The 104,801-nt window shown below is 45.7% G+C and overlaps 3 protein-coding genes across 8 annotated transcripts; 1 reads left to right on the plus strand and 2 right to left on the minus strand.

Moving 5' to 3' along the window:
* Nucleotides 1–10,776: 10,776 nt before the first annotated feature.
* On the minus strand, nt 10,777–75,326 carry JPH2 (junctophilin 2). The gene is made up of 6 exons (XM_030532760.1): nt 73,360–75,326; nt 59,116–59,899; nt 31,689–31,807; nt 17,028–17,950; nt 14,316–14,413; nt 10,777–13,171 (listed from the first exon to the last, which is right to left on the minus strand). Exons 1-5 carry the CDS (start codon nt 73,736–73,738, stop codon nt 14,333–14,335), a joined length of 2,286 nt encoding a protein of 761 aa, XP_030388620.1. The 5' UTR covers nt 73,739–75,326; the 3' UTR covers nt 10,777–13,171; nt 14,316–14,332.
* Nucleotides 75,327–80,204: 4,878 nt separating this feature from the next.
* Nucleotides 80,205–90,736, minus strand: OSER1 (oxidative stress responsive serine rich 1). Of its 2 annotated transcripts, XM_030532766.1 has the most exons (4): nt 90,632–90,736; nt 87,820–87,925; nt 82,540–82,653; nt 80,205–81,202 (listed from the first exon to the last, which is right to left on the minus strand). In XM_030532766.1, the coding sequence occupies exons 2-4, from the start codon at nt 87,894–87,896 to the stop codon at nt 80,509–80,511; spliced, it is 885 nt and encodes a 294-aa protein (XP_030388626.1). In that variant the 5' UTR covers nt 87,897–87,925; nt 90,632–90,736; the 3' UTR covers nt 80,205–80,508. The 2 variants fall into 2 exon arrangements, with proteins under 2 accessions (XP_030388626.1, XP_030388628.1); XM_030532768.1 differs by lacking the exon at nt 90,632–90,736 and having other exon boundaries at nt 87,800–87,885.
* A 79-nt stretch (nt 90,737–90,815) lies between these two features.
* Nucleotides 90,816–99,883, plus strand: LOC115634842 (oxidative stress-responsive serine-rich protein 1-like). 5 transcript variants are annotated; one of them, XM_030532761.1, is made up of 4 exons: nt 90,816–90,971; nt 96,307–96,428; nt 97,080–97,190; nt 98,903–99,883. In XM_030532761.1, exons 1-4 carry the CDS (start codon nt 90,831–90,833, stop codon nt 99,603–99,605), a joined length of 1,077 nt encoding a protein of 358 aa, XP_030388621.1. In that variant the 5' UTR covers nt 90,816–90,830; the 3' UTR covers nt 99,606–99,883. The 5 variants fall into 5 exon arrangements, with proteins under 5 accessions (XP_030388621.1, XP_030388625.1, XP_030388624.1 ...); XM_030532765.1 differs by lacking the exon at nt 90,816–90,971 and adding an exon at nt 90,983–91,102 and having other exon boundaries at nt 98,903–99,869; XM_030532764.1 differs by lacking the exon at nt 90,816–90,971 and adding an exon at nt 91,175–91,198 and having other exon boundaries at nt 98,903–99,869.
* Nucleotides 99,884–104,801: the final 4,918 nt, after the last annotated feature.

Genomic DNA, 104,801 nt, shown 5'->3' on the forward strand with positions numbered 1-104,801 from the left:
AACTGGCTTTAAGGAGGTAGTTCAGAGAGAGAAAGAAAATGACTGTGCCACTTTATCTCTTCTCTGTAAATCCAGAGAGATTATGGAGACAAAGGACTAAACTGAGAACCAATGGTAAATTCCAATGTAATAGAAACCAAAGCACAGAACTGTCTCAGGAAGCCAGAGAGTCATGTACTCAGGAAACCAGTTTATCAGCTTTGGGATTGTTCAGTCCCTGCGGGGCTCCGGGGTGCAAAGAGAGATTGATGCTCTATTTAGAGCATTCTTCGGTCACTGTCCCAGAATTATACATAGGTGCCCTTGGCCCACATTTATTCCTCCCAATTCCTCAAAGCACTTCAGATACATTTGCATCTGTCATGGTATGAACCCCCACTCTGAACCTTAGCGTCCAAAAGATGGGGTGCCAGGATGAATTCCTCTAAGCTTAATTACTAGCTTAGATCTGATAGGGCTGCCACCAACCAGGACTTGCAGTGCCTGGTACACTCTGGTCCCCCCAAAACCTTCCCAGGGGACCCGAAAACCCAGACCCCCTGGATCTTAAAACAAGGAGGAACTGACTATCCCACCCCCCCTTCCTCCTCTTAGACTTTCCCTCCCTGAGTCGTCTGGAGAGGCTTCACCAACTCACTGGTGAAACAAGATCCAAATTCCTGAATGTTAACACAAGGGAAAATAAACTCTTCCCTCCTCCTCCTTTCCCCCCACCACTCCCTGGTGAGTTTAGACTCAATTCCCTTGAGCCTTAACAAGGGGAAAAAAATCAGTCAGGTCTTCTAACAAGAAAAGCTTTTAATAAAAAAAAGAAAAAGTAAAAATTGTCTCTGTAAAATCAAGTTGGAAAATGTTACAGGGTCTTTCAGCTTATAGACACTAGGGGGAGTCTTCCCCCTAGTACAAATACAATCCTTCCAGCAAAATACACATTTGCAAATAAAGAAAACAAACAAAAAAGACTAAACCGCCTTTCTAACTGGTACTTACTAATTTGAACAGAAGAGATTTTTTCAGAAAGATTGGAGGAATCTGCTTACAGGTCTGCCCCCTCTCAGAACCCAGAGAGAACATACAGGAAAAACCCCCAAGAAGCACAAACAAAGGCTTCCCTCGACCAAGATTTGAAAGTATCTTGTCTCCTGATTGGTCCTCTGGTCAGGTGTTCCAGATTTACTGCTTGTTAACCCTTTATAGGTAAAAGAGACATTAACCCTTAACCATCTGTTTATGACAACATCCTATAAAAGCCAATGAAAAGCACACATATAAGTGGTTTGCTGAATGGAGTCTAGGAGCCTGTAGCAGTGAATATGAGTAGCAATTTTAGATGTTGACTCCCACCCATTCTGCCAATGCTGCCAGCCTTCATTGCCCCTTAAAACATTTTTAAACCGGCACTTTCATGCTTTCTCGCATGCTGCCCGTCATGTTTCCCTATGAACATGTGCAAAGCCACCTCCTTGAGCTCCTTAAAACCCCTCCTTAAAGCTCTCCTGTGCAGGGATGCCTACAAAAACTTGGCAACGGTTAGACGGCTGGTGTGCAGAGACCACTGCCTTTCTCCTGATCAGTACTATCTCTCTGTTTCCTTGTGCTCTCCTGTCTATATGCACCTGCTATCTCTTGCTTTCTACTTAGACTGTAAGCTCTTTGGGGACAGGAGCCATCATTTTGTTGTGTTTATACAGTGCCTAGCGCAATGGCTCCTTGGTCCATGACTGAGGGTCCTAGGTGCTACCATAATACAAATCCTCTTCTTTCGTATGTGTCACAAGTCACTATCTAGACTGATCCAGCAGTCAGATGGCTGAACATCGAGAGTGGCCCGAGAGTGCGGTCCACCCCCTGTCAGGTTCTGGATGTTCAGAATAGGTACCAAGGGTTGAAGCTGGATGTAGTGTCAGGACCGGGCCAAGGACAGAGCTGAAACTGAGGCTAGGGGACAGGCTGTGGGTCAGAACCTGGGTCACCCTCCATAGACAAGCCAAATTGGGATCGTAGTTTGGAGTCCAGCTGCAGGCTAAAGGTCTAAACCAGGTTGGAGTCAGTCCCAGGGCCTCAGGGTCAAGAGCTGGGTGCTGGGCGGAGGGGTTCAGGAGCAGGGCTGGGGCGAGTTGGAATAGGCCCTAGATAAGGCTGGAACAAGACTGAGGTAGGATCAGGGACAGGAGTGAGGGAAGGCTGTAAACCTAGGAAATTTGTAGCACTACAAGGCAGTAGGAGGGTTCCTAGCTGAGTGGTGCTATTGCAACAGGACTCCGTCATTACCAAGATTATATGAACTGCATCAAAGGCAGCGTATCGGGACTTCACAATATGCACCTGAACATGTGAGGCCAGTATGGAAATTCAGATGCTAGAAGTAAAGTGCTCACGACTGGCACTAGAACTGGGAATCCTGTCTTTGATAGAAATAACTCTTGTGGGGGAAAAGACATTCAGACAAGAGTTTTCCTTCTTTAAGCTTGTACCTTGTACAATGAATAATAATTAAGGCAGAGTGTCATCGAGGTCGTAGAAGTCCCGGATTCTGTGACTTTCTGTGACCTTTGTGACTTCTGCAGCAGCCAGTGCAGCTGGCTCTGGGGCTGCCCGAGCAGATCAGGCGGCCCCTGGGCCAGCCACACTGGCTGCTGCTGGGGCAGTTTGGGTGGGGTAGGGGGCTCAGGTCTGGGGCAGGGTGTTGGGATGCGGGGTGATGCTTACCTCGGAGGGGGAGAGAGAGGCTCCCCAGAAGCAGCTGGCATGTTCCTGCAGCTCCTAAGAGGGGCTCTGCACACTGTCCCCACCCACAGGTGCCACCCCTGCAGCTCCTATTGGCGGGACCCCCCTAGCCTTTCCCCACCCAGGAGCTGCAGGGACATGTGGAGCCAGATAGGGAGCCTAACAGCCCCACCAATTCTCCTCTCAGCACCAGCGGGGTTCCCGGGCCACCTCCCAGCACCTGGGGTGCCCCTGGACTGCTCCTCCTCAGAGCACCCCCAGCTCAAGTTTTAGTTCGAGGTATGTAGTACAAGTCATGGACAGGTCACAGGCCATGAATTTTTGTTTACCGCCCATGACCTATCCATGACTTTTACTAAAGATACCCATGACTAAAACATAGCCTTAATAATGATGGATGTGGCGTCAAATGATCTGTCTTCTCATGAACCCCATTTGTGTTAGAAAAGGCTATGAAGTCTATCTGTGCAATGCGTGGTTGTGAAATCAAAGGATCATAGAAATTTAGGGCTGGAAGGGACTTTGAGAGGCCAGACCACTGTGCCGAGGCAGGACCAAGTCAACTTAGACCATTCCTGGCAGATGTTTGTCTAACCTGTTCTTAAAACTCTCCAATGACAGGGATTCCATAACCTCCTTTGGAAGCCTATCCCAGAGCTTAATTAGTTAGGAATTTTTCCTCATACCTCACATAAACCTTCCTTGGTGTAAATTAAGCCCATTACTTTTTGTCCTGCCTTCAGTGGACATGGAGAACAATTGATCACAGTCCTCTTTATAGCAGCCCTTAACACATTTGAAGACTGCTATCAGGTCCTCTCTCAATCTTCTTTTCTCAAGACTGAACATGCCCAGTTTTTTTTTAATCTTTCCTCATAGGTCAGGTTTTCTAGACCTTTATCATTTTTGTTGCTCATCAGTGCTGAGTAGACCAGGACAATAACCTCCCGTGTCTTACACACAACACTCCTGTTAACACACTCCAGAATGATATTAACCTTTTTTGCATCTGCATCACACTGTTGACTCATATTCAGTTTGTGATCCACTGTAACCCCAGATCCATTTCAGCAGTGCTACTGCCTTGCGAGTTTTTTCCCATTTTGTGCATTTGATTTTTCTTTCCTTGGTGTAGTACCTTGCATTTCTCTTTACTGAATTTCATCTTCTTGATTTCAGACCAATTCTCCGATTTGTCTGTGGCTAAATGCTAGTACTTCAGAGAACGGTCTTTTTTTCTGCTCTTCGTTTGACGTGGTTGGGCTGTATAAATATTAAATAGACGTTCTCATGAATCATCAGTTGATTGTCCACACTGCTTTCCTGTCCCATCAATTAGATTCTCCTGTAAATATGGAAATGGTGGTGGTAGCCATCCTTGAAGATCACATACCCAACTGTATACATTAGCAGTCTAACACCCTATTAAAACCATTATCACCCAAAGAATGGTAAGAATTGAATGACAACAGAAGAACAGTGAGGTCTGAAATATTCCTGTTATGGTGGAGGAGGGGAAGTGAGACTGACATAGCTGAAAAGAAAGATGTACATGGTAGAGCTGGTGAGGAAAAACTTCAATGGTGCCATCAAAACTAAAATGTTTCATGAAATTGTGTCAATTTAGCTGAAATTTTGTTTTGGAAAAAAAAGAGTTCTGAAGGATTTTTCAATATTTCATTTTAAAATGACTTTTTGTTTTTTTATTTTTTCATTTTGTATAATACTAGATACTATTATAATAAAATTGAAAAAAAATCAAAATGAAACATTTCAGTTGACCCAAAACAATGTAAAAACAAACTCCTTTTGCTTTGCGGAGAATTTTTAGGTTTCAGTCTGATTTGGAATGAAGCCAGATTTTGAAATGTCAAAAACCTTCATGAGATGGAATTACCATCCTCTGCACAGCTGTAGTATATCTGTATCCAGAGTTATAGCAAATAAGTCTGAACACGGGTGGCTGTGGCTATGCGTGCACAGCATGATATGATATTTCCACTGTGTATTATTGCTGTCAAATATGTATATATATGTACACATGTACACACATTTGTGAGTGTGACATTGCACCCCATATTCTTCTCAGTGATATTATTATGATATAATTATGGCATAATTCTGATATATTTTATGCAAGCTGGGTCATGTGAGATATCATTGGAAAGATTATGATTTACTGAAAATGAACTTGTATGCATGTATCATTTTTGTATCTGAAGTTAGGAATATTGACTATATATCTGTATTACAAATGTGTTTACATCTGGGGAATGTCCACTAGGCAAAAGACTCTCAGGTCTTGTCTACACTGCCACTTACAGCGTTGAATCTTTCTTCGCTCAGGGGTGTGCAACCCCCCCACCCCTGAGCGATGCAATTTTCAATGCTGTAAAGTGGCAGTGTAGATAGTGCTACAGCACTGGGAGCCACGGTCCCAGCACTGGCAGCTATTCCCCTCACAGAGGTGGTTTTGGCCTTGGCTACACTGGCGCTTTACAGCGCTGCAACTTTCTCGCTCAGGGGTGTGAAAAAACACCCCCCTGAGCGCAGCAAGTTACAGTGCTGCAAAGCGCCAGTGTAAACAGTGTCCCAGCGCTAGGAGTGCGGCTCCCAGCGCTGTAAGCTAATCCCCACAGGGAGGTGGAGTACGTGCAGTGCTGGGAGAGCTCTTCCCCAGCGCTGGCTCTGCGACCACACTCGCACTTCAAAGCGCTGCCGCGGGAGCACTCCCGCGGCAGCGCTGTATGGCTGCAAGTGTAGCCAAACCCTTTATTACAGCCACAGCAGTGCTTTAACATCAACTGTGTAGACATACCCTCAAACTAGATGGCTGGCTGGGAAGGGTCCATGCAGGTTAATGAGCCGTTAGGAAAACAAATAGGCCTTAGAAGAAGTTTATAGTCCTGAACCTGGGAGTCTTCCTGAGGAGGCTACAAACAGCCTCTGACTCATGGCCACTGTGACACTACCAGACCAACTGGTGCTGGACTCCATCTTGGAATACCAGTGTTTTTCCACTGACTGGTGTGGGAACCAGTCTTTGAAACAAAGAGTTCCCACCATATGCAAAAGCTTTATAAGGCAGGGGAGTGACATTATCGAGGTTCTTCACTGACGCCGCACCCAAAGAGACTCTTGGAAACACCTAAGGAACAGAGAGACTGAACTGGGAGAAGTGCTGGATCCAGGCTAAAGGGATTTTTAGCATGTGAATGGAACACCTGGGGATTTTAAGATGTAAATTAGTGCAGCTGGCCTCTTAAGAATCTGCAGGCTGCTGGTATCACCACTTAGGGTGAGAATCTGTTATTCATATCCAGTCTCTTTAGTATGTTAAGCTTAGTTTGCATGTTTTGTTTATTTGCTAGGTAATCTGCTTTGATCAGTTTGCGATCCCTTATAATCACTTTAAATCTGTCTTTTGTAGTTAATAAACTTGTTTTTGCTTTGTCTAAAACCAGTGTGTGTGTGGAAATCATAACTCAGGGCAGAAAGCTGTTGTACATTTCCTCTCCACATTGAGGGAGGGGGCGAATTTCATGAGTTTATGCTGTACAGTTCCCTGTGCAGCGCAAGACAGTATAATTTGGGGTTTACACTCCAAAGGGGAGTGCGTGCCTGAGTAGCTGCGAGGTTCCTCAGCTGAAGCCTTCCCATGCAGAGCTGATTAGAGCATCTGTATGTAACTACAGCTGGATGTGTCCCTACTTGTATGTGTGCTGGTAACAGTGCAGGCGGGAACCTGGAAGAGGGCTCAGCAGGCTGGTCACAGCAGTACAATGTAAAGGGAGCCCAGGCTGGTGGATCGGGGGGCTAAGTGGTACTCTACTTACTTGTGCAGATCAGCCATGTGGGCATGTGGTGGGTGATTAGACCTTTAAACTGTTTGCATTTGCAAGTCTTCTATGAAAAAAGGCCCATGGACCTTGAGTCTCACTTTACATTCATGGTGAAGGAGGGAGAAGGGAAGGAATGGGGGTAAGAGTTAGAATGAGCGGTACAGAAATGCACAGTGGACAAGTAATAAAGCCAATTAACTGTAAATGGGATTCATGACCTAATTTCAGGCCTGTTTCAGAGCAAAATACCCTGGCTCAAGGGAGCGCTATAAGTTCACCCTGTCTGGAGGCTATGGTGAGCTAGTCCCAAGGAGGTGTTGCTAAGATTCTGATTCCACTCAGCCGTTTGGGTTGGAGAATGTACATACACAATCACAACTGCTGCTGAGGGCAAGCCACGGGGCAAACATGGTTACTCTTATACATGAGAGGCTGCTTCCCAGAGACACCTGTAGGCTAGAATCTGCTGTAGGAAACCAAAGTTCTGTACATTGGAGAGTGCAGTCTGTGCACATCTTGGCTGCAAAACATCCTTTGTGCCACCCTGTGGCAAGGAAGGAGAAGAATCCAGCTTTCAGACCAACAATTTCAAAACTCAAGCAGTGAGTACAGGGTTTGCCAGCGGCCAGTATGTGTATGGGAGGAAGAGAGGTCACCTTTTCAGGGAGTTAAGGATGGAAGATCAGCCTCAAAAGTCACCATCCAGTTACACCTTTAACATTACCCTTTGTTGTCCTGTTTGTGGTTATATGGGGTGATTTTTCAAAAGGCCTGAAGCCTGGCCACCTCCCGTTATGAGGGTGCAATGAATTCACACCCATCTTCGTCTGCTTCCAAAATGAATTGTGAGTGCTAGTCAGACCACCTGCACTGTACAGTTTTTATAGCCTCTTTTTAGATTTAATTTAAAAGCCTATAGACAAGCCCTGGGCATCAGGACAATGCGCAAAATTCATAGTCTGGTTGGAATGATCACCCAGCAACAGAGCTGCCTTCCCATCTAATAAAGCAAATTAATCTCACTGGAAACAATGTCGTGAAAGGAGCAAGTGCCCAGATTTGTTCCTTTAGATACAAAAAGGTGGGCCCAATTACACCCACAGGAAGGGAGGTGGGGGCTTCAGCTCTTCTGAAATGTTGGTCCTACAAATAAGTATCAGAGAAGCCTTTCTGTGTGTCTATGTGTATGTGTTAGATATTAGGAGAAACTCCAAGGACAGTTCCACACAGGAATAGGTTGCCCAAAGAGGCTGTGGGATCCCTGCCCATGGAGGATTTTAAGAACAAGTTAGACAAACACCTATGGAAGTAGAGCAAGAACTGACAGGGATTTGAAGGGGATTTCAATGCAAACAGTCTCTTCTGTGAGCAAGAGTCAGGCTAGCTGTTACCCTAATAACACGAGACTTGTGTGTGAGGCGAGTGAGAAAGACCTGTGTGAGAAGTTGTTGTGACCTTGTGCTAGATATGGAATGTAGACTATAGTCTAAATAGAAGTGAGAAAAATAAGATGACCTATGTATAAACAAAATGCAGCTGTTGCTTATTATTGCATGCAACCAAAGGTATAAATGCTTGCTGTAATTGTTACCTGGAGAGAGACCTGTTTGGCTGTCTCCTGCCATGCAATTGCTAGAGATAATAATAATAAAGTATCTAACTTTGCTGCACCCAACCAGAGAGTGAGAACTCTATTTTTCTCCGACACACCTGTTAGGGATGGACTAGGTTTACTTTATTCTGCCTCAGCATGGTAGGCAGGACTAATGAACCTCTTGAGATTCCTTCCAGCCCTACATTTCTATAGAGTGTGTGTGTGTGTGTAAGACATATTTGTACAATTGTGTGTCTGTACACCCATTGTCTGTGTGTCTAATGTACAGGACAGGTTTGCATCTATGAGTGAATGTCCTGTACTCACCACTGTAAAGTTGAACTTGCATTTCCACACCACAGTATATGATTGTTTTAATTGTGTTTACTGGCTCTATTCTTATTCTAGTCACTACTGTAGTTCTCATTCTAGATGTAGGATAACACTGAGCTATATCACATCTCACTGTGTGGCAGTTGTTGGTAAAAGCTGACTTTTCCATGGTGACCCGGCTGTCTAAACATGTGCATGTGCACGTGAGTGCGTCTCTATGCCTGGATGCATAAGACTAGCAACAAGTGGCCAGGATTTAGAGAGCAGATAACCTGTTTTCCCATTGTGCACATTATGTGTATAGCCAGGACTTGTAAGGAATCCAGAAAAGACAGCAGGAGGGGCTAATGAAAGCATCTGAGAGAGGCAAGGCACCAGAGCCCAGGTATGGAGTCTGCAAAGGTGCCAGCTCACAGCCTCCTCCCAGGGCTGCTGATTGTGAAGAGGCTGCACTATCATCTGTCACCTTCCATAAGCATAGAAGCTGATGGCCAGGTTTTCAAAAGTGCGCAGGTCCCTGTCCCCCATCTGAGAATGATGGAGGCTGCTGTATGCTGAGCACTGTTCAAAATCTGGCCGTAGGGTTTTAATCCCACTCACCCACTCTTACCAGGATCAATTCCCATTAGCTATGATCTCACCATTTCCATTAGAATTCTGTATAGCAAAACGACGCCCAAAGCCATATTCACACCCTGCTCTGGTCTCAGTGTACATTCACGGTCTGTGTATATTGCACTTTAGTGTGTAATGGCATCACTTTTCCAGCAGAGGGTTCTAGCGCCCCAAATATAGGGGAATGGGAAGACAACTGCTGCCTTTGGGTGGTATGATCACTTTCTGCTCGAGAGTTATTTTACAGCTTTTCCATTCTATACTGCAGCTGGTATTTCTGGGCTGGAATCTCTGCGGGCTATTAGGTTTGGAATCTTTCCCCTGAAGTAACATGCATATCGTCTCACAGCTTTCAGATACGTCTTGATGGGGGTGAGAGTCCCAAACTGTCCCCCTCCCAAACCAACAACCTGTGTTAGGCTGAATCAACCCTTCAGCTGAGGAAGGCAGCGAGTGTTCTGAAGCCGGTGAATAACACTGCAGGGGAAACTGAGGGGCGTGTATGAGCCAATGGGCAGAGTAGGCTGCCTCTGTAGTGCTCCCACTCCCTCCACCCCAGTCCCCAGCCCTTTGAGTGAGATTGCCCTTCTGCGCTGTACTCAAAGTTGCCCACAATGACTTCCCCTCTACTGTACCTGTAGGTGTTCATAAATTGGTTACTGTAGGTTGCTCAAGAGCAAAGATCTGCACACACTAGCTTGTTATTTATTGAAGGGTCTTTTCCCTGAATGCTGAAATGTTGTACTCTTATTTGTTACAGTGTTGTGGAGTCACTCGTGAGCAGTGGGCAGCATGCCCTGCTTTGTTATTGTAGGGTCTCTCCCATAATGCTCAATTGTGTGCGCTGATTTGTTACAGTGTTGTGGGGTCACTTGTGAGCGGTGGGCAGCATGCCCTGCTTTGTTATTGTAGGGTCTCTCCCATAATGCTCAATTGTGTGCGCTGATTTGTTACAGTGTTGTGGGGTCACTCGTGAGCAGTGGGCAGCATGCCCTGCTTTGTTATTGTAGGGTCTCTCCCATAATGCTCAATTGTGTGTGCTGATTTGTTACAGTGTTGTGGGGTCACTTGTGAGCGGTGGGCAGCATGCCTGGTTTTTTTTCTTGTAGGGTTCTAAATGGGAGCTGGGCTGCTGGCATCAAAGTTTTTAAAAGCCAGAATTGACACGTTTTGAAAAAGTATGCCTTAAAAAAGCCATGAATTTTTCACACAGATGTAAGGGAACAAAGTCAGGTGTTATAAGTCAAATTCTGGGCCACAGAATCCTAAGCATTCCTTTAAAAAATGAGGCAAGGAAGCCATGTTACCATGCCCTAAACACCCCCTCCCCGGCCTTTGACTCTAAAAATACACAATAAATAAAGTGAGCAGATAACTGTTTATTATTGCATGTAATCCAGCAGAACTGACTAAAAATTCTGGCCGGTATTACACCGATCGTGGACAGTATACATTTTGCAAAACCTATGAAGAAGGCAGTCCTTGTGAAGAATGAAATGTATCTCTATCTTGGTAAGACCTGAAAAGTTTATCAAAATATCCTAGTCATTTTTGAAGGCATGCAGTTTGAGGTAAATCTGTTACTTTGCATCTAAAGAAACAAAAGCCCTAAGAGGCTATATATACATATATATGCATGTAGCCCCTTAGGGCTTTTGTTTATAAAAGCAAATCTACCTACTTTTCTCAGAACATTACTGGGAACAAAGCACATTACTGAGTGCACATCACATGTATACAAACTGGGAGAGAAATCGCCTTAGCATTTTTTAAAAGATCCGGTTTTGTGCTTAGAGATAAATAAAGATCTCTTAGATCTCTCAGTCATATACGTGGCTAAAAAAAGCAACAGGCATATTGAAACGGTACAGCTGGCAACTAAGTGCCAGCAAATGGGTCATAACATTTCAAAGCAACTGATCCTGGTGTTTACAATACATTTATATTTAGAAAAAGAAGACAGGTTCAAAAAAGATGAATTGCTACCACCCTGTGCTCTGTGAAAGTTCCTAAGAGATACTTCTCTGCTTTCTCAGGGCTGGAACAGACACATGGTTTCCAGACAGGGATCAAATTAATTTCTCCTCCCACAATTAATACCATGTAAGTGCTACTGTGGCAACATTCCTGAGCTAAATATAGTCACAATATAAATATGGGGGGGGGGGAGAGAAAAGAACTATCACTCCTGTTTATCTGAATTTTATCTTCAACAACTGATAAATTATACATAAATTGCACAGAGGATTTTACCCCTGTGTCTTCAATCTGTATTAACCCCCACACATTTGCCACATTGTATCTGAAATCTTTACAGATTGGCATTTGGAACTGTTTCCCTTCCCTTCTCCCTTTATCCATCAGTTTTCTGCCATTCTTTTCTCTCTCTCATGTTCTCCCAGCTGGTACTGTGCTGTGGGACTTCAGGGTACATGAGGTGCATAATTCACCATAAATACATTTTTAAAATACTGTAGAAATTGATACAAAATACATATTGATTTTAAAAAGAAAGAACTGTCCAAGCACTCAGTCTCACACTAAACTGTAACTTCATCTGTGCCATCTTTATATGCTTGTACTGCTATGGGTCAGAACATATTGTGAAGGAAGTATCTCATTACAAAAGTACAGTCGGAGTGTCAGTTTGTAGTTCTTTGTAGGATTATTGCATATCGCTAAGGCCTCTATGTCTAGAACACCAGAACACTGCCTAGAATTGTCCCCTCTTTAGTTTATTGCTGGTTAACGCCTATGTGCTGGGTCTTTTTCAGCCTGAGGCCCAGATTCACTGGAGTCTGACTGGATCCCTTGTTTTGTTTTCTCACAGAAATACCTGAGCTCTTACAATTTTTTGACAAATCCATTCCCTTTTTTGGGACAACAAGGCCAGAAGGCCATGCCTGCAGCCCAAGGATGAGTGAGAAAAGATACTGGAGAGGCGCAATAATGGCATCTCTGTATTTGGAAGCTAGTTGCCTAGTTTAATAGCAACTTACATCAGGTTCTGAATGCAACATTTAAACTGGGGTTTTTTGTTTGTTTTTAAACAAAGGAATTCAGGCCAAATATTTCTTCAACAATTACAGCTGTGGAGTAATTTACTGCAAAATGATCCTATCTAACTGCTGGTGTCGTGGACAACCCTCAGCAACAAGACTCAGGTGTGGGTGCTGCATAGTCCGTAAGCAGACATGGTCTCCATCTGCTAGTATTTGCCCACTCAAGAGAAACAGCGTCTGATTAGCCTATCTGTCAAGCATGTACAACACAATGCAACCTCCCTACTGGTTCTTCAGCAGCAGCATGTGTGATCCAGCTATCTGGTCTGAGGATGCTTGCTTGCTTGCTTTACACTCAGCCCAATTTCAGTTGCTCCTCAGCACTCATTTTTGGAAATTATTATAGAAGCCGGGAGAGGAAATGCTTTTGGTTTCTTCACCTTGGATGATATTAGATTCACTGATTTCCAAGTATGGGTTCCCTCAAGGCTATGCCTTGTTAATAAATAATTTAACTTCATTTCTGTAGCAGCAGGGGAAGCAGCCTAAGGCTTTTGTTAACAGTGGATTGATAATACTCTGGGATTTAGTGGAGTGGTTGAACATCCTCAACTCTGGCCTGGCTCTTATGAGTGTTCCTGTCTAACGTGTGCATTGCATTATCTCTTTGCATTTACTGACATTCTTTGGGAAAATCTCTGACACGGAGTCAATCAAGGGAGTCAAAGAACACAGGGCACTTAAGTGTACATGCTTCTACAACTACAGATAAATCCCTTTTTCCCTGGCACGATCAGTGACTTTGGTGAGAACACTTTAAGGCAATGGCTAGTTCCTAGAAACGAGGAAGGGTTGAAAAAATCCAGGCTTCTTTTTGTTGGACTGGAGAGTCACCCACAAACTGGGAGCAGTGATGCTAACCAGATAATCTGAAAGCTTTATTTTAAGGTTCATGTTTGTGGTGCAACTTTGGGTTCTAAAGTCCTCCTCTTTGATGTTTCCATATGTCCAAGAGTTTAATCCCTGCCAAGGTCCATGGTCTACATCAATGGTAACACCTGTTCCGGACAAAGATCAATGGAAGAGTTAGTGAAGAGCAATATGTACAACCATTCCTAGGTATGTTATATGGGAGCATGAGGAGCTTCTGGTTAGAGGGAGTGTGCTAGGATGGCATCTCCCTTTCTGCCTGGATCCTTTATGAGGGAGGAAGCTGGACTCAGTCCTTAAGACTGAAACACATGCTTCACATGCTGCAAGTTGTCTGTGGGCAGATTTGGAAGGAACTTGAAACCAGGCTGCTAAGAGCTGCTGTTTATCCTACTGCAAAAGGCAGTAAAGACTATTAACATATTTCCCCCCACAGGTTTTATTCACACCGTTGGAATAATGATTAATACATTAAGCTAAATAAAGCAGAGTTTAGCTGAGCTGTTTTAGCTGAGCTGTTTTAGCTACCGGTTGTCCCAACAGAATGGGAGCTTGAGTCAAACTTTGAATGGGCATGAGCTAAAGAAGGGTCTGTGAGCATTAATTCAGGCTTGAGGCCAAGTCAGGACTAAGATTAAGGTGCAAATTCAATAGTTTCCTTGCACATTTTCAGCCCAAGATGATAGAAAGCTTGTGCAAACTTATGAGAGATTTACTGTTTGGGCCTGTAGCCTCACAGGGACTGCATGCAAGATTTTAATGCCACCAAACCTAATCTAAACCTTCATCTCTATTCAGTGTCCAGACCAGTCTCTGATCCATAGTTTAACCCTTATCTGAACCAGGCTAGCTCTACCAATGCTGGAAATCTTACTTTGTAAATCATGCTCATCTAATGGGGGTGGGGAAGCGAGGTTAAAAGTATATCATGTGATTTACACTCAGCCAAAACAATTCCGATGTGAATGTTGAAAAACGAAGTCCCACCCCCATGAAAAAACAACTGACCAAGAATTCTTCAGCTAATATTTTTGATAATGAATACATCTGAGAATCCCTATCGGTTTGCAAACCAACAGCAACAACAAAAAGAGGCAACACTTATTGAATAAATTATTGGCTGTGAATTATTGGCGGAGCCAGCAAACTTGGCCATTTTAAAAAGGAATAAGTTGGAGTCTTTCTTTAAGGAAATATTCAAAACAGGAGCAGAGAATTTTCTCCCACTGAACTCATTTCACTGTTTCATTTCCACGTATATGTCAATCTTACCTTGACTGAGGGGCACATCATGTCAGAAAATGTACAAATAAGATGGCCAGACCAATATTCAATAAGATGACCATGCAGATCATGATTGTGTTAGGTCCCTAAGGGAAAAAAGCCAAAGCAAAGTATTAACCACCATGATTCAAATACAGACATAGCTACAGTTCCCTGAGCTACCACCCAATTCAAAAGACACTTTGAAACCAAATTCTTTCAAAAATGGGTGCCTAAGTCTAGACAACTAAATAACTGGCCTGATTTTCAAAAGTGCTGAGTATCCAGCAGCTCTCACTCTTGTTCTTTGATTAAACCTTCTTCGCTATCTGACAAGGCTGAAAAGACCATGGCAGTCTCTCTGGACTTGTGCAAGCAACTAGTACAATTCATTTCAAGTTGTTTTTCAAAATTCCATTGCCTCTGCCACAAATTGTCCATGTTTGCAATGTTGCTGTTTTTAAGAAGAAAAACACTTTATTTTTGCTAGATTGTCTTAATGCGGGACTAGAAGAGAAAATAGCATGTTGAGAAAAGAAAAGCCATTTTCTTGTGATATTGATTTTCCATCATTTTTTTGTTGTATTATTTGATGTTCCAACACTGCCATGGGGCTGGGCGAAAACCATTTTAATTTCCTTGTAGGTGGAGAGATAGATGAAGCACGGACTTATTTTACACACCCACATCTGATGTGTGAAAACTATTCCAGGAATAGAGAGAGACAAAGGAACATTTTAAATACAATGTTGGACAATAATTTTCTGTGTGACAATTTCTTTTTCATCTAGAGGCAGGACTGGCTGTGAAGGTTACTTTGGAAGAAAAAGCAAAGAAACCCCTCTTACAAATGGCTATGGGACCCAAAAGGGAACTGGATGCATGTAAATGATTACATGCACAAAAGCCAGAAGTTGCGGATCAATTTTGGTCCCTTTAGTGTCGCGCGTGTGAATTACATAGCTAGACTATAGCATCAGTTGGGGTTACAATGACTGGGGAAAGAAAGGCCATTACCTGAACTGGGGGAGGAGAAATGAGCTGCTAACAAAAGTCATCACATGGAATACATATTACTTTCAGGCTGAAGAGTAACTGGACTCCTTCTCAAGGGGGCACTTTTATGCAGTAACCTGAGGTTGTAACGATCAGTCACCCTCACATGCTTGTCATCAGGGCCACCTCAGAATGGATCAGAATAACTTTTTAAACTTCTGTCTTCAAGCCATGAGTCCAAACCACAACCTGAGATTCAACTGCCCCCGGGACTTGGGATCCTGATCTGCTGGCCAGCCTCTTCCTCTCTATTGGGAAAACTTAAACCTGGCATCAGAACACAATCAGGAGCTTCAGGGAACACTCAGATTCCAATTTCAGGGCAGGGGCCTGTCCCATTATTAGGGAGGAATGACAGTCCAGTGGTTAGGGTGGTAGCCTGGAGCACAGAAAACCTGCATTCAATTCCCCACTCTGCCACAAACTTCCTGTATGACCTTGGCCAAGTCACTTAGGCCAAGATTTTCAAAAGCAACTAATGACGCTGAGTGTCTAAAATTTGGAGAGCCTAGCTTGAGATACTGGAAGTAGGTCTGATTTTCAGAGGATGGGTGTTCAGCACTTTCCGAAAATGAGGGCCCTTTACATTGTCTCAGGTTGAGGCACCCCAAATTGAAGCATGGGAAATCACCGGTTACTTTTGAAACTCACAGTTGGTCTCTCTGTGCCTCAGCTCCCCATCTGTAATAACACAGAGACATTGGGGGCCTAAATATAGTAAAAAGATCTTGAGGCACTCAGGTACAATGGCAATGAAGGCCATAAAAGTACCTGAGATAGATTATGTGGACAGGGGTTTTGTGATGTGGCATCTGTCTACTAGGCCACTATGCCAGCTTTAGACCACGGCTCTCTTGATACGAGCCACCAACCTACCTGGTGGTGGTAACAGCTTTTGATTAGGAAGAGGTAAGCCAGTGAGGATCAAATAAGAACCCACCCTATCAATCACCCCTACCTTGAGGCAGAAAGTCAAACCCAAACTTCATATGACAATCAAAACAATTAATATTTGTAACAAAAGATTCCAAGCACCTCTTTCCCCTGAGATTGGAAGCAGAACTATGTTTTAATAAGATGAGAAACACTATCTTTTTGGTATTACCAGTCCAGCTTAACCCTGCAGACACTGGGAACGCCACTTCTTATGAGGATTCCAGCCTAATTTCTAAGTCATAAAGGTTTGAAGAAGCCTCTGAAACTCTAAGTATCTAAACCTTCAGGCCCTTTTGAGGTTCACTTATTAATATTCACTGCCCAGTTGTTCTAGATACAAACCAGTGAACTGGATTCCCAATCTCCTCAGCCATCCTGTCACTAGCAGGAAATCTTGCATTAGGCATGGATAAAACTATCCCAAAGATCTTTCATAGTTTCATAGATTTTAAGGCCAGAAGAAACGCTGGGGCATCTGGTCTCATCTAAAGTTATATTAAATTTAAATTACCTCAAATTAACCAAAATACTGGCAAGATGCTTCACCAGAAGCTGAAATCTCAAACCAGCCTTCCAAAGTGCATGTGCAGATTTTGTACCCACACTTGCACATGCAAATTGGTGAGAGGTGTGCAACCACCCCAAGTGAATGCACTTCAAAGGCAGATTTGAAAATCTGGCCCCACATGCTTAAAATTCCCATTCTAATAGGCTACCATGCAACATCACCTCTTCAAATTCATCCACTTCCTGTGTCACTGCTTCAAGGGAAGGCTCCTTCTTAGCTAGCACTGTAGGTTCAGGTTTAGCCAGAGCCTTGGACTCAGTCTTTTGCTCAGGCTTGGCTTCAGTTGCAGCTTCTGTTTTCACAACAGCCTTGTGCTCGGCTACATGGTTTTGCTTCAGCTCTTGTTTATGTTTGGGCTCTGGTGCGGGCTGCTCTGGTTTAGATTCTGCTTTGAGCACTGGTTTCTCTTCAGGTGCTGGTTCCTGCTGAGTGATGGGTGTACCTCCCCTCCTCTGAAGTTCTGCTTTGTGTTCAATAGCCCTCATGTCAGTTCTTGGCTCTGGGGAGACCGACTTGGTAGGTGATTTGGGGACAGGGAATGGTTCTTCCTCAAAGTCCAAGGGGGGAGTGACTGGGGAGGTCCTCACTGCATAGCTGTGATAGCCTTGGTATAATTCGACATCAGGTTCTTGCACTATCCTCTGAAGGGGCTTGATCTCCATCTGGTCTGCTGAAGTCCTGGTATTGCTCAGCCTAATGGAGTTCTGTGAGGCAGGTCTGCTGCTGGCTGCTGCCTTCTCCCCATGTGCCAACAGTGCATTGGATGGCGTGCTGGGCCTACTTCCTGTGAGGCTCCCGTCTCTGCTGTGATCCCCATTCCAGTTGCCTGGGCTGAGGAAGCCATCCCTCTGTGAACTCTGCTTTGCCCGCTTTGCCTCCGGTGGTGTTCCAGCAGGACTCGGAGATGGCATTCGGGCTGGATTTTCCTTGCGGTCGGCAGAGTCTTTCTCGTGGAGCTGAGGGCTTTCTGGAGGGGTTGACGGTGGTGGTGATTTGGTTGGTAGTGCTATCGCTTCCATGTTTGCCACATTCTCGACATTCTCAATGATCTCCTGGAGCAGCTTCCTCTTCTGGTACTCAGGGCCTGAAGGAGAAGAAAGGAAGAGATGTTTACTACTATGAGTAGTTGGTCACCTTCTGCCTGCCTCTTGGTTCTCATGAGCTAAAGGGTCTACGTGAACACATGCTTAAGGGCCCCTTCCGATCCTTGTTATCATGTGGGAACACAAAGGATCTACTTTTTTGGTGCTCCATGACCTGGCAACTGTTTTTGAGGGTGCAAGTTTGTGCCTGCATAAAACTGCACCTACATTTTTGTGTCTGCACTTCACTGCAGGTGCAAATACTACATATCAAATTACCTGATTTGAAGGTACAAACAGGAAGTTAGATTCTCTCTACTAATATGCATCACAGACCCAACTTTGCACCTCCCAAACTAAATATCTGAAAATCGGGAACAGAGGGTTTTCAGAATCATAGACATTATAGATGAGAAAGATCCTGTAGTCTAGTTGGATTGGCTGGGATTGCTCCCTTCAGTTAGAAGCAGGATCTGCTCACAGATTGTAATGTCTACATTGTCACTTTGCCAACATACTAGCCTAGGACAAAGTAAATGAGAGAGACAAAGTGGGTGAGGTAATATCTTTTATTGGACCAACTGCTGTTGGTGGAAGAGAGAAGATTTTGAGCTACACAGAGCTTTTCTTCAGGTCAAGGTAAGGTAACTCACTCTGCGTGTGCTGGTTGGCTCCTGCAGGTCTCCTGCCTGAACTCGGCATGTGCTGTTTCTGACATGGACTCTATATAAAAGCACCACGTTCAAGTAACTAAGCCTTTACCTTAAAATATTCTGAAGCCCACTTATGGGGATTGTCTAGTTCCATGGGAGATGGTCTAGGTCAATAGCTTGGATGTGACCCAGCAGGACGCTTGTGTACCACTCATACTATATTTTTGAGGTCAGCCCTGATTTTATGGGTTCATCCTGTGTTCTGCAAGGCCAGTTTGATACAAGCACCAGTCAGTGATTCAACACATTCCTATCTGAAACCGGCACACAGACCCTGCAGGGTTCCACTGAAAAAATACATAATATGCAGAAAGACAAGAAGGTTCTTCCCACCTAGAGAATATTATTGTATTTCATTCAAGTTCCTCCCAAGCCGACCTTTTGTTCCATTTCCCAGCAGCTAAACAGTCCTGCTGCATTTCTCCAAGTTACATAACTAGCTGGGACTTTTACTGAAGATGACACCCTGTCCCGGGTTAAAGCATACAGTGAAAAGCCCAAGAGAAGATTCTCTCCCTCTCTGTTAATAAACCTGTCAACTAAAGAAAAATCCCTGCTATTCTAGGGAGAGGGAAATAAAACTTCTCCCATTTACCTTTGTAGCTCCTTTCACTTCTTTCACCCAAGAAGCAAAATACTCTTTACAAACACTCAGCATCACAATCGCAGTTCAATCGAAACACAATGAGGTAGCTGCTGTTCTCTCTATGAAGCAGATGGAAAAGCTGAGGCATAGAGATACAAGGTGACTGACTGTGTGACCTGGGAACATCATGTGAAGAGCTGGAATAGGATCCCAGAGTCCTGACTATGCAGAGGACATGCCCACTGGTTTGTACTTGACACGGTTCAGCTGTGCCTTGACTGCCGCAACTGATGAGAGCAAGTGCGAGTATGTGTACACGGCAGGAAAATCAGTGTAGACAAAGCCTCAACCTCAACTTCCTGTCTTTCTCCAGATCCCTTCACTCCCCTCCTTCTGAAACAAATGTGAATGTCTCTCACTCTTATATTCTTTGTTCTAGTCACTTGCCCTAGAAATTTGTTCCATGGATTGATTTCCCTTTGCCTGAAGAAAGGACTTTCTAACCTCCTCATGTGAAAAGAGCCAGGTTGGATTTTCTTCAGTACATCTAAACTCCTAAAATCACAGTATGTTTTCAGAAGAGATTCACCACACATTGGAAACTGACACTTACCTCTCTCTCTGACACTGCCCTTCAAACAGGCAGCTAAGGGAAAACCGAGACAAGGAGCTAGCTATAGGTCAAAATAAAAAGTCATTCCCTGGTTGGACTTCCCTGCACCTATACAGGGAAAGCCAAATGAGTCATCTAGGCAAAAGGGCCTGTTGTGACACCCAAGTGCGTAGATAAGCAGCTCCGCAGACCTGTGCAATGTTCAGCTAAGTGACCTCTGGCATGGAGATCCTGTTCAGAACAGCAGAGCAAAGACCCATCACAATTCCACAAGGTGACTCCAGGATTTAGATTTCACTCTGACATCTGACCTCATCTGACTTGCTGGTGTCAACACATCTCAGATTATTGTTTGCCTATCAGTAAATCTTCGCTTCTTGGTAGCCCTGCACAAAGATTGCACAGCAAGTCCCCACCAAACAAACCTGCTTACATTTTGAAGTACAGTAGTACAATCTGGCCTCTTTAAAGCAAACAACCAAATCCTACCAACCCAACATGCCCTGCACATGCTTCTCCCTGTGGGGAGATGATGAAAAAACAAACAACAAATAGATGCGAGGTTTCATTTCTTAAAGCACTGCTGGAAGATGCTGTACCAGGGGGCTGAGTGCAGGAAGCTGAACAGAATGGGGTAGAGTCATTGGCCTATGCCAGTTGTCAAAGGGCAGCAGGCAAAGGTGAGGATGCAGGGACATACTTTGGCCCCTGGTCTACAGGAGGGTGGTTATTGTTACTGATACAACAGTGGTGCCTAGAGGTCCCAACTGAGACCAGGGCAGCATTGTGCTAGGTGCTGTACATACATATTGTAAGAGACGGCCACTGCCCAAAGTACTTGCAGTCTAAATAGATAAGACAGACAAAGGGTGGGAGAGGACACAGAGGCATAGAGAGAGGAAGTGATTTGCCCAAGGTCACATAGCAGTTTAGTGGCAGAGCCCTAGTGCCTTATGCAGGAGACCACGTCATGTTCCTACTGGTTGCAGCTTCCTTCCGCTCCACGTGGTCCCAGTCCAACACCCCTGCTAAGAATCCTTCTAAGAGGTGGTGGTGAAGATGGAGTCTGTTTCGTCTAGTACAATTGTCAAAAAATCCTGCCTACACTAGAGCAAACAACCCGGATTTAATTAGAGGTGGGTGCCTAAGTGAAACGTCTGTGGCTATTCATCTGAGTAAACGACTCTATTCAATCTGAGTTCATGCCCCTTTTGTGGTCACTTTCTGCCAGTATTTCAGCAAACAAGTATGCTGGCAGAGACAGTGAATTTTAAGGGACTATTCAAGCATATCAGTCATGTAAAGCAAATTTTACATTTGTAATCCTGATCATTCAGACCAGAAACCTGGTTCCAAGAGATCTGCTTAGCTGGGTCAGGGAACAGAAATAACCAAGGGTCCAGTTTGTGTTGTGAACATCAAATACAACATGCGGCCTGTGACGGATCAGCAGAGCAAGAACCACTGGCAGGAATTACTTGGCGAAGCATTTTGAACATTGAATTTGTCAAGTGTTTGTCCAGCACCTAGCACAATGGGGTGCTAGTCCACAACAGGAGCTCCTAGGTGCTGTGGTAATACAAATGATCAATAATAATTCGAGCCAATCTTAAACTGTACTCTGGGAAGACCGAGGCAACACACATGAAAACATTATTTGCTCTGAATTATGCTTTTGGCTCCTGTTCAAGCCATGCCACCTACAACTGTCTTTGGGAACAGCATCCCCTGTGTGGTTCTGCTGAACCTGACAGCTTCTATGGAACACAGGGGTATGTAGCAGAGTATGTGCTCCAAAGGAACAGGCCTTTCAGTCTCCCTACAGTGGACTATCTAGCTGTTCAATCTCTTTTTCTCCTTCCCCCCAAGTATTAACTGAGGTTTTGAGGCTGGCCTGGAAGTTGATTGACTCCCGCTAAAAATCACTAGTGTGAGCACTATGCTGCTAACTCTGGCCTGTATAGGGTGACTCCTACCAAAGGTGGGGGTAGGGGAGAAGTATAGGGTTTATTTTAGCCACCCTGCCCTGCCTGCACGCTCCTGTCAATCATAAAGAGACCCATTCAGGGCCATTTATTTCTGGCTGCAACTAGATTATTTGGAGGCCATTCCACCAGTTGTTCAGTCTCCTCAAAATAGCGCTCAGCAGCCTCCCCGCCTGCCTTGGGTTCCTCACCTCTCAGCTGGTGCCGTCTTCTCCCTCTGAATAATTCACACAAGAAAAATCAATCTCACAAACATGCCGGCACTCCCCGCCTCTCTTACTCGCCGGCGTTTGCTCAGCCTCTGTCTTGTTGCCTGCCTCTGAGTGCGACATTTCAGCGAGGCCCTTTCCCTGCAGATTTTTGCCCCTTTTTGTTACACCTGTGATACTGGCTGAGACTCCATGCACAGTACTCACTAAAGGGCTGATGCGATTTGCACTGGCAATGTAGATGCTCTTTTTGCACCCGTCTAAATGAACTGCAGGTGCAAATATAAGCACTTTGTATTTCTAACTACTTGAGTGGCACCCACAAAAGAGGCGCAGCCCTCTTGGGGTATGTCTTCACTGCACAGTTACCCTATCTGGGTTTTAGCCCAAGGCCCCCAACCGTCCAAACAAAAAAACCTCTGACCTGTGTTTGGAGGTGCTTTAAGTCTGGGCTGGTTGGCCCAGCTGAAAGAGTGGGTTTGAACCTGGGTGCTTCACTCAAGCTGGAAACTGCTCACTTTGTAGTGAGGATGCAGGCAAAATCACTCAAGAAATGACAGTCCTCCAATGCTTTCCCATGATTTCACCCAGGGGATAGACAAGTTCTCACATAATTGACATAATTAACTGGGAATGACACCTAGAGCCTCTCAGCACAAAGAAAAAATGGTTACCTGCCTTTCATAACTTTTTTTCTTCGAGATGTGTCGGTCATGTCCATTCCATTCTAGGTTCATGCGCCTACATGTGCGTGAACATCAGAGATTTTTGCCGTAGCAGTACTGGTAAAGCTGTAGCGCCCTCTAGAGTGCTGCACTTATGCCGCGGTATATCCCTACACCATCTCAGTTCCTTCTTGCCAACAACTCCGACCAAGGGGCAGGAGGTGGAATGGACGTGAGCAACACATCTTGAAGAACAACAGTTACGAAAGGTAGATAACCGTTTTTTCTTCTTCGAGTGCTTGCTCATGTAGATTCCATTCTAGGTGACTCGCAAGCAGTATCCATGGAGGTGGGCTCGGAGTTCACCATCGTGCAGCTTGTAGTGCAGCTCTGCCAAAGCCAGCAGACCTTCAGGAATTGCCCCTGTCGGTCAGTGCGTAGTGCAACGTGAACGTATGGACGGATAACCAGATGGCGGCCCGACAGATCTCATGGATCGGCACCTGTGCCAGGAAGGCCACCTAAGATGCCTGTGCTCTAGTGGAATAAGCCACCACAACCACTGGTGGGGGCACTTTTGCCAGCTCGTAGCACTGGCGGATGCACGCCATGATCCAAGACAAAATTCTCTGGGCTGACACCTGGCAGCTGTTCATCATGTCCGTGACAGAAATAAACAACTGCATAGGGAATGGCCTCATTCTATTGATGTAGAAGGCCAGCGCCCATCTGACGTTCACTGTATGCAACCTGCGCCCCTCATCTGATGTGTGAGGCTTTGGACAGAGGACTGGTAAGTAACTGTCCTGGCCCATGTGGAACTGGGAAACAACTGTGGGCAGAAAAGCCGGATGTGGGTGCAGCTGGACCTTGTCCTTGTAGACCGTATAGGGTTGCTCCGACGTGAGCGCCCTGATCTCGGACTCCCACCATGCTGACATTATAGTGACCAAGAAGGATGCCTTCCAGGGAAGGAGCAAGAGGGAGCAGGAAGCTAGGGGTTCAAAAGGAGGGTCCATGAGCTTCAAGAGCACCATATTCACGTCCCATGGGGGAACCGAGTCTCGGACATGCAGGTACAGGTGCTCTAGACCTTTCAGGAATTGTGCTGTCTTGGGAGGGTGAAGACAGACCTGCCCTGAAGTGGAAGGTGAACTGCAGAAATGGCCACCAGGTGCACCCTGACCAAAGACAGCGACAAGCTCTAGAGTTTTAGATTCAGCAAATAGTCCAGGATGTCCTGCAACAAGGCCTCCTCAGGACGAACACGCTTATCCAAAGTCCAACGTGTGAAGCTCTTCCACTTGGCCACCTAGGTAGCCCTGGTGGAAGGCTTCCTGCTGCCCAGCAGGACTTGTTGGACCGCTGCAAAGCACTCTCGCGTGTCCATGCTTAGACACAGAGCAGCCACGCTGTCAGGTGCAGTGACACCAGGTTCGGGTGCAGCAGATTGCCATGGTTCTGGGATCGCAGATCCAGATGGAGAGGTAACTGCAATGGGTTGGCCACCGAAAGACTCAGCAGCCTGTCGAACCAGTGCTGGTGAGGCCACGTGGGGCAATGAGAATGACGCATGCTCTGTCTTGCTTCATCTTTAGCAGGACACTGTGGATAAACGGCACTGGTGGAAAAGTGTACATCAGTGCTCCCAACCACGGGATCAGGAAGGTGTCCAACAGGGAACCCTTGTCCCCGCCATACAGGGAGCAGAACACGTGGCACTTCCTGTTCTGCCTGGACACAAACTGGTCCACCTGGGAGTCCCCCATCGTCGGAAGATCAGGTTGACCACCTCTGGATGGAGTGACCACTCATGGTGAGAGGAGGTCCTGCTGAGGCGATCTGCCACGATTTTCCTGGTTTCCATGTACATGAGTGGCCACTAGATGGATGGCGTTCTACACAAAAAGGACCCAGAGGCTGAGCTCCACTTGACACAGGGCCTAGGACCTGGCACCGCCTTGCCTATTGATGTAATACATTGTGGCCATGTTGTCCATGAGGACCTGCACCACCTTGCCTTTCAGGTGGGACAAAAATGACTGATAGGTCTGGCGCACCATCTTGAGCTCCCTGACATTGATATGAAGAGCTAAGTCATGCTGCATCCAGCAACCTTCGGTGCTGAGCTCACCCAGGTGGGCTCCGCAGCCCAGATCTGATGCGTCCAAGACCAGGGTGAGTGACAGTGATGGGTACACAAAGGGAATCTCCCCGCAGCACTGACCTGGAGTCTAGCCCCAGTTCAAGAGCGAGAGGACACGGTCCAGCACAGTGACTGCTCAGTCGAGGGGGTGCCTGCTGGGAACATAGACCATTGCTAGCCACATTTGCAGGGATTGCAGATGAAGCCGGGCATGCCTGACCATGTACGTCCATGCTGCATGTGGCCCATCAGCTGCAGACAAGTGTGAGCCATGGTGATCGGATGTCTCCTCACTTGGGCAATGAGGTCCACCATGGCCTGAAAGTGTGTTTCCAGAAGGAAGGCCGTGATAAACTCTATGCACTGGACCAGCGTTAACGTGTGCTTTTCCATGTTTATCAACAGGCCCATGTCGCTGCAGGTGGAGAATACCAGATCGAGGCTTCTCTGCACCTGTCCCAGAGACCTGCCCTTGATGAACCAGTCATCAAGATACGGAAAGATCTGGACCCCCCGGCATCTGAGGTAAGCTGCTACTGGCACCACGCATTTCGTGAACACCCTGGGGGCTGAGGACAGGTCAAAGGGTAGCACCATGAACTGGAAGTGGCATCCTGCCACTATGAAATACAAGAACTGTCTGTGTCCTGGGAATATGGAGACATGGAAATAAGTGTCCTTTAAGTTGAGAATGGTGTACCAGTCCCCCAGATCCAGGGAGGGGATAATGCAGGCCAGGGAGACCATGTGGAACTTAAACTTCTTGAGAGACTTGAGGCCACGCAGGTCCAGGATGGGTCTGAGGCCCCAGTTTGGCCTTTGGGATTAGCAAGCATCGGGAGTAGAATCTTCTTTCTTCCATGTCCTGAGGAACCGCCTCCACAGCCCCCAACTGCAGGAGCTTGTCGACCTCCTGAACCGGGACTTGCTCACAAGAGGGATGCCTGAAGACGGACAGAGAATCAGGGGGTTGGGAAGGAGGGGTATCCACAAACTGCAGGGTATAGCCCCAAGCTACTATGTCCAGGACCCAGTGGTCCAAGGTAACTCGTAACCAGGCCAAGTGGTAGGGGGAAAGGTGGTTGAGGAAAGGATGGGCAGGATCCAGCCAGCTGACTAGGGAATTGCTCTTGAGTGCACCCTCAAAACAATCGTTTTTGGGCCTCCTCAGGTGCTTAGCAGGTCCGGGCTGGGCTGGTGAGAGAGAGGAGGAAGAGCGGCGATGGCTAAACCCGGTGTTCCTTCTCCTTGCATGCCCAACGAACGAAGGGTAGCCTTAGTGTCCTTCAATCCATGTAGCCTGGTGTCCATCTGATCAGAGAAGAGCCCAACGCCATCAAAGGGGAGGTCTTGAATTGAGGCCTGCATCTCCTGGAAAAAGACTGCCATTTGGAACTAGAAGTTGCATAGCATAACCACCACCAACGTGATAACCCTTGCTGCCGAGCTGCTGCAGTCTCTTCCTCTACCAGAGTACCAAACTCCTGAGCCTGACACCGAGGAAGGGAGTCCTGGAACTTCAGGAGGCTGTCCCAGAGGTTAAAATTGTATAGGCCCAGAAGGGCTTGATGGTTCGCCACCCAAAATTGTAAGCTTGCTGTTGAATAAATTTTTCTGCCAAATAAATCAAGTTTCTTGGCTTCTGTGTTCTTGGGGGTAGAGGTAGGGGGGGAATCTGCTTTTCCTTCTCGTTGGCTGCTGACACCATCAGTGAGCTTGGGGGAGGGTGGGTATACAAGCACTCGAAACCTTTGGCTGGTACAAAGTACTTTTTCTCAGACCATTTCGAGGTGGGTAGGATAGAGGATGGGGTCTGCCACAGAGCCTTAGCAATCTTGAGGACCCCATCATGTACAAATTGGGCAATCTGGGGGAGCATGGAGGCTGAGAGGACATTGAAAAAGGTGTCCTCCTGCTTTGCCATCTCCTGCACTTCTAGCCCCAAGTTTTCGGCCACCCACCTGAGAAGGGCTTGGTATTCTTTAAAGTCATCTGGGGAGCTGGCCCTGGAAGGTCCCACGACCGCCTCATCTGGAGAACAGGAGGCGGCCCTGGCCACCGATGGAGGTGCCGAGGGCTCGGCAGCCGCTGGAGAGGGAGGTTTGGGGGTGGGCACCGTATACTCCACATCAACCTCAGAGCGAGCTTCTGGCACTGGGCCTGGTGCCAGTGAAGCCGTCGATCTTCGCTCCAACACAGCCACTGATGCATGCTGCAAAGAAGGCATTGTCATCACCAGAACTCCCCAGGCTCCCCAATATGGCCAGTGTGTTGGCCACTGGCCTTGCTGCCACTGAGGTGCCGTGGACAGCAGAGCAGTTTCCGGTGCCCAATCCCATCATGGAGACTGAGGCAATGGGCTGAATTGGGTCTCTCTGCCAGAGGAATCACTCTCCAGCGACAAGGGAGGAGCCATCGACTCCTGGGTCTGTTTGCTGTTTGTGGCTACTGGTGAGTGCTGGTCACACAGAAGTGACTGGTTGTTATACTGGGGAGAATGGTCTCAGTACTGGGGAGAACTGGCGTTGGGGGGAATGGTGCCATGGAGACCGTAACACAAAGGGGAGCAGTCCCACGCTGCCGGCGACTGAGACCGACGTCTAGATGCGGATTGGCAAGAGGGCGAACTGTGCTTTCTCTGCACCTGGGTTTGGGATGACGACGGTGCAGGCAGGATGGTGGGTCCCATTCTGCTCACCAGAGTCAGTGACAGACCTTTAAGAGGGCTAAGAGCCCCAGATGCAGAGGCATGCTCATGTTGCTCTGGAGAAGGTTAGCAGACAGGCCTGGTCTCTCTACTGAATGACCCTGGGCCTTGTTGCTTGGCGCCAATGGCCGCTTCTTTGCCTTCTTTTCCAGCACCGGCGACAGCGAACGTTGCCAAGAGGAGCTGGGCGCTGGTGCCGAAGTATCCAGTGCGGCCTGCACAGAGTGCTCCGGAAGCCGAGCAGACAGCGGACTCCATTAGGAGAGCCCTGAGGTGAATGTCCCTCTCCTTCTGGGTATGAGGCCAAAAGTTCTTACAGATTCAGCAACGCTCCTTGATGTGTGATTCCCCTAAGCACTTAAGGCAGCTGTTGGGGAGGTCACTCACAGGCATAGGCCTGCCACAGACCAAGCAAGGCTTTAACCTGGGAGCTTGGGGCATGCCCCGCTTGGGGCGAAGTCCCCGCTGGGACCTTAACTATCAGCTAACTATGCACTTAACAACTACTTAACACCAACTACAATCAAACAAAGGCCTGAGGGGAAAGTCCAATGGGAGAAATCGCTAGCTCTAGACAAGCAAGAGAGCCACTCTGACTGACCACCATGGGCAGTAAGAAGGAACTGAGAGGGCATGGGCCGTCAGTGCCTGATAAATCGTGGCATGAGCATGGCACTCTAGAGGGCACTACAGCCGGTCCTTCAGGTACCCTAATGCAAAAATCTCCAATGATCGCGCACATGGGTGTGTGCACACCTAGAATTGAATCAACATGAGCAAGCATTTGAAGAACCACGGGATATGCCCCCAGGGATGCATGGTCAAGTGCAAAACCAGTGAGGACACAGTAACATAGGTGTAGCTTTGCTGTGGGGATGCTAACAGCCAGGCTAGGCTAATCTGGGTGCTGAGACTTGCATCCCAATCCCAAAGCTAACTCTGCAGTGAAAACGCACCGTTGGGAATGTAGCTGTGTAAGTCCAGGACTCCTATCACAAGAGCTGGGCAAATAATAGACTTTTCAGTTCACTGATAGTTCTGAAAAATCAGGACAAAAATTGTTTCAAGTCTACCCAAAAATGAAATTTTTGGAGTTTTCAGTGAAGCAAAAAGTTAAAAAAACAAAACCAAAAACAAAAACAAAAAAACATTTTTGCTTGAAAGAAATATTTTGGTTGACACAAAATGAAACATTTGGTTTCAAATCTGAGCAGGGCTTGTACCTTTTTGCATTTTAAAAAAGATAAGACAAAAATGTTGCAATAAAAAGTCATTTTGACCCCCCAACCTCAAAACATTTCAGTTTGAAAACACTGACATAAAAGGTTTTGACTTTTTCAAATTTTTTTCCATCTGAGCCAAACTGACAAAACCAACATGAATTTGCGAAACTTTTGCAAGCATTTTTTACCCAGCTCTACTTTGCACCCATAACAGAGTGGGAGGAATGCATCTACGATGAGACGTCACACTGCCAGATGTATGCAACCGGTCATGGCCTGAATCCAGAGGAGACAGCACTGTGAATAGAAATGACTGATGTGTCACATGATGAGAAGTCATGGCAGTTACTGCCATGGGTTGAAACCATGCAAAAGAAAATAAATGACATTTATTTTCTCTTTTGTGTACATGTGATTTCTGGGTCTTTATTTGATCCCCATAAACTCAAGTCTGCAGATAAACTGGAAGTTGTTGTATTATTTAAAAATCACGTACTTAAAATAAAACTCAGTGAAAGAGAGGAACATCCTGACATAAGAAAGATTGACATGAAGGAATTCCATTTGTATAACACTCAGGGGCGGCTGTAGACATTTCGCCGCCCCAAGCACAGCGGCATGCCGCGGGGGGCACTCTGCCGGTCGCCGGTCAGGTGGCTCCGGTGGACCTCCCGCAGGCGTGCCTGCGGACGGTCCGCTGGTCCCACAGCTCCACTGAAGCCACGGGACCAGCGGACCCTCTGCAGGCACGCCTGCGGGAGGTCCACTAGAGCTGCGGGACTAGCGGACCCTCCATAGGCATGCCGCCGAAGGCTGCCTGCCTGCCGCCCTTCCAGCGACCGGCAGAGCACTCCCCGCAGCATGCCACCCCAAGCACGCACTTGGCGTGCTGGGGCCTGGAGCCGCCCCTGATAACACTTGGTTGGAATTTGATTGCTAGTGGGCCAGATTCCCAGTTATGCTATGTTTACACCCTTTTAAACTGGCAGAGTGGTATAAAGGGATTTGAGTGTAAATGAAAATTCAGACCATTACAGTTTTGTTTACAGATACATGTTTTCCTGGTAGTGTTGTATCATTTTGCTTTTCTGTACTCCACTCTCTCAATAAAACATAATTTGCATTAAAAAGAGAGCAAAAGAAGGAAAACAGGAATTCTAATAAAATATTAGAAGATGCAAGAATCTGATGTGACTCTAAATTCAAAAGGCATTTAGCTGATTCAAGCATTTGAGGGGAGGCCATTTTGCAAAGGGTGCACAAATTACGTCATGGAATCACCACAGATGCAAAAAAATCTAAATATATACTTAAAAGAAAAACTCACACTGGGAATTCCAATTTCTTCTTACATGCATGCTATAAATACCTTGGTGTGTGCTGGGTGAATTGTGGAACCATAAGTGACAGCTGACAGTCTCATGCTAGGGTCAAATGAGCTATTGTTAACTGAAGCGTCACATGTTGGCTCACACACATGCCAATGTATGATGGTGCTTCCTAGCTTAAAGCCAGCTACAACAGAAATGACCATGCTTTGGGTACCCAGGAAGTCCTCCCACAGAGTGATGTATCTCAGCTATTATAGCCAGGGACAACAGACGTCTGCAGGGAATTTGGACAATATCTGTGGGGATTTTTCTCCTTCAACCTGTAGAATTTCTGTGTTGGAGAGGAGCAATTTTTCTTTCCTACTATGTGTCCTGTTTTCATGTTAATACCAGAGATCACTGTAACCCTCAAGGTATACAAATCAAAGGAGAAGTAAGCATCACAGCCTACTGGTTAATGAAGGGGGTTGGGTGTCTGGACACTTGAGTTCTATTCCCACCTCTACTACTGCTTTCCTGTATTATCTTAGGCAAATCACCTAACCTCTTTGTAAATTCAGGCACTGAGAGGTGGAGTGACTTGCTTGAGATAACAAAACAAGTCAGGAGAAAGATGTCAGAGTTAGGACCGCAAGTTGTCTGCACTAGCCACTAGATCTGCTCCCTCAGTCGACAAAGTCAGGTTTACAATACTTAAGAAGAATGCATTTCCAGTTGGCTGTAGTTAGGGAAAGTTCCTGGCATTTATGATCAGGTTCTAGTAGTAAACATCACATCTATTAACTCCCTAATGCTCCATCACCAGAAATAGCTGCCCAAGTATTTTCCTAACAGAATAATCTGCATCTGTGGTAAGAAATTAAATAGTAACTAACGATAATATTTTACAGTGTAGCTTTCTCACTGCATTTTACAGGCATTAATTAGCTAAACCTGAGAACCCTCCTGTCCAGTGTGGAGACACATGAAACTATGAATTCCTCTGGCAAAGCTGGACCACAAAAATCAAGGTAAAGCTCTTCAAAAGTGCAGACCTGCATACGAGAGAGATCACTTAATCATTGCCTGTTAGATTCACTCCCTCTGGGGTACCTGGCATTGGCCACTGTTGGTAGACAGATACTAGGCTAGATGGACCTTTGGTCTGACCCAGTATAGCCGTTCTTATGATGAACTGCTACAACCCCAATGTACAAGCAGTGGATTATGGGAACACAATTGGGATCCAGGCAAATCTGCAGCCAGCCCGGACCTATAGAAAGGGTGGCGGAAGATGGGGGGGGAGCACCAATTTATTTAATTCTTTATTTGCTTCTTTTCCTCCAAGTCATTTCTAGCTCTTGCTGACCTGGGAAGCAAAAAGCTTTTGGGAAAGTGTCTTGGGTCAGTATCACTGAGTAAACTGGCCAGCCCACATTGTACCAGTGGGCTGCGTTCGACTCACTGGGAAATCGCAAAACGCTCCTCTGCTCTTCTCAGCCTGTTTCTCTTGCCTTCTCCCGCTCCCTGATGATTGGGGCACAGCACCTGAGGTTTAAGTAGAAGCTGCTCCCCCAGCTTACCTGGCTGATAGAAGTCTGGAGATAGTTCCCTGGCCATAGTCCTGGCTACGCTCGATTCATTGTTAGCTGCCTGAGCTGCTTGCTCAGCTCCATCTGCCTTGGCTTTGGCATGGGAGGTCCTGTGAAGAAAACACCGTCATGACATTAAGTAACTCCTGAAGCTATGATCAGCCTGGCCCAAGCACATGTCATTGGCCACACAGAGAACACCGAAGAATTAAAAACCTGGCACCTCATTTCCCAATAATCCCTTTGACAAGTGGGCAGAAGGAGCAGTGAAAAGTTTAGCCTATTCACCTGCCAACTAGTCATTTTCCTAGGATGTTTATTGCCACCCCTGCTGCCATAGACCTGGGCACCATTATGTAGTTAAAAACAGACATGATTATTACCATCAACAGGTGGCAAACCAGCACTGCACTAAGCTAACCCCACCTGCCAGCAAACAGAAGCCACTGAATGGAAATGAAAATCCACAGCCTATGGACAGCCAAGCAAAACGGGACAGACTGGCAAATAAGTTAAGTGCACAACTGCTCAAGCATAGTGTGTGTCCACGTGCACACCTAGCTGTGCATAAGAATAAGGTAACTGTGTTTGCAAATGTGCCTAATTAGCCAGTAATTGTGCTAACAAACGGCACAGCTCTATTGCTTGGCTACCACACCTTCAACCTTGGGGACTTGGAGCAGGAGTGCCCCAGCCAATCACACCTGCTGTAGTGGGACACGGAAGGAAAGGCCCCTCCGAGATGTGGCATCCTTGCATTCTGCAGGATGGGATTCTGTTTCCATAGCCAGGGAACACCAAGGAACACTTCTTTCCCCCACCTTTTGTCAGTTGGTTTGTATTTAAAATGGTAAGTTCTTGGGGCAGGGACCATGCGTCTTGCACAGTTTGGGCATTTCTACAATGTACATGACAACAACATTATGGCCTAAGGGCCAACTGCAGCCTCAAAAGTCTTGAGTGTGGTACACAGACAGCTTCATCTTTCCTGCATAGGAGCAGGCTATGGAACCGTAGATCCCCACATACAACAGTGGGCAAAGCTAGGCAAGTTCTGTCCTGAATGCCTCTCAAGTGACCATAAAAGAAACAAGAGTCCAGTCTTTCAGGCAGATTCCCCTATCCATACCAACCTCCAGAGCTGCAATTGTAATATGAAAACCACCAGCAGTGGCACAGATGTCTCCTCTTTCATACCTTGGCTTCTTGAGTCCTGTAGAGAAACATCTCCTGCTTGCTTCATAAGGCTGACTAAGTTATCTGTCTGTCTGTGAGATTGCTAAGATACCTAGCATTTTGGTCCCTATGATCTTCACATGAGAAGTTAAGCTAGCTTTGGAGCAAAGATGCCTGTTTAGTATGAATAGGGTGACCAGATGTCCCGATAAAATCAGGATCGTCCAGATATTTAGGCATTTGTCCCGATATTTCGCACTGTTTTTTGGGTTTTTTTCTTCTCCGCCGAATACCACCCTGTGTGTCCCAATATTTCCTTCCTCTCATCTGGTCACCTTAAGTATGAAGCAGGGCTGCCGGGGGGGGGGGGGGGGAAGGGCGGGGAGGGGATGACAAATGGGGGCAATTTGACCCAGGACCTGGGCCCCACAGGGGCTCCCACGAGAATATAATATTCTATAGTTTTGCAACTTTTTTTATGGAAGGGCCCCCCCAAATTGCTTTGCCCCAGGCCCCCTGAATCCTCTGGGCAGCCCAGATATGAAGCTGACTTCAACAATGAAATTGAGCCTTCAGAACAGAAGAGACCAATTCTGTGCACAAACAAGCCACCCTGTTCCATCCAAGGCTAAGAATACTTGTTTTCCTAACACTGTCAAGAAGACCAGATTTTCAGCAGCTTCCAGAATCACATCAATCCATATTTGTGGACATGTAAATGTGCATATACAAAACTACACACATTTGTATAAATAAGGACAGTTAGATGTATGATTATTGATCTGTATGTGTAAACACGAATACTATTAATTACAAGCATTAATTCAGCTTTGCAATAATCTGTGAGCTAGCTAAGTGACACACAGTGATCCTTTTCCCCACACTGATACACAGACCCCGTTGGGGTGAAATACAGATGCTGTTTGATGGCACACAATGGTAGAGCAACGTCTTAGAACTGGAACTGAGGAAAGATACTGTATTCCATTGAGACTGCAAAGGGAATTTTAGATAGAATGTAATCACCAGAGCTTCAGTTTAGCCAGGACCCCAGGATTAATTCTCTTTCACCAAATACCCACTTACATATGTGTGAGGGGGGAGGGTTTTGGCGCACACAAATATTGCAGGTGCAATAAAAGAGGCTGCTCAAATTTTGCCCCCAAGTTTCTTTACGATGAAAAGCGAGAGAAACTTCCATGATTCTTGGTTGCAAAGATTATGGAAAAGAATTAAATGGCTAGCATGTTCCCAAATCTTCATGCTCAGCAATGCTGTAAAATGCTGTGAACTAGAAGGGCATTCTGACTGTTAACATGCAAATAACCACAATATACATCCCCCCTATGCTTCAGAATTTCTATATCTGGAATCATCTCCCTTTATGTTGGAAACAGGAGTCGTCCTATTGTTTACATTTACCATCGTCTTCCTTCTTAGCTTGCAAGCTGAGCTCTCTCAGATAGTTTTCTACAATTTTTGTTTTTCTGTCCAAAATTATTAAGAGCTCCTGAAACATCCAGAGACACTAGCTGATGAGACAGAAGTCTGCAATTTTAAACCTCGACTGCATGCAGGAGATCACGGGAAGCTGTAAACAGAGAAAGTGTCTCCTTTTTTGGTAGCATATAATCAGTGTGATTAATTCCACTACAATCTGGGGAGGGCCTGGTGGCATATTTATGTGCTTTTCGTGCCTGGGGAATCAGGGTGGATTCACAGCGCTCAGCGCAGAGCCTGAAAGCAGCCTTCACCTTGCAGAGAGGTGCTCCTTTTAACTCTCCAAAGCAATGCTCCGGGAAAGAGTGCAGCTTGACAAACATTGACAGTGCCGCTCTTCCACTTGGATCCCAGAAGGGGCAATCCAAACAGGAGTCAGCCTATTGCTTACATTTACCCATCATCTTCCTTCTAGCTTGCAAGCTGAGCGGTCTCGGATAGCATTCTACAATTTTTGTTTTTCTGTTCAAAATTACTTCTTGCACTTGTATCCTGGAGGGGGCAATCCAGAGAAAGAAGCCCAGGCTTTAGCTACTAAATTAGGGTGGGAATCTCAGAACTTGCCCTACAGTGTCTGAGGACATTGTCTGCCCCATTGATCAAGGGGTTGAAGTTGCATGCTTGGGGCTAGAATGGGCCACCTTTGTGTGCGCTGGTGAGTGCTTGTTCCCTTGTAGTCCCATTGAAGAGGATGGGCCAGATCCTCTGTTCCTCCAGCCCAGGGACAGAGGGGCTTTAAGCCACCATTGCAACTTCTGCATTCCTGAGCTTCTCGTGGCCCTTATTTTAAGTCAGAGCTGCCACATGGCCACCCTAACTTATATTCATCATGCTGTGGCCATGTCCCCTTCTTCACACAACACACCCTCTATGCTTGGGGACTGTGAGAGAGGCAGTGTAGAGCCATTATGAGATACCCTGATCCCCAGAGGCCATCTCTGCTAGGTTTACTGCCGGTAGAGTGGCATGAAGAGGCTGGAGCAGAGCACAGTGGGACCTCTTGTGGGAGCATGTGCTTGACATGGCCGGAAAGGGCTGCACAAACCCAGCCCTTGTTGTGGTATCTGGCTCCTAAACCAAAGCCTAGGGTTTGTGAAGAATGGGGTATTGGGATGTTCAGTAGCAGAATATCCAAGGAAGAGACATATGATAGAATAAGAAACATTCTCAGACTGGGAGACATCAGGCAGGCACATTCCTATTTGCAACCACCTCAACTCGCCATTCTGAGGGCTAAATTGGATGGAGGGTCACCTCCCTATCATCAGTAGCCTGCTTGCCTTTAGTATATTGCAGTATGGGCTAACATGATAGTGGGGCTTCACTTTAAGATGATTAACTTGAATGGACTTTTAGGGAACTAAAACTAGGAACCAGCTCTGGATATACTAGGGCTTGTCTACCCAGGGACATTGAGGATAATTAATCCAAATTAATTAAAGATCTGATTTTGAAGTGAATTAGTTAAACTGCATTAAAACCCTGTGTGAACACCCTCATCTAAAATTAGAGTAGCCTTAATTCAGTGTAGTTTAATTCACTTCCAAAGTGAATTATGCTAAATCGAATTAAGGCCACTTTCATTCTGAATAACTGCATCCACATAGGCATTCAATGCAGTTTAACAAATCCATTTCAAATTCACACTGTTAGTTAATTCAGGTTTATTTTCCTGGATGTCCCTGTGTAGACATGATCTCAGTATCTCCCTGCAGGGCAAAGAGGAAGTGATTTGTCATGTGAGGAGACACCGTCTCTCTTATCCCCTTTCTAGAGTTTGCAAATTGATAAGGCCTGAGACACAGTTGCCATCAGTCATGTCACATACTGATTTATGGTGAGGCGTGGAAGGTCAGAACTTTCAGAGCTCCTGTCTCGCTCAGGCTTGGTCAGCACAAACACCCCAAGTGGGACATTGCATGGCTCAGTTATTACAACAAGCTACTCAAGCAGAGGATGGTGAGGGACTGGGAGCGGGTGCATACGGCTCTCTAGGGGGCACCTGGTGCCACGTTGATACCCAGAAAGTAGGCTTCCCTACTCACTGGTGCGTGAGGAATGCACATGCTAACATGTTAGCAACAGCCAGTGCAGATACCCCAGCTCATTCCTTAATGCACCAGGATGAAACACAGCTGCGGCATGGCCTGGGGAGTTACACCAGACAAGACAACTCCTGATTACGCTAATCCTGTGGCAGTCCCGGTTTGGTACACAGAGGCTTCCCTTCCTCCTAACAGGCTGCTGTATCTTGTGCTTATCAGGCGGCTGCGTAGGGCTCTAGCGATGGGACAAGCAGGCTGCTTCCTCTGAAGTAATACAGTTCCTACAGGCCAAGACCCAGGCCAGGCAAGAACAGTACAATAAAGGTAGCCTGAACCTGGTGCAATGATCCTGTCAGTCCTCCCAAGCTGAGCACAGCTGGGCTGAATTCAGTGCTTGGATGAGGAAAACTGCCTGGCCTGGCGATGGTGATCCAGACCTAACCCTAGCATAAGCGGGTGCAACTCCTTTGAAGTCAGTGGAGCAACTCTGGAGTTACACTGGCGTGAGAGCAGAGCCTAGCTCCTTCCTTGAAGGGAACAGTACAGGAGTTTATGTCTGGAAAAGGAGGCGAGCACACTACCCAGCTGAAAGGGCAGCAGGTCTGTAGCTCAGCAGGCTGTAGTCGCCTCACTGGGGTGCGGGTGGGGCCAATCCTGACCTCGGTTATTGCAGACGATGGAGTGAATCTGGATTCTCAGCACTGTAACTGGTGATCTGCCCCCTCCCGGCACATAGTCTGAGTTTGGGGTCCTCCAGGTGCTGCGTGAGTAAGAGATATTGTTATGCTGGTGGTGGATTCCCCTTGCTTTGCGAGGCTGGCCTTTGCCTCACTCCCACTGATGTAGCATTTTCCTGCAATTCTTCTAACACCATGAACAGCTGCACAATGCTCTGGAGCTATGGCTTAGAAACTGGCATCTTACTCGCATCACGTGTTGAGATCTGCCAGGTGCTGGGAGCCTGAGCAGCTGAGTCAGTTCTCAAACCTGTGCCTATGCAACTCAAACAAACTCTCTTCCCCATGGGCATTTGTCCACCGCTTCTATGTCTGATTACCCCACACAGACATCAGGACCCTGCTCCCACGTTAAGATGCTGGCTCCCTGGGCTTGTGTGCGACCCTGATTTAGATAATTTATTATAGCACAGGTTCTGTGATTAGTGCCTGGGTTTTGCAGACCTTGATGGGCTTTGGAGATAAATACGTTGCATTCAGCTTCCACCGACAATGTGCTCATAGCCAGGTGCTACTGGGACTGTAGCAGCCAGGAAGGTATGAGTGGAGATTGCCACTGTCCATTACCATCTGAAGGGGACCGCTATGAATTTATTAACATGCTGGACTGGTGGCTGGGGTGGGGAGAAAAGGCACAACTCTACAGCAGAGGAGCTTGTATTCAGCCAGCTGCACTAGGATAGGGACAGGCATGCAATCCTAGTGTTTGTTGGCCATTCAAATGCTGGTTAGTGATTCTGAATAATAACAAAACGTAGCTCTTACAGAGCCCTTTCAAAATGATTCATAATTTGTATTACCATAACACCCAGGAGCCCCAGGCATGAACAGGCCCCTATCGCGCTAGGTGCTGTACAAACAGAACAAAAAGATGGTCCCTGTCCCAGAGAGCTTCCAATCTAGATATAAGACAAGACGCAACAAGTGGACAGACAGAGAGACAGGAAAGCACCAGGAAACGACAAGACAATACTGCTAACTCAGCATGACAGGCATGGACTCAGCACACCAGCCACCTAACCATCTCTATGTTTTTTATAGGCATCACAGCCAAGGAGAGTTTTAAGGAGGGATTTGAAGGAGGACAAAGAAATAGCTTTTCAGCTATAGACCTCAAAGTGCTTAAGATCCAGCAATTTCCCCCAAGCATGCTAGAGCTGGTAAAAAACAGGAACACTTTCTGCAAAAAAATTTAGAAATTTGAATTTTTTCATCCAGCTCTTTAGCTGGTCAGAAACAGAGTGAATTTTTCCTGAAAAAAGTGACGTTTTTCTACCAGCTCTACGCAAACATCTAGTGCCACAGCAGGGAGCAATTCACGGGGCAGACAAGCAGGGCAGAATATTTGCATGGGAAAGAAGGTGCTGCAGGGACTGGCACCTTTGAAAATTCCACTCTAAACTTACCAGCGGCAGAAGTCAATAGCTCTTCTTCAGAACAGAACTACACAATACACAATCCAAATCTAATGTAACAGTAAATGGAAAGGAAGAAAAGGGCCCCCTAAAAATCATGATGGAACTCTCTGTCCCACTTAGGAAGACAGTGATCGAGGAATGCGCCCCTGGGGACAGCCAGCAGCAACCTACATATTAGGGAACACAGACTTCAGGTTGTTGCAGTGGAGAAGGTCTCTTCCTAATTCCAGCTCCCCAGTCGGCACAGTTAAAAATAGCTTGCATGAATTCTTTGGAAGGGGAGCACTCGTCTAAAGCAGAGGTCAGGAGGAGATGTGCATGTGATGCATGCTGTACACTGCCCATTGCCTCTGGAGTGCATTGCCCTGTATTTTAGTCCCCCTTTATGGTGCTTTGGGGAGCTGGCATCCTACTATTGATCCAGAATTACGCTTTCCTATATAGTGATGCTTTTTGCTGCTCTTGAGCCCTCAGCACGGCTTACGATTTAGCTAGCACTCCATTTGAGAGAGGAGAAAAAGCTCTAATGCTGTAATAGTTTTTGTACAAGCGCAGGGATCTCTTTTCTGGCTGACTCCCAGTAGCACTGTTGCCCAATCAATTCCTCTGAGGGTATCGGAGCTGAAGTTGAGCCCGATCACTTACAGGTGAGCCCATAAGCCAAGCCAATAAACCCATTCTTGTGTTTTGCGCATCCACATTTTGTTGGACTGTAGATGAGATTGGAATGAGTAGAGAATCCTGCAAATGCCAGAGACAGCCCGAGAGCCACTTACAACCTACAGGTGCTGAGTTGACCTTGTAGCCAGAAATAGTGGAATAACTCAGATGCCTGCCCCAACTATTTTACGTTCGGTGGGGAGAGTTATTCTGCGCATAGTATAGGAAGTACAGCCCCATTCAGCACAGCTCTTACCACTCAGTGTTTTGCCTTATCAGACTGATTCAGAGACCTCCATCAGGAATGATCAATTGAGCCCCTTTTCCCTGATCATTCCAAATAGCACTGGTTCAAAAAATGTGACATGAATTTTCACTAATTAACATGTTAAATGAAAGGCAACTTGGCTTCTCTGATCAGCCCTGTTTGTTCTATTGTTACAGTCTATTCTCGACACGCACCTGCCCCGTTTGTTTCATCAGCTTGTTGTGTCCTGTTTCGTAAGCTCTCTGGGGCAGGACTGTCTTCTTAGTTACTAGTTTGTATGGTGCCTAGCACAATGGGACCCTGGTCCTCTCTGGGATTCCTAAGTGCTACCGTAATACAAACAATAATATGAATGCCTGTATATTACATGCATTAATTTGACAGGTCAGATAACCCTACATATCATGAATGTAACAGTTGCAAGTCCAAACTCGATAACTGTATATACAAATGGCTGATTATGTTCATTTTGAGTGTACATGCAAAATCAGGTACTTGAACAATCACTCTAACTTCACCTGCAAAGTGCACATCTAACTCTTCTGAAAGTCTGGGTCTTGATGGCTGCTGTCCATTTAATCAATAAATGCCACATTTGGTACATTGCAGTAGTAGCGTACAGGGGGTGGGAAAGATATTGTATATTTCAAATATCAAGACTATTGCATTTTGTCCTTCCTGGGAAATTTAAGATATAATAATTTGGCTCAGTGATAACATTTACAACACTGAAAAAAACTGGGAACATTCTATGCACATTTTTGCCGCAGGGAAAATCAGAACTTTCATGTTGGTACCAGAAAGGTGTCAACTCTTGGGGAAGTGAGAGAGGAGGGTCGATATGTGTAAAGTACAGATGCTTTTGACTGCTTCTCCATTTTCAGCTCTATGCATGGAGCCTTCTCTTCTCATGTGTTAAGCCTACCTCTGTTGCCTTACATCACTGATCTACTGTAACATTCTGCTCTATCTCCTCCCCTTTAGTCATCTCTTGTTCTTCTTCCCCTGCCCATACATCTATTCAGATTTGTCCCATCATCTCCGTCTCCCACTATACAAACAGAATGACTGCTCTAGAGGCTAGATCAGTGGTTCCCAAAGAAGGGGTGCAGCTTGTTCAGGGTAAGCCCGTGGCAGGCCGGGCCAGTTTGTTTATCTGCCGCATATGCAGGTTCGGCCAATCACAGCTTCCAGTGGCCACAGTTTGCTGTTCTCGGCCAATGGGAGCTGCAGGAAGTGGCGCAGGCTGAGGGACGTGCTGGCCACCACTTCCCGCAGACCCCATTGGCCTGGAGCGGTGAACCGCGGCCACTGGGAGCTGCAATCAGCCGAACCTGCGGACGCAGCAGGTAAACAAACTGACCCAGCCCGCCAGGGGCTTTCCCGGAACAAGCTGAGCCCCTAGTTTGGGAACCACTGGGCTAGATGGTGGCCTCACTATCTGCTCACCCTTTGCATATCAACCTTGTGTGTTTCATATCCATCTAATTTAGACTGTAAGCTCCTTAGGGCAAGGTTTTTGCTGATAGTTGTTAATGCTCATGCACACCAAGGTGCTGTGTAAGTATTAAATACAGTACAAGCTAGCAACTATTTAATGCAGGAAATATACTTACTATTCTACAGCCTACCACTGTATTTTAAAAAAAGATAAAAAGAATAACCTTGAAATTACTTTGATTTCCAATATCATTTCTCAAACAACCCATTTGTAAGATGCACTGGGATTTTCACTCAGTTGTACCAGCACTCAGCTACTGAAGTGATTGGCACTGTTTAAATACCTATACTAGCTAACCAGTACCTTCTCGCCTTCCTTCTGGCACAAAGGGTAATGCCCAGACCATCTTCTTTTTGGAAAAAGCATTACTTTTTAGGGAATGTTTCAGAAGCAAGGAACTGTTGTCAAAGTTCACTGAAATTTACCAAGCTCAGCGAGCATTAGTCTTTATGATTACCTGGTGAATTTTTAAAATACTGAAATGTTATCCTCAGCCCTAAATAGCTCAAAATCATTTGTATCCTTCAGTGAATGACACTTCCCCACAGAACAGTTAAAGCGATATTAATCCTACAGCAGACGAATAGGCAGCTATCTTCATCAAGACATCTACCAAAGGATCCCCATTCTGAGCAAGGGAAACTGGTTAGCTAAACATTCTAAGGTTTTCTAATTCTCAGTATTGTTTTCTTGATGCTTCATTGATATACCATGTTCTTTAATGCTGCAGCTCGGGCAGCCATTGACCCAGATGAGGGGCCAACATGAGCAACTGTCTGGGAGTCAGCTGTCCTTCTCTTTCATGTGGAGATGCCGCTAATGCAGATTGCAAGTCCCAACACGCAGTGCCCAGAGGCAGCTCAGGATGGAACGCTGCCTACTGGGACTTGCAGTCTCCATAGGCCACACATATCAGAGATAAAGCAGGCTGTATTAAACAAGTACATGGGCCTCGTTTGCCCTGCAAGAGCGGAGGGCCTCAGAGATATCAGTGTAAGGAATGTAACAAATGCTTTAACTCTTACTGCTGTCATCTCCGGCTCCAGGAAGAACACAGAGCCCCAAACTAGAGTTTCAGCTGATGAAAAGCTTTTCCATTCACCCTCTAACCTGGCTGGAAAGTACGTCATGCCAAAGTCAGTGCAGTTCTCTGCAGACAGAAGGGTAGATTCAATTTCTCACTATTAGCTGCTGCACTTCCTTTCGCCCGATTTCTTGGCCTGCTCCCAGGCTTTTGTCTGCTGCTTTGCCTATTAGCAGGAGGGTGAGCATGAGTATATAACTTCTTCCAATCAGAGTGCACAGCCCAGCAACCCTACGATAACAAATCACTCTGTGCAGCCCAGTGCCTGTGATCAGCCCCACAGTAATACGCCAAGGCACACTGCCCTCATGCTGTGAACAATCACTGCAAATGCTAATGATTTAGATTTATAAATTACATAAAAAGGTGCTTATTTCATGCTCTGGACACCCCTTTTATAATTAATTTTCACAGTAAGATCCAACGGGAGGATGCAGTCCACTTACAAATACATCAAAGACAATAAAGCAAAACCCCTTTACAGAAGTCACAGCAATCAAGCTCTTTCAATCTTCAGCCCACTCCCTCCTTGGGATGCATTTGGGCCTAACAGCTTGCACCTTGGGTTGACAAATGTGGACTATTCCATATCAAATGCACACACACATGTGTGTGAAGGGGGGTGGAGGAAATCAATTTCAAAATCAAGGATCCAGAAGCCTCCTCTTGTTTATTTCAAGTGCAGTCTGACCAGGGAGAAAAGTGGGGTCACAGGACTAAATATAGATTCTATGAATGATGAAGGGAACAAATTTCTCAGTGGTACCAAGATTAAATATGTTGCATTAATTAGTAAAGGTATGTTTTTCTGACTGACAGCCCTGCAAAATACTGGAGCTTATCAGGAATGGATATTTTTTCCCCCCCGAGGAAAATGTTGATTTTTCATAAAAAACAAAAACAAAACCCACATATTGTTCGGTTTTTGGCAACCGTAAACCAAAAATATTTTTGGCTTAAAACTGTGAAAAACCAAAATATTTTCAGTACGGGTTTTTTCTATTTTCCAACAAACAGAAAAAACTGGAAATTTTCAAAGATAACAAAAATGTTCCATTAAAGCAAAAAGGCAATTATTCATTGCAAATAAGCTTTGACAAATTTTTCTACCAGCCCTTTTGGCCTCAAGAGTCAAAACTCACAGATTTTAAGTCCAGAAGGGACCATTATGATCGTCTAAGTCCGACCTTCTGCATAACACAGAATGTGGAATTTCATGCAGTTCTGGGTTATCTCCCTCACGGTATCACCACCAGTCAGAAAGGTTGTGCAGTAAATATAGCCCCTCACTGACACCTCTGCCCCCCATTCTCTTTCGTGGGTTTTCCCAAGTGTCGCTGATTGAAACCCAGTACATGATTCTGTTGATGGTGCACACGAAGGAATAGAATCCAGCTCCCTGTTTGTGTGTGGAGGCTCGGCAGAGCCAACTGGAATAAAAAAGGAAAAATCTCATGTTTGTCAGAAGCACAGTGGCTTTGGCTCTGCATACACACATAGTAGTTCTGTTGCTCAAGAAGCTGACATTTTTACAGTCACTTTTCAGAGTCAAGCTGCATTTGGATTTTCCCGTATTTTTCCCCTTGAGATGGGAGATCTGGAAAACTGATGGCTGTGTGCAAATGCCTTTGGAAGATGAAATCCTTCTCAGTTTAAAAATGTGCTAGGTCAAAAATATCTCAACACCTGTGGCTTTGATTCTACAGAAGCAGCAGCTAGTCTGTGTTTTAGATGAAAACTCAGTTCTGAAGAGGGCAATTTGTCTCAAGTGTCTTATTTACATGCATTTCTCTGGCGTTCATGACTATAGTATCTTCTCACATATCAAACAGTAATGAATGAAGCCTCACACAACCACTGTATTATCAGCCCCATTTTACACATGGGAAAACTGAGGCACACAGGAAGTATGCAGCAGACCTATCAGTAGAACCCAGTTCTCTTGACCACCAATCCTGTACCCTAACCCCAAGACCATCTGTCCTGCTCACAGTGTAGGTGCATTGGAAAGAATGGTTAGGTTAACTCAAATTCTACCCTTTTATTCCCAGAATAACTATCCATGAAAATAACCAAAGGGAATCTCACTTCTCTGCTAGGTTACTAAAGGAAAAGGAGAACAGGTGAGAGCAGCAAGGACTTTTTGTTATTGCTTTTCCTTAGTATTAAAAGGCAAGCAGTGTCATTCCAGGATGACCTCTAGGAGAACCCAGTTGGAGGAGAAGCCTCACTGACATGATGAACCTGCAGTAGACTACAAGAGATTCAGTGGAAATGGTTCTACAGGCTCTGGGCTACAATGGTGATTAAGGGAGGTAGGCTAAATGCTGTGGGGATCTATTCCTTTTAGAGAAGGATTTGTTCTAGCCAATAACTGTGCTACCCAACTGTTACTATTGAGAGGAGCAGGGGAATCTCATGTGTAGCATTGAAGAGCCCAGTTGAACAGAGAAGGGAAGGGATGGGATGGGATAGGAAGATATGACACTGGGTCTTCCCTTTCAGAACACACCCACCCACATCAAATGTCTGAAATCAGAGGAGCCTGGAGACCTCAACTTCCTTCCCATTAAAGATCTCCTATGAATATTTACTACTGCCACCAAGAGCAATGAACCCCATACACTGGGAGTCAGGACTGTGCTCATTAGGCACCAGGGAGGCAAAGTCTGGGAGCCCTGGGATGAGCACTCAGAAACTGTTGACATAAATGGGAAGAGTTTTAGCTGCACCAATGGCAAAATATCACCCAGCCAAACTGCAAGGAACAAAGTCCCCTTCAGCTACAGTCAGGTGCATAATGTTGACCCCCTACCCATGTTAGAGAACCTGCCTACAGTCAGCTTAAGCTAGTGGTGTAGAATAGCAGCAAACACACCAGTAACCACACTCCCCACACCAGGCAAACATACTTTCTGCACAAACAGTACTAGTGCACCAGCTGAAGATTATATGCACCTGCAGAGTCCACAAGCCAGGTGAATGTGATTTCCTTAAAGGGGCTGCTCTCCATTCACCAGGCTCCCTGCGGCATCATTTACCACACACCTGGAAGGGAGTTAGAGTCATGCAGCCACCCTTCCTTCCAGCCCTGAATCAGAGGCATTCTACAGGCGAGATCATAGCTAGATCAACTATCTGAGAGCAACTGGCTCCTTCTAGAAACACTGCAGTCCCTTATGGCCAGACTGTTAAAGGCATTGAGCTGCCTAAAGATACAGACAGGCATCTGGTGGGATTTACAAGCGTGCCTAGGTGCCCAACTCCCATCCATTTCAATGGGAATTAGGCACCTCGGTGCTTTAGAAAATCCCACTGGGCACCTATTGGTGCCTAAATACCTTTAAACTCTGCATCCTTATCAATACAAGCGAGAGTTAAAAAGGAGAATAGAAATCCATGATGGTCTCAGTCAGGGCCGGCTCTAGGTTTTTTGCCACCCCAAGCAAAAAAAATTTTCACTGCCCCCACCCCAGCCCTGGGCCCCCCCCCACATCCCCTGCCGCCTCAGCCCTGGGTTTTCTCTCCCCCCCACCTGCACCCCTTGCCGCCCCAGTCTTGGGCTCCACCCCCCAGTGCTGACTCTGCCTGCTCCCCCCTTGCCTCCAGCTGGTCTGGTGCTGGCAGGGTCAGGGTAAGCAGCGGGGCTCCCGGGTCCCTTCAGCCTAGGGTCCCACATGGCAGTGGCCCACCCTCTATGGCCCTGCTGCTTCTGGCCGCCCTGCTGCAGTTCCTAGGTGGCTTGGGACGCTTCACTCAGCCCTGGCTGCGATGCTGGGGGACTGCCGCCCTGCGGCACCTGCAGACGGCTCCGTGTGCCCCACAGGGCTGCCCCCAGCCTGAGTGTCCCACGCTTGGAGCCTGCCTAGCCCAGCCACAAGGTGCAGGCGCTGCTCCCCCACGGTGTGAACCGCAGCAGCCCCAGCGTGCCCCCCATGCACGACACGCTGCTGCTGCCAGGGCCAGCTCTAGGCTTTTGCTATCAGAAGCAAAAAAATAAAATAAAAATAACGGTGTCCGGAATGTCACCCCTAAAAATGTGCTGCCCCAAGCACATGCTTGGTTTGCTGGTGCCTAGAGCCAGCCCTGGTCTCAGTCCCTCCTTACAAAACCAGATTCAAAAGAAAAAAGCAGATGCTACTGTAACCTTACTAAAACATTCTGCCCTTCTTCAGAGCCATACCAAAGAACTCTTCGGTAATGTCTAGGAAACTGCACTCAGTTGAGAGAGAGAAATGTGGCCTGGGAGAGAAACACTGCTGACGTCTAAGCTCATCTTTGACACCGAATCCTTCTGACACCTGTGGACGCAGTCTCCCCAGGGATACTGACATTTCCTTCACAGTGAGGGGATGAGGAGAGAACCGTTGAAGTTTCTACAGTGCTTTGACACACACGGAGCATTTCATAAGGCCTCAGTGTTGGTGTCTGGGAGCAGTACTGCAGAATACCAAAGTATTTCTTGTACATTTTTCTTTAAGAAACACAAGCTTCTTCTGATTTAACTTTCAGCATTTTTGTAGTGACAACTGCCCTGCGCCATCTCTGCAAACACAAGAATTGTTTCCCTGGGGTTCTTGGCTAGGTGAAGGGTCACACTCTTTGGTTAAAAAAAAAAGAAAAAAGCCCAAACCAGCCTCTATAATTCAGGCTCATGAAGCTCAAGTGGCCAGCTGAGTAGCTCCAGGACATGAACTGTATGATAAGGGCCACTAGATTGCTGATCTGCCACATTGGGGGAGTAGAATTGGGTAGAGAGTTCAACAGATCCTGTTGAAATATTCCTCCTTCTCTAGTAATCCCGAATGACGCGACCAAACCTTAACTCACGATGGCCTTGCATGTTCTTTTGCCAAGTAGATTTGAGGCAAACTGTGGCCCAGACTCTAGGAGAAATGTCACTTCAGAGAGGGGAGACAGAAAAGGTAGACGTGAGAGGAAGCACCAGAGAAAAGCAGCCCAGCAGCACGTACTGCCTAGTGATGCAGCCTGCGCTGTCCCAATGCCAGTAAGGTTGACCTCAGCAGAGAGTGTGACATTCACATCCATTCAACAACACAACAGCCTGGAAAAACAGAGGCAGGAGCTTTCTGCAGCCATCACACATGAGAGGGAAGGCCTGCACTCACCCCAGCCAACACGGCTAATGTCTCAGCAGCACCAGAAAATTTCAGACCACACCATCCATGTGTGCATCAGTACCATTCTCCCACTCCCCGAGAGCTAAGTCCAATGTGTCTCAACGCCAGGTCTGACACAGGCGGTGACAGGACAGGCTTCCCCTGCCCTACTCCCCACCAGTGTTCTTCATCCCTGGCCAGGAGGAACAACCTCTAAGGGTGAGGAAGGGGCTGAATCTCCCTGGCCTATTCAGTGCTTGGCCTCTCTGCTGAGCTTTCTAAAGAAGGGACCAATTACTACAGATAGCTGTCCAGGAAGTGGTGGAAAATGTTTCTTCAATACACATCAGAGCTCATCAGATCACATTCTTCTATGTCAAAACATGCAAGGTGGCCTGGCTACTCCACCCATGACCATCACAGCCATTCTTGTTTCCCAGCTCCTGTGACAAAACCAATGAGCTGATGCCTCCAGGCGTTCCCATGCTTGGCACCAGGTTCCGTCCATGCTAGCAGGCTAATGGACTTTCCGCATGTTTTGCGGACAGACCCATTTTATGTGCATACATGAGTCAGCCTGGAAAGGAAGTTATGGTATGTGAGACTCTGAGGCAAGGACAGCAAACAGGAGTGTGGAAATGCTCTTTTTCCAAAGCACTGTGAACTTCAATAACTACAAAAAGCCCCTGAGGTCTCTTTTGTCAGTAACTCCCCAGCTAAAGGCTCCCTCAGGCAATGTGTCATAGGAGGCTGGGGATAGGTCAATAAGCTGAATGCTATGGCTATTGAATAGGGTTGCCAACCCTCCAGGACAATCTTGGAGTCTGCAGGAATTAAAGATTAATCTTTAATGTCATGTGATGAAACCTCCAGGAATAAGTCCAACCAAAACTGCCAGCCTGACGGTTGAAGCCCACATTTTCAGCAAGCCTCCCTTTTGGGCTTGTGCTCCCTCCTTCGTATGCATAGCGCTTGAGTTTGCACCGGCAAACAGCACATATAGGATCATGCGTGCTCAGCAGTCCAGCTCATGGAGACAAATAGCATCATGTACAGTGCAGGGCACTACAGAGGCAAAAGGAAGAACATTACTCGTTTTACTTCATATGAGAGAAACAAACATTTCTGGGGCTAGTGCAGCTGTAGCATGGCTATAAAAAGCCACAGACCAACGTATTAAGGACCCTGACTTCAGCTGGTGCTAAAATAAAGGTGGTTTGGGGATATCTGACTTTATGATGAATTAACAGGCTTTACTTAGTGTCACACCCTTTTCAAATACATGGAATGTTAATGGTATGGGAGCTGTCTCATGGTACATTGACACTTCAAGCTGGAGGTGTAATTTCCAATGTGAGGAGACCTACCTAAAAATAAAGTGTAGCCATGGAGCAAGGCCAGTTAGCTGCCCTGAGTACATACCTAGAGCCTCAGTCAGGATCGTCCTTCGGGCAGCTAGCCTCTGCCACCCCTTGCGCTGCTGCTCCAGCACAACTACCACAGGTACGTTTCCTCAAGCTGGAAATGACATCCCTAGCTTGACACGTAGACATACATTCACTTGGAAAAGAGAGAACAAGCAGCTTCCCTTAACCACTGCATTCATGATCTCGGAGTCCTGGGGAGTAGCACACAGGGTACAGGCGTGTGGGTCACGGGTACGTTCACATCTCCCTGCCCAAATGTACAGTAACTCTCATGTGTTTGTGACTGCTGAGCAGATGAGATGTTCATTCATTTGATCCCAGATCAAAGGATGTGTGGACAACCTGGCTGATCAGTGGAGGCTGAACATGCTGCTGTGTGTGGGATTTGAGCTTGGCTCCACAGTTCAGTGACTTACTCCCCCGCACAGCATGAGCTTGGGGTGTCTTTTGCAGACCTGGAGTTACTCCCCCTCTTACTGCTTCATAGACTTCAAAACCAGAAGCAACCATTATGATTAGCGTGTCCGACCTCCCTACATAATACAGGCCAGAGAATTCCACCAAGTGATTTCTGCATCGAGCCCAGTGATTTCTGGTTGAACTAGATGATATCTTTTAGAAAATGTAAAGCTTCAAGTGATAGATACTCAGGGAAGCTTGAATGAGCTCTAGAGGGGAATGTGCATAACCCAACTTGGCAAAGAGAAGGGTTCTTCAATGGGGCAAAGTAAAGGACCGGGAATGATCTCTCCCTCCTGCCTTCTCGATGTTTCTTTGCTCATACTATGGAAACGGGCTGGAATGAGTGTGCGCGCTGTGATGTGACCTGTATCTCCTCCTGTGGGAGCAGAAGGGACCAGAGAGCACTGACTGAGGAACCGTAACTGGCAACAGAACTTTATTTCAGTCAACTCCTATTTTGTTTTTTAAGGGGTCTGATCACGTTACTATGTAAATGCTGTTCCCAACTATTCTACCTCCCTTGCAACCCTATCTAGGAAGGGTATTATATCAAATGTCCCATTTAGAACTCAACATGGGATTCTGTCCTTAGTAAGCAGGCTCACTTTAGTTCCTCCATATTGTCTGCTTGTTACATGGCTAGACCACAATTCTATTCATTATACAGCCACTCCAAGCCGGGAGTGAGCATTAAAGGCCAAAAAATCAGAACAAGACAAAGGCCCAGAGCCTTGTCTAAACTTGGGGAACCTCCCTAGTACCGATGGGCCTGTACTACACTCCAGAATTGCCAGCTCTTGCAATTTTATTATTAGACTCAACACATTTGTTATTTTTCCTCAAAGCCTCAGCTCATGCAGCTTTGTGAATACAGAAGTACGTGAATACTTAGCGGTCATCAATATAATAATGAAAAAGTATGTTTCTACCCCTCATGGTTGTAGAGGAGAGTTTACACCGTGACCGGATTGCACGCTAAACACCCACAAACCAGAACGGAAAGAAAATGAAACCCAAATGTACTGTTCTTAAAAATCTCATTATTTTAAAATCAAATCTCATAATATTGAGGCCTAACTAGTAAGCTTTGAATGTTTGGGGCTGGCAGTACTGAACATCCCAGATCCACACGCTCCCCAACTTTGGGGAAGTTTACATACAGATACAAACTTTGCCTATATCATAGACTGAACTGGAAGTCCATACTCCAGGACTAGGCGTCAGTTTGGCTCCAAACATCACAGGTGGGGTCCAGCTCTTTGAACATTAGGTATGGAGTTGCTTTGTGGACGGCTGTGAGCCATTCCCTTTGCTCTTTGATTTCTCTAGTGGCTGGTGTAATCCTTTCAAATACCCCAGGACAGAATGGATGGTGGCTCTTTGATGTGGCTTGAGAAAGTTTTGACAGTTTAAGTACTTTATTCCTGGCACCATGAAGCTAAGGTCCACCTGAGGGGGCTCAAGTTTTATTGGCTAAGAGTCACAGGCCTTGGCTGTCAGCTGTTGCATTCTCCCCTAGCTCTGATAAACCATTGTGGTGCATTCCCTTATTTAGTCAGGGACTCTCTGCTGACTCCAGTGCTTTCAGTACATCATTTACACCATACACCACGGGCCCCTAAGGAGAGGTTCATTCCTGCCTAGGTAACGTAACTTTGAAAGGCTGAGCACATGGAGATATAAGTAACATTGCTTAAGAATGTGAACAGGCAGAATAGTTCAGAAAAATGATATGAGAGTTTCAGTTCACGTCTCAGCAGACAAGTGCCTCTGTTAGTTGAAGGGAGAGCTCAGAAGTGCTTCACAGAACACAGATAGCAAGGCTATTTAGAAGTCAAAACCTTGGAGCAACCATTTAACTGGCAAGATGAGAATCTCACACACAGTTTTAATTGAGGCCAGGCTTTGGGAAAGAAAGTCCCAGAGTGTTTTCCTGTACCCGCAACTTCATCCCATTTCTGTTATGTTATTTATACACTGCCTGGCGTCTCCTTAAATTATTTCAGTGGAAGCACTTTGAATCTATGTTATAAAGTTGTGGAAAGATGTATGGTCAAATAGTAGATTTTAGATGTTGTATAGCCCAAACATAAAGCTGTGCTAAGTTTGATTTGTGTTTGTCTCCAGTAAAAAATCTTGGTGCTTAGACACCTCCATGTGAGGCACCTATAGATAAATCAGTAAAGTGTGGCAGTGATTTCTTCCTGCTGTCACATATCTGGGTTTCCTGGTGTTAATAAATACTATATGTCACATGCCATCTATACTCTGGAGGATATTTGTTAACACGATACACAACTTTCAAGGTGTTCAAAGACAGGGTCAAAGCTACAGTGTACACATTACAGAACATATGGAAATATCCCTTTAAAAAACACTGCTTTCATTCCAGTTGGCTAAGAAGTGCTAGAATTTCATTTGGCTCAGATGCCAAATTGCAGAGACTTGATGGGGTCACGGAGAGCTGAGTGTGACCCAGAGCAAGAAGGGGTTGCTGAATTTTCATTGTAGATCTGACCCTTTTAAAAGCCTCCTTAGGCAAAGAAGGAAATTCACTCTCCTTAGCAATTGTAAGGACTGCTTTGTAGCTAATACTTTGAGGGGGTCTCAGACCACCAGCAAACCAACCAAGCTGAATCACTCAAGTCTTACTCACATCCAGACTTGTGCCCTCAAAAAGCAGCCAGGCTCTGTGCCTCATCTTGGGTTTTTATTTTTAAGGAGATGAAAGCTGTCCCTCAGCTGCCTGTTTTCGAAGGGATCACTTACCCTCTGCTTGACAAGTTAGCACATAGCCTGCATTCTACCACAGATGCCATCAGGTAACCGCACAGACACCAGCCTTCCTAATTGCACAGCTCTCAGTAGCTCTGAGTTCTTTCTGCTGACCAGAAACCACAGGAGCTTCTCAGGGAAGCAGAATGCCAGCCTGATACACAAGCCCTGTCAGCAGCTGCTCGAGGCCTCATGTATTCGGGGTCTCCACTGCACAGACTCAACAAATCTCGGGCTAGCCTAAGGGGAGGGCAGATTTCCAATCAAAGCCTAGCAGCCTGGAGAGCACCTTTCACTAGGGTCAGCTCAAACTGAAATACTGGCCTTCGATGCACATGTACTATAGTTATTTCTCTCGCCTGAGTACTATGCCCCATGCAGAGGATCTCACACTGCCAGTTCACAGGGGAACATACTCACAGAACACAGAAGGGAAAATCAAAGGCCACTCTTTGGAATGGGCAACATTCCCTGGCACTGTGATTCCCACTTGAATGAAACATCCCATACAGGTTCTTGCCATGTAGGCCCGTGCCTTCTTAGTTTATATAAGCTGGTCATTTGCCTCTGCAGGTATTTTCTTTTCACTCCCCCTAACACGATGCTTGTCCTGTAGCCCTTTACACTGGTAACTGACGAATAACTTCCCATGTGGTATCTCAAAACCTCATTTGTCATCTTTCCTTAGCCACATTACCCACACTGCATTATATATTTTCACTTAACGAGTCCCCCAAACGAGGGTAACTGATGAATGAAGAGGGTTGGTTTGTGCACAGCAGTTAGTGAATTCATGCTGTACCACACCACACCAAACATCTGGGTTGCAAGCCAGCGTGACGGTCAATCTAGTTTTCACTTGACACTTGGCAATATCACAAACACATTAATTGGGCTTAACTGAGAGTCTCTGCTCATTAGACTGGCTGTTGTAGGTCTTGAATGAGATACACTGGCAAAGCTGTGTAGCAGATCCGGACTGGAACAGCAGGGGTTGCAGCCAGGTGGAAGGGCAGTGCCTTGACAAAGCTGCGAGAGGGAAGCCTGCAAACAGCCTGCCCACACTTAGCCAGTACATTCAGGGTTACACTAACATAACCTCTATCATTTTTCACTGAAATCATGAAAAGGAAAATCAAAATTTTGGAATGTGAGGTGACATTACAGGGAAGGCTGCTGGATTTCTAATTTAGAAAGAACTATAATGGGACCTGTCAGGGCCAAAACAATACAGCTCTGGAAGGGAAACACGCAACTGTGCCATATTCTGGCAGGAGATGCTCAGAGGCACACCCGAGAAAATCCACAGCCAGCAGGGGGCAGAAACTGCAACCCAGTTTCTGATCCCTTTGAAACAGTGCACAGAGGCTGCTCCAGAGACATTTCACAGCAAGAGACATGGAAGAGGCGTGACCCAGGGGTAAAGTGGTCTATTACATGTTTGTTCCCTGATCTCTCAATGCTTGTTACATGTAGATTGTCATGCTCCAAATAAAGGTTTGGGTTTTGGTAAGAACGTGGAAGCACATTTGGGCATAGACTGTGCAGCATAGGTGTGGGTTTATCTTTCTTCACACCTCTGCAGCTTGCCTGAGCCGCCAAAGCTGCAAAGAGCTGGGGTTTGGGCAGGTTCTAGCATTTTGGTTTGTATTTCACTGGTTTTACCATGCCTCAAGGAACCTTTTATGGATCCCCCCCAAAAAGTGAGCACTGGTATTTCCCTTTCTGAATGGTGGAAATGCTGAGAGGAGGCCAAAACTTGCTCCTTAAATGGTTCTCCGAGGTGTAAAAAGCTGGTGAAAAATCACGATCATGTACAAGGACACAGATGCTCAGATTTATTCACGTTCCTGCAGAATCTGACTGCTTGGCCTGAGAAACCAGACCCCAATGATACCCTGGCATTCCCACATAAAGATAAGCACTATCCTCTAAACAGAGGAGTCATGTAGCTTTCCCATGCAGCTAAAGATATTTCCATAAGGACCAGAAGCCAAGATACTGTTCATCAATTGGAACCAGGGTTTTGTGCTGTTAAATTCTGCCCTGGGGTAAGCCAGGCAGTTCCACTGACTTCAATGCACTTTTATATCATGATCCAAGTGGCTCTTTCTGTATTTTGATCCCCCAGCTTCACTAACCTAGAATTTGTGCATTAAAGAAACTCTGAAGCCACCTTCCCATTTCTGCAAAATTCCAATGTTGCTTCCTTCATAGTCCACAAATTTCAACCCTTAATTTGCAGGTATGTTCCACCTTCATAACATCAGTACATTTACCCAGGTTTCCCCCAGTTTGCCTCATTGGCAAATGCCCTGCTACACTCTCAGATGAAGGGGCTGTTGGTGGTTCCCTCCCCATACGGGCAAGGGGCCAACTCCCCTTTCATCACACGCAGCTTTGCTGGCAGTGCAGCTATCCTGATAGAGTCATGAGACATGCCAAGGTCTCCTGCTTCAGCAGGTAGTCACACTAGGCATTAGGATGGAGGATTTTGGCCAGGGTGTTATGGGTCACTACTGGCTGGATAGGGAGGTTTCCCCAGAGACCCAGAATCTCTGGGTAGCTCTGATTGGAGATGAGGGATTGGAAATCCTCTTAATACTGAAAACAATTCCTCTCTCTCGAATGGTTTCGGGAGGAACTCCAGGAAGGGATTGTCTAGGTCACACGAACACCGCGTAAGGTCTCTGCATTGCTGTGGAGTCACTAGGGGGACACACAAAGGGGAAGGGAGTTGGGACAGGGCTGTAGCAAGAAGCCAGCACTAGCCCTGGCCCTGACAGGTCTCCAAGTGAGGGAGGATTATCTAGTTGCTAGGGAGCTAGGCTAGGACTTGGCAGGCCTGCATTCAAGTCCCTGCTCCACAGACTTCCTGGGTGTCTTTGGGCAAGTCACTTAGTCTCTCTGGGCCTCAGTTCCCCATCTGTAAAATGGGGATCATAGCACTGCCCTGCCTCACAGGAGTGCTGTGAAGATAAACACATTAGGAATTATGAGGTGCTCAAATGCTCTGGTGATGGGGGCCACAGAGGCTATGTCTACACTGCACTTACAAACTCACAGCTTGCCTGTGCCAGGTGACTGGGGCTTGGACTAAGGGGCTGTGTAATTGTTGTGTAGACATTCAGACTCAGGCTCTAGAACCCTGTGAGGTGGCAGGGTCCCAGAGCTCAGGCTGCAACCTGAGCCCGCATTTCTGAAAGTCTACATCAGTTAAACAGCCCCTTAGCCTAAGCCCCGTGAGCTTGAGTCAGCTGGCATGGGCCAGCCATGGGGGTCTAACTGCAGTGCAGACATACCCATAAATATCTTAGCTAGATAGATAGCGCTACCTGCGAAAGTGTGCATAAGCCCAGTAGCAAGACTGATGAGAGGAGAAACACCCTATGGTTAGGAGAAAGTGAATGATTACTTAGCACTTTATAAATATTAGTCAACTAGTTCTCATGCCCTCAGAAAGGTATTAGACTCATTTTACAGGTGGTAAAACTGAGGCAGAGAGCAAGTGCCTTGCCCAAGGTCACAGAGAAAGTCAGTGGCAAAGCTAGAGCTCAAGAGTTTCTCCAGTCAACATTCTGAGCATTACATTTTCTCTAGCCCTCAAAGCTGAGATTAAAGCAGGGGGAAGGGACACATTAACAAAAAAGATGCTGTGAGTAGGGATGCTAGCCCCTTATGAAGCAAAGGCAGAAATTATGGCCCCAAGGGTAAAAATTCACTGAAACTGACTTGATTGTGAAGTGAGCACAAGACAAATCTCTGCTCCCCCATTTCCTGAAATCTGCACCCCCACATCTGGGCTGGATCGCCTGTAAGGCCAGTCCTCTCCTTGCAGCTGCTCGAACACAAATTTGCAAACAGAACCAATTGCAGGCAGGAGTCGGAAGCCAAAGCAGAGCTCTCAGTATTGGGTCAGGCTCCCTGAGCTAACTGTCACCAGGGCAAACCCAGGCACTGCAGGAGCGAGGCTGGCACTGCCAGGTATAGACTAGGGCAGCACATGAACCTTGGCAGGTTCTGATCATCACTTTCAGTTTAGGAAAGGACATACATTTGGTTTTAGATAGGCACACAGCTGGAGAACCAGAGACGCATGCTCAGAGGCAATCTATCCACTGCCTCATAATGTACGAGAGGGGAGGACTCATTAAGGAAAAGGGCTGTAATGCCTTATTTCCTCTGACTCAAAAGTTTCCTTAATAGGAAATGGTTTCCAAGCTGTGCTAGCGAGGATGCTGGCCCCTGTGAGAGCAATGGATGCATTCCAACCCCTGATGGAAAACACCACAGAGTCTCCTTTGGATTTGAAGTGTAAATCGTGTCTCCTAAAAAGGCCTTATATAAACTGACCAGTGCTTGGGAAGCAGCTTTGCCGCTCTAACAGCATTATTTATGGCCTTGCATGTGCCTTTTCCAGTACACTACAAAGCAACATAGGAATGAAGAGAGCACCAGGCCCATCCAGATGATGTAGGAGGGAACACCTTGTGCCAAGACGAACATAGCCCAGTGCTGCTCACAAGTTCAGGCAGCAGCAAAGGGAGGGATAGCTCAGTGGCTTGAGCATGGGCCTGCTAAACTCAGGGTTGAAAGTTCAATCCTCAAGGGGGCTATTTAGGGATCTAGGGCAAAAATCTGCCTGGGTATGGACTAAATGTGACCTCTTGAGATCTGTTCCAACCCTGATAGCCTATGATTCCAATCATTGCCATCTCCACAAGATACTCTTTTGAAGCTTGCCGATATTTTTCGGACAGTCTCTGCACTAACCAAGCATGCTAAACGCAGCCAAACTCAACATTCGCTCAGGAGCCTTGGTTCAAAACTTTGAGCTGAAATATTGGGCAAAGTATCTGCCTAGCTTCCAAGGGATTTTGATGGTTTTTAAACAGAGGCACCATGCTGTATTTCACCAGGTATTCCCTGCACCTGCCTGGCAATGAGGCCAAGTAATCAAAAAATCATCTCTTGAGAAGCTGAACAAAGTTAAACGGGACAAGTCAAGAAAGAACCATGAGCCACATCCAGGCCAAACTCCCATTGATTTCAATAGCCGTTTGCCTGGGTAAGGAGTGAGTACAAATCTAGTGCCAGATCCTGCCACCCACACTCGCCCTGAGCAGTACATTACTCATGCCACTGAAATCAAACTGGTAACATACAAAAGGAACATTTGGTTTTTTTAAATACATATGGCCAAATCCTTTGGTCCTTAATAAAAACCTCCTATTCTAGATCACCAATAACTCTTTTGATCATTAAAGCTGAATAAACTTTCAAAAATCTAAATGCACTTTTTCACCACTGCTGCAGGTTCCCTTGCACTTCACTCTGCTTGTCAGGTGAAACTAGATGGGTCAATTCCATCTTCTGTTTATAGCCCATTTCACTTTGCATCTCTTCTTTGCCTTTGGTAGCATGCTGTTATGTTTGGGTCTCTAACAGTACAGGAAGAAAGATCAATTAAAAAAAACTCCAGTTATTTTAAATGTGTGCCAATATTTCTATTCTCTGAGGTTTTGCAAGCCCTATTTTTTTTTAATACCAACCTAAATTTATGGCCTGAGCTAGTAGCCAGTGTTGCTTTAAGCAAAGAGTCAGAAGGATTTATTTACAACCTGCAGATGTTTGACAAAATATTCTAAGTGCACAGGCAAAGCAGAGAGAACCTAGCCAAAGGATTTTATATTATTACTTTCCAGAGTATCTTAAACCAGTCTGAGCTGAGACAGCAGTTTCCAAGCTGTCAGTAGTAGAGTTTAGCTGCATGGCACATGAATCCTGGTAAATCATTCAAAAACCCGGGTGAATGTAAAGAGATTGCTGGAGCAGGTCCCCACTCTCTGGAGTGATACGTGGAACTCATTGCACCAGTTTGCCATCTCCCACTATTCAGTATGGTTCCCAACTCAGGGACCTGCCTCCTGAGTGGTGAAATCCAAGCAGAACCTGGCTTGAGCCCTTGATATTGTTTTGCTTGTTAAAATTAGGTTAGGACAATAATCTTGTTCCCCCAAGTCTCTGCATGCCCTGAAGCCTTGTGGCACTGTGTGAGGGGAAGGAGTGGAAACCAGGGTACAGCACACACTTCTCGGGAAATGCTGAGATGTTCTGTTTGTAGCCCGATGTGACTATGTGCCCAACAGATGGAAAGCCCTCATTAGAAGACCAACAGCAGCTGCAGCAGCATTGTACATTATTGACCCCAAATCCTGCAGTGACTCTACTGTAAGATGGAATATTTCTGTAGCGGTGGTTTTGTTGTTGGGTTTGTCTCTTAATAATGGAGGTGTCACCCAGAGGCCAAGCTGTCCCTATGCAGGAGGCCGTCCTGATTTATTGTAGCCAAAACAGACTATTTTTCATTGTGCCCTAGTAATAAAAAAAATCCACCTGCTCCAATGTGTTTCACTGGGGACTAAAGGTGCATCCCTATGTTGTTATCTCCAAACATTTCTATAAATGCTTAAGAGTATTGGCATCTATTAAGGCGTTGATATTTCACAGAGTGGACCAGATTCTCAGCTGGCATTGTCCCATTGGATGTCAGAGCCATGTGAATTTACAGCTAAAGAGCTGGCCCATCCACCCCATCCTTTTCTGTCCTGCTGAGGTTAGCATTAATGGCTCGATAGCCTTCCCCCACCCCCTAGGTCCAGCCTTTGTTAGATTTGGGGGGAACAGAGAAATCTGAAAGGTTCACGGGACTTAAGTAATTGAGCTGCGAGATGCTCAGACCATGGCCAATCTTTCTTCCTCACCCCCCAAGTCTGTCCTATCAGCTGCAAGGGTTTTAAGTGATCAGTGCAAGCAGCACTATGCAGCAGAGAGGAAGCATGGTTCAGTGGTTAGAGCATTAGTTTAGGGCCCTGGAGATATGGGTTCAAGTCCCTGCTCTACCACAGGCTTTCCTGTGTGACCTTGGGCAAGTCACTTAGTATTTCAACTCTCCATCTGTGAAATGGGGATAACATCGCTCCCCTAACACACAGGGGTGTAGTGAAGCTATTCAGATAGTGAGGTGCTAGATGCTACAGTAATGGGAGCCAAACAGACACTAAAGCTAGCTTTGTTGCATGCTCCAACATATTGCTCAGCTGCAGTGAGCTCTGCTCTGTGAAAAGCAGGATTCCTAGCTACTCTTCTATAAAACTGCAACAAACAAACAAACAAACAAACAATCACAATCAGTAATGAAACCTGGTGTGTTTTTAGTGCCTTCGTCAGAGCTGGAGCTCCTACCTGGAGACTGCAATCTCAGCTTTCTGCCGGGCGATGGCCGCGGCCCTCTGAGCCCCTTCCATGCTCCTGTCTGCTTTCTGCCTGATCTTGGAGCTCTTCAGCGGTATTACCCGTTTCTTCATGCCTTTGATCAGGACATTCTGCCGATATTTGCCTTCTTCCTTCTTGCCATCTGGCAGGGTGGTGCAGCCGTAGCCATGCCGCACGTTGTCCAGCCACTCACCCTCGTATTTCAGGCCGCTCGACCTCTCGCTCACCCCGAAGCCCGAGCGCTTGTCATTCTTCCACTCGCCCATGTAGGACTCGGTGGTGGTGGCATCGATGTCAGACTCAAAGGGCGGGAACTCCTCCCCTTCCGCCCCTTCACCCAAGCTGATGGTGGAGGTGGCATCGCTGGCAGTAGAGCTGATGCCACTCTCGCTCTTGAGGAAGCTGAGTCGGCTCTTCTGGCTGGCCAGGGAGGTTTTGGATTCCGATTTCTTTAACCTCCCCAGCAGGGAACCCCGTCTGAAGAGACCCCCTTTCTTCGGCTTGCTGACTCCAGCATCCGCATACAGACTGAGGGCAAAGCCTCCCCGCATGATAGTGGGTGACATGAGGATGCTTTCTGGGCTGCCTGCCGGTGAGTCCTGTTGTGGCAAGGTGCCGTTGCTGTGCTCGCTACGGAGGGAAGACAGAGAGGTTCGGAGAGGGGAGCGGACCACAGACGCCATGCCGTATGGGACGCTCTGACGGACGCCGTATCCATGGCGCATGCCATTGGTGAACTGGCCCTGGTACGTTCCTAAAGGCAAGAACAAGGAGCTCGTTAAGCATGACACTTATTTTTCAAACCGAAAATCAAACCACCACATGACATAACGGTTGCCCTTGTGCCTGTGCACCAGCTGCTGCCCTCTGCTGGGAAGGAAAGGTCAGAGCTGCACAAGTGATTATCATCTTGCAAATGTCGCATCCCCTAGAGGCAGGCAGCCTGGAGAACAGATGCAAGCCATGTTCACTGCCCTGACAGACAATAGGTGTTCTCCTTTAGCTCATGTAATTCTGCTCTAATTACACCAGTTATAAACCCAAAATCACTCTAATGGACTCACTCTGGATTTACACCAGCGTGACTGGGAACAGAATCTGGCCCCAACATTTCTGGAATATTAGGTTGTGTGTTCTACGCCTGATGGCTGATAGCCATGGTATTCGTCTGCGTTTGCACAGTCTGTGATGTAAACAACTCTTCTCAAGCATCATGATGGCCTCTTCCAGTCCACTTCCCTGCTCCACTCTTGGTGATTCACATTATTGTCCACGACTAATACTGCATAGGGTGAAAATGACTAATGTTGTATAGAGCGAACGTGATCTCCCCAGGGACCAGCCACATATTGGGCTGCCTAGCAGAGGTGGGAAGTTAACTGAAGGTTGGGAAGAAGAATGATCTTGTGGCCGAGGCACTGGAGTCTGTTTTTGGCTCTTCCTGTGAGTCCTTGGGCAAGTCACTCAGCCTGAGTTTCCCATCTGAATAACAGAGATAACGACACCCTCCTACTTCACAGGGGTGTTGAGAGGCTAAATACATTAAAAGATTGTGAGCTGCTCAGATTCTAATATGGTTGGGCCCAAAGAAGCATCTAGATAGACCAAAACTGTCCTCAAAACGCTGGGGAGACTCTAGGAGACAACTCTAAAAGCGTCTGTCTTGGAGAGCAATTCCTGCAGCCCTTGAATACGTTGCCCTTCACTGTTCCCAGAACAAAGCCCACAAGCTATTGTTACAATGGATAAAGCTCTGAGTTTTAGAGATACGTAGAAAAGAGAGGCAGCCACACCTCAGAGGCCCTCCAGCACTGACCCTAGGCTGGGATGTTTGCAGGGTACCTTCTCCCTTCCTCTCACCCCTTTGAAGGATTTGCATTACACTAAATTTCCCTCTGGCTGAGGAGAGCTGAGGGTGGCTCCCTCAGCATCCCCATGTGGAAGGGGACAGAACGGGGCTCATCAAGAGTTACACCAAGGGCTCCCTTTCCAGTCAGGAGTGAGCAGGCTGCCACCCTAGCACTCCCAGATTCTGCTGGCCTGGGAGACCAGCTTCCCAAAAGCAGCTCTCTGCTTGGCAGTGCCATGTGATTGGAGGCCTGACCCAAAGCTTATTGAAATCAGACTCCCATTAGCTTCAGTGGGCTTCGGATCAGGTTGCTAGGTGGTCTTACTAGACAACCAGGGAGGCTCTTACTTGTGATCCCTTCATTTACAAATGTGGTCCCTTCTGGATACATTCAACCCAAAATGATTCCGCTGGGGAGTTAAAATGTCTCTCCTGTAGCGGCCTGCCAGCCAGTCAGTTTTCCTCCAGCCATTTGAAAAGATGGCCTCAGATGTGCAGAGTTCAAAAGCTGCCATGAGCCAGCCATTCAGAGCAGAACTGACTTGGCAATTCATCAGCAGGCAGGTCTGCAGTGCTGAGAACACAGCATGGACTGCAGCCATCCCTCACTCATTACCTCAGTGTAGAGTCAAACTGTCCCTTAGATAAGCTACTGTCATCGAATCATAGAAATGTAGGGCTGGAAATGATCTCTTGAGGTCACTAGTTCATCCCCCCACACTGAGGCAGGGTATATACCTAGCACCACCCTGACAGGTGTTTGTCAAACCTGTTCTTCAAAACCTACAGGAATGGGGGTTCCACAGCCTCCCTAGGCATCCTGTTCCAGAGCTTACCTATCCTTATAGTTAGAAAGTTTCTCTAATGTCACACCTAAATCACCCTTGCAGTGAACTAAGCCAATTTACTTCTCGGACTGCCCTCAGCAAATATGAAGAACCACTGATCACCAGCCTCTTTGTAATGATCTTTTCCATATTTGAAGACTGTTATGTCCCCACCCCGCAACCGTCTCTTCTCTAGACTTTGGGGAAGTCTCTTCAGCTGCTCTGCCACAGTTCCCATTCCTGTAGAACAGAGACAGTAATCCTGCCTTCTGTCCCAGGATGTGAGTGAAGCTTAGTTTCCTAATCTCAAGCTCTACTCAGAAGGGCATTAGAGAAGGGTTGCATAGGCTACAGGGAAAACCTTTGGGTTTTGTGTTGGGGGCAGGAATATTATTGTGGAGCCTCAATACAGAGCGATCGGAAAGAAGCAATTTCACTGCTGCAGCTGCTTTGGAGGTTTCCTAAGGGGGAGCCTGTTTCTTGGCCGGCCAATACCCCAGAATGCTAATTCTGCTCACACCAGAATCCCTCTCTCCCTGGATTTCCCTCACTCTGTTGATACGGTTGCCTCAGTAACCGGCAAGCCACCAAAAACAAAAGCAGCATTCAGCTCTGCCTCCATCCGTCACTGAGAGTCCGGAATGGGCTATCCCTTTCCAAACCACAGCACAACACATGGTCCCCTGCACCATACAGCCCTCGATCAGCAGATGAAAGGTGCTAGGGGAGTGCAGATGTTAGATACCACTAGCCTCTCCTAAGGGCTCAGTTTCTCACGGGCAAATGGCCAGCCGTGCAGGGGATATTTTTATGGGCGTCTGTTCTAAATGGGCTGCTTTCCATTAAATTGGGACAAGATACAGTGTCAGTGATTTACTGGCAGGTAGCACAGTATGGTCACCCTTAGAGAAGCAAACTCTATGCAGAGAAGGACACAGAAAGCATCCTCCCTGCCATCGCATCAGTTACTGCATGATCTTCTGCAGAGGGTGTAACCACTGCTTAGCTAACTAGTGACATGCATCCGATGAAGTGGGTATTCACCCACAAAAGCTCATGCTCCAATACACCTGTTAGTCTATAAGGTGCCACAGGACTCTTCGCTGCTTTTACAGATCCAGACTAACACAGCTACCCCTCTGATACTTAATTCCATTCACATTCCCTCCCTCCCCTCTCCAGCTCTCACCCAAAGGGAAGGATCAGCCTGGTTCCAAAAAATTAAATTCCACAATCTATTAGTCAACCCCAGGATAGTCCTGCCCAGGAGATGGTTTCCGATTCCTTCTTTGGCAATAATGGGCGTGAATATTTTACAGACTCCCTGGCCAGTTCTGCCAAATAATCTTTACTCCCAAGCTGCCGGTTTCATTGAAATCCTCTTTGAGCCTGTCAGCAGGGTGTTAACTTTCACACTCCAACAGGGAACAGAAGTGGTGCCCAGGTGCAGCAGCAGCACAAATCCCTCCCTCTGTGCCTCTCTCCAGCTAAGTTTGCACATTGTACTCCTCAGCATAGTGCCTGAACGCCTCATCCCTGAGCTAGGAGAACCACAAAGGGGGGGGGAAGGGGGAATCCAAACTTCACTTAGTGTGGGTTTCTCTGTTGAGGCCGTTAAACAAAAGGCTCAGTTAGAGCAAAGAGCTGGGGTGTGAAGTGGCCACCTGCCCATGGGAACAACCTACCATGGCAAAATTCTCTTCATGCTGTTTCCTAGCATGGTTTGGAGAAACTGCTTTAGAAAAGAGACTGTATGGTCTGGTGGGTAGGGCATGGATTGGGCGTCAAGAGACCTGGTTTCCATTCCCTACTAGGCCACTCACCAGCTGTGGGGGCTTGGGCCCCTCTCTAACTCTCTGTAAAATGGTGACAATGATCCTTTATCAAGTTTTATTACTCATCTATAAATAAGTTCACATTCTGTATTTGGATGGCCCTTGAACTCATCCACTTTGTCTCTGCTTGTGCTGGGCTTGCAGCCTGAAAGTGGAGCTGACACATAATATGGAATTACATTAGAGACCTTTCTGTAGGACATTAGTGACCTTCAGCCTCTTTCAATGCCTTAGGGATAGAAGACTTCATCCAATATTGGTTCAATATTAACGAGCTTGAAACTGAGTTCTAGCAAGTCTCTGAGGCCCAGAGAGTTTAAGCGACTCCCCCAGGGTCACACAGCAAGTCTGTGGCAGAGGCAGAACATGAACATCTCCTGCCTCTGCCACTGACAAAATCCTCTGATGGCTACCACTGTGCTCTGACCACTAGGAAATGCTACCTCCCAGCCACATTCTGTAAGCACATGTTCACACTGGAGGGGCAGGATTTTTAAAAGCCCAGTTAGGTGCCCATCTCCTACTGATTGTCAATGAGATGTGTGCCTAACTCCTATAGGCACGTTTGAAAATCCCACTCTGAGTCTTTAAGTGTGTTCACTGGATCATTTTAGAGCTGGTTTAGAATAGTTCAGTCAGCTTGATTTACATATAGATCGGCCGGCCAGTGAGTTTACACTCAGTTTAAGCTGGTTTTGGCACTGGCCATACTTCCCAGCCCACCCTTGTTAAAGATGAATTTGTTTCAAACAGTTAAGCTCATGTGGCTAAATGCCTCATGTAAATAGGGCCTGAGCACAAACCCCAGACCGAGCAGGCAGCGAAGATGAGGCACTGGAAGTCCTTGACTGACTCTCAGCATGTTTTTGGACAAACTGATTCCCTGTAAAGTGCCTGGCCCCAGCTTTGTGTTTTTCCATGTCACATCCCAAGCCATGATTTATAGCCTTTCTTAGAGCTTTCACCCTCTTACCCAGCAAAAGCCATAAAACAAACTCCAGAGCCTCGCTATGCAACTGCTGAGAGTAGTTAGAAAGCCTGAGGCGGCTACCGCTGTGTAGCACTGAATAATGAAGTCAGTGAGCAGGAGAAAGACAACTTCTTCCTGCACCAGCCTGCCTGTCACATAGCAAAGGACAGCAGATGGTGATCAGTCAAGGAGACAGGGATGCCCATATCCTCTTCCTAGCAAGATCCCTGATCAGTGCAAGGGGAGCAGAGAGGGGCAGAGAGAAAGCCAGGGAAAGGAGTGTTGACCAGATGGAATCAACGTTAGTGTCAACCTTTACTCACAGCTCACTAGCCTGCTAAAAGACACAATTCTCCTCTCACTTATGCTAGTGTAAAACAGAAGCAGATTTCATTGCAGTCAAGGGAATTACAGTGGCATAAAAACAATGTCATAGGAGAAGGATGCTCAGCAGTTAGTCCAGGGCACACAGAAAAGGAAGCGCGGTCAACCATGAGTAGGGATGAAAGGGATACAGCACTGAGTCACCTCGCTGTAAATAACCACCTTTGTGTCCTTGAAGACAAAGCCAACGTGGACCCAGCTAACACCTATGGAAAGGCCAGTCTGGGTATTTGCCAAATGTGCTTTCCAGGTTAACATTAGGGTCAGCCTATGGTAAGCCACAAACACCTGGAGCCTGGCAATCAATTAACAAGGTATGAAACTATAATGAAGACATACCCTAAAAATGAGGCAATGTCTTAACTGGGGGGAAAAGTTTGTATTTTTAATCCATGGTAACCAACATGGGAAAATCTTAATGTAGACAAGATAAGGGTGGTTTTAACATATGTTAGTGGGACTCCTCTTTAGGGTTTAAACTGACAAGCTAACGTGCCAGAACTACAACTGCCTTGTCAACATTAGGATTTTAACACATGGAAGCTACTCTGGGTTAAAAATGCACCCACCTTTTATTTTCCTAGTGTAGACATATGCAGAGTGTGCAGACAGGGTTTTGTCCTGGTTTAACTATATTGGTTTAAAAACACACCTTGCACTAAATTGCAGCAAGTTTGTATAGATTCAAGCCCTTAGCTAATTAGTATGTGTAAATCATTTTAAATTCCCTGGATAAAAGCAGCTGTAAAATGGAAATGTGTAACTATTTATTCTGCACCATTAATACATGTGGGATTAGAACCATGTGCAAATCAGCCATCTTCCACTTTGTGAAGATCAAAGCTGGTTGCAGATTTTTTAAAAGTTAAAAAAATTAACTACAAAGATAGGTGGGTTGGAAGTGGGCGTGTGGACAAAGTGTGTAAATTTTTTCCTAGATATTTTCCCCCTATTCTGGCCAGCTTTAGTGAAATCCACATTCAGAAATAGTTATATGTCTGCACTCCCTCCAGCAACAGCTTTCCTCTGAGGAAATCACAATATTACCCCCTCTGCCTGGGCTGGGGCTGAGGCTGAGCCGAGGATTTGTACCTGACCAGGTTAGACATTTTAATGGAAAAACTCCCTCTCTTCTTCCTTCACCTTTAAAAAAATAATCAAATACACTTTTTTTTTTAAATGGTCACAGTAACAGGTCTCAGCCTCTGAAATCTCCCATTTGCTTTCCTCCAAAATCAGTGGCAATAGAAGAAAAGTGCAGCAGTTTGGAGACCCCTGAAAATGTGAATCTTGTCCCTGATGGGTCAAAAACCTTGAGTACTCTCATTAGAGTCAAAAGCTTGGTGCTGGTAACCAGGGATTTAGAGCTGGCAACAGCTAAAAAAACCTAATAGTCTTCAAAGCGGTTTTGAAAAAATGCTGTGTAATAGCATAATCTTTTTGGTATGAACAATTGTTTAGAGTTGGAACAGCAGATTCCTCAGAGGTGAGTGGAGGCAGAAGGGCAAGGAACAGAGACCTGAGCTGGAAATCACATCTGAATAAAGGCATAGCCCTGATGCACTCAGCCTGGTCGCTTTCCTCAGATCTGGGATAATTCCCAGCTGGTGTGAATGTGGATTGTCTCATTCCACAGCACAGAATGGGCATTCCTCTCCCCACTACTCCCTTGAGAAATACAACTGTTCACAGGACCAAGGGTGGCCGCAGGAGAGGGGCAATTAAAGGAGACACACAGCTGTGTTCTGTCCAACCTGGCTAAAAACACCCACTCATCACTGAGCTGGAGAGAAAGCAACGGTCCTTTCCTGCCAAGGCCCATCAGGACAAGCCCACTGGTGCAAAGCAGGGAAAGGAATGTACAGAGGCAAGTGGGAGTGGGTAAACAGAATCAGATTTTCTTTAGTTCTTCTTAATGGCTTGTATAAATTTGTGAACCTGCATAAGGGTACTGGCCAGAATGAGATCTGGTGCAGGCAGCTATTTAAGTCTCTGCCAGCAGAGCTTCACCAGCGCATCTTAGCTTTGACATACAGTAACCGCTGCTACTCCAGTCCTGAGCGCCACACAGATCCACGCTGACCCACAGCTACCCCAGCCCTGGACCCCAAAATCTCAGCCAACATGTGATGTGGAAAACCCTGTATTTAGAACTAGAATGGGCCACGGCCTTGCTTTCCCTCTTGACTTAAGTTAAAGCTGGAACACACAGATCTGCAGAGGTGAAAGGCCAGAATGTTAATTTGCAGAGTCACTCAATCACCAAGAACTTCCCATTAGTATTAACTCCCACATTAGCAGGGCCAGGACTGAGGGTTGATAGATGAAGTAACAGGGTGGATGGAGAGATGGGTCGATTGTTGTTTTTATTTCCAAAAAGCCCAAAATGCCTCTATGTCATCATCAGTGGAAAGCTTTGCTGTTTTTTTAATGACAAGAAATCCTGTAAAATGTCCCCTTCCTCTCTTACACAAAAGATACCATACCTGGCTCTTAGTAACCCCTGTTAGGAGGCACATATGGGAGTCTGGCTGGTTTCTGTGTTTTTGCTGTGTTTCTAGAGATTTCTGGGTCTGTTCCTAAATGGAGCTGGCCCTTTCTATTTATATACGCACAAGATGGGAAGGATCAAGTTGCAGAGCGGATTAATCATGGTTTCTGGAGACCTCAGTCTCAATCACTCTGATTCACAAATGGATTGTGTGTGCCCTCTGCTTAGATCGGATAATATAGCACACCTTCCATAAGGAGCTGTGGTCAATTAGTACAGAGGCAGGATGATCCACAGGTCATTGATGGGCTCGAAGGCCCGTGCTGAAATTTGAGTGCCACATAGTGTATCTCACTTCATGAACCAGGGTCCATTCTTCAGGAGACACCACCCTCTTCCCTTTCCACACTGGGCATAAGGTGTAAGATTAAAAAAAACTTCTCACTGTAGTTTTAAAGAGCTTACTTGCCAGCTTACTGGCAACAGCCAAAATCATATCTCTAATTCTTACAGTCATAAAGTTTCATGCACAGATACCATGATGAGAGACATCTTAGAAGTACTTAGTGTGATGGACAGACAGATTAAATAGACACACAAGTAAAACAAACTAATGAAAACATAGTGCTTGCTGTTAGAAGAAGTCATCTGAGTGAGGATTGATTTAAAATAGTGCATAACTAAAAAGCATCAATTTTGGAGCCAAATTCAGCCTTGGTAAAGCTCCACTGCAAAGACAACATGGGCTAATGGACAGGAAACTGGACCCTGAATAGAACGACTGGGAGTCTGTTCCCACCTCTGCTACTGACTTGCTGCATGACCCTGGGTGAATCACTTATCCTCAGTTAAACAGTGATGCTTTCTTTGTAAAGCACTTTCAGATCTATGGAGGAACTGTACTATATAAGCCCTGTTATTGTTATTTTTGGGGTCAATGAAGTTACACTAGGGCTGAGTTTTGCCCAAACTTCCAAGTCCCTTAGCTGTCTCTGAGGACTGCAGCTCAGAATCAGTAGGAAGCGTAAAGAATTCCATATACATTTGCTATCTATTGTCTGCACTTGACAATACACAGAACTAGCAGCAAAATCCCTCAGCTCCAGCTCTAGAGAAATCCTCCTCTAAGCTTCAGTCCCCTCTCAGCTTGATTATTGCTGCTAATTCCCTCTTTGATGGCTTCCACATGGCCCAGGTGCTCAGACTCCAGAATATGCACAGCCCTGCTGCTGCTGCTCACCATCTGGTACACACAAAGAAGCATGGCTATATCGCTCCTCTCCCTGGTTTCCTTTCCAGGTTCCCCATTCCCTTCAGGGTCCAAAAAATTGCCCTCCCTGTTTTTAAAACTCTGCACAGACTTACCTTGGCCAACCCCATAGACCATCTCTCTTTTCTTCTCCCTCCTCCTCCTCTTAGTACACAATTTCACCACTGTTGGTGCAAGAACCTTCATGAACTCCAATCAGCTGCAACAGCCTTTCTGTACCTCTTCACCCCACTGAGTCTTCAGCTCATTTCATAGCTCACCTGAAACTCGCCTCATCATTTCTTTTCACCTCTCCACTGGTCTCATGACAACTGAATTTAATTATTTCCCCATGAGATGAATTTACACCAGTGCTTTCTCCCAGCTCCCCAGAAACAGTCATGCACTATTTAATACTGTTTTCAGGCCACAGCTTGAACAAAAGACATTTTAAAAAATTATACAATCATTGTATTGCAAAACGGGTTGAAGACCAGATTTTTACATTAGCAGCTTCTTCTGTGTGGTTTAGTATGATCAAACAAACACTGAGCCCCTCCAGACACCACCATCTCTCCCTTGAACAAAAAAATGATGAGGTTTGGAAATAATGTCAGAGACTGAAGCTCAAGCAATCGTTTACTCAATGCTGTAACATGCTTAGCTCATTCACACACACAGGGCATTCCTGATCCTAGATCACCTTCCCCTTTACCTATAAAGCACTATTCTCTTAAAGGGCTCCAGTCTCACTCTTTGTTAACAGAACTATATCATGATGCTTTGAGTTAACCATATTTAAAAAAAACCCAAACATTCATGTTCTTATATGTGTTACGGATATATTAGGTGGCATGGTCCCTAATGAGTCTGGGTTCTGCTTTAATGTTGAACCAGACTCAATGAGTGTGACACTACTCCAGGGGAAATTCTGTGCCACTGTGCACACGCAGAATTCATGTCCCCCGCAGGTCTTTCCTCCCACACAGAAAATGGATTCTGCTGGGGGAGACACTGCAATTACACCTTTCATTCACCAACGGCTGCTGTGGCACCAGAAGAGAGACCAATTGACTCAGGTCCAGAGCAACCAGCCACGGAGAGGGAGGGGTCAGAGGCTGCATCCCTCAAAGTGCCCTGCCCATGGGAGGAGGCACAGATATGGGGGTAACAGACAGAATGGGACACACAGGGCTCCTGGGGAGTCACATAGACTGGGGGTCAGAAGGGCTACTGGAGGAGACTGGTGTGGGGACACAGGAGCTAATGGGGTGACAGCATTGACCCCAGGGCTGAATAGGAGTGGGGGTGCAGGACCACATGGGGACAGGGAGGAGGAGTGGCTGAGTGGGCATGCAGGGACACATGGGGATGGGGGGGAGGGAGGTGCAGGGACAAATGGGAATAGGGGGAGGAGGGGTAGCTGAGTGAGGAGGCAGGGACACACAGGGATGGAAGCAGATGTGCCTGACTGAATGGGAGACACTAGGGAGTCAGCCAGGGTCTGCATGGGAGAGGCTCCCCACCAACTCCCTAATAATCCCTTTGCCTTTCCCCTCCAACCCCCCTCCCACGCCCCGTTTCACACTTTCCACACCCAGCAACCCTCCAGGTTCATTCCCAGGCTCCTTCTAAGCAATTACTTAATGCTCCCTCAGCTCCTCCATTACCTCTGACTGCCCCCGCCCCCCAAGCCTTTGCACTGCTTTGGAGGGAAAATCCATTTCTCTGTTGTAGTGTACATGAATGATTACTCAAAGTTCTGTCTTAATATGCCTAGTAAGGGATCTATTATCAAAAAACATTTCCTGAATCTTTTCTCTGGTCTGTACTGTTACAGACATACTTGCTGACAGGTATTTTGAAATAAATGACCAAAATAATTGAAACTGGCATGATTACATTGTGTTATTTTGACAAATAAAATATGCAAAATTTTAAAATATTGTGCACAGAATTAATGTTTTGGCTCAGAACTCCCCCAGGAGCAAAAGTGAGCACTACCGCCTATAGAGGGTTTTTTTACATGCAAGAGTAGGGAAGTGTTCACCCTGGGGCAGTTAAACTCCAGGTTTTGTGCCAGTTTTTTGCCTGCCCAGATGCCCTTCTTTTGTAGTGCTAATGTGAGCTGTTGAATATCTGCAGCATCGCACCCCAAAGGTAGCTGCATTTTACTGGTGGATGAAACAATCACTGCATATGGTTTAAGGCAGTCTGACATCCTTCAGAATGAAAGGTGTTCTAGAAATGAAAGACAGTAGCTGGACAACGGCTGTATTAGTGTGTCATTGCATTAAACATATACATACCTTACAAGTGACCTAAAGATCCTCATATCAGCAGTTCAATTCATTACAAACACAGTTCAGTCCCTGCTCTGTATTATCACTGTATAGTAAACTGCATTAGATTATTTAACAAATCACATAGCCTGAAGATAGAAGAAGGATGATGTTTAAAGAACTGGGCAAATGAAATTGGTCACCTCTAATCTGCAGCTTTAACTGCAACTTCATGTGCCATAAGTGCACGAACTTCAGCACTTAGGCATCTGTTTAAGTAACTTGCTGAATAAGGGCACATTAACAAAGCCCTGGAAAACCAATATGGTAGCTTGAATTCTCCTATTATTCTAAGGGGTTCTCACAACATTTGTTTTCCCTCACCAACAAAACTCTTGCTGGTGGCCACTCTGACAATTTTCCCTAAAATGCTTAATTAACCTTAGGAAAAACAAAGAAATAGGCACATACATGTGTCCAAATCATTGTAATTTATGCATGTTGGGTTTTTAGCAGACTCAATTAAAAATAATAATGTACAGTTGTCTCTGTTCTTTACTGGACCGAAACAGAATAGGAACTCGAATAAGGTGCTTTGCATGTTTTGCTTTTTTTTAAAACTTGCTAGCTAGTAAGTCTGCTACTGTGAAAAGTAGTATTTGTAAATATCATTTTCACAGCAGACTTACTTAGCCCCAGCAAGCTGAGTGACAAATTGATGGGGAGGTGGGTAGGGAGACAGGGAGACCAGGAGCGATGTGAGGGCTTGAGGTGGCAGCAGGAGTCAGGGCAATAGAGGGCGGGGATGAGCCTGGAACCTGGGGTCCCGCTGCATGGCTGGAGACTGGAAGAGGCAGGAGGGGCTGGGGTGATGTGTGGGGGATTAGCCCCGGACTGGATCTCCGGGGCCAGAACCTGAAGCCCTGTGGCAGGAGGCCGGAGCATTATGCTGCACGGCCAGAGACTGCCACCCACCATGCCAGGGCTGAAGCCCAAGCAGCACCCCCCTTGGGAAGATGGAGAACTCACACTGGTCAGCTGATCTTACAGTGGTTGTGGCTTCAGAAGGGGGCATGGACCAGCACCTGCTGGCGACAGTGGAGAGGGATTCCTGCTTTGCCCCTCCCCCAATCAGCACCCACGAGGCTATGACCGCAAGAAAAGCCCTTTGTGGCCACAGTTGAGAAACACTGTAAATGTGATATGCTTTTTTATTATGAAGAGATACATTTCTCAAATTATTTTTCTTCATAAATAATTGGCATTGTGGGCCCTGAATAATAATAATAATAAAGTGCAATCCTCAGGAATATATCTGTGAGTACTCCCCTCCCCCACAAATCACCCTCTTGATTAGCCATATGAAACATGGCAGCACGCACTGTTACACTATTGAAGAGTTGCATAATTACTTGCACAGGATTCCTGTGATGTTGCATTACGATTGTTCATCAGTTTCAGATGCTTCCCACCTCCTCTAATTAATTTTTTTCTTTATCGTTCAGAGCATTTGCAAAATGTCTGACGAGCACTTGTATACGGAATGTCTTTGTGCGTGAATACGGGCTGAGATTTTCAAAGCAGTCTAGGAGATTTATACTAGTGGAAAATAGGTGACTAAATTCTCTAGACAGCTTTGATAAACATTTGGGTTGAGTTTTAGTCATACACATGTTCAGTGCATTCATGCAATTTGGTATTTAATAAATAGACACAGAGCATTAAAATGCTGTAGATGATCCAGTGATGTATAAGGTGAAAACATTCACAACTCTTTGCCCAATGAGAATTAATTCTTATCAGTTTATAGTTTGCGGTAGTCATGGGCCCATAATTCTTCAGAAGTCCCATAATATAATCCAGTCTTTCACTAGCCTCACGTTATTGAAAATAAAGTTTGGAGAAAACATCCATAATCAAGACATTTGAGGAAGTTTTCACATAGAAAGCATAGTCATCCAAAAGCTTTACAATTATTTGAGGTCTGTCTCACTTTTCTGGTGTACGGAAAAGAGAATGTGGGTAGATTACTGAGTGTTGCAATTTTCCAAGGGGCAGCCAGACTACAGAAATTAGGACCTAAATGCAAGTAGATTAAAAAGATGTCACACCCAAAGCTCGCTCACAAACAGAAATATATAAAAATATACGGTAAAGGTAGAATGTTCTAGTAAAGTGCCTTGATTTCTCCTCCCCAGCTTTTGCTATTAGTGATCTGACTTGAACTCCCTCTCTCCTGGGATGATTTACAGTCTCTGGATTTACAGGTCAAATATCATGTTGCTCACTGACCTGATCCCAACTGGCCTCGCCAGTGTCACCCTTACCTCCATCTGCGTAAGTCTCAGTGCCATAACCGTCCTGCAGCCCGTTATTCCAGGTGCCTTCGTACTTTGCTCCATTGCTCATGCTCTGCCTTGTCCCATAGCGTCCCTTAAAGCCATGGGTCCATTCGCCTTTGTAAAGCCACCGTCCTCTAGTCTCGATCCCCAAACCATGCCTCTTGCCTTGAGACCAGTAGCCTTCATAGGTGTTGCCACTGGGCCACGTGTATATGCCCACCACTTCAAAACCATAGTTCCATGAACCCGAGTACTCCCCTTGGCCCTTGGGACCAGTGCAGATGCCATGGCCATGGGCTTTCCCCCCTTCCCAGCCCCCACAATACGCTCCTCCATCGTCAAAATCAAACCTTCCTCCACTCATGGTGCCATTGAAGCTCAGCAAACCGGGATCTCCACTTTGCTCCTTCCTTCCTTCCTTCCTTCCTCTTTCTTTCCCTCTTTCCTTCCTACTCAGCTGGATGGTTTTTCATAAGCAAAAGTTTGGGGAGTTTAAAATGTTGCCACATTTCCAAATTAAACATGCTCAAAGCAAGGTGCTGCGCCAAGGGGAGGATTGCCTTGTGCTGTCCAGCCAGAGGATAGAGGGAGGAAGGGAGGGAGGGATTTGGGAAGGGATCCTGTCTTGGAGAAGGATTGGGTGAGGACACTGCAAACACTGTGAAAGTCCCAGGGACCTGCCTGCAACCCAACGCCCACCCGTCACCTAGGGGACCAAACAATCAAGCATGGACCATGCTGTGGTACTGGGGCAGATTGGGCGAGGAGGGATAAGATCTGACTCGTATCTCTGCAGGCTTCGCATTGCCCTGACAGTGCCCTGGGGAAGCGTCCGGCCCCTTTACGAGGCTCTCCAGTAAAGGGCAGGAGGGCCCCGTGCTTCTCTGGGGGGCTCCCCCTTTCCTGATCATACCCGCCCAGGCTGCTATGCCCCACGGCTTCTGCTGCTGCTCCGGCTGCCTGCAGAGTCCCTCCCTCCTCAGAGTCCCATTGTGTGTGTGTGTCTCTCCTTCGCAGCCCCTTCCCTCTCTCCTCCTCCTGCCGTAGAAAGGTCAACACTGCCCTAACAAGGCCATCGGATCCCAGGAGCTGCTCCCAAAATAAACCTCCACAGGCCCAACCCCTGCTCCAGGGGCCTTTTATGAAGGAGGAAAGAGACAACCCCCCTTGGGCAGAAATCCAGAAAAAAGAAGAGGGGAGGGGAGAAGCTGGGAAAGTAAGTGCCTGCTTAAAAATAGACCCTGGGAAGTAGCCTGTGAGAGGGGGGAGAGCTTCTGCTAGTTACTTTGGCATTTTTCCTCCACTGCACAGAGATCTGCTCAGGGCTGGGGCATGTTTCCTGATTTAGGGCAGGGGGGAACCAGAGGATGTAGGGGGCAGGAAGTGGACAGATGACTGGGGGTTTGCTCTCAGAACACAGTCATTCCACAACAGTGGCTAGGACTGGGAACAGGGGGAAGAGCAAAGGGCCACCATGTCCCCCCAAAAGTCAGTTCTGAGTTCCCAGCTGCTGCTGTCCTGCTTCCATCCTTATAGGGAGCAGAAACACCACAGCCAAGGCAAAAAGCTCATATAATGCTAGTGTTTGAGGCAATGCTGTCCCCCCACCATGCGTCTGCAAACTGCTCCCACGCTTTCCCTGCTCACTGAAGCAAAGGGATAACAGCTTTCTAAAGATTCACTCCCCTCCACTACCTCGTTCCCAGCACAGTCGGAGAGCAAGAACTAGACTCAGACCAATCCCACAATTTCCAAGATAGGAGGCAGCCTTACTAGACCTCTGGCTGGCTCTCCTGCTAAGCTGGACACAATAGGCTCTTTACCATCTGCAGGGAAGTGGCTCAGCTCTCTGTTACCCACCAATTTCACCCATCCGCTCAGTCTTTGCTCCCCTGTAACACCATTGCTTCCACCAAAGTTTAGACATAATTATGTGAATGGGGCAGAGGCCACATTGACCAGGCACTTTAGTGTTCATCTCATTCCCCAATATCTTTGTCCCCTGAAGTACGCTGCATGAAGCACTGACATTTTAAATTAAAGCCCATTTATTCACTCACAGGCAGTATTGGGAGGAAGGGGGGCAAGAAGAAGACAAGAATATACACATTAAAGTGAAACCCCAAGAAAGGTTTGGAGTTACAAACATTTGAAATTATGCTCATTTCCACCACTCATGCCAAGGGGTGTCAGTTGCCCTGCTGACAATCCAGGGTCTTGTCACCAATAGCACAGGTGTAATTGATCAATGCACTTTCCCATTTTCATGCTGTGATGCGTAGGACGAGCCAGTGTTATCTTAAGCCTGGTCTGCATTGAAAAAAATCTAGTTTATTCAAGCAACTAGCGTAGATGTGTTTAAATCAGTTTTGCTTGCATCTGTAATTTACAGAATTAAACTAAACAGATTTAAGCAAGGTTTAAAGCAGTTGAGGTGGATCTAGACTAGGAGGGTTTGCACATTTTTACATCAATTTTAAATCTCTTTAGCTCGCCCGTGCATGTTTTCAAGTATGACAAGCCCTCAATGAACAAGCAACTGTAAATGCATGTGAAGCATCTGCTGCAATCCACTTCCCAGGTCAGCTGAGACCAAGTTTGCACAGAAGATGCATTCATCTCCAAAGAGAGGTTACTGGCTGCCCCAAATGTTCCCTACCTACTTCAGATAGGCCATAGGACCTACTTTAAAAAATAAATAAATGGATCACATCTGGAGGTGTTTCACCTTAGGGGCAGCTTTTTATTTATTGTTTTTATAGTCAATCGTTTGCTACTCCAAATGATTTACAAGCAGTGGCTCTGTCTAATAGGTGGTGTGAGTTCTGCTTATTTTCATTGTGCTTGGAAGAGATAGAACTAAACTACAGAGCCAGATACAGCTGCCATGTATTAGCATATAACTCCCATCTTCAGATACAAGACTGGTGAGTACACAGGAAAGAGAGGGGGAAAGTTACCGCAGCATGTCATGCTGATCCAAATCCTTCCTTCTGTCAACCTGTCCCATACTCCAAGGAGACACTTAGCAAGGCTATAAAAGGATGATGTGCTATTTAGTGACCACCATATTACTAGGAGCAGGAAACAATGGCAGCTATGGAGCTAACTTGTGTTACTGCTAGCACATTATGTACCCCTACTAAGAGGTAAAGTGTTGAGGTAGGAACTCCAGAGTTCTAAACCCAGCGCTACCACTGATTGTTTGTATGGGTCCAGGCATGCTGAAACATCTTGCCTCATTTGTAAAATGAAGACAACCCATTGCATGGTTGTACAGGGCTTTACAACTGATGCTATCTTTATGGGCTTCAGTTTTTAGAACTGCAAAAGTACATGTAACAGGGTACCTAACTGCAGCTCCACATGCAAATACACCTAGCCATTTGCACATGCACGCACAACAAAGTTAAGCACAACAGTCACTTATGCTAACCTTGTTCTAGAAGAAAACACACCACCAGCTTTAAAGCACACTTTTGGCCAAGGATCTTCCCTTACCCAGCCATTCAGGTTCTCAGAGAGGTCATTCAAACAAGAAGGGTGCCAGGGACAAAATTCTGTTCTACATAGTTTCTTATATTGCACTTACCATCATAGTATCTAAGCATATCTGAGGCTCAGAAATGCCAGGTGCAGAACTATCAACCCCCAGCATTCAAACATCATGAGTTAGACCTCAAGTTATAAGACTGACTTAAAAAATAAGATTCTAAAATAATACGTGTTGGGTTCTTTCACTATCTTCTGGTTTGAGCCTTTAGGGTACAGACAAGTCATTTTCAACTCTCTCTGCTCTGAGGGGTAGATTTTTTTTTTTTTAAATTAGAACTGAAATTCTCATGTAGCCACTTTACTCCAGGTGCTGGGACTTTAAAAGAAACAAAATATTGCAAGATTTGTGATAAAATTGAAGAGTTAACAACAATGAAGTGTCTTCAAGTACATGTCATACTGGTCTAGAAGAGCAGAGTTTATTATTCCTATCTGGTTTACCCAGGGGCGGCTCTGTTTTTTGCTGCCCCAAGCACGGCAGGCAGGCGGCTTTTGGCAGCGCACCTGCGGGCAGTCCGCTGGTCACGCAGATTCGACGGCATGCCCGTAGGCGGTCTGCTGGTGCTATGCCATCAGCGTCCCCACTGCCGAACTGCCACCAAAGCTGCGGGACCGGCAGACCTCCTGTAAGCACGCCGCCGAAAGCCGCCTGCCTGCCACCCTCACAGTGACTTGCAGGCCGCCCCAGGCACGCGCTTGGTGCGCTGGTGCCTGGAGCCGCCCCTGGGTTTACCACCACCAATGATGTTAATGCCTTAAAAACAGGCCAAGTTCAAGACCATGAAAGTTATTTACATTACAAACTGCAAAACTGTTCTACAACAAAACTAATCAAAATTATATTCAAATGTGTATTTTAAGCACCACTTGGCTGTAGGACTCCTAAATGACTGAACTGATGCACTACTTAGAAAGTTTAAGGTAAGTATCAGTTAGCCAGTGGGTCTATAGTGTCATGGACATGGAGTAAGGGTGACATCTAGTGGCCAGACAGGGTTTACCAACTTGTGTGGATGCTTTTCCTTCCCTAACCCTCAACAATTCATACCCGACTACTGTACAGTTTTCCTTTAGAGTCCCTACTAGATATTGCTTTGTGCTGCAGGATTCACTTTTCATAAAAATCAGGACAAAGTAATTGACTGTACCAGCTGCACCACACTGCACTTCATGTACAGTAAAGCAGGGCAATCAAAATATAAATCCTTCCCCCTAAGTTTATGGGACTCCAATAAGAAAACAAAATAGTGGAATGGTAACTGGGCCCTCCTCCCTAGGAAAGGTATTAATCCCATTCCCCAAATGTAATACCTACTGTATGATTTAGAAGATGAGCAATGCAATGAGCTGGTGCTTGCATATATATAGGAAAAAAACAAAATAATAAGCAATTGGGGGAGAAAATGAAATTTCAGAGTTTACAATTCTAGTTCTATTCCTGCAGCAGACCACCACACACAAGGAAATGGAGCTACTTCAGATAACTTAGTAAGATTTGTCACATGTATTTGAATGTGAACGCAGGGAAATTGAAGGGGAAAATGGACCCAGAACAGCCTGCCTAAGACATTAAGCCTGACATTAAGAAATGCTAATTAGTTTGGGATCAATTCTGTCTTAATAGTGAGGCTACTTCACTAGGCTAGATTATAACACTGATAGATAATGACCATCCTAGGTCATTAAGCCATATCAAGCTGCAGATAATGGAGCAGGGATGACATTCTTAATAATCAGAGGTGCCAATGGAATTTAGCAAGGAAGTGTTTCTCCTAAATTATTCTTCCGTCACACAAGGCACAGAACTGCAAAAGTATCAGCAAGTGATAACACTGGTTCATGCCCTCCCCACAAGGGGTAGTTTCAGTACCTGGCAGTATACTCCCTTGCACCTCTCCACGGCTAAATCTAGAACAGGAGACAGCTGGTGCTGCTTTGATGTGATCACATGCAGATTTGAGCTGCAGCTGCTCTTCTGTGCAGGGAGATACAAACTACAGGCAGTGGAGAACTGTACATCAGCACTCTGCCTCATGACAAAACAAGGATCACACTACCAATATTTTTATGTTTTAGTAAATGGACTGCAAGAAGGGAGGGAAAGGAGAACACATGGATGCAGCAGGAAGGCCCAAGATGTCCCGGATTGGCAACTGACTAAGTGTTAGTTACTTGTGTCAAAAATGTCTCTCAAGGGGCTGATCTACACTGCCACTTAAATCGATTAAGTGACATCACTCAGGGGTGTGTAAAAAAAAAAAATCCCGTCGAGTGACGTAGCTTACATTGACCTAATGTGTTGTCTACACTGCACTACTTTGGTGGGAGATGCTCTCCCGCCAACTTACCTTCCATCTCTTGGAAAGGTTAAGTACTGAAATCAATGGGAGAGCGTTCTGCCATTGACTTTTGTGTCTTTACCAGACCTGCTAAATCGATGCCGCTGGATCAATCACAGCAGCGCCTATTTAGCATACCAGAGGAGACAAGCCCTCAGAAATGAGCCACTGCAGGGAGGACAAATTTGTTGTATTTTTGTCTAACAATAATCAGGATTACAGTCGGGGAAGGGATGTGCAGACAAAAGCACACTGAAGAAGTTAGCAAATGCTATTTTTGGTCTTTTGATGCACTTTTTAAAACAAACTGCAAAGGAGTCAACTCACCTCATCAATTGCTTTTCCTTTGGCTATTAAATGAGGAACAATTACATTCAAGATACAAAACCATCTATTTCTGCTGCAGCAGACAAAGGTAGAAGCTCTGATTACCTGAATTATTTCTCTGATTGGGAAGCCTAATGTGATAATACCTCTTGCAATGTTAATACTAGCACTTGATACTATACTAACTTGGAGAATAGGAGAGCTGTGAATAAAAGAAAAGGGAAGAAAAGGTCAGAGTATGAAGAGAAAGTTTATCCTGCTAGAAACAAAACTGCTCTTTAAATCATAAAAAACAAACAACAATGCACCCCACCCCAGAAAAGCAAAAATTCAGGCACCTGGAAATAATTAGAGCAATGCATGTAAAGATTAAGGAAGATATGGGGCATGACCCCCACTTTTAAAGTGTTCCCATAATTTGGTGCTACACAGCCCCACTTGACAAGTTTCCAAAGCTAACCCTGAATCCATAACCGTCTGCATATTAGTTGCAATCAAACATCAAAAAGTGAACTCAGATGAGCTAAGATGCAGCATGAGGCTTCCCAAAAAAGAGGTCTGATCCCATACAGTGCTTTCTATGGACCCGTCTGTACAATAACCCAGAACTGCAGGTGTTTTTGTTTTTATTTTTAAATAAGACCTTTAATCAATGCAGAATTTCCTAAATTATCTGTTCCATAAGTAGCTATTGGAAGAGACCGTTCTTTAACCAAACCAACCACCATTCCAGGGTTAGAGCTGACATGTTTCTAAATTAAGGTATTTTGTCTAGTTTAAATAACAAAAGTTAGCTGAGATGCAATTAAGTGTTTTTATTGCAAGCATGGTGAGCAGGGAGCGGATTGCTTCTCATGTGGAGTGTGACTGAGGGCAGATTTCAATCAAACCCTTTCTCTAAAGCCCATTGATGTCAGGTGTACATCATCTCTGCCATGTGAGACATTTTCTTGGGAATATATAAGTAATATTCCATGTATCCTGAAAGGTCTTCAATAGTCACATCATCCACATAGGCCCTTGCTTGCTCAGAGCAAGATCGTGGAGAGCTTGAGGGAATTCTTGATGGCAAAGGCTGGGAGTGGTCCTCAGCAACTGTTCTTTCCGGTGACAATGGGATGGTGTTCTGCAAGCCGGAGAATTTGTACACTTCCATGTCTTGCCACTGCTTACACTGACAGGCCTTGTCCATGCATGCACATGGCTTACTCTTGTTTTGTTTGGAAACTGACTGGAAGTCAGAAAGATCTGTGGTCTTTAGACTTGCTTTGGACATCAGAGAAACAGCAACAGAAGAATTTTCCTGTTTGTTCTCTTGCACTGGCTCTGCAAGAGAAATCTCCGAATGCTCAGCACCAACTCCCTTGTGGCCAGCATCATCAAGAACAGGACTGGTTCGTTCATTTGCACAGAATTCCTTTGGGATTGGCACCCCTAGCCCTGTGCTGTTGTCCGGAGTGTCTATCTGGCTCTTGTGTACCAGATGGCTGCACACAGAAGGCGTTTTTGAACTGCAGTGGATAAACTTAGGAGGATGAAGGATTGGAGACTTAGAACGCCTCCGACGCTGGGTTCTCACTGCCCCTCTTGAAGGTTTCCTCATAGACCTAGCAGTACAAGACACACAAGTGAGTGTTTACTCTATAACCAGGAGCAAGTATTATTTTCTTTCTGTGAATCAGAGTAGGAAAATTATTTAAAAAGCAAACTCCTCCGCTGTAGAGCCTCCGAGTTACGAACATCTCAAGAATGGAAGTTGTTTGTAACTCTGAAATGTTCGCAATTCTGAACAAAACATTATGGTTGTTCTTTCAAAAGTTTACAACTGAACATTGACTTAATACATCTTATAAACTTTACTATGCAGAAGAAAAATGCTGCTTTTAACCATCTTAATTTAAATGAAACAAACACAAAGTTTCCTTACCTTGTCAAAGCTTTTTTTTTTTTTTTAGTAGTTTATGTTTAATACACTACTGTACTGTATTTGCAAAACAAGGAGTCCAGTGGCACCTTAAAGACTAACAGATTTATTTGGCCATAAGCTTTCGTGGGTAAAAAACCCACTTCTTCAGATGCATGTACTGTATTTGCCTTTTTTTTTTGGTTTCTGCTGCTGCCTGATTGTATACTTCTGGTTTCAAATGGGGTGTATGGTTGACCCATCAGTTCATAACTCTGGTGTTCATAACTCTGAGGTTCTACTGTATGTATATTATATTTTAATGAGTGTCAGTAGCATCCACTGAGCTTTACAAAACAGGTGTACAAGATTGTACGAACTAACTCAGACAGACATGATACCAGTTCTGGTAAATTAAGGTGTGGAGCTAGCACCCGAGAGATCAATGTAAGAGAAAGAATAAAGGTGGTTTTAAGGAGGATTCTGAAAGAGGTGAGGAAGGGTACTTAGCACATGGGATGAAACAACACTACAGAGGCCACATGAAAATAGTAGGAATCAAGAATGTTTTAACAGCAATTTGAAAATGTAAAGTGCTGCATAAGCACTAAGCATTAAGGAAACAAAAGGCAAAAGATTCAGAGATAGAGGTGCCTCAGATGTGCCTCTACCCTATGATGCCAAATGATCCTGCAAGAAAGGATTCATGACTTAAAATGACTCATTTCCAAGTACAGCAGCTTGTTGGATAGGTTTACACTGCTCCTGTACCTAACGCTGGTGCGGCTGCAGCATTCAGAACTTCACCCAGTTCAGAGGTGTTTCACTTTGTACATTTAGAAAAAGAACACCAATGGCATGGGAGTGAGGGGAAAAGGTGGACAGGCATGTTTGTTTTAAAAGGGAAACTAAAAACTAAAATTTTTGTGAACAAGTCTGTTTAGAATCCAAAACCAGGAATAGAATTGGGTAATTAGAATTAAAATAATTCCAGTTCATTTAGAAATCAGTTCAGCCAGTCTCAGGCTGCCCTCTGCTTACCCATGCCAGGCTTCTTTAGATGTGCACACATTCTTAGGTTTGGTTTCATCTGTAGCTGTTTTAACCAGTGCTCTTGGAACTGTACCCTCACCCACAGGAAGAGAAGCAGTGGACCTGAAAGAGGAACAGAAATACAATGCTATTAACTGAAGATAGATATATATTGCAAAATACTGTGGAGAGGCTATGAATTTTCTTTCCCAAAACCCACATTCTTCTGTAACCAGAAATGCCTTAAGCAGACTGTTTGTAAATGGTCTCCTAAAAGCTTCATTGAAGCACCAAACCAGGAAAGACAGTATGCTAGATCGTAACTCAAGTGTTAAAAATTCACAATGAATTTTCATAATGAACCACCAATATGTGAACATACATCAATTAAGCAAGCATATGATGGTATTGTAGTAACTTGTGTCCTTCCTCACCCTACTATTTGTTACACTCATCTGTTATATCACATTATGTTTAATTTTCAAGTCTAAGCTTTGCCAGGCATGGATCAGGGTTCTTCATTTGTCCTGTTACGTTCTTAACATACCTTTTGGCACTAAAACTAATAAATATTAAATAAGATAATAACAATTCCAGTCAGCCTTATTTACCAAACCATACCTTGTTGCAAGCTGTTAGGCAAAACAATACCTGCAATTACCCATTAACGGGGGGGCAAGAAAACACCAATAAATATACAATAGAGAATAATGTATATGAGCCAGTAAGTCTTTTCTATAGCTCCATTCTATAAAAATGCTCAGATATCACAGTTATAAAATGGGTTACGTGTGGACAAACAGCACTACAACCATGTTCAGGCAGGTGAAAACAGTTTTAAAGGCAAATTACTAGCAGTGGAATGGACAAGGGTTTATATAATCCAGTTTCTGTCTGAAGCTTGTGTTTTGCTGCTCACTGCTGAAGACCAGCAAGAAGTAAAGTTAGATTTAACCATAGCACTGCTCCCATGACCAATGAATTAATGCTTAAAACTCATGTTTTCTGAATCCACTAAGTGTACAAATGGATTAGTTTTCTACAGAGAGGTTTTCAGTATGAAGAATCTCAAATCACTTTACAGATTGATTGAACCTCAATCAACTATCAAGGTGAAATGCAGCAGCTCTCAAACAGTGTACAACACTACTGTACTAGGAGGAGACATGAGAAAGCTTACAGCCGTCTGTGAGTTTTTACTAACTCAAGTCTACTTCAGCACCATTCCTGGCATATTACTAAAATACTTAGGCCCCAATGCAAAAATGTGAGTTAAGCTCAGGTAAAATCTCTCCACAGAAGTAGAATTTGAAGACTCTGTATGATTTGGAATATATGAAATAGTAAGCCTGCTCCATTACCCCTTCTTGCTGGATGACTTCCACTTGATACTCTGCAAAAGCAGAGACAGTTGCTGAAATAACATATCCAATGTAACTTGATGTAGAGTCCAGAACAGGAAAGCCATGTGTACTTCAAAAAAAATTAAGTATGGAAGTCCAATGTGATTAGCAAAAACACCGAACTTAAGATCTTTAGAAGCAATATTATAAAAGTGTCCTTATATGGAGCAAGGACCTGGAAAAACAGGACCAATGCACAGTTGAACAGCTTTCAATGAAAGTGTCTGCATAGAATATTCAAACTAAAATGGACTGAGAGCAAGTAAAGAAAAGGCCCTAGAATGGGCACAAACATCTATAAGTAATACAGATTGAAGATGTCTCATATAGGTCAATTTCAAGAATACCCTGAATAAGCATTTCTAAGGGCAAGAGACACAGAGGCATGTTCCATAGCACAACAGGGGCTGAAGCAGCATTATTACATCTGAATATAAAAAATCTGGATAAACAAGTCTAGGATAGGGATGACTGGCGCTGTTTGACTTCTGCCTTACGCACTTGATGGTGTGGGAAGAATGATGAATATAACTGAACAAAATCTTAACAGTTAGAAGAAAATCAACCCGAGTAAAAGGGTAGAAAGAAGATTCCATAGCTGAAAGGACAAAAACTGCTGGTGTTAATTACACTTATGTGAAAATTGGGCTGGGGGGGGGTGAGGTCCACAGACTCTCTGAATTTTGATTAAATGCTTAGTAGCATTATACGGATACAATTTTTAACAAATAATTGGAATGGCAGCTGTTTAGCTACTAGTTTTTGAGTTAGACCTTCACACTGCAACTCTAAGCTATACACAACAGCCTTAAATGGAATTTTTCTTAGAGAAACAGACTCCAGAAAATACCTAATTTTTTAGAGCCACAAAAAAAAAAAAGTCTTAAAGCCAGTCTTTCCTAAATATAAACATTCCTTGGTTATAAATAGACTATTTAACTGGAACCACACTAGTCCTTGTGTACAGGGAGAACGTTAGCTACAAGAAACTCTTCTCCCTATTGTAGGTTTGGCCAACAGAGCTGAAAGGTTGCAGTACATTACATTCCCAGAGCCTTGGCTTAAATAGAATTTGAAGATTTACTGGTCTCCCAAGGCCACATTTTTAAAGCTGCCCACAGTCTGTACACAACTACAATTGTGTATGCAGTTACTCAAAGAGCAAGTGCAAATTAGGCCAGAAATTCTGAAAGCTTAGGCCCATGTCTATCAACCTTCTGGAAGGTCCTGACAAGTCAGGTCAGGAAAGCACACTCCCTCCTCTCCCACTAACTCAAAAGACTGTTCATATAGTTTCATACTGAGTTGCTCATTCAACTCTCATGACAGAAACCAATTAACCTGGAACAGAAAATGGGCAGGAACAGACAAGGAGGAGAAGGTGAAGCATGAGGTCAGATAAGATTATAGCAGTGGGGAAAACAAATGAGTGTGCAATAGCTGAAGGCAGTGAAGAGATGGGTTTTGAACTGCATCTTAAAAGGGAGTAGGGAATCACAGTGAAGCAGAAGCACAGGGCGCATCCAGAGTAGTCAGTGGAGGGGCAGTAAGGCTTTATAAGAAAAAAAATGGCTCATTTAATGTAAAGACCAGGACTGAACTAAAACTGCTTTAAGATGAAGACTACATATTGGCAACCTATTTAGCTCACTTAACAGATGTAAAGCAGCTCTGAGCTGCTGCCATGACATTTCAGACTAGTAGGAATTTATGATGCAGTAACCTCCACTTATTAACAGCAGTGAATCACCCTTCCCATTCCCGTGTCATTCATCACTACTATGTCCTCCAGTTTCCATATGTCCAATCCATGGATCATTCATCTTTATTCATAAGGCACTTTGGTGGAAAGTCCAAGTATTATACAGCTCCAAGCAGCAGTGTTTGTACAAGGACTTTGATATTTTAAGTTTACCAAAGTGGCCCTATCCTTATGTATTTTGGTCCTCTCCCAAACATGGGAAATAAGAATACTAGGTATGTTTTACTGTATTGCACTTGCAAAGAAAACTCCTTGTGGACATTATGTTTGTAAACTATTGTTATAATAATTCACTCCTAAATACTTTGAAATGAGGGTAATACCAACATTTATACACACAGAAAGACTTGGGTACAGAGAGCTAAAGTGAATCAGATAGGGGAATACAGTGAATGTCACAGTCAGGACCAGAATGCAAGATGAGACTATATAGATGTGTGACACTTCTCATAGGATTATTTTCAGTCTCTTTAGTCAGTTGCAAATATTTGATCTTTGAGATTAGGAATAATGTAATCTGATTAAACAGAGCCAGCACCCAACTTCAGATTTTAAATGAGATAGAACTAACTAGTTAAAAATCAAATAAGAAATCACAGGATTAAATATGCTTGATATGTGCAGGGTGTTCATTTATTTAGGATGCTCCTTAAGTGTCAAAATAGGACATCACAAATCTATCCCAAACCCCCATTTTCAGGGAGTTGTAACAGTCCAGCATATTCTTTCAGGTTGAGGGTTGAACACTTTGGATTTCAGCCAACCAGGGAATTATTTTGCAACACTTGCACTAAATTGGTTCAGACTGGAGGTGGAGGTTTCCTGTGAAGTGAAATTCAGTCCTTACACCATGTCCTGAGCCCAGGACAGTTGACATGTAGAAAAGACCAAGATACTAACATTCAGAAAGAAGCTCCTCTTTCTACTGTAACTGCTATGAACACAGACCAGTCGAGGTGGGAGAGATCACATCATCTCTTACAGCTCACTTTACTGGAAAAGAGTTGAAGCATATTGGAGAGAGGGGCATGTGCAGGGAAGGGGATTGACCAGGCTCACTAGAAATCTGTGACAATCGTATTGAAAGACCCTGAATATACTGGGGCTCTGTAAGGCTTCCAGTGTCACCCTAACCATCTTGAAACTGAGGCCTTGTCTATACTTGGATTTTAACCACCTGTTCAGTTGCTTTGGTGCAAATAGCTTATACAGGAGTTATTTACATCAGCCTAGTTTACATTGTTTTCAAAAAAAGGAAGGCTGCATCACTGCAAATCTTGCTGCTCTGGTGTAAACTGTACCTACATTAGGCATTTGCACTGGTGCGGCTACACCAGTGGCTGAAATTCCAGTGTAGACCAGGTTTGAGAGTTGAGACTTGATAATCGTATTGAATGTTCTTTTATGAAGTAGGAAAGGGTTGCCATTGTGGAAATTAAAAGTAGACGGACAGATTTTTTGTACTCTAGTATCGTGGAGCAGAGAGTCAAGTACTGCATATCAGATCACTCAAATAAGGAGAAGATATAGACAATATCCTCCCTTTCAGTGTTTTTGTCATAAAAATAGTCATTCCTGGACACAAGAGTCCAGTGGTGGCAATGCTGGATTCCTACATCACCTCACCAGTATCTTCAATACTTATATGGAAAGACCACTGAACTCGAGGCAGGTAAGAAGGGAGTCCATCTCCATGGTTTAATTCAATGGTTGGCCTTGCTGCCTGTATTGCCAATACATAATAGTTACATTAGCAGCGTTCTAATAATGTGTACGTGTCCTCTGATAACCAGGGCTCAGCCCAAATTCATTTAATATGGGCAGCCAACTGACAGCTATCAAATAAATAGTAGCCATTTTTGGCCACTGCTTGCCCACGCTGGACTTGAACCAGCAACTTAGATGGGAAGTGATCTGTATCCCATTTACTAATCCCCACAGCTAAACAGCCCTCTGATTACAAACTTAAAAAAACCCAAAAGACTTCAATTTTTTGTGCTACAATTAAGTCTTCCACTATCTAATCATTTGGTATCTACCTCAAACGCTTCAGATTTGTAGAGTAGTTCCCTAGCAATTCACTAGTCATATAGGTTCTCATTACCTCATTATATGCTTGCTTACCCTGCTGCATCAACTCTCAGCTTTTTGAAAGCTGTCTGAAGACTTTCCTCTTCTCCATCCTTAGCTTCTGTTTTCATCCTTGGCACTGTGGGTGCTGACAGTTACCCTATGGTGGTGAAAGCAGAAGGTGAGTGTTTGAAAATAAAATGGAGGCAACCAGCACTGTGTTCAAAACTTTACTATAATGACCTATCATCATCATAACTCAAGAAATAAATTCTGAGCAGTAAATTGTAGCATACACACAGCCCTGATCACTGTACTAAGACACTTCCGTGAGAGGATTCAGAAAGAGGAGCAGGAACATACGCAAGAATGATAGAGCCATCATCATGTGTAAAAGCTCAGGCAAATAAAAACCTTTACAGTAAAATAATTTGGTGTCAATTCTGAGCCAAGTGCGGGCAAGGGATGGGATAGATCTCTTCAGTGAAGGAGTTTTCTATCCGACAAAGTGGGTATTCACCCACGAAAGCTCATGTTCCAATACGTCTGTTAGTCTATAAGGTGCCAAGGACTCTTTGCTGAGTTTTCTATAGATTCCTATGCTTAGTTCTATTGTAACCAAAACTCCACTCTAGAAGCAGTAGAGCAAACAAGGAGGGTGAGCAACACCACACCAGTCAACTTTCTGTGGGCCACTATTGGTACAGTTTGAGAACCGCTGCCCTACAGTACAGTCTTTGGGGTTTTGTCCTGTTTTATAAAAGTAAATTGATTTGGTTTCCACTATTTCCTTTGATGACTAATCCACAAGCCAGGGGTATGTCTACATTACAGCAGCACAGTTATGGAGCTCCAGCTGTGCCAGTGCAGCACTATAATGTAGTGCTTCCTACACCCAACAGAAGAGGGTTTTCCGTTTATGTAGTTAATACATCCCTCAGAGAGGGTAATTAGGTCAACGATATAATTTTTCCATTGAGCAAACTGCATCTACACTGGGGGTTAAGGTCAACCTAACGACAGTGCTCGGGGCGGAAAACTTTTCAGAGCCCTGTGCAACACAGATAGGTTGATGTAACTGATCCTAGCCTCAAAAAGTTCTATCAGGTTTTCAGGCCAAATTTACTCTTTCTTAATTTCAGTTTTTTGACCCTTGCTATATCCAAGCATTTCATACTAATTATCTCCTCTTGGATGTTTAAGGCCCAAAAACTATTTCTAGACTTGTGTCCCTTACTTCTCGTGCAACTGGCTGTCAGTTGGCCTAGCTGAAAATCAATCCTTACAGTCTCTCGATCATTTTAACAATCTCTGTTGCCTTTCTCCAGTTCCTTCCAATATGTTAATATTTTACTGGTAGTCAGTTGCCCAAAACCAAATTAGTAATTGTTCCAGTGCTTTCATCAGTTTAAAACAAGCGTTTAACACCTGGTGTTTAAACTGAAGTTTTCCTGATTGGTAAAAGGAGTAATAGACCAGTAAGTATGGTTAAAATGATTCTTTTAATTTGTAAGAATTCCATATACTCACATGGGCACAAACATTGTCTCCCAACTCCTTATGAAGCTGCTCTTTGATATGACAGATATAAATGGAATATTGCTCACTACAGAACTGAGTTCTCAAGTCACTAGAGAGATAGATGCCTAAGAGCAACAGATATAAACTACCATTATGAAGGCTAATTAAAAAGGGCTATTAAATCAAGCTACCAGTACAATACTACTTATATTGGTATTTGAATAATACATTTGCTAAAGTAATTATAACTCTTTGATATGCTAGAAGAGAGAATAAATTTAGATGAAAGAGGGCTGCAACTAAATAGTCACACAGATTCTCAAAAGACAAAATGAAACCAGTAAATATGAAGGGTAAATTCTGTTACCTGAGAATCTCATTTTTACCTGCCCCCCCTCAGATCTTCCAGCTGATGTGTCTGCTGCTTGCTCTGCAATGACTTCATTCAAACATATTCCTTAGCTGCTAGTTGGGTGCCATGATGACACATCCATCTTTCTGGATGTGTCATAATGTGTTTGACGCACAGCCGATGAACTGAGTCAGGCAGCAAGTAAACACCAGAGACAGTGGTTGAATACAATACTGCTCACTGTGATGTTTGTCTGAACAGATCTCTAAAAAATTTCAAATGGAGCTGTAGACCCCTTTGGAAAGCTTAGGCATAGTCTGTGGACCCCCGGGGCCCACAGACCAAGGGTTGAAAACCACTGTTCTATTTCATTTGGCTACCAGCCTCTGAAGAGCCGCGTGAGGACACTGGACACGAAAAGGTAAGGAGTTTGTAAGTGAATACACTGGGAAACGAGACATCAGTTGGTCCATCCCGAGGTACAGAGTCTAGCCCGGCCTGAAGGAGGCTCAGACACTTAGGAACATCAGCGTTACCTCTAGAGCCAGGAGCTACCATGAGGGCCCAGCGGGAATTTATAATTTAGCGCTTCTTAAACCCGACTCGTTCTCCGCCTTTGGCCGGCAGCACCCGCCGGGCGTTCGGTGACTGAGGTGCCAGCCACACCCCCGGCTCCGGCCCCGCCCTGCGCTCCCAGCCCGGAGCGATGTGTCGCCCCCAGCAGCGGGGACCGGGCTGCCCGGCCGGGCGGGGTGACTCAGCACCCACAATCCCCCGGAGGAAGCCGAGAGCTGGGGCCAGCCGGGGGGCACCGCTCGGTCGGGGGGGACGAAGGGAGCTAGGGCGGCTCCCGGCTGGCTGGGGACTGTGCTGTCCCGCCGCACGGACGCGGCCCGAGGGACTAGGGAACGGGGCAGAGCAGCCGCCCGAGAAGGGGGCACCTGGCGGGGAGGACGGGCGAAGGGGAGTGGGTGCCCCTCCCAACGCACTTACCACGCTCAGCCCCACAGAAAAGGAGCCCGCCGCCGCCCCGAGACGCAGCGGCTTCTTCCGGGGCGGGGCGGGGCGGGAGTCACCGTTCGGGTCGAATAACCCGGATGGGAAAACCCTCAGCACCGGGAAGCGAACGGTGACTGGCCGGTTGCACGCACGCGCCCTCCGGGAACACTGGGCGCAGAAACACAAATGGCGCATGTGCGGCCCCGCCCCCCCGCCGATAGGTCTGCAGGGGAGGCGACTGCGCATGCGTCTCGGCAATCCTGCTCCTCGCGTGCGCTTACGTCAGTTCCTGTTGTTTTTATCCCCTCTCGGCGAGCGAGTCGGAGGCCTTCTGGTGAGTGACGCAGCCGGGCGGGGAGGGCCTGTCTCGCTCCCCCCCTCCCCGGTCTCCGCGCCCTTTCTCCTGGAAGAAGGATCGGGGCCGCGCGCGGGGGTCTGGGACGCGCAACCCCAGAAGGCCCGGAGGTGACCCGGCGGGGTCTCGTCCGGAGCAAAGGGCCGCGCTGGCTGTGAGGGGAGCAGCCGCCGCTCAGGGTCTCCCAGCCGGCAGGCATCGCACGCCTGAGGAGGAGGGAGGGGGCAGGGAACGGTGCCCCCTCGGCTGCGGGCGGCAGGGAGCGACCACGGCTCATCTGGCCTGCTTGTATTGGCCGAGCCAGGGCCCCGTGTGCTCGGCGCTGTAGGCTCACCGCTAAACGGCGGCCGTCCTCTTGCTCTGCTCTTCGGTTAGCGCAGTGGGCCTGGCAGCAACGCGCCCTGGCATCGCTTCCCCGAGCCGGGCCCGTCTGCGGCTCCTGCGGCTCATTCCTCTCCAGCGCAAGGAGAGACACATGCAGAGAACAAGGGGAGCGGGGAGCTGCTGCTCTTCATGCAGCAGCGGGCCAGGATCGAAGGGGCTGTGCAAGTGAGGCCTGAGCTACACACAGGGGTTTTGCAGTGTAACTCTCGGCCAGGGCTCTGGTTTTTCATGACAATAATTATGTTGGTACAAGCTCTAGTGTAGACACAGCTATACCAGTATAATGGTGCCTTATACCGATACAGGTTATTCCCCTTCATATTTGTGACTTGGGGCACATCTTCACTGGCAACGTTAAAGCGCTGCTGTGTAGTTGCGGCACCAGCACTGGAAGAGAGCTCTCTCAGTGCTCTAAAAAAACCCACCTACACGAGGGGCGGGGCTCCCAGTGCTGGTGCACCGTCTACACTGGCACGCTACAGCGCTGAAACCTGCAGCGCTCGGCAGGAGTGTGTTTTCACACTCCTGAGCAAGAAAGTTTCAGCGCTGTAAAGTGCCAGTGTAGACGAGCCCTATGCTATACCACTAAGCAAGTTTGTACTGATATAATTATGTCCACAGGGAGGAGGATTGTACTACTTCAGCTATGCTGGCTTTGTTAAAGCAGTACCACTTTTCTATGTAGCAAGGCCTGAGTCAAATTTGAAACAAAACGTATATGTGTAGGTGGGTGGGAAATAAAATCACACTTTTTAGAGAAGGCTGTGGGGAAGAGTCCTTGTGGGGTTCGATGTTTGTGTCTCAATGACTCCCAGTCAAGTGTGGCCTTTTGGACTTGTAACGTGAATGTTGGGGTGGATGTTTCCTATGTGCCAGTGCCACAAACTCATCCAGGACTGAGTCAAATCAGATTGCAGGTTATGGAGATTAAATTGTGCCTTCACGGACATTAGTCTAGTATCATTGCCTTGAGTTGTCTTCCATGGTTTTACATGCCCTGAGGACAGAAATTGAGCAAGCAATGGGAATGTGGTTAACAATTTGTTGATGCAGGGGCTCCCAGGATAGGATCTCATTTCCTCTCCCAGAGCTGTGCATAGCTAACTGAAGTAAACAGTAATAAAAATGTGTTTTTGATAGAAAACTAAGCATGACTGAATATACACAGATCTGTAGGGTAAGAAAATGACATTTTGTTATCGTTTAGAGAAGAATCACACTTCACATTGTGTCATTTTCTATTTGGCTATGAATATTTTATCACACCTTTCTAGTTTGCAGATATATATGACATGATACAATGGTGCTCAGAAATCATGGTGATTAAACTGTAAAAAACCTAGATAGGTACAGTGGAAACCCAGCAACACAACAGATGCACATGCTGAGAACACTCCCCATGAATACGTTGGGGATGACATGTTGAAGGACAGCGCAGCTGTCCAAAAAGCATGGTCGTTAGCATTGTATGGCATGCAAGGTTTTATTGTATCTGTTAAATGAAATTGAAATAGTTGAGTTTTCATTACAGAAAGTGTCAGGTTGTTGTTACCTACCTTCCTGTCTAGTCCCAGATCTGAAAGTACATTGCACACCTTTAAAAGGCTTAAATAGCCTTTGGGATGCTGTTGAATCAGAGCAGAAAGAGAGTGGCAGCATCTTGCTCTAAGCCAGGAATTTATAAGTAGAGAATACAACTGAGGCATTTTTGTTATGGTTCAGCTCTGAGGTGACTAACTTTGTCTTTCTACTTCCACCCTGATTTGTTCTCTCTTCTTTTTCCTGCACGTCTTTTTGCCATTTAGCTAGTTCTGTATTTGCGCTATGGACTGCAAAGGGAAATGTACCCAAGCAATTTGTAAGTTTCACTTTGCAGCCTATGATGCACATAGAGAGTAGTGTTTCCCAAATGGTGGGTCCCAACGAAGTTCTAAATGGGTTGTGAACCTGGTGCAAAGGAGAGACTCAGAGGCAGAGGGTTGGAAAGTGAGCCTACCCTGCACTCACCCCAAAACTGTCCCCCATGGGTGGGCCCAGTTCCTTGCTCCAGGGGTTGTGATGTGATGTTTGGGGTTGCATTGCTACTCAGGGGTGGTTTGGCCAAACCTTAGTGGCACTGCAATCCCATGCACCAGATCACAACACCCAGAATGGGTAACTGAGCCAAGTCCATGGGACAGGAGCAGCCACCGGTATGTGAGTGCAAGGTGGGCTTTCTCTCCAACCTCCTTCCCCCAGGCCTCCCCTCCACACTAGGCTAAGATTCGGGTTGTGGGCCAAGGCAGAGAGTGCTGTTGTGGGTGGTTGGTGCCCCCCAGCAGGGTGAGGAGGCCTCCCATTTTGCCTCTTCTCCTCCCAAATATGACCCTTGAGTCCGTTGCAAAAAAAGACCAAATGCAGTTAGTGAGTAACCTGAGTAAAAAGTTGGGGAACCACTGACACGGAGCATGAAAGAATAGATATTGGAGAACACAGCTCATGTCTGAGGACCCAGATCAAGGAGCTGTTCCTTCTGCTTTAGTGGAAGGAAGTGATCCCTTGATATTTGCTCTTAGACCTATGGGAGAGCTCCCCAGTAGCAGTGGGGCAGTGTACAGAAGAGAAAATCCACCTAGGACAACAGATAGCAGTGGATTCTTAATAGCAAGCATTATGATCGGCCAGTTTCTCCATAGCAAGCACTATGCTCAGCCACCTCCTTAAGATTCAGAAAGCAAAATGCTTTCATTTGTTCTCTATAATCTTTATAGCCCAGGACTGATTGGATACATATACACAGAAGTACTTTCTTCCAATGTGGGCTTTATAGTCTTCTGCTCCTAGTCCAAGCTAGGTGTGGCAGGGAGGAAACCTGCCTTCAAGTCAGGGATCAAGTTGCAAGAGCAATATACAACATTACTAACTGTTTAATGGTAAATATTCTACATTCTCCCTGTCCATATAATTATGCTGCTTATGCCCAACACTTCAGTTCCTGTTATTAGGGCCCAACTAATTTCACAGCCATGAAAAAAACATGTCATGGACCATGAAATAAGTCTATCCCTGTGAAATCAGATTTCCCCAAAATAAGCCAGGCTGGGGAGGGACAAGACTTGTACTTCCCCTGCACGTATGTTATCGGAGGGAGATCAGCTCTATCTCCACAAGCAGCGCAGAAGTGAGTACCCCCTTCACTTCACTTCTGCGCTGCAGCAGCCCTAGAGCTGGGCTCCAGGCTGCTACCCCCCACCCTCCCACCCCATGACTCCTGCCAGTGCTCGGAGCACCCAGGCTGGGGGCTGCTGCCCCCTGTGACTCCTGGCCAGGCTTGGGGTAGCCAGGCTGAGGGCTGCTTCCCCCTCCTACGGCTCCAGCCAGGGCTCGGGACTTTGACCCCCTGTGGTTCTTGCCTGGGCTCAGAGACTTGGTCTGGGCGCTGCTACCCCCAGACAGCTCCCGCCCAGCTCAGGGCTGCTCCCCTTTCTCCCCACCCTTGGCTCCTGCCCAGGCTTTAGGCACTTAAGCTCAGGGCTGCTGTCCCCCTGCCAGTGGCTCTTGCCAGGGCTGGGGGCACTCAGGCTCCAGCCGTGACTTGGGGCTTCAACCCCCTGTGGTTCCAGCCCCCATAGCTCCTTTCAGGCTCAGGTCTGCCTCCGTCCCCCGCCCCCCATGGCTCCTGCCCGGGCTTGGGGACCTGGGATGAGGGCTGCCACCCCGCACAGCTCCAGCTGGGTCTTGGAGCTTTTGCCCTCCCAGCTCCTGCCTGAGCTCCAGGCTTCAGCTCCCTCACCCTCCTCCGGCTCCTGCCCGGGCTCAGGGCTGCTGCCCTCTCCTCCACTCCCAGTGGTTCCAGCTGGGGCTTGGGGCTGCTGCCCCCCACAGCTCCTGCCTGGGCTCAGGGCTGCTGCCCTGGTGGCTCCTGCCAGGTCTGGGGCACCCATTTTTCAAATTGTCTGGGGCCCATGTGTTAATTCATCACTAGCCTTGACTAGCAGCTAGGAGCACCCGGTTGGAGTGCTTCCAGCAATGCTAGGGAGATCGGACCTACCTCCACCTCCAGGAGCCTCCTCCAGCTGCAGGAAACTCTGCAGCACAGAAGTGAGAATGGCAATCCTGTTACTCCTCTACAACAGGTTTGGGACCTCCCCACAATTCCCCTTTTGGATCAGGACCTCCAGAGTTACAATAGTGTGACATTTCTGATGTAAACATCTAAAATTGAGCGATTTTAAGACCCTGTGGCCATGAAATTGACCTAAGTAAAGCCTGAATTTGGTAGGGCTCTACCTGTTATTTATATCTCCCTATCTAGGCTAGGTGTGGCCTATCTAAAGTAACAGGTTACAAAAGCAGTATAGCTCAATTAACTGTTTAGTCTCTAAATCCTACGCTCCTGTCTGTGGTGTAGCGCTGTAGACTGAAATTAACTCTTCTCTGTATGATTTCAAGCAGATAATACATATACTTTTATAGGCTTCACTTCACTTCTCGGTAGCTTCTCTCTACCTTATTGACACAAAGGTTCCTCAGCAAGTGTTGGTTCAGCATGCTGACCAGAAACTACTCAGTAGGGCTGATTGAGGCCAGTGTCCCTTCTGTCAATGACAAGTGCCTAAGTGAAATTGAAATGCCAGTGTTACCATTTTATAAACTAGTACCAACTGCCAAAGTACATCTTGTGTTAAAACAGCATGTAGGGAAGTGGCAAGATTTAGATAATAATTCTTCAGGGCAGAGGTTGTCTCTTCCTCTGTGTTGTGAACAATGCTGAGTACACAGTTCATGGTGAACAAATAATATTAATGGAACGGTTTTATTCTGAAGGCAATGGGACTGACACTAGAGGAACGAACCACCATGTTGTGTTTCATTTCAGTTGTGTGGTGTTTTATTCAGAGGCCAGTAAGTCTTCAGTTCCCAACATCAAATCACAATTTGTATTTTTCAGTGCACACTTCCATGGCCCAATCAGTGTTACTCTGACAGCTCATCAATGGACTCAGAAGATAAAGACAGAGAGGAAGAGAGTCTGCAGACAGCTTTCAAAAAGCTAAGAGTAGATGCAGGAGGGTAAGTGAGCTTGTAGAAAAGTAGCTTAGTTTGTCAAGTTTTAATAAAATGAAAAACACTTTGTACTTCCATTGTTCAATGCTTTAGAGGCATTACCTAAGCCTCCAATCTCCCCTCAGGTAGGTAAGGGACATAAAGGAGTCATTTCAATGACCACTGCAATGTCATTACCTCTGGAGTGGAAACACATGTTTAATCACAGGGGTTGTGTGTACTGATGGCTCATTAGACTTCTTACTGGCTATTTGCATTTACTTCAGCTGAGAGAGTTAGGCAAACAAGGCATTTCTGGTAATGGAATTGTATGCTTGCAGTTCTGAAAAACAGGGCCTAGAATCCTATACAGGAGTTGCTTTGCATTTCATTCCTGTCTGAGAGGAATAATGGATAGGTAGCCTCTTAGCTTCTGTTGCCACATCTCCTTTCCTTCCCACTGGCTCCTTGGTCTGCTGCTATAGACATCCTGTCCTCGTTTTCAGTGAAACCATAAGTCTCTGTTTAGCAATAGACAATAGAAATTGGACCATGGATTTACATCCCATTACCATTAACGTAGCATTCTGAGAGGGGTAGGGCACAACATCAATAAGGAGACACTTTGAAACATATGTTGTGGCACTATCTTAATGTAGCATTTTTCCTCTCACTCAGATCTACCGCATCTCTATCTGTGGATGAGGGAACAAGTCTGAGAGCACCAATAAGAACAGCTATGGATGGAACCAAACCTCAACCTGTCTGTGCCAAAGAGACTTGGCATGGGTAAAACACATTGTTAACCGAACTGTATATTTATTTCTTGTTAATTAGAAATGATGAAAACATGCATAACATCATTTCGGACAGGGATTGCTTGTTTAATTAAGCAGCTGAGCCATATTATTTTCCCCCTTTTTTTTGTTTATAGGAACCTTAACCTAGAGTTCATCTTGATTCTTTTTAATAGCCTTTTAACAAACCCTTGAAGCAAATGCTGTTTGATTGTCTCCCTTCAAGAGATACTGGTATCCATGTGTGTCACAGTTACTGGGCTAACTGCACCTCTGATCACTCCTGATGTTTCTGAGTAATATCACCCTTCAGCTCTCAGGTCTCTAGCTGCTGCCTGGCTCTGAGTTGAACTGTGTGATTCTTCCATTCTCAGACCAGGCTTCGGTTATCAGTCCCCTGGTAACTGATTACCTCAGCAGATCTGATATATTTCCAGACCCTGGAATTCTATTCCCTCTGGGGCAATGACAGAGGTAAGCAGTGACCAAACAGCCTCCTTAAAGCAAAGTATTAGTTATTTAGCACAAAAGTGTTTCATAGAAAAGAGATCTTAAAAAAAATAGGACAGACTGTACGTATATCTAGCTCTACCCATTAAGACTTACCACTTTTTAGATCTGGGAAGACCAGTTCCTTCAGACTTCTCCACAGAGCCTGTCTGTGACAACTTGTCTCCTTAGACAGCTGCTAACCAGAGACAACCTTCTCTGTCTTCCCACAAATCAAAATACTTCCTAAGTGTTTGTAGCCCTTTGATCTGGGAGGTTTGCAACTTGATGAAAACAGAGGAGACAGGATCCCTGATCCTAACACCATGGCTCATTGTCTTTTAAGTATGTACCTAGATGTTCTTATCTGGGAAGCCATTGTTTTGCTTCCCTGTTTGTTCTTCCTACAGCCCCTATTGAAGCCAAGCCTTACGGTGTGCAATAAACTTTCCACTACCCCAGTAAAAGTTTTATACTCTGTCAATAACGAGGTTACATATCAATACATTTCTGCTCCTACAATATTTATATCAATATTCCATATCAACTCCTCTTCTGTCATATCAATTACATCCTCCTGAGTATTGGTATCTGTGACAATTGTCATCTCAGTCCTTTCCTCTCCTTTCTTCCACCCAGATCCTTACGTGTCCCGGATGATCATTTTGTAATTCAATACAAATGAAATAAAACACAGCATCATTTCCTTTCTCCTGAGTCTGTTGCTGCTTCCCTCAACAGCAACTTCAAAACCACCTCAGCTTGGTGTGTTCAGTTACAAAAACCATCCTACAGCAGGAAAGCATCCTTCCTTTGGGGTATCAGCTACCTCACAATCTTTCTTACAATCCTCTCTAGATGCTGTTCTCCCACTTTCTTCTGCTTCCAGCATAATCTAGGGTGGAGGGAAGGTCAGTTCTCTCTCCCCTCCCTTTTTATTTAGCCACACAAGAGTTTAATCACCAATACTGGCATTTGTAGCTATTGTGAATGTGCATTCTGAATATCTCGTGTCAATTCTCTTCTGTGAGTTAGTCTGCTGAGGGTGTAGGGATACCAGTGGAGTGCTGGGATTTCCTGTAGCTGTATAGATAATCATCGTTCAGAGCTGATACTTGACACTGTCTTGTTGTAAGTGATGTCCTGTTTTGGAAAGCATTAGGCTCTGGAATTGAGTTCTGAGTAACCTAATTGTTCATATTTTGTTCCCTACAGGTGTGTGAGGAAGCCCTCCAGGGGGTCATCAAGAACCCAGCGTCGCAGGCGTTCCAAGTCTCCTGTCCTGCATCCTCCCAAGTTTACCTACTGCAGTATGAAAGCATCTTCTGCCCGCAGCCAACTGAAACACAAAAGTCAGCCAGACACTTCAAAGAGTAATATCAGCTCAGACATTTGTGTTGCAGAAGAACCGTGTACAGGGGACAAGTATGAGTCCTGCTTTGATGCCAGTGATTGCAGAAGAGCCAGAAATGAACCTTTGGGAGTTTCCACAACTGAACTGCCTTTGGAGAATTCAAGAGAGAATTCTGCTGCTGTTTCTTCGTCCTTTGAAACCAGTCTGGATTCTAGCCAGCCTTCAGATTTCCAGTCATTATCTGTGCTCAGTAATAGCAAGCAGTGTCCTTGCGAGGACAAGGAATGCCAGTGCAGACAGTGGCAAGACATGGAAGTGTACTCTTTTTCTGGCTTACGGAGTGTCCTGTCGGAATGTGAAAAGGCAGTGCTAGAAGTCCATTCCCAGTCTCTGCAGAACAAATCGCCCTCTGGTGTGGCTTCGTCAGGTTCTCCCCGATCTTGTTCTGAGCAAGCTCGAGCCTTCGTGGACGATGTGACAATTGAAGATCTTTCAGGATACATGGAATATTACTTATATATTCCCAAGAAAATGTCCCACATGGCAGAAATGATGTACACTTGACTACAAGGAATCCATGGAGAATCAGGAGCTGGAAATTCAGTAGTAATGAGTGGATGAAGTGCTCCCTCAGACCCAGGGATGGGAATTTGGCCATTCTCATTGCTGTGTATTTGATCAAATGTTTCTTTGCACCATACAGTGTAGTTTTTTAATAAAGTGAAAAACAGACAACAGCCTCTGAGCTTAGTGTTTCAAAAGAATGCATTAAACTCTGCAAAGCTCAAAGAATTCGTTGTAGATCAAATAAACTTCCTCTGTTCTTTGGTTTGTGCTGTGGACATTTGAGCTGCCTGTACTGCTTTCACTATATGTCTTAGAGAAATAGCCTTTTATGATTGAATCAGGGGATTTGTGGTGTTTGGGAGATCCTTTCTCTTTTTAACTGCAACATACTTAAGACAAAGTAGGGCCCAGTAACTTAAAGAAACAATACGTAGCTAGGGGTCTGTCTTAAACCAGCCCACTTGTGTGGGAAGGATAAGTAAATAATCTGAGTGGTGGGCAGGGTGTCTTTCATTGCTGAAAATGAGTATTGCATAGATGGTTCCACTTGAAGCAAATTTGGAGGCTTCTTCCTCACAGCTATGTTTAGAAGTGCGGACTGTAATAGAGCATGTTTCTGCACCCTATAGAATAATATTAGCTCTTTCATAGCACTGTTCATCTGTGCATGTTAAAGCGCTTTGCAAAGGAAGGGTAAGTATTGTGTATTTTATAGATGGGGAAATTGAGGCAGAGAAAAGTGAAGTGACTTGCTGAAGGTCACAGTGCAAGCCCATAGTAGAACTGGCAATAACTCAGCTCTGAATCCCAATCCACTAGGCCACACTGTGTTTGTAGGAGAAAATCAGCTCCTGTATACATCAGCTTGTGGGTTTTTCCTCATTGGTTGCTTCTGGGCTAGCGTTGCCATGGGCAGAGAGACTATATACACATCATACAAACTAGATAGTGTATGGCAATAACACTGAAGCTGAATGAAAATTTTCTATCAAAACATTCTGTTGGCAGAAAATGGCACTTTGACTAAACTGAAATTTTCACCAAAAAACACACTTGAAAACTGAAGGGTCTGTGTGTGTTTTTACATTTGTCAAAAATCAAAAACTTTGGGGGGGTTTTAGTGACCAAATGACATCCTCCCTCCTCCACACCCCCAATCCATTTTCATCTACTTTTTTTCACAGGGCAAATAATTTCCCAAGCCCGCTCTGCACTGAACACCAGCTATAGGCCTGTGATAGAAGGGCCAACGGCCTGCATGTGCCCTGCCAAGCACTATTGCAATCTCTGCTTGTAAACCTCAAGATCAGTGGGTAGCAGGTTTGAGAGCTACTGCAGTTTCTTTACAAATAAGTTGTAGCACGTGTATGTGTCTATACTTGCATTCTGTGCTGCGGAACCTCTGAGAATTCTCAGATAAAATCTACATACATCTGGAGTTCAGGCTGAGTGTAGATCAGTAATTTACGGGTAAATATATTACAGGGATGTTGTAATTATCCCCAGAACAAGCATTGCAAATCCAAGAAATTCAGAGTTAATGCTTTTAAAAGAAATCCAAACGTGGTGCCGTCTGGAAACACACAGCTAAGGTACCTGAAGAACCATAACTTTCCTTGTCGTGATTGATTTTATTTAGCGTGTGCAGTTGTCTAGCCAAGCGATGGCATTTTCAGTGGTGTGATGCAGTTCTTCTAGGCCACTGTTGAACCTAGTCAGCAGGCGTTCTTCTCAGCTGGTAGTCATTGTCTGTGACCCACAGCAAACAAACAAAATAAAACTCCACTCTCCATGTACCAGCAGGAGCACTGAGAACTGGCCTAGCCATTCCATTTTCCCTGAAAATGAGAGCTCCCTTGTTACTGTGTTTGGTGAAAGGGACTCCCAGGTCACCTTGGGGCAGTGGCTCCTGCTAAGCACTACAGCGGTGCTTGTATTTTACCAACTGCAATTGAACAATGACCTTGCTGCTGGAAAGATGTACAGGAAATAGGGGGAGCCTGGACTGACAGGCTGATACTATGATAATTTGGCATCAAACTCGAACATTGTAAATGCAGCAGATGGCACCAATTGTATAGCAGATTTCTCGGCACAGAGCATGGATCAAGTCCTGGTTCTATTTGATCCAGGCTGGGGAAGGAATGTAGGAAAGAGTGGAACTCAAACCATTCTAAGAAACACCCTAAAGTACTAGGGCCTTGGAGTTTTATTTGAACTATAGAACTTAGCTCTGCAAAACAGGTGGAAATAGCACAAAAGCAGGTTCTCCAAAGAAATTTCCTGTGTGTCCTGAGTTAGATGGAATTGTTCACAGCTTGACTATTTCAGCTTGGTTCACCTAAAGTCCATCCAGAATACTGCTGCTAAGATCATCATCGTGGCTGTTCTCTCTGATCACATCAGGCCCTTCGTTGGCTCCCTCTTTATCTCAGCCTAACTAATAACTCATGGTGTTGTCTGCTGCTGCCTTCGATCTGCCAGCATCCTCTGGCTGCCTTGCCCAACATTCAACTTCTTCATTAAACAGCGTCCTGCTTTCTTCCATGCTGCCTGGGGAAAACTGGATATAATTCATAAGCCTCACCTCTACCGTAGTGCCTACAAAACCCTATTGGTTGGTCGTGGCTAGGCAATGCAAGTGAGTTGCGATGCCCCCTCTTCCCCTTCCTTCATTTTTATGCTCTCTTTTTCTTACAAGCTCCTCCATTTCTGCTGCTCCTCACTCTTCCTCTAGCCACAGCTCGAAATCATTACAAAACAAGTAGCTAGCAAAGTTGGGCCGATTCTTCACCATGTTAATTTGCTTCATGTTACTTTCACAGAATGTAGAGTGATGCGAGACAAAGGCATCAAATAAGTTTACTTTTGCCAGCCTCAGCAATGGCTCCATTTGAGTGGGGGTCAGAAGGGCAGCTGGGTTCACTGAATTATTTTTCTCTAAGGAGGAGGGACAAATTCCACTCTCAGGTTAGATAACATCTGGCAGGTATAGTTAATCCTGCCCTGGCCTGGCCTGGGGGTCATGGACTTCACTAGACAACCTCCTGAGCCCTATGTGTATGATTCTATAGGCTACATGTTGGCAAGTCACTGGCTCAGGCCAGCTGGAAAAACCAAAGCAGCTGATTCCCACCATTTTTTTTTAAGTTGGGCCATGTTTCTGTGTCTATAAAGTCCTGGATTCAGCCGTTCACCCACCTTTCAATCTCACTCCTAATCTCCTAGCTAGCAAGCCCACAATAGTTCAACCCTTTGCATGCCTGCAGTTTGATGCTTTTCATTCTTCCAGTCATCACCTTTCAGACACTAACAAATTCACTTCAAAATAACTGGTAGGGGAGATCAGTCTCACCCCCATTTTACAGATGGGGAAACTGATGACAGGAAAGGGAGGAAAGGGAACTTTCTCAAGGTCACACAATGTCAGCATCAGAGCCAAGAACAGAACCCAGCAATCCTGCCTCTCAATCCTTTGCTTGGTTTGTTAGGCCACACGCTGTCCGACTGCCAGCCAAGTACACACTTCCAAAGGATGTGGATATCTACAGGATTCAGAAAGCTACCGAGACTGTCATTTTTATTCCTGACTGCACAATATATAGTATAAAATCAAATAGTCCACTAGATGGTGCTTGCTGGACAATGATGTGGTCTGATAGGTTTATACTGAGTGGCTCCCCTTCTCTTCTCTTGTTCTAAGCCCAAAACAGCAGCACCATTTGATTATATACTTTGGCAGTGACAGTTATTACTATAAAGGGATCTGGAAAGATGCTTTATGGGCAATGAAAAGACCTCTTGTGCCTGGAGGATAGAAAATGCTAAATCCAAGACTAGGATGAGCTGGGGAAGGTGGCAATGCCTTTCTTTGCACTTCAGACCGTGCTTCTGCAGATCAGGAGTGCACAAAGTCTGTGACAAAGAGGGTCACATCAGCAACCTGCCAGCTCCCTAAAGACAGGCCCAAGTTTGGCCTTACATACCTGTAATACAGCATGCACAGCCTCAAGGCTGCAGGCTGGATCTCTCTTGGCGGTTGAGTAGAAGTTGCTTGCTGCTTGAGTTCCCCTGTCATAAACACTAGAGATGAACAGCTGTTTCTGTTAAGGCTTCACAGACTGTGTTGAGGCCTCCGGCTGCACTTTGCAAGCCCTTGCTAAGGAGAGAGAATCTCTTCCATGATTGTTTCATGAGACTGAAGAGGATAGAGGAGCAAGGGCAGAAATAACCCTTCCTAACTCCCAGCTCTTCCTTCTGCCATTAATTTTCCCTGCTTGTGGGCCACACTGCACTGGAAAATGCTGATTCATTTTACCGCTTTTAACCTCCCCCAATAAATGGTTTTTAAAAGAAATCTGGCACATTTAGAAATCTATTTTTGGAGGCCAGACCCACCCTGCCCGTCACCCCATAGACAATGCCTGTGGGGAATGAGGTGGGGAGCTCCTGTTAAATGCTCTAAAGCAGGGGCACATTTCACCAAATATCTCAGTCCCCCTCCAGCCACCCCTCACCCCAGAGGGTTAGTTCTACATTTGTAGCATTAGGGGCAAAGTCAGGGGATCAAAAGAAGCTGGAGATGGGAAAGACCCATGGGGACAGGTCTCTGGAAATGCCCTAGCAAAATGTGCAGGTCTGTCCTTCCGTGCCGTCCAAGACCAGCCCTTGTGCACACAAACCAGGAGCTAGACACAGTCTGTTACAAGGTTTTCACATGTGCACACGTGCACCAGCACACTTTGCACGTGCAGCTTGTGTGGGCACAGATTTAGTTCCCCTCAGTGATTGAGCTCATCCTCCCAGCCCAAACAGGATTTATTTTATTTTCCCAGACTTTAATCAGTCTAATCGTAAGTGGTGCTTCTAGCGCTTTTCTTGGGAGACTGTTTCAGTGGTACAGATGACAGCGCACACGGTCAGGAAGCATTGCTAGCTATGAAGCCAAATAGTGAGGCATATGAGCCTGGATTTCCAGACCTCTGTGTTTGTTATCATGTGAATGTGTACAACCAATCTGTACCCCACATACCGTGAAAGTACTCAGAGTCAAAATAACTGCACCTACGGAAGGCCCTTAGATGTCTAGCCAGCCATTGACATGAGCATTGACTCTGACTGCATGCACAATTACAATACTTACATATGAAAGCCATGTTCCCAATTCTGGAAATTTGAGCTATCAATTCTGTA

Source organism: Gopherus evgoodei, chromosome 14, assembly GCF_007399415.2.
Source record: "Gopherus evgoodei ecotype Sinaloan lineage chromosome 14, rGopEvg1_v1.p, whole genome shotgun sequence".
In the NCBI taxonomy this organism is placed as follows: Eukaryota; Metazoa; Chordata; order Testudines; family Testudinidae; genus Gopherus; species Gopherus evgoodei.

What these genes read in the sequence shown, in the direction of transcription:
- OSER1 (XM_030532766.1), bottom strand. Translation starts at nt 87,896, where the DNA reads ATGAAAACAGAAGCTAAGGATGGAGAAGAGGAAAGTCTTCAGACAGCT. An exon ending in CTGAGAGTTGATGCAGCAGG is followed by an intron (nt 82,654 to 87,819) that starts GTAAGCAAGCAT and finishes TTCCTCTTTCAG; the next exon opens with GTCCACTGCTTCTCTTCCTG. An exon ending in TCTAAAGAAGCCTGGCATGG is followed by an intron (nt 81,203 to 82,539) that starts GTAAGCAGAGGG and finishes TTGTACTGCTAG; the next exon opens with GTCTATGAGGAAACCTTCAA.
- JPH2 (XM_030532760.1), bottom strand. Translation starts at nt 73,738, where the DNA reads ATGAGTGGAGGAAGGTTTGATTTTGACGATGGAGGAGCGTATTGTGGG. An exon ending in TGAGACTTACGCAGATGGAG is followed by an intron (nt 59,900 to 73,359) that starts GTAAGGGTGACA and finishes TCTTGCCTTTAG; the next exon opens with GAACGTACCAGGGCCAGTTC. An exon ending in TCCAGACTTCTATCAGCCAG is followed by an intron (nt 17,951 to 31,688) that starts GTAAGCTGGGGG and finishes CTTCTCCTTCAG; the next exon opens with GCCCTGAGTACCAGAAGAGG.
- LOC115634842 (XM_030532761.1), top strand. Translation starts at nt 90,831, where the DNA reads ATGTGCGGCCCCGCCCCCCCGCCGATAGGTCTGCAGGGGAGGCGACTG. An exon ending in CTAAGAGTAGATGCAGGAGG is followed by an intron (nt 96,429 to 97,079) that starts GTAAGTGAGCTT and finishes CCTCTCACTCAG; the next exon opens with ATCTACCGCATCTCTATCTG. An exon ending in GCCAAAGAGACTTGGCATGG is followed by an intron (nt 97,191 to 98,902) that starts GTAAAACACATT and finishes TGTTCCCTACAG; the next exon opens with GTGTGTGAGGAAGCCCTCCA.